This window comes from Dermacentor silvarum, chromosome 7, assembly GCF_013339745.2.
Source record: "Dermacentor silvarum isolate Dsil-2018 chromosome 7, BIME_Dsil_1.4, whole genome shotgun sequence".
Taxonomy (NCBI): domain Eukaryota; kingdom Metazoa; phylum Arthropoda; class Arachnida; order Ixodida; family Ixodidae; genus Dermacentor; species Dermacentor silvarum.
In genome coordinates, this window is record NC_051160.1 from 95,277,315 (window position 1) to 95,415,845 (window position 138,531).

At 47.5% G+C, this 138,531-nt stretch overlaps 2 protein-coding genes and 1 long non-coding RNA gene across 3 annotated transcripts; 2 read left to right on the forward strand and 1 right to left on the reverse strand.

The window, feature by feature from the left end:
* Positions 1-8,705: 8,705 nt before the first annotated feature.
* Positions 8,706-20,614, reverse strand: LOC125946533 (uncharacterized). The gene is made up of 3 exons (XR_007467648.1): positions 20,369-20,614; positions 17,648-17,752; positions 8,706-9,170 (listed from the first exon to the last, which is right to left on the reverse strand). It is a non-coding gene; the product is annotated as an uncharacterized LOC125946533 (long non-coding RNA).
* Positions 20,615-48,757: 28,143 nt separating this feature from the next.
* LOC125946883 (uncharacterized) lies at positions 48,758-69,664 on the forward strand. The gene is made up of 4 exons (XM_049671016.1): positions 48,758-48,922; positions 50,375-50,623; positions 66,790-66,879; positions 69,512-69,664. Exons 2-4 carry the CDS (start codon positions 50,381-50,383, stop codon positions 69,656-69,658), a joined length of 480 nt encoding a protein of 159 aa, XP_049526973.1. The 5' UTR covers positions 48,758-48,922; positions 50,375-50,380; the 3' UTR covers positions 69,659-69,664.
* A 1,209-nt stretch (positions 69,665-70,873) lies between these two features.
* LOC125947173 (L-cystatin-like) lies at positions 70,874-100,067 on the forward strand. The gene is made up of 4 exons (XM_049671557.1): positions 70,874-71,050; positions 83,637-83,885; positions 91,971-92,060; positions 99,936-100,067. The coding sequence occupies exons 1-4, from the start codon at positions 70,874-70,876 to the stop codon at positions 100,065-100,067; spliced, it is 648 nt and encodes a 215-aa protein (XP_049527514.1).
* Positions 100,068-138,531: the final 38,464 nt, after the last annotated feature.

Sequence of the window (138,531 nt, forward strand, 5' to 3'; positions counted from 1 at the left end):
GAAGGCAGAGGATAACGAAACTATTATGCATGATAAACCAGTGGAAACAATAGAATGGACCATGGGGAGGAACGATTCGGAAACCTTTGTGCAGCCTTGTTGCGCCTGCCTTGAAAAATTGAGAGCGCATCTCGAAATTTTTTGTACATCTTGTGGCTTTTATGCATTTTCTCTCATGTCGAGTATAAGCTCACTGTTGCTGATTATATGAGGATAAATTAATATTTCAGCGGAAAAATACAAAGCTGGTGCGCTGCAGAGCGATGAGATGGTTGTAGGCTGACTAGGTAGCTGATCTAAGGAAAGTGAGGACGATAGCTATGCCGTAACACAACCACGCATAATGCGTCATGGACTGGCCCACTAGCAAACATTATTGAAGGTAGATGCATGATACGCACGTCTTAACCCTGTAAGTACCTAAGAAGGCACATGGCTGTCTTCATCATAGAGACGAACTCGGTCTTTGTAAGAACTAGGTAGACCATGGTGAACGCATTCAACAAGCAACGTAAGCTTCGTTCTACTGTAGGCACATAGTGCAGAATTTGGGCTGAGAACAGAATGTTTTCATTGCAGTGTTCGTGCCCCATTCACTGTGCGCAGGCTTCGAAATTCCGATCAGCGCGGAGGCGCATTAATTGTCCTGCGAACTTGCCTGTTTTTTGTGTGACTGAACGGCTGGCGTGCTGGTTCAGTGGATATCGTTTTCTGCTGCTTAGCAGGAGGTCAGGGGTTCGAGCTCCGGTGGCGATGGCTGTATTCTGAGGAAGGACAAGTGCAAAAATGCTCGTGTACAGTGCTGTCTTATCACCATAGAGTCAAAATTAATCCGCAACCCTTCCCTACGGCCTCCTTCAAGTCCGCCTTGCAGTTTCGGGAGGTTTAGCCTCTTGATTTTCTGCGTGAACAACCTGTGCCAGCCGTCAGCAACTAGTGCTTGTATCCACATGCACAACCATTTGCCGTGCGATGCCAAATGAGCGCAGAATGAGAATGTTTGCGGAAGAATCGGCAGCTCGCTTTACAAACCTAAAATTCTGTCTAATCTGTAAAGCATAAAAATTCGACATCAAAGCATATCTAATCCGCGAAATGCAGTGCGGAAGAAACTGTGCCTAGAAACAATGTTCGGATTAAAGAAAACACAAAAAAGCGCTAATGACGCAAATAAAACGCAGGAGAAAGCAGGGGTGAAACAAAGCACACGAATATTGGCTTTGCTATTGTAAACAGCGCACCACGGTGACGTTACAGTGCTCAGGATCACGTAAGACAAGATGGAGCCCACTTCTGTGGGCAATGTGGCTCTTGTTATCACTGCTCCGCGAAGACATTTGCATTTCAAAAGGTCTGCGCACACAGATGTTGAAAGAAAATGTGCGGTGTTTGGGAAGCTATAGAAACAAGTACTCCGCGGTTAACGTAAGCACTATTTAAATCTTCGCTTTATTGGGCAAAACCGATTTCTAGCCTATTTAAACTCAATCTAATGGATCAAACATTTGCATTTTCAGGGCCTTGAACCAAAGCGTACAATTCCACCCCGTTTTACCAATAATTCTGGTGGCAAATTAAAACAAAATGGCGCGTATGGAAAATTTTATAGGAGCGCACAATATCGTCGCTTGGATCTCACTTTTGGATGACAATAAATATTTACTTGCCCTTCATCGAATAACTATGGTCGCTAGTCGTGTCTCACCGCACATGGATTTCTTGCCCTTTCGTGTTTCTTTCGCTTTGTTACCTTGACGTCTGTCGATGCAGCTGACTATAGCTCTCGCGCATTAACGCCAATGAAGACCCGAACGTCAAGCTTTGTTTGTTTTGACTATTTATGCATTCATACATATAGGTCAAGCACTATTCTTTCGTAGAGATTTCGCTACAAGTTAAGAAAACGCCTTGCTTTGAAAATTATTAAGCAGAGTGTTCTACACAAAGGAGGGAAACTTTTTTCACAGCTGTTTGAAAACTATAAAAAGGTGCTTTGCTATTGCATCCCTGCAGATGCTCTTATTTTTATATCATCTTTTGAACAGAATGCACCGTGAACTGTATTTTCTTGGCGGTTTAGAAAAGTACCCAGTATTTCTGTGTCCTGAATACCGAGGTGAACCCTAATCACGTCCGCATGACAACTGACACCACAAATCTTGAGGTGTGAGAGCACCGATTTATGATGATTTCACAGGGTCTGTTGGTGAGATAACCATCGCAAGAATATGACTTCTTACCAGATCTTATCGTGATTACGGTTTGCCACTGTTGCGTTTACAGCAGGTCACAGGTCACCAGGAAGCTTTAGCTGGAGAATCAGGTCGAGAGGTTGAAAGTACCTGCTTCCTCCTACTTGACGTCTTTTCTATTGGAGATAAGGCAGGCACGGATGATGTAAGTTGCCCGAAACAATGTTCATAAACATGGACAAATATGATTAGGAAAAAAATTGTAGACGCGTAATGTCAAACTTGAGTGACTGGTACAAATCGTGCGAGAAGACCGGTCACAAGGTAACAATATGAGCAGACGGGCGCAGTTCGTCCCTTTTTTAACTTGTGTCCCGGCTTGTCGCTCAACTTGCACCGATGCATCCGTACTAAGTCGCACAGCTATCCACAATTTTGAGGGTCAGGCTTTACGAAAACGAACATAAAGTTTAACCGCATGCACACTTGCTTTTTTTGTTTGCTCTTAAATAATTAAAAGCTTAGGGGACTTATTCACAAAGGGGTCGCATAGCCCACGCCTCAAAGGGGACCACCTTTTAAAAATTGAGTGAGATAAATAGAACGAAAAATCACCAGCCCTTCCCCTGTCGAGAAAATGGGGGTAAGCGAAGCTTGTCATGTGTGTAACTGACCCACTACTGCTGCTTCCCTTTCTTACTACTCGTCCTTCCCTTTCCTTCTATGTTTCCTTCATTTTCGCGCAACTTTTCCTTCCGTTGCATTGTACGATTCTGTGCTCGTAGGTGTTGTCGTTTGCGTTCGATGTCTCGAGTTTGCTCGGCGGCGTGGTTAGCAGAATTCGCCTGCCAATGTCGCGTGCAATTCTTCGAAACTAAATTGCTTTAACATTAAATCTGTTCGTCACGAAAGACAATGAATGGATCACACCCCCTTAAGCAATGGCTCATACCCCCGTAAACGCGGCCTCCCCATTACGACGACAGAAGAGAAGTGAAATTCTACGCTGGAATGATGAGTGCCAACGGATCCAGCTGTCGAAGAAGACGACGATGACGAACGCGGGAGCCGTGGCACGAGCATGAGCCAACAAGCCAGTTGCGGATGAAGGCGACGACGCTCAAGCCAATGCTGATGCTGATAGTTTTCCGCGTACAACTGACCCCGACACAAGTGAGCCAATAAAACTTCGCTGAAAAAATAGCAACAGAACAGCGTTACGTAATTAGCTGTAACAATAACAGTACTGTTAGTACTTTAGGGCTAGCTGCCTGAAAACAATAACAGCCCACTCATCGATTTTTATATTTAACATTCTTGAGTGAGCTGACTACGAAGAGCAGTAACTAGCTGGGCGAGTTGCTAAAATTGCATCATTGCTTACAGCGAGAACGAAACAGACCGGACGCTGAAGAAGGACCAGATGGCGTGAGCGCTGCATCACGTAAAGAGAGAGAGAAACTTTAATGGATAAAATGAAATTTGAGGTCCTGTGGTTGGGGCCCCTAGTCCAGGGCTCCACTAGCTGGCACGAGCGGTTCGCTGGGCTTGGTCCAGGAGAGCCAGTTGGCTGTTCTGGTCCTCGTCCGCAAGTCGCGCCTCCCACTGCCTGTTAAAATCTTGTGTTTTTAGTAGTGTGGAGTTTATATGTTTCGGTCTGTTTGGGCATATCCATGTGATGTGCGGTAACGTTGGCGTGTCCCCGCACCGCGGGCATTGGTCAGTGTATCGTGCTTGGTGAATACGGCTAAGTGTATGTAGGTTTGGGTATGCGTGTGCTTGAAGTCGGCGCCAATTCCTCGCCTGTTGACTACTTAACTTAGGGTGAGGGCGTCCATATTGCCTCCGCTCCTGTCTTTGGTGTTCGAGGATGTCGCGCGGTGTAGAGGGAGGCTCGTCACTGGGTCGGTCCGCAGCTCGGATGCTTAGTACGCGAGCTAGCCGGTCCGCCCTTGTGTTGCCCTCCATGCCCTCGTGTGCGGGGAACCAAGTGAAGTTGTGGAATCTGGTAATTTGACTCCCTAGAATTTTCAGTACTAAGCGCGGCGCCGTCCCGGAGAGATAAAGGCGACAGGTGGTTTGTGAGTCCGTGAGTATAGCAGCAGATACGTCCCTATTCTCCGCGTCCCTAATTGCAAGGGCAATCGCTGCGGCTTCTGCTGTGCTGGCAGATTTTGCCCTGACCGATGCAGCTATCACACGATTTTGGTTCGTGGCTACCACCGTATACTTGTCCCTGTCCGTTTGACTCGCGTCTGTGTAGTACACATCCGGTTGTCCTCTAAATCTCTGGTGCAAGGTTCTCGCTCGGCCCTTCCGGCACCCTGCATGATATCTCGGACTCATATTCTTCGGAATTGGGGACACCATTATGTGCTGCTTGGCTTCCTGGGTCATCTGCACTGTCTCTTCAGCACTGAACTGGGGGCGGAGTGCAAAGCCCAGTTTGGTTAATATGGCCCGACCCTGCGTTGATGCGCACAGCCGTTCCTTTTGCGCGATGAGGGTGGCCGTCGCATATTCCTCGAAGGAATTGTGGATTCCTAATTTGTCGAAACGTTCTGTACTGGTATTTTCCGGGAGCCTTAGAGCAGCTTTAAATGCCCGCCGAATGATCACTTCAAGCTGTTTGAGCTCCTGCTTGGTAATGCTTTGGAAGGGGAGTGCATACGTTATCCTACTGATGACAAAGGCGTGTACCAGTCGGATCATTTCTTCTTCCGAGAAGCCCTCGTGGGTTCGTGTAACCCTACGGATCATCTTAGCTACGTTTTGTGTAGTACCTTTGAGGAGGCGGAGCGTGTGCGCTACTCCGGCCGTTTGTTGGATCCATAATCCCAGGACGCGGAGTTTATCCACCTCTCTTACACGCCCCCCGTCAAAGAAAAGTTCGAAACTCGGACGATTTTCTCGTCTCCGGTACTTCGCTCTTATTCGAATAAATTCGGACTTCTCTGGGGCACATGTCATGCCGGCCCCTTGCGTGAAGGTCTCGACCTGTTGGATGGCCCACTGGAGAAGCTCCGGCTTATCCCCGTGGGATCCCTGATTTGCCCACAGCGTAATATCGTAAAGAAAGCAAAATACTTACGCATGAGCAAACCAATACCGTACTATCCCTATCGCTTTCCATATCTGATCAAGCCGCTACATTCTCTCGCGCTATTGACTGCGTTTGGCGGAACGACTGTGCATAAAATATTGGAAGTGCCAAGCATTGCAGCACGCGTAATCTGAGAGAGAACATACGCAGGCACCACAAGAGAAATAGAATGTTCTAGCCATCCAGTGTCACATGTCCTGATCATTTGTTGCAGCAACATAATATTTAAGGATGCACCCAGAAGCTAGTATATTGTCTCTTAAAAGTTACAGCTACCACACCGAGTTGTAGTTATCGCCGATATAACTCAGCAAGCTGGTACACGTGGCCTGACTACACATCTTCAGTGAATAGACTAATGGACAGCAGAAAAGCGCCACAGCCAAATGACCAATGGTACCAGGAAAGACAATGAACATTTAATGCTGTTAGCATTCTAAGCCTACTTCTCCCACTATAGAGTGCTGCTGCTGTCTTCTATCTAGCCCCTGAAACGCCACTCTCGTTCTCGAAACACTAGCGCAAGAGCAAGGTCACTCAATATCAAATACAACAGCTGCACACTGCCTCCGCTATGACGTCTATGACGACTACACATAAAACTGGTCATAGAGCCTCTAGTGCACGTGAGGACATGCCATAAGATGGTCTTGTCAAGCTGCCCAGCTAGAAAAGCGGAAACAAGGCCATGCCGAAGCTGCTCGACATCGCTATGCCGCCAAAGGAGGAGAAGCGAAGCAATTAATTGGCCACATATCTGCTTGCTTCGCTGTAAAGACGTCGAAAGACGGTAGTCTTCTGCCGCCTATGATACGTAACACCCTCTCTTCTCCTTCCTCCCACCCCTCACGCTCTTTCCCTCCCCTCTCACTCATCCCATGATGGATAGAATGGAGGTTTTGCTGAATTCCATTAAAAGTTCCCGCGTTCGCCCTGCTCTCGCGCCAACTGTTAGGGCCTTTTATTACTGCTGGCTTAGAGCCGGCTACAGAGCCGCGGCTTCAGTCGGCTTGTTCTTAACGCGTAGCGTCTCTTCGACACCATTTCTAACGCGTTCATTTTCATTTACTAACGTAAAAACCAGTCTAACATGTATTCTTAAGTAAATGAACGCTGCGTATCACGGTTATGTATGTATATTTTGTCTCAAATAGGCCTGAGGTTTCCTTTGCGCTGTATAACGTTGACGTGGATGACCCGGTGTGCCACCAGTGCTAGTAGCTTGGTTGGTTTTGGCTGGCGGTTGAATCGGTTATGGCCGGGCGGTTGAATCGGTTTTGGGTCGGGCGGTTGAATCGAGTGTCTGTCTGTCTGTCTGTCCGTCCGTCCGTCCGTCCGTCCGTCCGTCCGTCCGTCCGTCCGTCCGTCCGTCGTCCGTCCGTCCGTCCGTCTGTCCGTCCGTCCGTCCGTCCGTCCGTCGTCCGTCCGTCCGTCCGTCCGTCCGTCCGTCCTGTCTGTCTGTCTGTCTGTCTGTCTGTCTGTCTGTCTGTCTGTCTGTCTGTCTGTCTGTCTGTCTCTGTCTGTCTGTCTGTCTGTCTGTCTGTCTGTCTGTCTGTCTGTCTGTCTGTCTGTCTGTCTGTCTGTCTGTCTGTCTGTCTGTCTGTCTGTCTGTCTGTCTGTCTGTCTGTCTGTCTGTCTGTCTGTCTGTCTGTCTGTCTGTCTGTCTGTCTGTCTGTCTGTCTGTCTGTCTGTCTGTCTGTCTGTCTGTCTGTCTGTCTGTCTGTCTGTCTGTCTGTCTGTCTGTCTGTCTGTCTGTCTGTCTGTCTGTCTGTCTGTCTGTCTGTCTGTCTGTCTGTCTGTCTGTCTGTCTGTCTGTCTGTCTGTCTGTCTGTCTGTCTGTCTGTCTGTCTGTCTGTCTGTCTGTCTGTCTGTCTGTCTGTCTGTCTGTCTGTCTGTCTGTCTGTCTGTCTGTCTGTCTGTCTGTCTGTCTGTCTGTCTGTCTGTCTGTCTGTCTGTCTGTCTGTCTGTCTGTCTGTCTGTCTGTCTGTCTGTCTGTCTGTCTGTCTGTCTGTCTGTCTGTCTGTCTGTCTGTCTGTCTGTCTGTCTGTCTGTCTGTCTGTCTGTCTGTCTGTCTGTCTGTCTTTTTCGCGTTTAGGTAGCCAAGAAAGAGTATCGTCTTTATAAATTGCGGCAACACATGCGAAACGATATGCGTAAAAGAGTCGCACAAAACCAGCCATGGCCCAGCAACGCGCTCAAGCAGGGCACCACCGATACGCCGCAAAACAAGGTGATGGCCCGGCAGAACCTACACTAGAGTGGAAGCGAAGGGTAGAACCACAACAAACCGACGCCAGTCAAGATGCACTACTCTAACGGGATGCGTTTGATAACGATTAGCGTTGCAAGATGATCTTAATATGGAAATGTGCCGTCAGCAATACGGTGTGTCAGTGCTTTAATGCTAATCGCATTCCGGTCGAGAGACATCGTCAGATGGGTACTGTCCCAAATTATTTTCTGTACTATCGTAGGTTTTCATCTGAGGAAGTCACAACTATGCTGGCAAAAATATGATGTGACCGGTTACGATGCACAACAATATAAAATAATGAGTAATATGAGAGACAACATTGAATTTGTTTTCAAGCAACGATTGCTTACGGCATGCGTTCTCGAACCTGACAATGTGAATTCCGGCGAAGAATTTCGAATCCGATACATTCGTCACGCAGAACATTTCGCAAAGAACGGCTGTTAATGATGCACCTTGTGACAAAGTGGTCCCGGCCAGCTTCCGTCCGCAACGAGAAATTATCAACTTCATGTAGTCATCACGTTTAAATAGAAGAGGAAAGAAGAGACTGGAGCCGGCATTGATCCTAAGTATATAAAAATTTATGATTCAGCAAACTGCGTCAACTCAGAATATTGAACGTTCTTTATTTCCTGTTAAGCACTTCACATAGCCACAACGCGAAGAACCACATTATCCACATGGCAAAAGGTAGTGTTAGCATAAAAAAACTGAAAAGTTAGATCAGAGACGTACAATTTCTTCAGTCGGAATTAATGACATCTACAATTTCCGTTACCGCTGTCTCTTGGCCTGATTTTTATAGACCTCTTTCAGTTCGTGATCTAGGAAGGGTGCGGTGGCGTTCCTGGTGGTAGCGTGGCCGGCTGTGGTAAAGGGTTTGATCTTAGCCTATGGCAATGCAGAGGGCCAATACATCTGTAGCTTATCTTTGACTACATAGCGCACGCAACAAGCGGGCGCTTCGTTAAAATGCTTTTCGCAAATCTTAAAAGAGCACGCAAGACTAAGCACCAGTATTTTAAAGAGGATATATTTTAGAACCGCGGGCCTGGCACCAGGAGCAATACCTACTTGCACCCCATTTAAATGCAAGTTAACAATGCTACTGAGCAAACTTCATTTATTTCAAATTTGCCAAGGAAGCTGGTATTTTGTTAACAGCTCTTAAGCAAATGTTGCAGTTAGGTGGCAAAGACATCGACGTTTACACAGGTCACATGGAAATTATTAGCCAGGGCCGTCATGCCGAGGAGTAGTGCGTTCTGGGTCGCGCGTCACTTTCGACAAGCGGTAATAGTGGGGTCCCTTGCAATTTCGCTATCAAAAACGTCTATTTTTGCGAGCTTTTTGCGAGTCATTTACTCGTATTTCGCATCTAAATCTTTGCACGGCGGTTGCTCTATGGCTAAATTATTAGCTGATACAATCAGTATCTAACTAGGACACCTTTTCGCTGAAACACTTTATTGCCGAGTGATAACGTGTGACCACATATACATGCGAGAAACTACTCGTACGTAGTGGACCAGGAGTTGTCACACTTGTAGAAATATGTTTCGCCAATCACTGAATAATAATCCTGCCAGACGAGGGCGTTGCAGAATCTTCCTTTTTCCTGCAAGAATGAAGCGAAAAAGTTACACAAATGTATCAAAATTAATTCCAGTCCTGTAATATTTCATTCTAGCCAAAGAAGAGTACAGTGTCCGGAAAGTTTTTGTAACTATGAATTGAAGTTCCTAGGATTTCGAAGCGCATTTCACGAACTTTTCTTTAGTAATTCGGTATGTGGCTGATAGCATTGAGTGACCTTTTGTCTTCCTTGACTTGAACGTGCATGTCTCAATAACGAAAGCCTATCCTGATAATTGCCTTGTGAATAGAGATCGGCACACGTCCTTCGAAATAAGGAAAATTAGGTCTGAGAGGAACTTAGGCATGAATGTGCACACCTTCTCTAGTTGGACAATATCTGCCGATATCTTAACAGTTTCCGTAGGATACAGGAGTAACACAAAATGAGCGTTAAGATGAAGCGAACTCGAATAGACAATGTCGCCTAGTAGACTAGTCTTGTCACTGGGTATGTGCAAATGGGTGTGTAGCTATGCGCATTTATTCACTTATTTGGCACCCACAGCGCCTATATGCAGGCATATAGCAGGCATATGCAGGTAAATTCGCGCAGAAACTCCACTGGAGTGGTCTAAGTATGCCAGAGCACTGTGCCATTTGCTCATCTCCACGCAGCCCGGTGTCATTATCAATCTGATCAAACTTTATCCGACCAGTATAAACACTTATCAACATTATCGGTCGTTATTTATCGGACATGATCCAATCCACATCAGACCTTATTTGTTGTTATCAACCTTATCGAACTTGATGAGACCATTATCAACCCTTACCGGTCGTTATCAAGCTTATCAGTGTCGATCAGACCCTCATCAACCATTACTGTCATTATCAACCTGATCGAAATGAATGCGATCTTTATCATCCTTTATCTTTCTTTACAAACCTTATCGAACATGATTCGACCCTTATAAACTATTGTCAGTTTTTATCAAGCTTATCGGACTCGATCCGACTATTATCAACCCTTATCGGTCCTTGTCAACCTTGTCAGAATTGCTCCGATCATTAATTATGAGCCCTTATTGCTCTTTGGCGCCTTATCCACCCACGTCGAATCATTATCAACCGTTATGAGACAATATAACCCATCATCACTCCTTATCCTTATCAACTCTTTGACTGCTTATCTGTCAGTGTTTCACGACGCGAAGTGCATGAGCTCTCAGAGATCGGTGGTATTTCCATCGGTGAAGGAACGCCCCAACGGAACGCGCATCTCGGTACCACCGAAACGCATCAGGGACGTGGCGTGTTTGGCACTAGATTTTCGCAGTCGGAATTTTCCTGATGTCTACAATGGTCCATGTCGGCTGTACGCGTTGCCCTAGCGATGCATTTTATTGAAACATCACGAAATGTTTCACAAAAGCCTTCATAAAAACTGTTCTCCTTTGACATACGTGTTGTGCCACCGGCGCAGCACATTATATATATTCACCTTGTGCAAGCGTTAGTATTCAGCCTAGCACAGAAGAAGGCTCTGTCATCTGCACAGGCAAGTACACGGATCTCATTTGATGACAATTTGAACCCGTGAAAGGTATGACGCTGCAGCATTCGGGCTCACAGCGGTTCTAAGTACAAAGTGAATAATAGAGGGGACAAGGGACAACCTTGGCTTACCGATGCCCTGAGGTAGATAGATTCTGATAGACAACCATTAACTATTAGTCTTGTGCCAATAGTATAACAGATGGTAATGCCTTTAAAGAGAAACGTGTAGAAGCTGCCCTTACCATAACGCAACAGCCTTGTTCAGCTTCCGGTGTAGCTGTAAACTTTGAGACAAGTTGAGGGCTTTGGTTCGGTCTGTTGTGTACGATGCCAACTCACTTCGGAGGTATTCAGTGGATGCAGGACTTAGTGTACCCCTCTCTCAATATCGCAATAGCGATTCTCACTGGCCAGCGGAAGTTGCAGAAGTGCAACGTAATGTTAACAACTGGCAGGGGCGGCACTTGTCCAAATTTAGCTGAACTGAAGCTTGCAATGTGTTCCTAGCAGCTCGACTTGTGTATGTCCTGCAGGTATTACACTGCTCGCGGCTTAGGTTACAAGCTTTCCATCGTGTGTTTGCTACCTATGTATGGAGCTCACGTGTTGAAGCCATGCGGCATGATGACCTTTTCCTCTGGAGAGTGGGGGCCTTGGCCTAGTTCACTATTTTATTAGGCAACTTGGCTCCCGTTTATTCTTTTTTCGTGATGTAAACAGTCCATTTCTAAGCGATATGCTACAACTTCGATTAGTGAATTACCTTCCAGATATAGTTGTGTCGTCATCTGTCAGGGCTTCTTGAAGGCTATTGTTGAAGGCTTTCGCTCTCTAAAGGCTCGCTTTAATATGGATTGTATTTTCACTGCCTCCCACAAAGAAATTTCTGCTGAACTCATAGATACATTGTTTCCTGTTCCCATTATCGTGCGCTTTAGTTGGAATGTTATTATCTAGATGTACTTAAGCGTGTCCGTCGCATGATCATTCCTCCAGGGTTCAAAACGTTTTTCTTTAAGTTACATTCAGCAACCCTTCCCGTCAAAACCTGGTTTGAAAAAAGGAGCTGTTTCGTGCCGTGGTCGACAAAGTGCCGCTTGTGTCCACATTGCTGAAACAATTGCTCACCGTTTTCTAGATTGCAAGGATGCCATGCTCTTCTGGGACTTTCTCAAAAGAACACTTAAAAATGATGTAGATATCACACCATACACAATTAGTTTCCTACCTTTTAAAGAATCCTGTGACCCACCAGTTGACATGTTCATGTTACTTGGCCTATATATGAATAGAATATAGAATGCGCGACTGGGACGCTGAACCACCGCGAAGCGTTCGGTCGTTTTTTTCGTGAATCTGCGCTTACGTTCGTAATGTGTACGCTGCACAAGAAACAGCACCGACTGGATGTCTTCGTTGGACGCTTGCACGTACTTTCCTGACTTCTGAATGTGTTTTAAGTCACCTGAAATTTCTGTCGCGCTTTGTTTTTCTTCTTTTGCAGAAAATTATGCTCCCATGTAATGAAGAAAATAAACTTGGTGTTTAGACCCTGTGGGTAAGACACTCGTCTTCTGAGCGTAGGGCCGGAAGTTTGAAACTCACCAACTCACCAACATTATTTCTTTCGAATGCATTTTGTTTTATAAAAAATATTTTTTATGGCGATTCGTCTTACGTGACCGACCGACGGGCGGGATTTCTCGTTGAGTAGACAAAGAAAAGTTGACGTACTTAAACAGACGCAAGGCATCACGCTCAGACCTATGCTAATCACTGAATAACCAGGCACTCAGGCACTCATTTCAGGCACTCAGGCACTCATTTGGCAGCGTAAGCTGCCAAATGAGTGCCTCATTAGCATAGGTCTGGGCGTGATGAAGCAAATGAAGAAAATGAAGCAAACAGGGAGATAGCGTTCCTTGACGACCACGGTTGATCTGATCACACTCAAGGTTTTATTGTGAACACGTCCTGGTGCTTAAAATTTGTTATCTTTTAAATCGTGTTTTTTCTTGTTCATGTCTCTGGTTTAAAGCAATAAAGAATGGTATGCTTCGTGGGTTTTGCAACCATATTTGGGTCATGTATCATAGGCGTCGTATATTTTTATTCCATCATTTTCGTTTGACGTCGCAAGAAAAGTTGCTTGTATGAAATGGCCTTTATGTAAATGTAGACAGACAAGATATGCATGTATCAAAGAAAAAAAAAACACCAAAAATGAAGGGCTCTCTCCAGGTGGCGCACTTATATCATGCCTTTATATTGGCTGTCAGGTTCTCCCAAAAATAAATAGTTTGTAGTCTGCGCTCTTTCCAATCGTGTATCTCCTTTCCGCACCTCACGGTGATTGTTTCGAGCAGTACGTTAAGAATTTCAGTAGGAACGAACTAGCTTGCAAAAAAGTACTTCTTTACCAGGACATCTTTCTAAAGAACTTACATAAAAGATTTTGTTACGATTAAGATTGATTCTCTATTTTTGACACCATGTTCTTATTACACATAAATTGCTTATAATTACACTGCAATCACTTTCACAACTAATTCTTCGATTTATTACGCTGTTTTCTGAAAATAGACCCGATATGAGGTTGAACCCTATTATGACTAACGTTCATATAAATTAAAGAAAGAAGAAGCCCTCAAACGGATCCCTGAGGTACGTCGGACGTGACAACAACAACGTGGCTTCAGTAGATTGTTTTCCGTTGACAATCACATATAGGTGCATCGCTCGTAAATGTTGAGCAAGCCATGCAACGACTTCAGAGTTATTGTGAAAACTGGCTATTTTTGCAAAAAGAAAGTGACGTGAAGCAACGCCTCCCCCGTCCCCCCCCCACCAAACGCGTTTTCGCAATATAAAACATAGCAGTCAACCAGATTTTCTCATCCAGTGCTGCCGCTAATTAGTGTGTAAACTCTATTAATTGTGTAATACAATATAGACGTTTCCTAAATCTGTGCCGGTAGGTCTAAAACAAATGATGTACCTCGATGTGCTTGAGTATTGCTATTTAGAAAATATGTTGTAGAATTTTACTGCACACAGAGGTAAGAGAGATAGGTCGGTATTTAACAATAATGCTACGCGGACCAGATTTATGGAGAGGAGTAACTGATACTGTCTTCGAATCGGCCGATATAGATATCCCAATATGATGCCATCAATAGATGATGTCTAATTTGTACTTAGTCGGTGGTATTCCATTTGCTTGACTGAAAAGCTGCATATAAAAATGTTCTACCAATTTTCACTATTATTTTGAACGTGAGTTCTTGATTTCCTATCCTAGATAAAGAGGCCCTAACAACAAATATGTTTAGCTGTATTAGTAAATTATTTTTTACAATACAGCAGTCTTACTAGGAGAAAGGCTTGTGAAGCCACCGAAAGCGCATAAACGAAAAGCTCGTGGCGACGCCACCAGGACAAGTTTGCGGCACAATGGTCTACATAAAAACGAATAAAATAAAACAAAATAAATTAATGTTTAAATCTATTATTGAAGTTCATGACGTCACAGTGACGTATTGGAGATCAGGTTTCAAGGGGAAATTAAAAAGTGTAACTTTGACCTCCATTTGACCTCTATAGATAGAGGTTAAAGTAACGCCTTTTAAATTTTCCCCTTTCCAATAACGAAGCTATTAGTAACAAAACAACAAGACGCATACTTTTTCACCAATACTCTATCATTTTTCTTTTAATCATTATTCCCTCTTTAGTCTCGCATTAAACTTCTCATTCGAAAGGCCTTATGGCGTCTTTCTTTCTACGAGTTATCGCGTCTTTTTTGCTACGAGTTTTTTTCTACGAGTAGTTTTAACTATCCCTTGCTGCTGTCAAAATTAAACCACTGTATCTCTAATTAGGTTCGAAGGCTTCAAACACTGACTTGCGTGCAGTAGTGTTTGTGTACTTCAACCTCAAAGATATACATATGCTAAAAAGGGTTTATTCCAAGAATGAATCAAACAGGAGGTGATCAGAAAATCACTCGGCGCAACAGCTCGAGCTCGAGACTCGCGCACTGGTGACACGTGTTGTTAACCCTTCCCTCTGGCCTCTAACTGTCTCCTTTGGCTAACATGATTTTTGTAATTTCTTTTTTGCTAACTGTATTTGGAAAAAAGACCTCAGCCAATTTTACCCACTGGCATTAAAAAGAATGTACGTACATGCGCAAAGCGCTGACAGGAAGGCGACCTATCATCAGGTATTTCAACCAAATCATCACATTAAAGTATCAAGACTGACAACGAGCTTGGCGTAAAGCGTCGTTTCTACGAATTTTATGAGTGTACGTTTAGTTGGTGGTTCTACAATTGAGAAAGTCTTTGATGGTGTTATCATGTTCTGAGTATGGTAGTCCATTGATTAATATAATTTCAGTGAAATTAAGCTGCACTTTTATGCTTTTTTCCACTTTGGAAAGCATGCAATGTAGAGCGGAGTTGTTCTCCTACAGCTGTTTGCCAATGACATGATATGAATCACGTTTGTCCTACAGAACGGTCAAATTATTTTGCAGTTTGGCCCTGCTGTTCCGCATAAATATTATGATAAAAATAGTTCAGAAAGTTTAGAAAAAAATATTTTCGACTACATTTTTACCGCAATAATGCAGATAAGAGAGACTTTAATTCAAAATATAAACTAAATCAGCGAGTCAGGAAGAACATTTTTGTGTAGAATATGTATAGTAGGCTTGGCTGACACTCGGACGTAGATGTATTATGATGTTTATTTTGGTAAACAGAGAGCATTTATGTACGATTTCATTAAAAAAACTTGCAAAGCGCTAAGAAAGAGAAAAAAATGTGGTTGATCCCTCTTATATAGGAATCGGTATAGAACACGAAAGTGAAACGTGTCTTCACAGAAGTAGTGTAATGTTTATTGCACATTGATATATAATGTCTATTGGTGTTTTGTGGCTAAAGCGCCCTTAGGCGTTGATGCACCCACGCTGACGCCTGGTGGCACGTCTCCTCCATCACGACTACCAACGTCGATGACCATGAGCAACCGTCGTGCATATGGAAGCTGCACTACGCTGCACACGCTAGCACAACGCGAAAGACGAAGCACGTAACTGAACACTAATACAACGCGCAAGACAAAGCACGTAACTGAATCGTCACCGAGTCAAATCAGCGCGTACAGCGCGTCGTAATTGCAGCCTCCGCGATCAACTTCAGAAACATTTTCAGAGCTAATTGCGGAGGCCACGCTCCGCTGTGCTGAGTACGGTGAACGCCACCTAGGTGGCGTTGGTAGTGCTTCTTGATGCCAGCGTCCCTTCGAATGCTGGCATCGAGGCGTCGTAGTGCTGAGACCACCGAAGCGTTCACTGTCGGTGCGCGTTAGTGTCATAATAGACAGTTTTAGCAGAACGTTGCTTACGCTCCGCTCCGCTAACATTTCACGCACACCACTGGCTGCACGAAGTGCGTTGATTTGGCTTGTTTGACAAGCGCGTCTTCCAGAGACGCCAGCCACGCGCGCTCAGCGTGGCTGTAACACGACAAATCAACCAGTAGACGCACCCTAACGCTCCGCTCAAACGGCTTCGTAGCGGACCGTGGGCAGCGTTCTGCGTTCCGCTGCCGATATGAGCGTTGTGCGCACGCGCATTAGCGTTCCCGCTTGCGTTCCGCTGAGCGGCTCTGCGCGAATCGTTAGGACACGACGGTCTGAGCGGAGCGGGCCGTGAACGCTCTGCTAAAACTGTATAATGCAGATACGATCACAATGTGTGGGCTGAGACGAATTCAGTCCTGATTCGCTGTTCAATAAGGAACTTACCGGGTTTTCCTGCCCGTATCTGAATTGTTCCGTTGGCGCGCTTTGTTGCCCCTCAACAATACCAGGTGCATTTTTAGACTACGCAAAACCAGAAAAAAGTTTGGTGATGATTCAAGGTCTACTTGAATTCAATGAAAGACAATGCCTTCCTCGGTGATTTGGTGGTGAGAATGGGCTGTATGAACGGAATCAGTTATTATGATAGCGACGCAGGAGTGAAAATGTTTGCTTGACGTCAGCTAGAAGTCGAATCGCCTGCTAAATTTGGTCATGAGTTATTATCGTCCTTATTATACGCATCACAATCACCGTCATCATTGTTAACACCATCATTATCATAATCATGACGTACCGATGACTGCAGTTGCACTTACCTAGTGGAACATGCTTAATGACCCCAGTGGCTCATCGACAGTGACCGCATAACCAGTGGCCGCAGTGACAATTATACTTAAACTGCATAATCTTCATGATTGGACCACGAAAGTGGCTTTAAACAGGTTAGCAATAGACATACCCGATAGTGAAAAGTGGTACCAACTCGAGAAGGAAGACATTGTCTTCCTAAAAAATACCCGTGGCAGATAGCAGAATCATAGGCCTTGAACTAGGCTGCCCGAAGAAGGGGACATTACTTGCACGAGCAATCGAAATGCAACTATAACGAAGACAAGTTTCTGAAATAAAATTTAAAATAATTATGTTACGGCACATATTGGGTTTGCAAGGCAAATCCAGTTGGAACGGATTTTAAGGATAGCACTGGTTTCGAGAAATGTGCCGTTGAACAAGCGCTGAAAATGCGCGGTTGTTCTAGTTACATTTTTAAAGAGACGTCGTTTTATGCATAGAATCGCAAATGCAACTAGATCATCAATGTATTTTGTCGCACACTTCAGGAATTAATACACCGAGACAGGTGGCATCCTGAGAATTCGTTCCTATAGTGTACACATCTTGCGACAAGATCACTCCGGCTACAATTCTTTTGTGATATGTTCGTAAAGTGATTAGGTAAACATTAAGTATTGATCTTCCTTAATTAGTAAATCATGCATTTTGACATGTCGAGCAAGTAATATTCGCTTCTTTCCTGGATTCCTCAGGACGTTCCTCAGAAAGCGCCTTCTCAAGGATACTTACGTGCTGAATGTCAGCCGTGCAAATATCCTCGTCGAAGCGCTGATATGTAGGACATTTTGTTTTTCGCGCAACGTAGGTGATATTGTAGTTTAATCCATTCACTACCTGTAAGTTGAAAAAAGACATATATTTTTCATAGTAATTCACAGTGACGTATATATTTTTGAACTCGAAGCATTATTAACAGTATTACTTGCAAGAGAGAACTAGAAGCATTATTAACAATATTACTTGCGAGACAACATTGTTAATGTTTAGAAGTCTAAAGTAACTTGCATAAACAAAGTGACCTCGCATGAACAATGTTGCTTTGGAGGCAACATTCAGAATATTTAGGTGGGACGAGGTGAGTACGCTGATTCAAAAAAAGGCTTGAATTGACTGCATCATACGCACAAAACATTTCTGTCATTAATTCCCCACTCTCCACTTAAGCGCACTTACCCACCGTCTTCGTCCCTAATAATGAACGCTGCATGTGCTCTTGTGTGCCAGTTGTAAAGCGTACAAAACCCCAGATAAATAAGCATGCTCAATATGTTCAGTAACTCTTAGGAAACACATTGGAAATGCATTGAGGCTTTCATTTCCTGCCAGAATTGCTCAAAATAGTCTATAGTTCTTCACACCCGTGTCCTAGCCCTAATAAAGGACACCAAAGAGCAAAAACAAAGGAGATACTAGTGGCAAGAACGTCAATGCATGAAATGTTAAAGAAAAAGACAATCCCCGTGCTAAAGTTTCTGTGTATATCTTGCAGTTGGCGTCTGCATTTATCGTAATAAATTGTTGTCTCTTATTCTTGTAGTTCTTACCTTAGTATTTCTACACAGAAATAAGCTGACAAATAAAAACATCAGCAGTTTGCTAGATTTCAGAAAGAGACTTGTTTCAGCGAAGGCATGCTTGTAATCAGGATATGCACACACATCCTCCCGGGAAAAGAATTATCATTCATAAAAAAGGGCATGGTTTAGACATCTTCACATGCCGTTTCATAGCTCTAGCTCCGACAGGGCTACAATGATGGTATAAGGCAAGAACTGAACTTCACTACCGAAAGAGGCTATACTACAATACTACATTAAAGTATATTACGTTACAATAATACAGTATATAGTAGTAATAATAATAATAATAATAATAATAATAATAATAATAATAATGCACTATAATACACCACAATGCGCTACTACACTGCTACATTATGTTGCCACGGGAAACGGTAATAAATGCAAATATATTTACAAACTATATACAGCGAGCTGTAGCACTTCCAAGATGGCGGAAAGACAATCTTTTCAATCGTCGTCTTCTACACCCCAATGGTCAACGTCATCGTTGTCCCATTGCGCGCAGTCTAGTAACATTAACCTCAGGCCGGAAAAGCGCCGACCCGTCCACGTGCACAACGTCTGAGGAAGGAGAAGACGTGGTAGTATCGAGCGGGGCTATTTCGTAAGTGACATCTGTCAATTGTCGCAGGACGCGATAAGGGCCAGAGTATCTGCCAAGCTAGTTTTTCAGAAAGGCCAACGCGCCGAGACGGGGACCAGACAAGGACAAGATCACCCTGAGTATCACGGCTAAATTTCGTTCAATTTTTAAATGAAGCATGAATGCTGCCTTTCAACATGCTTAAGCACTGCAGGGCCAGTGAGAAACGAACAATAAAACATGGTGTTACATCATAGTCACGGAATCAAGACCCCACAAACAGTATGCGGTACGTGATCAGCAAGCATTCTACTAATTTTCACTTTTGGCTGTCAGGCCAAAATGAAAATATACAGCGAATCGTATTGAGGGAGTATTTATTTTACTTGACGCTTCTGAAGTTTTTATGTGACGACACATTCACAATATAATTTAACTCTTGATAAGCTGATTTTGCATTCAGAGGTGGAAGGCTCCATATAAATATATATATGAACTCCCCCTCCCCAACCCTTTCCCTCATCATGTGACGTAGCCTCATGCGTGGAAAGCGCTTAGCCAGTCTTGTATTTGCCAGCCAAGAGCTGATGCGCAGCCGTCATCAGCTGTTAAATGAGTGTTCATCTTTGTGTTGAGACTGAAGGCTCTTAATACAAAATTAAACACGGAATGTTAGACTTGGTTACGATTATCGGCGAACACAAACACTTTAAAATTGTCAAATAAAATTAAGCCGTCCTCAATAAGATTATTTTCAAGTTCTTTTGTGCAAACATTTACCATATACGCAAAGAGCGCGAAGTTAATAACATGTAATTTGAATATTATACGCATGTTGAACGTACTTGTTCAGAGGTAATGTATCCGCCGAAGTGCGTAAACCACCCGTGCAAGTGCGGCTTCCGTAGGAGGGATAAAAAAAGTAAAATTGCCCATACTTTAACATTGAGGACACCCGCCGTGGTTGCTCAGTGGCTATGGTGTTGGGCTGCTGAGCACGAGGTCGCGGGATCAAATCCCGGCCACGGCGGCCACACTTCAATGGGGCCGAAATGCGAAAACACCCGTGTACTTATATTTAGGTGCACGTTAAAGAACTCCAGGTGGTCCAAATTTCCGGAGTCCCCCACTACGGCGTGCCTCATAATCAGATCGTGGTTTTGGCACGTAAAACCCCACAATTTAATTTAACATTGAGGACCCTGTAGAGAATCGAGTCGTTTCGATCCCTTCAGGGATTATACGTTAGGTAATTCCTAACAATCGACATAACAGTATTCGTACCTGGACGTATGCTTGCAGAACTTCGCTAGCCACGCTGTAATACTTTCTTCCGTCTTTGGCACCAAGCTCTACTTCCGTGGCGAGTTGCAGGAACTTTGGGCTCGACGCGTCTTGCCACTGCCAGCCACCGTACTGCGTGTAGCCTCTGTCGATTTCCGAATACCACGCTTCGCATAGGAACGTCACCCGGAGGACCACGAGCAAAGATACGGTGACGGCATGCTGGGATCTTCTCCTGGTTTCATGATTTCCTGAGTCATAATAAACACCTTCATCCTCACCATTTTTAAAAGAAAATTTCTAAATAATATGAAATTTCTGACGGAAAGTGCGTTGAATGAAAAACAGGCTGGAGAGACAGCGAAGATTATAGGTGCATAAAGGGCGGCTTGGAAAATAATACCATCTTGTGTAATTGACTTTGTATAGCGAACTCTTGTATTAGAGATATCGTTAGATGAAAGAATTGAACTTCACTATATGAAACCTAAACATAACCGGAGGGCCGCTAAAGTTGGATAAATCAGAAGAATGTTTCGTCTTCCTTCCGCCTATAAAAAAAAGAGCGAGCTGAATTAAAGAAAACAACAATTTCTAAGGCCACTATGCGTCGTGTTCAGTCGTACACCTTTGCTTTCATCTCTCACTTGGTGTATTGCATGAAAGTATAAACCATAAAGAAATGCGCGTTGCGTGTGATTTTATGTACATTTGCAAATATTTCATTATGAAAAAAAAACTCTGGGGATCCACCAGCATATATTAGGTCAAGTCGCATTCAAAACAGGGCGATCTCTAACCAAACCACTCACATCAGGGCATCTTCGTGTTGGCAAAGCGTCCGTTAGGATACCAGCATAGACACTTGCGCGGTAGTTTCCTCTAAGTAATATTTTAAGGAACTCTATGATCTCACCATTCCATCTGGAGCGGCGGCCGGTGTTAGAGCAGCCGAAAAGCTCTTGTTGCACAATGGTGAATTGTAAAGTTCTGAATAGGCCACGCTTTGAGGGATTGAGAGTTAGGTTATTTTTTTTAGCGCGAACACTTGGCGGAGAAAGCACACAACGCTCCCATTTGATTACTCGAAACCATTAAAAAAATCTTTGGCAGACCAGTGTTCTTGCTCCGCATTTATAGCTTAGCAATACGAAATTGTTGTGCCGCTCTGCTGTAAGCTTAGTAATTTCCCCGAATCTGCGGAAGGACATGCAAAACTGTGCACTGCAAACAATTTTTAAACAATGTGAATCATTACCGAATGTGAAAGATGGCGGCATCGTCTTTAGAAATTAGGAGCACTCAATATGCACTCACAACACAAACTCAATGAACACTCAATGAGCTTCCCTAAGGAAATTATTTCATCTACTTTAGGCGCTTCCATGAGCTACAAATGTTTCAGGGTAATTAACGTCACCATTATTGCAGCACAGAGCAAAGTCTCTCTAGGTAACATTGGATGCCAACGCATTATCATCAGTCAGTTGTTGAATCAAGCAATCTTATTGGACGGGTAACGAACACAAACTGAGATGCAACGGTCTTGCAGTCGGGGCGCAAAAAAGTAAACACACGGCTAGAATAACCTACCCTCATCATTATTAAATTAAACAAACCCCGACGATTTCCAGAACCCAGTAAAAAAGGCATTACTTTCGGCGCTTGTTTTTCCTTTTGTGGCACTTGTTGTGATCGAGGTCTCGTTTGTCTGATTTTTAGACGGCATATTACATTATCCTCTCCCATATTCTCAAAATGCTTTCGGCGTTCTGTCACTTAGTAGTGAATATTGTTATTTTCTAGTGTGTGCGGAAGCAATGACGGAATGAGAAGCTCACGTTTGTCATTCTTCACGCTGCAGTTACTTGGTAGCCCTGCCTGCCACTGGTATTGGTTGCATCAATGAGCCGAATACACGCCGCGAGCGCCTCATCCGTGTACTTACGTAACCGGCCGCATTGGTCAACCTGTTCCCACAACTCGCCCCGACCAAGGTCATCGGTACATTCACATCTGGGACACCCCTCTACGCATCCATATATCTGATTACAGCCACCAGCGAGACGCTCAAAACCGGACAACAGGAGCTGTAGAGTCAGCGTGCAAGGAAACACTTACAGAATGACGGGCTCATGTTTACCGTTGCTGACGCTGTTGTTTGTTGGTGGTAATTCCTCTACTGGTAAGAACACGTACACGCACAAATACTTCAGGCTTCGTTAGGAGGTTGCTAACAACACACAGGTGGTAACCGAACTGAACGCTCTGCTCTTCTTGAAAACGTGGCCTATATTAGCTAGCAAATCCTATATATTCCTGTCGAGTGGTAGAATAGATAATTTACGGCAAAAGCCGTAATTAGCCGGCAAGCTTTAAGCTTAGACCACACATCACCCTTAACGCACTCTTACTTTCCACCCTCCCTCCACCCTCCACATTTCCAACAGATATGAACTCGTGGCTTGACATAGTTCCCCCATCAAAGCGGGAAAACGTTGCATGCAGCTGGTAAAGAAAACTCAACGATCTGTGATTACGCAATATGTCCTTCCCCCCCCCCCCCCCCCTTACGCAATTTGAATCTCGATGCCACGTTTAGCTCTTTCAGGATACCGGGCGAACAAATTGCGTAATGTGTGTAAAATGTAAGGGAAGAAGACGTTTTCGAGGGCTGAAATAGCGCTTTTGAGTAGTCAGTCACACTCACAACTACTCTGTGCAGGTGAATTACGCAAAGAAGAAGAAAAAATCAAACAAACACTGTTGGTCTTTCCCGAAGCAGATCAAAGCATGAAATAAATACCTGCTTGTTTGAACATCAGCAGCGTGCACGCAAGTGTTATACCACATCACCTCCTACATGATGTTTTTTTTTATATAGAGGAATAATCGCAAAGCAGCATCACGTTTAAATCTTGAAGCCTACAATGATATGTAGGTAGGAATCATGAGAATCAAGAAGTCTTGACGTCTGCCTTTGTGCGAAAAGGCTTCTGGCAGCACTAAATAAATAAATAAATAAATAAATAAATAAATAAATAAATAAATAAATAAATAAATAAATAAATAAATAAATAAATAAATGTAAAAAACATCCAAGCACCTGATGGCAAGCGGTGTGTTCTAGTTCCACGCGTGGCTGCGCTGGGTTCTTCGTCTCCCTGATTGCTGCGTCGCTCGCACGCCCGCTCAGAAGTTGTAACGCACGGCTAATTGTGCAGGCGTTCCGGAGTTTAAGTGCCGTTGCAACGGCAATAATGTTTCCATGTATCGAGGCCGAGAACTATATGCATCCGACGAGGTAAGCAGAAAAAAAATGGCACGTGCTAAAGAAAGCCATGGCAACCCCGTCGGCCGCGGCACTCAAACCCACCACGAAGCAAGGTATACGTATGGCGTGCTGTTCCCACGTCACAACCTGCGCTGTGCGCATCTCTAATGATTCACCAAGTGAAATAAGGTAGAGAATAGCTTCGGAGGAGCTTCCCTTGCGAAGGCGGGATATGCCTGGCGCCGGCGCTTTCTCCAAATTTTTTTTCCTGCAGGAGTTTAAAATTTCTTTGTGAACCTTCCCACGCTTTCGTTGACCATGACTGCTGGGCACTGCTGGTGTCTTTCTGAATAGCTCATACTTCGACAAAAGTTAATAACATGCTACAGGTGGGGAGATCGAACCTCGGTACACCCACAGAGCAGCCCCACGGTGTAGCCATTAGACAACAGTGACACGTATGTTTCTATCGTGCCAACGCATCGAGCTCATTCATATGAATGCCGCGTGTTTCGCATAGCGTAGCAGGGCCGTGCGAAAGCGCACGCTCGCGCGCCAGTTTCCTTTACGCGAAGGACGCATTAAATGAGATGCGAAAATTTTATAACGTTTGATGAACTGCTTCATGCATACGCTTCGATTCACGCAGAATACAAGATGTGCGTTGGATATGCATAATTTTTATGTTGATTTTCATGTCTAAGTACGTTTACGCGTCGTTGCCGTTTTGCGTGAATCAGCCGTTCTGGAGCCGTTAAAGTAGATTGCGCAGCGTGCTATATAAGGGCGATTTTCTCGCTTGCGAGAGCCATTATTCAGTCGAAGTTTCTGTTCGGACGCTGTACAGACCAGAAAGTCTTGGCCGACGAGAACCGCGTGCACTTCGTTGTTTCGTTTGAGAACCGTTGAAGCTCTGCATACCTGCCTACGACTGCACGATGGATTCTGCTCTCATCATCGATAACTGTGTAACACCAGCCTCTTCACTTTTATAACTTTTTTTATTAGACAGCCTGGTCTAACAGCCGACAAGGCTCTCTAGTCGACAGCCGGCTAGACAGCCTGGTCGACGCCGCAAACTCTCAAGCTCCAGCGATTGCCTCAGAGGGCACAAAAATCAACGACGGCACGTTCCAGTATGAAATGCATACCGTCAACGACGACAGTATGACATGACTGAAATGACCGAAGACGATGCAATGACTGAAGACGATGCAATGACGAAGTGGTATGGCAACAGTGGCATACTCACGATTGAATGACAACAACATGATTATAATAGTATGACGAAGAAGGAACGATGCCAAGGGGCCGACGCAGGCGGTATGATTATGACGGCATGACGGCAATGGGATGACGTGTCTGAAGTGATAACGATGAGAAAACGGCAGCGTGACTACTGTAAAGTGCCTTTTATTGCATCTTAGAAAGTTGCAAGGCAGGCTGCTTGGTCACGAGCTCAAAGTTCTTGGCCGCGCCACTTTGCTCTCATCGTCTTGGCTCGCTCGTCCAAACGCTGATATATAATAGTGACGAAGACGCCATGACGCCAATGACATCGCAGCGGCTGTATGACGACGGCGGCATGACGACCACAACCCCACAACTAAGGTGGGACAATGAATGCATGACGACGGCTGTATGAGGACGACACAGTGGCCCTGCTAGCATAACGAAACGAGGACAACGAATGCGTGACGCCGACTGCGTCACGAAGACTCTATGACGACGAGTGTGTGACAGCGATTTAGTGACGATGACGGCATGGCGCAACTGGAGTGAGGACGTGGAAATGACCACGACGGCCTCGTGGCGACGGTATTATGATAACGAATGCGTGACGGCTGTTGATGGCGCGATAACGATGGAATGAGGAGAGTTGGATTACAAACCGCGAAAGGTGAGAATGTCGTCAGAGTGTCATGGTTGTGATGTCCACGACTGTATTAAGACGATAAGCACATACTTAGTGGCCGAATATGGTAGACAGCTTCGGCCATTGGGCCGGCGTAAGTGATTGGATGCATAGCTACATATATAGTTACATATATAGTTAGAAAGACTCAAAACACCTGAAGTAGGCAAATAATGCTAATCCATTAAAAGTGTAATTTTTTGCTAAAGTAGAATAATGGAAGAGCAGTTGATTGAATAAATGTCCCTGTAGCTAGTTGGCACTCAAAGTTCTTGATTTCGCCAAAGCTTATACAGTAAACCTTTGGAAACGTTTCAAAACAAACCTATTAAGAATTAAGGGGAACCGACAGGAAGTAGACGCTAAATAAAAAAAAAGAAGAGAAAAAAAAACCACACACAAATGAATGCACAATGGCTTATACAATGCACATGCGCTCATTTCTAGGTTGCAAGAAGTAAAATCACCGGAAAACTTCGATCACGTTGCACAAAAAGGGCATGATTATAGTCACACAAAAGATGTGATGTCATTCAAAAAGAGTCCATGTCGAGTAGGCCCCAATGCAGTAATATACGGATGTACTTTATTTTGCTAAATAAATTCACGTGCATTAAAGTACATGATGAGTTCGGTGTATTCCTAGGGAAATAATTATTGCTGGTTCTTTGAAGCATGGCAAGGTGCAAGGAAAGACAGCGTTCTTCGGTATCTATGAGTAATTGCTCACTGGAAAAATTGTTTCCGTGATAAAGATTTCAAGGGATTGAATTTTTCAGCGTTGCACTTATAATATGACATATCGTAAGTGCTGCTCTCCCATCAAATTACTATGAGGTTATTAACAAATTTATACGGGTATTATACCACCTTTTATTAGGCTCTTGTGACTTTACTGGGAACGACGTAGTACTTCCGTCCAATTTCCGTGGACAGTTTTATGAAGTTTGGATCACTCGAATTAATGTAGCACCAGTCGCCTTCGAAAATGTCGCCCGGAAGGTGTTCAGATGCGTCGATAGATGGTGTTATCCAGGTAGGAGCCAGAAGTAAAGATACAAGATGCTGCAGTAAAGATTCAAAGACCACGCAGCACATCCTAATGGACTGCGACGGGATCCAGAAAAACAACAATAATTGAAACTTCATTCCATTTTGGCCTTTCCACACCATGTAGCAGCAGCTAAAGGAGGGAGAAACAGTAGACGATTAGCTTTTTCAAATGCGTCTACACATGGCATCTTCAAAATCTCCTTCCACGCGTTGCACATTTTCTACTCACAATAATACAAAAGCATATTATAGTCTCTACAACGTGTGCCTTTACTGCATCACAGTCCATTTTGCCACATAGGATTCTACTTGCTAGGTATTATTATCTGCGAGTAATCAACTACGCATTTATCGTGCCCACTTGATCGACTTTGAGCATAACGTTGCGGCATATAACATTGACATTTTGGGCCTAACAACAGTTTTCATGAAGAAGTCACCTATACCTTTCCAAGTGCCGTGCCCCAATCTCCTCAATATTAGCTGCATTTATTTGCGTATTATAATTTCATAGTATCTATGGAAAAATATAGTAGCAGATTTGTTGCTCTCTGCACACGACTGCTGAGCAGCGTCTTTCGGAATCCTCAATTTGCAACCACTTCCAAGGAGCGCACTTTGATGGCTTAGTTTTTGCATCGGTGCGTTTAGAAATAAATGTTACCATCCTATTGGATTTGCTGACTGAATTTTGTATATTCAGAGTCGCATACCTTAGTTTACTTCCGTAGTCGGTTCTATTGGTAGCGGTAGCGGCTATTGGTAGCGGGGCCGGATTCACAAAGCTTTTCTTTCGTAAGTTCGCTTCGCCATGGGCTGGCCGCCCACGCTAATGATATGTCCGGCATCCGGATTGGCCAAAATTCTTTCTTAGGAAACATTCTAGCGTAAGAAGTTTTTCTGAATTCGGGCCCCGGTTTCTAGGGGAGTTGTGCTGTCCTATGCCTAGAGCGCAAAATCAGAGCCGTGAAGCTGCTGAAAAGAATAGGTACAGAAGGCAAACCCCTTGGGAAGTCGTGTTCGATAATTTAGGTATTGTCCGTTTTCAAGGCTTTTGACGAGAAGCTGCATACACGTCGCAATTATTTACGGAAGAACCACCGCAGCTGTCAAAGGAAAAGGATCGAAATGCCTTATTTCTTCGAGACACCTCCATTTGAACAATTCTATAGCGTTTCCAATATCTTTATAAGGGGTGCGAATCAATGTTAGGCTTAACTTACATTTCTCTCAAATGCATGTGAGGTTCTTCGAAAGTGCCATGCACGTATAGATTCACAACTATTAAACGTGATTTGAAAAGAGCTTGACAACGAACTTGAGCGCTTTGTATAAAGACTAAACAAAGAGCTTAGCTTCAGCGGGAGAAGGCCCTTCAAAGAAGGAGTATTGTCGGGCCGATGAAGCTCGTATTGGCAGCCTATTTGCGCGAACTCGAAGTTTCCTACGAGTCACACAGGCACTCTGAAGCCAACCCGCATTGTGATGACGAGGAAAGAAGCAGTAGATGTTCAATGCAACTCCGCGTTTGATCGCAACACTTAGGCTTCACTTTTTTACGCAAAACGAAACCTAATCTAAACCTATTACTGAAGAGCTTACGAATCTGGCTTTGACTGTAATCGCGAATCACTAAGAGTGGTAATATGCTATTAGCATCGCTGGGATATCCCTCCGAGGCATTGTCGGTATTATGTATGTTATTACGCTGGGTAAAGCTTTCACTCATAGTGAGGCCCAGTGACTGTTACCACTGAAATACCAAAGGTAAGCATCGCTCTAGTGCTCCAAACCTCATTATGCATTATTTATTCTCGTTAATCTGTGCTGGATTTTCGAAAGCGGTATCACTGACGCTATCTCACTACTTATTGGCAGGTAGCGATGGAGTGCACATTCGGAGGGCGCAACAGTGAAGTTACGTGAATAACATCCGGCGATTGGAACACGCGGCGATGGGAAATATTTCTTAATGCACTGATATACTTTGCGGAAGGTATTTTGTAAAGACTCATTAAAAGTATTCAACATGCCACTTTCGATACAAGTTTAAGATAAAGAATTGGCTGAAGCTTAACTCTTGTAGAATCTTGTATCACGAACGAAAGTTCTGTTTGGCTTGGTTTTGCGCCGGTCGTCACTGTCTTACATGCGTAATCATGCGAACGGCTATTAAACCTCGCAATTAGATATCTCAAAGCACGGATACGTGAGAAAAATTCTGCCAAGGGGAACTCTCTAGGAACACGAGTGCGTCTAAATGGGCAATACAAACGTGCCTGCTTACTACAGCCAGTCAAAAGTTAATTATTCAATTTTTTGTTTATTGCACTGCTAACAGCGACAGTGATCATCTCACTTTGTGTCACCCTCACCACATAATCCTAATGTAGAGGTGGTCTTCACCGTCTCATCGCCTAATAAAAAAAATTGAGCACGGAGGAAAAACATTGCGCACCTATATATATATATATATATATATATATATATTACGTGCGCAGCCGAATTTGACGTTCGATAAATGTTTAAGTGGCCATATACATTCGGGCCATCCCAGGGATGCGACTAGTTCTTGGTGTCATTTTGTCCCAAGAGGTATTTTTACGCGTCCTCATTTCTAAACATAACAGCTGTAGATCTTCAGGAGAATCAAGCTTTATCGACATCAATTAATGTAAACTAGTGTCAAACTGCAACTTGAAGAAAGTTCAATGCCGTGTTTTTTTCCTCTCCAGCCTGTAGACTGATGGCAGCTGTCGTTGAAATTTTGGGGATAGCATTTGCCTGTGCCTACTCGGCTGAATCGACTTACGCCCTCTGGGTGGATCAGAATCCTGCCGATGCCACATTTTTTTGGACTGCACTTCGCATTACAAAAAATAGAACAAAACATGGTTTCTTCAACACGGTTCGTAAAGTGGTTCGGGTGAAATACAAGGTACGATATGACGGGCTTTCCCACTCATGGCAGTAATATTGACGCCTGTTTACTTGCATGGTCTGTGATATCAAGGGATTGAGATTTCAATAATTTGATAGGGCTACTTAACAGACTAAAGGAAGCTGCATCAAGGCTTCACTTATACGAAGATACCTTGCATAAATGTTCATGTTCTGAAATCATGTTTAGAGCGAAACGCTGCTGCTTGGAGTAAATATCGGCCGGCGACAAGCCCACGCAGTTGTTTTGGTAACTTTTTTCTTAGAACTTGTAAGTAAGCACAGATTTCATTCAAATGTGCAACGGCAGTATACAATCACAGGCGCAATGTACAGGAGTATAGGAGCAATTTTATATGACGCTGTATAACACTACACGTGACGCCGCAGTTATATGTTGCTCACTACTGTAAATTTCGCGTCCATTGATGTGAACGCATAATGTGGCATTAAGTTCGCCATTATGTTAGTATTACATATGAGCAGACCTTGCTGTTTGCCTATAAAATGTGGAAAAAGTATTCCGCTGAGAGTGTGTGAGAGGCATGTAGCCGAGGGCTTCATGTTACTTTCGGTCTTCGTGACATCGTATTTCTTAATGTGCTTCGAAATTCTTAATACGGGGAGGTTAAAGCGCTCATCATAATGCATCCATAACGGCTACGTATGCATGAATCAAAGCCCACGGGAACTAACTTACTTACCCGCCAAAAATTCTTGAGGCACCGTGACGCGCTGCACCGTCTGTGCAATATTTGATTCCCATGGCGCACGTTGCTGACGTCTGTTTGCTACTGACGCTGGTGTTATGGTCACTCCACTGGGTCTAACATAATTAAGTAAATATTTACATTTCGTAACACAGTTTTAAATGCCCAGATCAGCTCTTCACGGGTATTCAACCACGTTTCTCCAGGAACTGTTTCATACGAGTAAGAAGAAGCTTGTAACGTGCGCTAGCTGGACATCGCTTGTACAAAGTATTCAACGAGGTAGAGATATCGAGTCTCTTCTTAAAAGAAAACAACACAATAATTTTAGATCACAGGTGATCACAGTACAATTATCGAAACAATGTTGAATGGTATGTGAGGTATGCTAATAGACTTGATGCAGCGTTTGCATTTCAACGTATATTTCAGCCGTTAGAAGGAGCGTCTTATGAAATCACCTATGTAGTATCCCCTACCAAGTGTGCAGTCGGCTCGAACTTCAGCTTTAAGGGCTGTCCAGCGAGCACTTCAGAGGTAAGCTTTCAGCGGTTCAGCATCTTCTGTCATCTACATGTTGAAGAGTCAACCACGCTCTGTGCTCACGTACCAAATCATGCACCTATGTGATGCTGGTTCACTTGTCCAAAACAAGATAAAGTTCACAGAGTAGACTGATAATCTTTGTCCCACCACAGTTTGCTCACATTTCTCGTGCCCTTTCTATTGCTTTGTTTGGATCACAGCAATAACCTTTCGAAATAGTAAAACAACATACATAAATAGGAATTACTTAAATAGATTTTTGAACTTGTTCAAGCTAAAACAATCATGCACAATCGGTCACGAGAAAAAGATTGCATCGCTTTGGACATATATTTTTTGTATTCCATGGATTTCAGTGCGAAATCGGTGCACGCATTTGGTGCAGCACTACAATTTAGGCTGGGCGTGCGCCTACGTTTTAAGAGGCAACTGTTATTGGCAGTGATAACGACCAGGACGAAAGAATAATGCATCTCCCTAAAAAAAATACGGACGCTTGGCGTTCCTTTGATTGTCGTCCACTTTGCTATTTGCGAAGAAGGCCACCTCTACGTCTGATGCCAATACCGCAAGATGGGATTAAACGGGTTAGTAGTCGGCTCGCGGAGGCCACAGCAAGGTGACTGGGCAGGAGACATCAACGCTTCCGTATCAACAACTCAATCGGGAGCATCACCACGACTTTTTGTCTGGACGCAAAGCATGATTATTCCTAACCCGTGGAAGGCCCGTTAGCCCTTTCTCTGAAAGTTGTGGGCTGAAAGCTATGGACGTGCCGCTTCTGCTTGTCCAAATGTCTAGGGTCTTCCACCACTCCGACGGCGAAATAAGGACACGACGTTGCACACAGACGCGACCAATAACGGACGCTTGTCAACGACCATACGTCGACGTTACTTAGCAGGAACAGAGCAGCGTGACGAAGCCATGATACGAAACCTACAGCCAATAGCACCGCGAGACTAAGAACGACAGACCTCGAATTGTTCATTTACCTCAACAAGCTTACCGTTCTAGTAGAGACAGCAGTCCAATCTGCTTTTAGCCAAAATCCGCCATTATATCTCCATGATAGGTCAGAATGGCGCGGGAACACCCATCTGGGCACGACGCGAGCGCTTATGGGCGCGCCCGAGAGGTTTGGCCCATCACATAGCGTTAAAGGCAGATTAGGAATAAAAACAGATTGGAATAGTTTTACGTTATCCTAAGCGTACAGTCGGTCATCAGTGAACGTTTCGCACGCGGATTCAAGATATAAAAACTGCAGGGGACTGCCGTCAAATTCGTATACCTGGAATCACACCTAATTCTGAGTGAAGTCAATAAATCAAAAAGTACGATGCATGACCACACTTTCACTGCGACCGTAGCAATTTTTCAGCGCTGTTCGCGACACCTAGTACTTGGCATAAAATTCATGAGCCAACACTTGGCAGTCATCGTCTTCCAATGAAAATTTATAACGTTGCCCAGGGAAGAAGCGATGTCGCACGATAACACGTGTGACTAGTCACCGTACTTTGAATGTACTTGCAGATGAAATCATCATCCCGCTCATGCTAGCATTATGATTTGCTTCGGTGCCGAAGAAGTTGCAGTCATAGAAAAAAATGTCGCAGTTTCACCCGAAAGGCGAAGCATCAATTGCGATAGCAACTTAGTAGCGAGCTAAGGATAGTAGTTTTATCTGTGTCTGTCTCGTTACTCGTCGTGTGGTCCTTTGCATATTCTGGCGCTATTTTTTACTTGATGATAGTTTTATCAGCTGTATAAACTTGGACATGCAGCAGCGCCAGCTACGCGCAGAACTGTTATCGACGCCGTCACCGTTTTGCCCGCGTTCTCACCGAACGCGCGCGGCGTTGGTGACTGTTGCCAGGGCCTCTGGGGGCGGCTCGGAGGTTTTCGACGAGATCGGAACGGGAAACTCGTCGAGCAGCGTCGAAAGTCTTTAGCACCTTCTCACCTCGCAACGTTTTATATAAATACGCATTTGGTACCGCAGCTAAACGTCGCCTCCCCTCCCTCCCTCCCGTGACCCCACGGCCTCTCGCGCGACGGGAGAAGTCGCGTTTACTATATATATATATATATATATATATATATATATATATATATATATATATATATATATGGTGATTGTAAAGGAGGAAAGAGACGCTTAATTCTGCAGCCCTTCAGGGATCACGGCGCAGAACGCGCGTTTGCTCTCCGCCGTGCGTTTGCTCCCCGTGAAAGCGTGCGTCCCTCGCGCCCTTTCACTGGCACATACAGCGTCAGGAGTGCAGCGATGATTTTATTGCCGTTGACGTCATACGGAACCTCACGGCGACGGCGACGCCGACGGCAGATATCCTCTTTAAGTGTCCATATAATTGCTATCGCAATAAAAATTATTCCTCGAGGATAACCACGACTAATACCTTAAATCTGTGACGCACGGGGAATCGCCTAAATGAGTGGCAGGAAGATCATTGTAATAGTGACAAAATTCCACCATACACAAATGCAAAAATTGATCACATACACAAAAGCAATTGTTGAAGTGAGCTTTCACAATGAAGTTATCTTTTACCTTCCTGAACAGTCATTGTTCTCGAGCCTAATTTCGGCATTAATCCCAGAGGTTTCTTGGATTAACATAAATATCTCTAATGTACTTTCCTACTGTATAAAAAGGGCATTTAGTAATTAAAAATCTGGCGAACAACGGTCGCGCAATATCAAAAGAATGTCGCCAGTACTGAGCTTTGCAAAGACAAAACGAAATTAACCAACAGAGACATTAGACGATAGCGGACGACATTACTCAGTCTCGTGGTCGAAATTACTCAAGCTCTACTTCGCGGACGAAATTACCAACAAATACTCGTGGCATCACTTTACCGAAGAACGACAGTCTTCGTTTGGGAATGAAAGCGCGGCAAATGTCTCGGATACCTAAGCTTTAACTATGCCCTGCTTTGTTACCGGAAACTCTTCGTTTCTTACCAAAAAAGTCGCCTATACACTCTTTCATGGACAGACGATCCAATGGAACGGCTTTGTAAATACGAGCTGAGTGAGCAACTACGCATTTTTTTCTTGTGTCAAAATGGTCGACAGCGCTGCGTGTGGTAATTGCCCTTCGCGAGAATCGTCTTAAAGACATTCCGGGTAAGTGTCCCCAATATAGTGAACAGAAATGATCGCTCACGAATGAGCTAGCTTGAGATGATGACCGGCTATTCTCAGAGGAGGAAAACACTTTGGAATGCGGACCTCATTGTAATAAACCATCGCAAGTGGGCGACGAAGGTACTATTACAATTCATTAGGACAACACAGCTGCACACGCGGGTTTAGCGTCAATTGTTGTTGATTAAAATCCTGTGCTGTAATCGTGAACCGCTGAGATATTTCCATGTTGTATGTCTGTCTCTACCTGTTTTCTTATCTGTAGTAGTCAACCGAAGTTTGGGTTCGGGTTAACCTTCCTGCCTTTGACCTCCTCCTGCTTCGTCAGAAGATCTCTATACCGACTGTCGGAAAACTTATTTCGACAGAAGTGTCGGACAGAAAAGCGCATTCTTGCACCATTTAACACTTAAGTGAAAGAGTGGAAAATGTAGCAAACGCAAGGGCTGAAATAATCAGGAAATAATTTCGAGCAAAGATATCATAGTTGCAAAAGTATGTTTCCTGCAGATGCACGAAGTAGGTAAAATGACGCACGGTTCTGTGAAATCAATGTTCATCCCTTTTGAAACAGAAAAAAAAATCATATACGTGGCTGTATCCCGAAGCTACTACCCAGAAACACGCTGATTCGAGGTTCGACCCATTAACCAGGACGAATTATTCAACTGCGATACACTGTTTCTAAGAAACACATATGTGTTTTCGTTGCAGGTTTCTCCTATATCGGGCGAATGACATTTTGTTTCCATTTCATTGCACATCCTCCCAATCCTGGATATGCAACCTATTACAGTATGAAACATTGTTTAGCTCTACAGTTGAGTAACCGTCAAGAGGGCAAATGGCACACATGCGTCTCTTTGTGCCGGAGTGGTACTTAAAATATAGTTAAGAGGCTCGAAAGAATCTGTGACAACATCAATTTTTGAAGGTGTCTGACAATGTGGGGAAGCTGGCGGCTAGTAATATGATGGAAAGCTTCGATGCCGTTTAAACCGACACATGTCATAGCCAGCATGCGTATTCTTTGTGCACCTGGTATGAAAGGATGACGTAGGCCACTCTTTCGTGACGAAGGCAATAACGTATGCACAAATAAGGCCTCGGTGCCTGTTAAAATGTTGATGTCAAGCTACCTAGATTGCGGACATTGCCGGGACTACATTTTTACTCCAAACACTCTGGATTGACGTTTCAGTTGTTGGCAGATCAAAAAGTAAATTTTCTGTATTCAGTCTCGATACACTGCTATCTAATACTGGCACACGCATGAGTGGTTTACTTTTATGCTGGTGACAAACTTCACTGAACTGCGCATGTTAAATGTTCGTGTTGCGCAGAGGGAGCTTTCATAATACGGAAATTTGCAAGTTTGGTCGGCAATTCGGTTGCAAATCACGCAAGTTGATTCACATGACGCGGCTCATGAACAGTATCAACTCTAGGCGAGTGCTTGTGATTGTTCTAGATTTTAGAATGAACAATGACGTATCCTCAAATGCAGGACCGACTCCAGGCAAGTGTTTAGATGCAATGACCGAAGTACACCACTTTATTGTTGTTTAAATGAATGCATTTGCGATACGCGAGTTAATTACCCACGAATAATAATTTTATTGCGGGAGTCACAGCCACGGTAATGTCTTTTGCGCTTGATTACTTTTCGCCACGTACGTCCCGGCTAATGACTTATTAGAACTGCGCACTTCTCCAAAAGGACTTCTGACTTTTTCAATGTTATTTACGTTACAGATAGCCGATGTGTGTACTGCAAGGCTCACAAAATTGGGGACCTGGGAAAATGCCACAGTGGAATCTGTCAGCTGCAGCGAGCTGGATTTTCCTTTTGCTGACGAAAATTACGACAACTATTACAGCAGCGATGGCGGGAAATAAAACTTGCCATGTTTTCAAGCACGTGCCTTTGAGAAGAGTCCTAGACGAGAAAGAGAAAAAAAAATAAATAAACGACAATGCTTTCCCTGCTTATGGACATGCACTGCATTGAGATATCACAACACGACTCATACACATTGAAGTTACAGACTGCAGTTTCTAGAGAAAGATGTTGCTTGGTTGGTTTGGGAAATGTAGAATCAGTGATATAGAGATACAAAGGTTGTCCTGAAAGCGAGGCATCTATATGCGGAACCAATATTGTCTTTAAAGACGTAATTGTTTCAATTGCATCTTAATGCGACGATACTAACGTCGATGCAGCGGAGCGAGCGCCATGCATTTACCTAATTTTCCCTTGATTTTCTTTCTTCCTGAATATAGCAATCAAGCATTTAATAGGCATAGCGCGAATAAGACGTGTCTGGAGTGATAAAGTGGCTGGCAGTATAGACTGAGTCATCATCGCTAGGCGGTAGTCGTTGGGTTCGAGATCTGTTGGACACGAGCGCTAGGAGCGTGCATGGGGCATGGACACGCCTTGCTTAGTCGCGGTGTTTGCCTGCATGCTTTCTAAACGCCAGAACCTGCCACTATGCGACCACGGAGGGTCTCTAGTAATGTTGGCCATTACGGCGCTTTCGGTTTGCATGAGTTTTGCATGCTTTCGCTTCACGTTCTGCCGGCTTTCAATTTGCATGTTGCGTGTGCCACATGTGCACCGGCCGCTCTTGGCGCTGAGGAACAGGGACTGCGCGCTGTAAACGCATCCGCTGGGCGTGCGTGCCGCCACATTAACAAAAAGAAACAATGAGCGCAGCTTGCACTAGTGGTGAACGGCTGGAGCAAACAGCTGAGCTTGTGATCAACCAAGCTACAGCCAGGGTCGCTATCCCGACGACGCTGGATACTCAAACGCAGACTCTCGCGTTCTCGAAACTCGGCATCTTCGACTCGACGACGCCTCTTCTCGGCTGCAGGTACCGCACGGTATTCCGGATCGGCTCGCCGCCGATGCGCAGATTCTCGCTTGGCCGCACGACGCGCTTCAGGACGTGGCCTGGAGAAGCGTTGACATGTCTAGGCGAAGCGAGGCACATGTGCTTGCTAGGCGACGCGAAATGACGTCATGGCTAGACTGAGCAGGTGCGCGGTCCTAACAGCTCGGCGCGGCGGTGCGGCGCGGCGGCGAAGCGAAGCGCAGCTGTGCCAAGTGGTTGCTAGGCAACGCGCGGTGACGTGATCGCCAGGCGCAGTTTCTGGTCTACGCTATACGGGCCAACCTCCGGCTTAAACAGCTCTGCTGTTAAAATGTCAATGGAGAATCGATGCACCGTATAATGATCACCTCATAGCCCATTGGCGACTGTGATCTTACGAATTGATCAAGTATTAGAAGATATGTTGCAAATGACAAACAGAAATACAATTAACGCGTTCCTCAGCGCCCGCAGATGCTGGTACACCAGTGGCATGTACATCCTACGAAGAGAAAGCTCCGGTTAGGTCGCAATCGGTCAAGAAAAAATGTGCAGGTCGGTACCGCAATCAGGCGACGAGTGCATGTCCATGCCGTATGCATGCATTTGGCACCTGGCGGTCGTCTTCCAACAGGTTTCGAATGCAGCAGCTACCACTAGGTGACGCTGGCGGTCCGCAGCCTGCTAATCTTGTTTATTAATCATATCATAAGAAGCCAACAAACATAGACACGAAGGACAATATAGGGGAAATTACGTGTACTTACTAATTGAAATATAGAAATGATAAATTAATGGAAATGAAAATGGAGGAAAAAACAACTTGCCGCAGGTGGGGAACAATCCCACGTTATCGCATTACACGTGCGATGCTCTTACCATTCGGCTACCGCGGTGCTGTTTTCCCATCCACTTTCTAGGGTATTTCCTCGTGATCTTTTAGGTTGAAGGCAACTGGTCAAGAAACCCACATATGCCACCTGAAGGCATCAATGTTATGGATGCCAAATTTTGCCGATCACTTCGTAAGGTCACGACGCCTCTTTCTGGATTGTCACTTCCAACTGCAAGTCCTCAACCCATCGAACCAACCACAGCGCGTACATCTCGTGTGAAGATTCAAGACGTTATGTAAAGTGTAGTATTGTAGTACTCTCATAGCGCTCTCAGCAATTATTGAGCAATCATTGAGCATCGAGAAAATTGTTGCACGAAGTGGCACGCCATGTAGCAGTTGCATAGGTACCGTTACAAGGTAGGTGGAGAAGTCTAGAAGAAAAAAAGAATTTTGGCCATGTGTAAATAATGATGTACTGAAAAACATGGAATACCTGAATAATTCAAGCGGGCTAGGTGACTGTTTGTCACCGTCCCGTTTCAAAAGAAATGCCATTATATCATAATCATGATCACTAGCATCGTATCATGCCATTGGCCACGCCTTGACAAGCCTGCCGCGTAGCTTGGATACGTACAAAATTTCCTTTACTGTTCGCTATTATTGCACCACGTGTCCCGACATGTAGCAGTTGCATATAGCAATTGCATGCTGCTTGTAGCTGGACCTGGTTCGCTCAAGCAAGCTAGGTGACTGTTTGGCACCACCCCGTTTTGAAGATGCCAATAAACCATCATCATCATCATCAACAACAACAACGTACCGTGCCACCAGTCAAGGGATGTGAGATGTGCGCCACGTATTCTGGACACCTCTTCGGTACACGTTGCTGATGAACCGCAGCTGATGAAGCGAATCGTAGAGTTACGTGCGCGGCTGCAACCAGGCATCATCGGGCTCAGCAGAGTGATGTGCAGAGAGCATTACAAGCCGCAGCTCGCCGTCGACGCCGGGCGGACAGTTGAGATCGTTCTCGTGAAAACGAGGCGAAGAGACTTCGCCGCGAAGACCCTGTTGTGCGTGATGCCGAAATTGGAGCTGTACTCGAGTCTCGAGCCTGTGACTTTTTTATGAACAGCGAGAAGGTCAAGGAGAGCAGGGAAAATGCTCGATTGCGACATACCTAATAAAACCAGATTATATAAAGCGGGATAGCTGACTATTTGTTGTCGCTTCGTTTCAAAGAGGATGCCAATAAAAATTGTCATCATCCTCGCCGGCCGCTCGACCACTATAGGCAAATCGGTGTCTTGCATTAACCCTATGGGTGCGAAATCTATTTCCCAAGTTAAATAAATGCAATTTCTGGTTGTGTAAGATAGTACTAAGCTCTAAATTGAAATGATTTTTGTTGGCATTACGCTGCTGAAAATTTTGCAAGTTTAACTCTAAGAATGCAAGCAATATTAAGACTTATGTTATAACAATGTTAGTAGCTATAATGTTTCTTAGGCAACATGGAATCGTTGTCATTATCAGCCTGTCTTTATGACATCTCGTAGTCAACAGCGATGTTCTTGAATTCTTGCAAAATTCAAACTTTAGAATTCTTCCATTGTTCGAAAAGAAAAACGCTAGTGTTTTGCACCTCTATGCCGTAAAGCGACACATGCGAGCAACACCGGTAGGTGATAACCTTAGCCGCACCATCAGATGTGTATGCAAACAAAACTCAACAGAAATTGCAGTTTAACAAGCCTTTGAGTACAGCCGCAGCCAATGTATGGATGCTTACAGTTCATGAATTATCGTGGACGCGGCCCGGGGTGTGCATAGGGGGCCAGAAAAGTATACTAGGTTATGACACTCTAAAAGTTAAAATAATTTACTTTTAGTTGGCATCCGAATCGTTAACAAGGTAATTTCGAACTATTCTGCGGTGTAGTGGGCAAGAGAGTCCGCAGCCATTGAGAGATGATGACGAAGTCCAGCAGCCCGGAGAGCGCGAGACAGCGACCGACGATGGTATGTTCGACTCCGCCATCGACGACGAACTTGCAGAGACGCACTGCGAGAAACTTCTTGTACTCCTCCACCAGTTTAGAAGCTCGTGGATTGCCAGAAGACGTCATTAGGCCGCACGCATACTGTTCTCCATCCGATTGACACCGGCTCACAAGCGCCTCTGCGCCAGCGCCCTTACCGCGTATCTCCTGCTGAGCGTCATGTGATCGCTGAAAAAGTCGACGACATGCTTCAGCGCGGCATAATTCATCCGTCCTGCTGTCCCTGGTCGTCGCCTGTTGTTCTTGCAAAGAAAAAAGACGGCTCAATTCGCTTCTGCGTCGATTACCGCCGATAGAACAAAGTTACGCGAAATGATGTGTATCCCCTGCCACGCATCGATGATACCCTGGACTGGTTGCAAGGAGCCGAATTGTTTTCATCACTGGACTTACGGTCCGGTTATTGGCAGGTTCCTATGGCACCATCCGATCGCCCGAAAACTGCCTTCGTAACTCCCGATGGGCTGTACGAATTCAATGTTATGCCATTCGGCCTTTGTAATGCCCCAGCGACATTCGAAAGGATGATGGACTATGTCTTGCGTGGGTTGAAATGGAAGACGTGCCTCTGCTACCAGGATGACGTCGTCATTTTCTCCCCTGATTTCAACAGTCACCTCCGCCGGCTTTACGAGGTACTGAGCTGTTTGACGCACGCAGGCCTTCAGATTAACATCAAGAAGTGCCGATTCGGAACTCGTGAACTCACCATCCTGGGCCAAGTAGCCTCTAAGGACGGCGTCCTTCCCGATCCGCAGAAACTTCGTGCTGTTGCTTAATTCCCGAAGCCTACCACCGTGAAAGCGCTTCGCGGCTTCCTTGGTCTATGTTCATACTTTCGCCGCTTTGTGAAGAACTTCGTTTCTATAATAGCATCACTGACGAAGCTGCTCACCGGCGATGGCTATGTGTCTGGTTGGTCACTGGGGTGTGATGAGGCTTTCGCAACATGACGTCGTCTCTTGACTTCACCGCCAATTCTACGTCACTTCGACCCTACCGCTCCGACCGAGGTACACACGGATGCTAGTGGGATCGGCCTTGGCGCTGTCCTTGCCCAACGTAAGCCGGGCTTCTCTGAGTACGCAGTTGCCTATGCGAGTCATGCCCTTACCAAGGCAGAGTGCAAGTACTCGGTTACCGCGAAGGAATGTTTGGCATTTGTTTGGGCGCTGCAGAAATTTCGCCCTTACTTGTATGGACATTCGTTTGATGTCGTCAACGATCATCATTCGCTCTGTTGGCTGGCTTCACAGAAGGATCCGTCGGGTCGGCTTGGACGCTGGGCGCTTCGTTTACAAGAATTTGATATTCGCGTCATTTACCGCCGGGACGCAAGCACGCCGACGCCGACGCCGACGCACTTTCCCGCGCGTCCCTGCCTTCTGACGTCGCGTCTGTTTCCCTTTCTGCAACTTCCTGCGCTAACATGACATGCCTTCAGAACAGCGCAAGGATCCCTGGATCGCCTCGTTGATCGACGTTCTCTCTATTCCTTCGACGACACCAGCCCCACAGCTCTCTCGTGCCCTTCGTCGCCAAGTACCTCATTTTGCACTCCGGGACGAAATGTTGTACCGCCGCAACTACCAGCCCGATGGTCGAAAGTGGCTTCTTGTTATACCTCGCCATTTGCGCTCCGATCTGTGCACGCACTTTCACGCAGACCCACAAAACGCGCATGCTGGCGTTTTGAAAACGTATGATAGATTTCGCCAGCGATTGTACTGGCGTGGAATGTACACATACATCCGCAAGTACATTCATTCCTGCATTGAGTGTCAACGCCGGAAAACAACTTGTCACACGCCTGGCCCATTACAACCTTTGCCGTGTCCCGCTCGCCCGTTTGATAAAATCGGCATAGACCTCTACGGGCCCCTTCCTTCCACCACTGCGGGCAATCGGTGGATTATTGTGGTCGTCGACCATCTCACTCGATATGCCGAAACCGCCGCTCTTCCAACAGCTTCAGCTCGTGATGTTGCCTTGTTCATCTTGCGCAGCTTCGTTCTTTGCCATGGCGTGCCACGCGAGCTGCTTAGCGACCGAGGGCGTGTGTTTCTTTCGCAAGTTGCCCAAGAGCTTCTGAGTGCGTGCAATACTATTCATCGCACCACTACCAGCTACCATCCACAGACTAATGGCTTGACGGAGCGCTTTAACCGAATACTTGGTGATATGCTCTCCATGTACATAACTTCCGACCATTGTAATTGGGACTTGGTGCTTCCTTTTGTGACATATGCCTACAACACAGACACGCAAGCCACCACTGGATTTTCCCCTTTCTTTTTACTATACGGACGTGAGCCATCTTCCACACTGGATACTTGTGATGGAAACGACAACGACAAACTAACTAACTTGCCGGTGTTTCCCGTTGGGCCCAGGATCCTTTAATAATGACACTGCAGACGGGGGCTTACTACACGAAACACAGACTTTAACAGACGCGCTAGCACGATGCAGACGATTTACATACAGACGATTTACACGTACGTGGACTAGAGTTCGCGAATAGTTTGTCCTATATAAACATGTGCCTAGCACTCATGCGTCACCACTCGCCCGTGTGCCTCGTCGTTGCGGTGCCCGTGACGGTGGTTGTGATGGTGGAGCGTCGTTGTGGCTACGTCGCTGCTGTCGCGCCACACCTTGTCGCACCACGCCGCTCCTTGTCGCGACGTGGAAGCAGGAGAAAAACAGCAGGCCGGTAGAACACCAGGCCACTGCTGTAGCTGGCCAGTAACGCCTTGCCTGTAACGCCTCGGACGCTATAACGTCGGGCTCGGTCAGCAAACAGGCAGCTCAGGCGTCCCGGTGGCCAGCAGGAAGCACTGCACCAGGCCGCTATGACAGCAGGCCGCTGGTGCACATGAGAGCAGAGCCACGAGCGGGATCTACGACCAGGTCCGCACGGTAGCAGGACACCTGGTCGCCAGTCCTCGGGCTCGCTCAGCAGGCAGGTAGCTCAGGCGTCCCGGTCCCCAGCATGAAGCACTGCACCAGGCCGCTAGAACAGCAGGCCGCTGGTGCGCAGGAAAGCCCAGCCACTAGCTGGATCTCCAACCAGGTTCGCACGGTAGCTGGACACCCGGTCGCCGGTACCCGAGCCTTGAACCGCCGTTCTGCGAGCTTACATTCGAGGCTGCCGCTCGCTCTCACGCTCTGCGTGCTCTCGTGCCACTTCTTTGTTCATGGCACGTGGTGGTCTTCTTCCATTATCATCATCACCAATCCTCTTCGTGGTGTTGCCATACAATCACGATCACTTCAAGCTGGCTTGTCACGCACTTTGTCGTGGCACCGCCACACGCCACTATCCACATCATCACAATACTATACTTCCATAGCGCCCGGATGCATCCGAATACCGCCCAACCTCAGAACTTGCTCAATGTGCCGAAGAGTGCCTCCAACTCGCACGCTAATTTACATCCGTGACACAAGGTCTTCAAAAAGAGCGCTTTGACCCGGTTAAGCCTACGCCTACCTTCCCTGTTGGCTCGTTCGTGTGGCTTTCAATTCCATGCCCCACCCCTGGTCTCTCCCGCAAGTTTGCAGCGAAATCTCACGGTCCCTGCCAGATCGTAGAATGCACATCACCGATGAATTACGTCGTCGAGCCTGTGACACCTCCCACCGACAGACGCTGCCGCGGTCGTGAAACAGTCCACCTGAGCCGCTTAAAGGCCTACTACGAGCCTCTGGTGCTTGAATCTGATATTTGGGCTAGGCTAAGCCATAGCCTCGTATAGCTAAGGACTACCAAGTCATCCCCAGCAGTTTCATGAATTTATGAATTATTGATAGATTATCGATTACCTATTGATTGGCTATAGATTGGCTATCGATGACTGAATAAGCTTAAGTAGTCCCAAACATGCTTAGCTAAACTTAGCCAGGCTCAGCTTCGCTAGTTCACATGGGTATGTGCCATTTCGCTTGAACCCTTTCTGCACAATCGCCAGGATCGGCCCACATTTTCAGTTCGCGGTTGACACAGTACGCCCGACAGCTCCGCTGTTAGGAATTGTGACGTTACGGGGCGCTGCGTTTGTTTCATGCTAGGTGGTGGACGATAATTGCGGGAGTCGTAGGTGTGGAGCATCTCATAGTCGGGGCGAACATCGTATAATAGTCTTGTTGACCGTGCGTTGACCGCGAACGATGATTTTCTACCAATGAAAGCGCAGCGCGCGCCGCGTTTCTAACCATCACAGAGCTGCGCGCGCAGCGTGCTCCGCTCGGTTATTTGCAGCAGCATCAGATGGCGCTCGCCGTCGCGGAAAAAAAGAACCAGAAAGCTCGCTTTCGTGCATAGCGTTCGCCGCGAGCGTTTCCCAGTAAAGATTACGGTTTCATAAGCTGCAGTTACTGAGAAGCGTGAGAAGCAGTAAGGGACTCTTTAACGCTATCGCTTTCTACTCTTAAAGGCGAAGCTTAAGCGTCTGCGAAGTTTTTTATTGCGACAGCAATTTCGCGGACGCTTGAGGCGCATTTGCGCAATCGCCGTTGACAATGTCGTGCTGTCACGACATGGATGCGCATGCGCAGTCTGGGCGCGGAGAACTACAAGGTCTTCAGAGACGCGCGTGCGCATGGCTGCAAATGCAACGAAGCCAAGTGAATGCACCGTCACGCTACGCTCAATCGGCCCTCCAGAGGAGATAGGGCAGCGTTATGGATTGGCTGTTGCATGAGCCCTATGCGCACACAGAGTGTTCCTGCTGAGTAGCTGTGTGCAAACCACATCGTGGTGCAAACACTGGTCGGAGCGGAATAACCAGTAAAAGAAAAGCTAAAAAATCTGCCCAATCCTTTCATTGGGCGCTGACGGACACGGGCGGTTTTACTTCAGTCTCGTCTCGTGCACCATCCAGGCGCGACAACTGGCAAGCCGCTGGCGTTGCTCTTCACCATGCCAGCCTTCAGAAACGCCTTCGACGCTACGCTAAACCTTAACTATGGCTTTCAATGTTTTGTCTTCGGAGAATAGTGGCAATATGTTAACAGCGAAGCCGTTTTAGGCTGGAGGTAGTCCGGTGGTGTGCGCCCGAAATGTGGGCCGATCCTGAAGGTGGTGCTGAAAGGGTCCAAGGGCAATGGCACATACCCCTGTGAACTAGCGAAGATGTATAAGCTCGAGGATGGGGTGTTGAGTGTATCCCACAAAACCTCCGCCTGGCGATGACGTCACCATGCGTCGCCTAGCAACGCTTCGCTCCAGCTGCACCGACCGCGCCGTGCCTCACAACAGCTGCGTGAGGCGTGACGTCGTCGCGCGCGCCGCACCGGTTCGCTTTAGCCTTGCCGAGCCATTACGTCCCCGCACCGTGCGGAGTGGTTGCCGCGGCCGCGCCGAGGCGAGCCAAGCCGTGACGTCACTTCGCCGACCCACGGGATATATAGCTCCGCGTCACCACCGCGGCGGCACAAAAGCCCCGCCGTCTTCATACCGAGCACATCGCCGCGAAGATAGGGTGGCCGAAAAATATCGTCACTCTCGAAGAAGAGGAAGCGCGGCGCGAAATCCGCCGCGCCGCTACTGGATTGAGAGTGGGACGACTTAGCTCTGATCCCGAGTATCGCGCCGCCGAAGAGGCGGCGAAACGTCGGTGATTTGCAGAAGAGCCAGAGCTACGATCCCGCGAAACCGAGCAAAAGCGTTTGAGCATCCAGAAGCGTCCCGATACTTTAATGACCGAATGTTCGTTGGTCCTTGGACTGTCGATGATTCCGCGCTGATCTTGCGCAATACGTGGCTAAGTCTCGAAGCATAATCTCGCAAAAACTTGACCGAACCGAGATAAATCTGGGGTGTCGCCAGCTTCGCTTTTTGCCCAGTCTTTGCACCACTAGTGTGAAGCAGCCCCTATTTTCTCATTTCTGTGAGAAATTTCAAGAAATAGGTCATTTTCCTCTGGCGCCAGGTATTAAAACAATCCAAGTGTATGGAAAACAAACAATTAAACGAACAAAAGTAGCAACAGCTGACCACGAAAATTCTTTGAGCACAGAATTCACACACAAATAAGTTTATGGTTGATCCTTCCCTACATTTTTTTAGATTTTGTTGAACAGTGAGATCTTTTCAATTCAAGCGCAAGAGCACTGGCTGACGAAAAAAGGCAATAAAGAAGGGTTGTTTGTTGCATTTTTTCAATCTTTTGCTGCGAAAGCTTATCTGGTTGGGGGGTACGTGTGTCACGAGGGGTTGGGATAGTAGAATCTATATCCTCTCATAAAATACCGTTGAGTTATTTTGAAATTATTTATTTGGACAAGATAGCATTTGGAGTAGTCTTTAACGGATCGTGGAGGTTACAGAAACTTGTTGAAGTTAACTTCGTGCTGCTACAAATAGTAGATTCTAAACGGAAGAGCGCAGGCTTAATCACAATGAGAGAGAGAGAGAAAGAAATAAGTTTAATAAATAAAACATATATTTAATGAACGCGGAAATCATGCACGCGTACTCATGGTGCTGATTGGGTGTTTCTAACCATCTCATAGAAATTTTCCTGAGATGTAGTTTTAATGGTTTACCAAAGCAAAATATTATGGCGAGCCAGAGTGAAAGATAGGGCTTCCGTACTAGCGAATTCGTCATTCGTTGCGGGAACAGAGCTTTTGTAAGCGAGAAAATGACGATAACAGAAAATCCAAGAGGCTCCTCCTGCAATGAACTGTGGTAACTTTCATGTGACGCCAGCACTGGAGGATTCAGAGAGATAGCCGCATACAGGGAGGTCACGTGGAGATTACACCAACTCGTTCGGTTTGGCGAGGGCGGTTCAGAATGAGGAGCCGAGGCGGGACCTTCTGTGGCAACTTGCTACGCAATGAGGTGATATTTGGTCCACAAAACGATGATAGACGTCAAAGCGAATAATCGACTATCTTCTTTCGGGGGTTTCACGTGCCAAACCCACTTCCGATTTAGAGGCACGCCGTAGTGGAGGGCTCCGGAATTATTTTGAGCACCTGGGGTTCTTTACCATGCACTACAACGCAAGAACACGGCCGTTTTAGGATTTCGCATCAATCGACAGGCTGCCGTTGGGGCCATGGATCCGATCCCGCGACCTCCTGCTCAGCAGCGCCTTATCCACTGAGCCACCGCGGCGGGTGCGAATAATATATCGGTCTACCCCTACTTATTACTTCCCTTTAGTATCTCATTACGCATTACAATCTCTGGGACTGATTGAATCCTTCAAGCAATCATTCCGTAGTCTCATGTAGTGCTGAGGGGCGTTGTGAAGAAGTGAAATGCGGATTATGATGAGGGGGAGTGGGGCAAAGTGAGGGAAAGTTACGTGCTGAATCCCCAACTCAACTCAACTCAACGGAATTCTAATGGATTTCAAGGAAGCTTAAGCTATCTTCGACAATCATTACCGATGTTTCTAACCAAATTTATTTACCATTTCATAATTTTAAGTTGTTTTATAACAAATTCAACGCAGCTCAAAGACATGCAGCAGTTTTGAGCAGACGATTTCGAATGAAAGAAATGCGCTGAAGTCACAAGTATGACATTGTGGAAAGGAAAAACTGCGTGGCAGCCACTAACATGACTTGTTAGCTTACATTGAATTAATGAGCAAGAAGAATAGCAGGATCCGAGGGACTGTATTTTCTTATTAGTTAAAACAATACAAAAAGAAAACAGACAATTAAGCCAGAGAAAGTAACACTTATATGCACATCTCTGATATCCAGTGTATTGATATCCTACTTCACTCTCTGCCAGGCCCCGCAGATAAAATTAACAAGGACGACGACGACTGCCATCTATCTGCCAAGAATCTATCGTGAATCAAAGGGCCGTGGGGTGAAACTTAGCCTTGGCTTATGTGTCTGCATGTTCACTTGTGTCTACGACAACATGCGAACCTCATCTGCTAAGCTTTCGCTATGTGCGCTCTATATTTATTGAAACTGAGTGCTTTCTTAATCCAATATTGATTATTATTAGTAGTGCTATAATATGAAAAGTGACAAGCGTGGCATCTATTGGGTGACAAGATGTTTGCTTTATTTTAATTTCAATTGAAACAAAGCACAACGACAGCAGCAAAAATGAAGACCAAGGTAACGGCAGCAACATTGGCACCACAAACACTATTACTGGAATAATCAATAAAGTTCAGCCAGTTACTCCACCTTGAAAATTTGCAAATATTTTTCATCACGTTTGCTTCATACTACGTTTGATTGTAATGCTAATAGGAGGGTTCATAATTCACGAAATGAGGCAACATTAGTGGTATAACCTATATACTGTCCATTACTTCTTCATTAGCTCTCCCAGCATCAAAATAAAGGTAGTACACCAAACGCAGAAATTTTTTAGTACATCAACATTGAAACCCAGAGGCGTGCCTCTCATCACCGCATATAAAGAATCGTGGTCACGTACATGCTTATGTTCTCATTCAATATTTATTTTTTTTTTCATTTTTAAGAGAGCAGAGACACTTTTGAAGATGAAAACTGTCAAGCACTCGCTTGTGGTCAACAGCATGGAGACGAATCAAAACGCCTTTTCCTCCTTTCTGAAAACGCGCCATTTATTCGTGAATAATATATTCATCTGTGATATGCGAATTGTGCTTGAGGTATAGAAAAAACAAAATCTGAACCCTGCTCAGCATCGCTGCCAGTCCTGTGGGGTCTAGATCTTCCACTGAATGCGGCCGCATGTGGTTTCAGCAAATAAAGCTGGCGTGAACACGCGCGAGTGTAATACACCTACCCCACGTTTTCAAATGTCCATCACGGGGCATGAATGCTCACTCCCCTATACAGAGAATGGGTCATTTCTCGCGTCATGACTTGGAAATCTCTACAGAAAATGAGCTTTGTTGCCCGAATTCAAAGCACGCCGACAAGTCTTCTTGAGCTGTCGACATTAGTGAACAGAAAATTTTTATTCTCACAACCAAGTGCTTTCGCTCATACACATGAGACGTACAGCTGGGTGGAAGCCAAATCCCCTGCGCAAAATTGTGCTCTCAGGACATCCTGGTGGCCGCCCGCGATCGCTGGTTGCGTGGGGCGACTATATACATCGACGTCGGAGCGATATCGGACCAGTGTGACCCACAGCCTTTTGGAGGTTTCCAGTCCAAAGTGTTCTGGGTAAGGAACGTTGGGATGATTAAGTAAGGTTTAATTGTGTTGGCGCCTAGGGCATGCTGATACTTTCAAAGTACTATAAATATTGCCGTAGTGTCACGGTGCTAATAATTTAGTAAATCGCTTGCGGGCGTTAATTTCGTTCTTCCATGCTAACTTTTAATATTCCGAATGTTTGCGATATGAATATTATTTGCTGCGTGAGTATTTACGTTGGGAGGTTGTCTGCGTAGTGCAAGAGTTTCTAAAATAAACTGCTCGCGAGATTCTTCTGCACCATGCTAAGCACCCGTACATTTGAGGAGACGTGGACGTTAGTTCCTGTACACAGAAACGTCATTGTTAGCGTACCCCTGCACCAGCAGTTTACTCTAACTAAGGTTATAATTAAGTCAAATGAGTTCTCCGGGACTCCTTAAGATGGAGGAAAGTTCACGAAAGGAAAAACTGACATCCACCCGTGTACGTATTCCTTGTCCTCGTGCTTCGAGCTGCCGATTAATTCGCCCTCGCACTGCGATCTGCTAGCCCCCTGGTTAGCTCAGATGGTAGAGCGACCGCCCCGGGAAGGCGTTGGTCTCGGGTTCGAATCGCGTACTAGGACTAAATTTTCTTCAACTACGAGGCTTTGTTCCTGAGAAACCCGTGTGGGTTTCCTTTGTAGCATCGTGCTTAAGCTACGGGTGGATGTCAATTTTTCCATTCAATGTTATAAGTAATAAAATTATAAATACGACTTGAACAGTCATTTATTAAACTAGTGGGTGTGGTTATACTTGTGCCTTGTGTATCAAGTAGATACGCGCTCGTTCTGAGAGAACCGCAGGGCTAGGATAGGACCGCAACAAACACGAACGCATTTCTTCGCTCGCTTCAAAATAGAGTATTAGAAAAGTTGAGCTTGGCTCAACGAATCACACTAAACGCTCGAGTACTAAACACTGACTAGCAAAATTCTGCTATTCAGTTGTGCCTGCCATTGGGTCGCTTCTTGACCCGTAATTGCCAAAAGCGTTTGTTCACTAGCAAACTGATTACAGCAGACACGCTATTCATAAGTTCAAAAATGAATTAACTTAGGGAGTTTTACGCCTCAAAATCACTATCCCATTATAAGGCACGCCGTATTGAAGGGGCTCCGCATTCATTTCGACCACGTGGCTTTCCTTAACGTGCACCCAATGCACGGTACACGATGGTATTTGCACTCCACCCCGCCAGAATGCGATTGTCATAGTCGGGGTCGAACCCGATACCTCGAGCGCGACGCCATAGCCACGGGGTTTCGTTGGCGGGTGCTCGTAACGTTCGTAGCTATTATAATTTCCAGAAAAAAATTATGTTTTCTTCCTGCAGCCTTGCAAAGTTCCTTTCGTCTTAGTCGAAACAGGCGTACGCGTGATAATACGATTTACGCGCGATATTATTGTGATACACGCCCTTTCTTTTTTGCAGCAAGGCATGGGGAAGTACGAGCATTGCAGTGGTGCACCTCAGTTCCTAACATTTCTGCTGCTTTTACTGCTGACGTTCGAAGCGACACCTTGTCTCGGTCTCAGGGAAGGACTGATACCGGGAGGGTGGACGAAGCAGGACCCAAATTTCCCAGTCTTTGAAGGCGCAGCAAAGTTCGCCGAGTGGAAGGCTGAGTTGCAAGGCGGTCCTCAATACCGCATTCTCCGGGTCCTTTCCGCGTGGACGCAGGTATGACCACTACTTGTCTATGCGGCGAGGTTTTCGGAGGGCCGAGTGTTTCGCTTCTCTTATTGAAACGAACGGCTTCCGTGGGACGCAGTCAATTCATTTTACAAAATGATGTGCAGCAGTGGAGGGTAAATCTAATAGTGATGCACAAGACAGAAAAAAGAAATACAAAGAAATTAGGCAAGCAGACTCAACTGCAGCTGACATGTTTCTAATGCGAGGCATGCTAGATTTGGTAGAGAAGGGTTATGAATCATATAAATGTTCTGCAGCGAATGGTTACTGCTCATATAGCAGGTACATATACCGATTATATATATGGACACATATGCACTAGCACTACGTATGTCCGCCTCTGGAAATCGGGAGGCGCACATCGCGGAGCGAGAGCAGCGCGCGGTTCTGTTTATGAAAACGTTATTATTGCGATAGCAATTATATGGACACTCCAAGCGGATTTCTGCCGTCGGCGTCGCCATCGCCGCGAGGTGCGGTATAAAGTCGAAGGGCGATAAAATCGTCGCCGCGTGCCGTATGTGGGAGTGAAAGAGCGCGAGGGAAGCGCGCTTTCATGGAGAGTGAACGCACGGCGGAGAGCAAACGCGACTGTAGCGCGAAAGACCATGGCGGAATGGGAGGGAGGGAGGGGAGGGGGGGGGGCGACGTCGTGCTGCGGCAGCAACGGCGCAAAGGCAACTGGCGACTCAGTATCGCACGCGAAATGAGGAAAGCGGGAAGGCAACGCGAGAGAGAGGGGCTACGTCTTCTACTCTGCCCGCAACTGCGTATCTTGAAAGCGATCTGCAGATGGCTCATAGCTTTGTATGCGCTGTGCTTTCGCCGCTCAGTTTCCTTTGAAGCGATAGACCCCGCGAACCTTCGCTCGCTGCTGCGGCTGCGCTTGCTCAAGCCAGCGTTTTGACAGCCATTGTTTGCGGTCGTCGAGTGGCATCGCCGAGTGCTTTTGCTTGTGCGCGCTGACACCATGCTTGTTAATTCAGGTAGTAAGCGAATATGTCCAAGTTTATACAGCCCATAAAACTACTATCCTTATTCCGTGTCCTATTCTTATCCTTATTTCTCTACTAATCTGCTATCGCAATTGATGCTTCGCCTTTCAGGCGAAACTGCGACGTTGTGTAACATGTACAAAAATAACGATAGTAAATGTATGTAACATTACTATGAACACAGATAATGCATATGTAAAAAAATATACCGGTATAGGTATCAAGGTCATTACTTTTAGAACATCCAAAAGTTATTAAAAAGAATTCGAAAGAGTACCTGGAAGCAGCGTTTATCGCCAGTTTGGGCGGAATACTGGACGAAATTTCCGTTCTGAACAGAACAAAAGGGCACAGCCAGTGTCGGAGAAACTCCGGCGCTCTCAGGAAGAAGAGCTCGTCCAAGAGGATGGTCAGCGTCTTTCGCCTTTGGCGGCCCAGTTAAGGCCGCATTGCACGACGGCGACAGTTGCCTGCCATACTAGGGCCGCTGGATAAAAAAAAAATTTTTTTTTCATCCAGCGGCCGTGGCCATACCTTCGCAACGATAGCGCCATAGGCTAGAGATTTAGGCCGGTTACAAAACGGGAACACGGACGCCCAGGAACTGTTAGCACGAAGCAGACCAGATACCAGACACATGACAATGAACTGGGTTAACGACTTGGACAAGAATGGTTCGCATTACGAAATTGGCGCCTTTGGTCCGAAGGTCGAAGCACAGAATACAATAGGTAGGCTTAGGGTTACGTTCGATCTCATCGGGCGATGTTAACAACACGGGGGGAATGACGCAGCATGCGAGAAAACTACTGCTGCGCATCCGGACCAGAGGTCAGACAGCTATCCCGATAGTGGGCGAGAAGAGACAGACGGAAAGACCGTGGGCACGCAGGTTACTCTGCATAAGCGCAATCTGCGCACAGCGTTTATATGGTAGCAGCAGAAAGCAAGATGCCACCATGGCTGCTTTGCAGAGCCGATTGAGCGGACGGTGAGGGACTTCGTCGTATTTGCTATTAAGTACGCTGCGCGTCTCTAAGGACCTTTTAACTTTTCACGTGCCGATGATACCGTGGAAGCGTGGTTGCGCTGGTCGTGAACACGCCTCGAGTGTGCATATAATTCTTAGTGCAATAATAATTATGATAATAAAATAACTTGCTATGAAATAGTAGATGCTGTTCAAAATGGTATAATGCAAGGTTGGCGTCCAAATAGAATATTACTTATTTAGTAAGTATTAGACATTAGGTTGGGATTAGATGTCTATATGCTCTTGTAGAGAAGAAAATAATGCAGGAGAAACGAAAATTGCTTACAGAAATGCAAAGTGTCGACAGTGCAGGGTTTCCAAAGTTGTCTGCTTTTCTACAAGTCATGCGAACGTTTGTATAATAAAAGTTAGGCATAGGTTCACAATTGTGCGTTTGGATTTACTTTACCGGACTTAGTCGTCGCATTCACCTGCTCATTCTCTTAGCGCCACGTTTCCTACGTGCGAAGAAATCAGATGATTCGTGAGAACAACGATTGTAGGCTTCGCACAGTTGAAACAAAGCTGTCTTCACATATAAATTAAAAGTGGCCTGATCACGCGATAATTATGCAAGGAATATTTTGCTAAAATAAAGATGATATTGAAGTATGTCTACGGACACGATGTCCTTCATCTAGAACCGCGAAAAGCATACCGAATGAAAGTGATGAAGTGACTAATTTGTGAGAAGTACTTGTAAAGTAACGGTTTGCTGAAGAAACGGTTACAAACAGGGTCACTGGGCTGGTATTCCACGTCACGTCGTCGAGCATTGTAGCGTCGCCTGTCCGTCAGTTGCTGTTTCTCGATGCGAAGGCGGCAGTGTTGTGCTTCTTCGTCGCTCTGAAGGTAGGTGGCGACGGCGATATTCTCTTCGTTGATGACGTGCGGGAGCATTTCGTCGAGAGCCGCCCTCGGGATTTTTCCGCAAATAAAATTCAAGGGCATGATCTGCGTTGTTTCTTGCACTGCTGCGTTGTAAGGGATTGCTACGTACAGAAGAACTGGTGTTAGACGTCGACGTAAGTTGCTAGCATGTCGGCGAGGTTCTTGTTTAGGCGTTCCGTAACACCATTCGTGTGCGGGAGGTAGGCGATGGTCCTGAGGTGACTTGTCTGGTTATGTTGCAGGATGGCTCGACTAAGCTCTGCTGTAAAAGCCGTTCCTCGGTCGGTGATGAGGATTTCTGAGGCACCATGTCGTAGCACGATATTTTCGACAAATAATTTCTTCGTTCAGCCCGATACCTTTGTGCAGGGCTTTTGTTTTGGTGTAGCGGGTAACGTAGTCAGTGGCCACGATGATCCACTTATTCCCAGATTTTGATGTTGGAAAGGTCCACAATAAATGAATCCAGATAAGCTGGAAAGGTTGGCGAGGAGGCTCTTTGGACTGCAGTAATCCCACTGGCCTTGTCGATGTTGTCTTGCGTCGCTTGCAGTCTCGGCAAGTGACGTAGTGAGCGACGTCGGAAGCGAGACGCGGCCGGTAACGCCTCACCTGTATCCTCAAGAGCGTGAGGGCATAACGAACGTGCCTAGCAGTCGGTTCGTCGTGCATGGCGTGGAGAACTTCTGGCCCCAGTGCTGATGGCGCAACGGGAAGGTTGTTGGTACGGGATGGTGAAAAGTTGTTTTTAGCAAAGACGTCATTTCGCAAGGAAGCCGGAGGCAATTTTCGCCTATATACCCTTTCAACAAAGACGATCTTGCCTTACAAGTACTTAGCAAACCTTCTTAGCTCCGTTTATGTTTGCTGCTGTTCGGCGAAGTAGTCAGCGCTTATTGTTCTCAGGAAAGTGTCCTTCTTTTGATCGTCTTGCGCTGGAGCGTCGATGTTGATGCGAGATAGGCAATGGTCTTCAGAGTGGTACCATTCGGGCTTGTATATCACGATGATGTCAACTTCTTGAAGTCTGAGGCTCTATTGTGCAAGCCTTTAAGTTTGCCAGCAAACACAATACGTGGTGGTCGCTGATGGCTCTGGAATGCCCACCGTGCAGGTGAGGCGGGAATTTCACAGTAGCCCAAATAATGGCGAGGCATTCCTTCAGCGTCGTAGAATAATTGGCTTCGGCTTTGAACAGCAAGCTGCTATCGTAAGCTGCAAGCTGCTATCGAACAGCAAGCTGCTATCCCTTTCAAGTCCGTCCTTCCTTTGAACTAACACGGCGCCGAGGTCTACGCTACTTGCGACGGTGTGAATTTCGGTAACAGCGTCTTCGTTGAAGTGTGCAACTTTTGACGGTGACTGCAGTCATCCTTCGAGTTCTTGAAATGCTGCGACTTGTGGCGTTTCCCCACTTGAGCTCGACGTTAGATTTCATTATATGGGTCAATGGCTCGTTGATGTGCGAAACGTCTCTAACAAAGAGCCTGTAATTGGCATGCATACCTATAAATTTGAACACTGCCTTCTTGTTGACGGGCTGCTGAAACTATGACATGGCAGCTGTCTTCAGTTGGTCGAGACAGGCTCCAGACGTACTGATGATGTGGCCCAGGAACAGCAGCTCATCGTAAGCGAAGTGGCACTTTTCCCGTTTCAGGGGAAGTCCGGATGACTTGATTGCGTATAGTACTGTCCCGAGGCGCCATCTCCATCCAACACTGTGTTCATGACGCGCGTGAACGTTGCAGGTGCTGAGGAAAGGCCGAACGGCCTAACCTTGAACTCGAAGAGAGGGCCCCGCTTAATAAACGCGGTCTTGTCTCGATCCCTCTCGTCGACTTCAGTTTGTTAGTAAGCAGTCCTGAGATCTTTCGACGAAAAAATTAGGGGCAGCTTCACACTAAGTGGTGCGAAGAGGGGGCAAGCAGCGAAGCTGGTGGCCTTTCCCTAGCTTTAACTGCGCTTTCCTTTGCTTAACTTTGTTTGGCTTGGCTGGTTCTTAGCCAAACATAGCCGACCCCGAGTATCGGGACGATACTCGGGGTCGGCACACAGTCTTCTAAAGGCCAGATTGTAGTCCGACGTAGCGTTGATGCGTGAGCGCGCTCGGCACGCGGACGCCACGCCAGCGCAAGCGCAGCACTCTATAGACCGGCTCGAGGCGTGGCGGACGTATCCGGCGTTCGTTGGCGTGCCCCGGTGGCAGCCGACGTCGAGATGCGACATGCTGCATTTCGTGCAGCATGTTGCACAAAATGCATCCGCATCCGCGTCTCGTCGAGCAAGATGGGCTGATGGATACTGATGGTGGCACGTGCAGCGAGTTCGCAGTTTTAGGGGCGAAGCTCCTTAGGGTGTGGGTCGTTCCCTCCTCTGTAGTAGTAGTAGTAGTAGTAGCAGTAGTAGTAGTAGTAGTAGTAGTAGTAGTAGTAGTAGTAGTAGTAGTAGTAGTAGTAGTATGTAGCCACCTCTAGTTTATGAATTGCTCAATAGATGGCGTTGTGTGTCCGTACGTGATAGTAAAACGGCGCTTGCATGTAGGCTCCCTAGTACGTGAAAGAGACGCCGCATCTAGTTTTATGAAGTGCTCACTAGAAGTCCGTAGCTCTGGTTGGCATGGCGACCGCTATGTATGTATGTGTACGCATATATATGTATAGTACAACCGGAAGCCGACTTCCGCTTCCGTTTCCACTTCCGGTTCCACTTCCGTTTCCGGTTCCGGAAGCCAGAAGCTGGCTTCCGGAGAACGCTTCCGGCGTTTTTCTCTCTTGTCCGTAGCTAGGTGCGCTGCGGTGCACAAGGGCGTTCGTTCCCGACGCGCGCTCTCTTTCTCGTCCGTAGCTAGGGGCGCTGCATTGCACAAGGGCGTTCGTTCCCGACGCGCGCTCTCTTTCTATCTCGTCCTGACGTGACGCGCGCTCTCTTTATCTCTCGTCCGTAGCTGTGGTTTATCCGAATGATCCCCCGGAGCTTCGCCCCACTCATCATCATTCACCCCGTGGATATCCTGTGATTTTTGTAGCGTTAGCTACACTGGCCTAGCCAAGCCCGTTTCGCGCGGCACATCAAGAGCCGTGCTGCGCATGCGCAAGGATCAGTGATGTCACACGGCTTGCGCACCGGAGCCACCGGAGCCGGCACCTCTCGCGCACTCCGCCGCCGCCGCGCGCGACTCACCGCCGCCGGTCTGCGCATTCCAGAGGAGTGACGTCGTAGCCGTGGTAGACGCACTGGCGCGGCGCTCGCTCGCTGTGCAGTCGCCGTCTGACACTGCGCTGGAGCCGCTGCGCTTCTGACTGGCGTTTGCCAGTGTGGTATAGCCATGGAGAAGGAGAGCGCAAATGCTGCTCAACAGCGCAGAAGAACGGAGAAGCTTGACTCATCGGATCCCGAAGTAGTTGTCTGGCAATTAGCGGTTGAGCGTAGGAGGAATGAACAGAAGAAGGCTATATACATGTGCCACATAATACGTATACCGCGTGTGTGTCATTGGAGCAGCAGTAAGCATGACAATCAAGCTAATCCTTGACAATGTAGACAACCAGGAAAGCTAAGAATAATCAGCTGAACCTTTGCTAACGCTACGTATATCCTGGCATAGCCGAGCTAAGCCACTGCAACTTTTTTTTAGGGGCGAAGCTCCTTATAGCGGCACCCGTTCGTCCCCGTCGTAGTAGGTACCCACGTCTAGTTTTATGAATTGCTCAATAGATGGCGTTGTGTGTCCCTATATGTATGTATACCCATATATACATATATATGTATATGTATAGTATAACCGGAAGCCGACTTCCGTTTCCGGTTCCACTTCCGGTTCCGCTTCCGTTTCCACTTCCGGTTCCGCTTCCGGTTCCGCTTCCGGTTCCGGAAGCCAGCTTCCGGCTTCCGGAGAACGCTTCCGGCGTTTTAGGGGCGAAGCTCCTTATAGCGGCACCCGTTCGTCCCCGTCGTAGTGTGTAACCAGTCTTAACGCTAGTACCAGATGTCGGTATAAACTAAACGCATTTATCCAGCGGCCGTGCCCGAGTGATCCCCCGGTGCTTCGCCCACTCATCATCATTCACTTCGTGGATATGCGGTGATTTTTTTATCATCCTGAAACTTGTAGTTTTGTACAAAATGCGAATGGCGGCACGGCGCACACGTTGAACATAGAGGGGTCGGTTTTCCCGCCTTCCATAATCACGGCTGTCCACCAGCCCATCTTGCTCGGCGAGACGCGAGTGCGGTCCATTCTGGGTGACGAAGCAGGCGCGAAATGCAGCATGTCACATCTCGACGCCGGCCGCAGCGGGGCAGGCCGTCGAACGCCGGATACGTCGGCCGCGCCTCGCGCTGTGGCGGGACGCCGCGTAGGGGCCAACGCGAGCGGATGCCTGCAACGTCGGCTCCGGCAAACGGTACGTGCTGCTCCTACCCAATCTCTCCTACGGCCACTAATCTGCTGGAGAAGCGACATAAGTGCCTAAGGAAGACAGGGAAACCGCCCATTCCGGGCGAAATCCGACCTTTTTGTGCTGAGAACGATTATCGGACCGAGACGTCAGCTGTCCAGTTAAGCCTCTCCCGGACTCTACCTCTCCGCCGACACCGCCGGCGACGCCACCCATTATGATGGAAGCAACGGTTGAAGGCCACACCATAACCGCACAAGAGCTCCAGTCAGACGATTGGGCACCAGTGCTGTATAAAGCCTACGCCTCCCGACCAGCCAGTTCGCCGAAACCACCTCAACACTCCGGCAACGCTACCTCCGAGGCAGCCAACCCGAACGCCAGGAACGCGGCGCACGACGCAACAGCCGTCACCCGCAGCGGCAAGACGCCGGCCCGCCTACCACCTGCGACCAAGGAGACGCGCCTCACAGACGCGCCTCACTTCCTCTCCTGATTCGCTAGCAGTGGAGGCTGACACGGAACCCTCTACAAATTCAACTTCATGCACAACGCCACCTCGCTCCACCCCCATCTCGCTAGACGACATTCCAACCCTGCTTGAGTCCTTTGCTGCTCGCTTTGAGGCAAAATTGCTGCACGCTATTACTCGCATCAACCAGGAATGTGCAACCCTCAAGTACGCGGTTATTCACATAACACAAGACAATGCTGCTCTTAATCATCGATTCGACGTGCTAACCCAAGGATTTTCTGACCGCTATAGCGATCTTGAGTCCTGGCTCAATTCTTATGCAACCCGCCTCACAAAGCTGGACTCCACCCCAAGTAGACGTAAGAAGCCTAAAGCAGCTGAAGGACAGGACAACCCTATCCCAACCACAGCTCACGACTCCCACCCACCCGCTATCACAACTCCCAACCCCCCAATCGACTCTCATGATGGCAGCTCCAAACCGTAATCTTACACTCTGGCAGTGGAACTGCTGGGGCTTTAGGCCAGCGCGTCATGTGGTCCACGAACTGCTGTCCTGCGCTATGGGACCCAACATCCTTCCCCTGCAGGAGCCCTCCAACCCACTCAGCCTCCCCGGCTATACTCCTATTCTACCCACATCCCCCCCCCCCCGCCCACTCGGGTAACGTTTCTAGTTAGCCGCTCAATAACCACCATCTCCCATTCCCTAGCGATTCAAGACATTGATCACCTTCTAATTGAGCTTGTGCCACAACACGCTCGAGCGAATAGTATCTTCATCCTAAATGTATACAGCCACCCTAAATGCCTACAAAGCAACTTCGAACGCCCTTTTACTCTTGCGAAGCGCATAGCAAACAAGTGCCCCTCACTCGTCGTAGGAGACTTTAACGCCCCGCATACGGCCTGGGGTTACCAGCACGACACACCGAAAGGACGTCGGGTGTGGTTAGCAGCGCAACAGACCGGTCTCTCCCTTCTTACCGAGCCTACCTCTTTTACACGCACGGGAAACAGTGTCTGTAAAGACACTACACCAGACCTTACATTCGCACATCGCCTCCCTCACGCCACATGGTGCAACACACAACAGAATCTGGGTAGTGATCATAGTAGCATCATCGAAATTCTCTTAAATGCTCAACTTCCCCGCAGATCTCCCAGAGGCTCCACTTTCACGAAGTGGGACTCTTTCCGATCATGTAGAGCAGCCCGCAACATCGTCCTCATCACGGACATCACCGACTGGCCCAAACAATTAGAAAGTGATGTCCGATCCCTAACTCGTTCCATACGAGGGGACTGCCCAAGCGACAAAGTTGACTCCCGCCTCTTGCATTTATGGGAAGCTAAAGCAGGCCTAGAACGACGCTGGCAAAGGCAGCGCTGGAACCGAACACTAAGACGCCGCCTCGCCCGTCTCAACAAAGAGATAGAGACGCACGCGGCGACTCTTTTACGACAAAACTGGGAATCACTATGCAACAAGCTAGATGGCGATATGAGTCTACCTCCGACCTGGAACCTCTTTAGGCACTTGATAGACTCCAGTCAATCTAAGACCACACAAACACAACCCCACCAAAATCATACATACTTCCGATACATCTCCACCGGAATTCCTCCAATAACTTAGAAATCAGTACTTCCCCACATACCCTCCTGTAACACACCCCAACTATGCAGGCCCCGCTAACGACCTCCTTGACCAACCCATTACAGAAGCAGAAGTTCAGGCTGAACTCCAGAGACTCAACACGTCCTCAGCTCCCGGCCCAGACGGGGTACACAACAAGGCGCTCCGGAATCTCGACGCCCAATCCATTGCCGCCCTTACAGAATTCTTTAACGGGTGCTGGCAAAAGGGCACCCTCCCACCGAAATGGAAAGAGGCCAAAGTCGTGTTCTTACCCAAACCCGGGAAACCTCTGCTGACCTCTAACCTCAGGCCGATCTCCCTCACTTCTTCTGTCGGCAAACTCATGGAGCATGTACTCCAGACCAGGCTCAGCAAGTACCTAGAAGGCAACAATCTCATGCCCACCTGTATGTTTGGGTTTCGTCCTGGGCTTTCCACACAGGACGTCTTCCTACAGCTAAAACAACACATTCTAGATTCCCAAACCTACGACACCAAAGCTATCCTAAGTGTAGATCTCACGAAGGCATTCGATAACGTTACACACTCAGCTATGCTACAGAACCTTACAACCCTGGCAGTGGGCGCCAGGATGTACAACTACATCCGAGACTTCCTCAGCCACCGCACAGCTACACTTACCTTCGGCGACCACCGCCTCCCAGGCATAACACTGGAAGCACGAGGTACGCCCCAGGGAGCCGTCCTCTCCCCTATTCTATTCAACATAGCACTTCTTTACTTACCCCAACGACTAGCACAAATCCCCGACATCCATTTCAGCCTTTACGCCGACGTCATCACTGTCTGGGCAAACCGCGGCAGTGACGCCGAAATAGAACATCTACAATTGGCACTAAACACCATCGACACATATGTACAGGAGCGCGGCCTGACCTGCTCCTCTTCCAAATCAGAGATCTTGCTCTACCGCCCCAAGCAACACGATTCAGTCATTCCTTCCATCTCCCTTACGCTAGGTACCCAACCTATCTTACTAGTATCCAAAATCCGCGTGCTAGGACTAGTTCTACACTCCCACGGTGCGCACGGAGAAGTCATAAATACTCTCCAAACACACGTTCAACAGACCACCCGACTTATTTGCCGCATAGCGAACCGCCGGGCTAGCCTACGGGAGCGAAACGCACTTCGCCTTACCCAGGCTTACCTCATAAGCCGCACCGCATATGTCCTTCCATACCTACCCCTCCGACAGAAGGAGAGAGACCGGTTAAACGCACTCCTACGGAGTTGCACGAAAAATGGTCTACGCCTTCCCCCCCGCACATCCAACGACAGACTCCTCAAACTCGGTGTCCACAACACCTGTCCACAACACAGAAGCCACCTTTACGGCACAAATATCTCGTCTATCTAACTCAGCCGTTAACCGCACTCTATTATCCCAATTAAGCCTAACCGCAATTATAAACCCTACCGAGGGGGTCCCCCTTTCTTCTATTCTCCGCTCTAACCTTAACATACCTGCCATCACCAAGAACATGCACCCTGAGCGAGATGGGAACTGCAGAATAGCAAGGGCTCGGGCCCACCACAAACAGTACAGCGAGGACCATGATGTGGTCTACGTGGACGCAGCAGAATATGCGTCAGGCTCCCGTATGGCCCTGGCGGTAGCCGACAATCAGGCAAAGCTTCTAACCTCAAGCTCAATCATCACCAATTCCACCACAGAGGCAGAAGAGGCAGCCATTGCGCTTGCTCTCATCTCTACATCTGCCACCAAAATTATCACTGACTCCAAATCTGCCATTCTCAACTATGCCAACGGCTACATATCCCGCACCGCTGCTCGCTTACTACGCTTCTGGCAGCCCCGGCGCCCCATAACCCTGATCTGGACGCCAGCACATGCCGGCCTCCCTGGCAATGAGGAGGCTCATTTTCTTGCCCGAGGTCTCACATTCCGGGCCGGAGGAGTCGAGCCCCCTCTACGGGCCAGGGAGTGCCTTCTTTCTTTCAGTGATATCCTTTCATACTACCGGGACGAACGAAGGGAATACACACCCCCAGCCCCATCCCTCACCATCGCGTAGGCCGCACACAAGCTGATGACTACAAACTCGGACTGCCCCATACCCCTTACTGCTACATGCACGATACCCAGACCAATTCCCCTCCTCATGCAAACTTTGCGGTAAACCAGGAGACATCCTACACACCCTCCTGACATGCCCCACCTTCCCTCATCCCCCATCACAAACCGTGGCGGAGTCTTACTGGGAGACTCTTTTGACTTGCACTTCCCCTCAAGACCAGTGCTGATCATCTCCAGTGCTATGAGAAGGATTGCGCTCCAAGGGGGCAGGTAGCGTCCTTCGCTTTGTAAGGGTGCGTCCTCACAGTAAGGGAGCACCCAAGTGCCATGTTGGGGTCTTCGCCCCCACCATCAGTGGCAATAAAAGTTTCTACCACCACCTCGCGCTGTGGCGAGGGTAACATGGGAGAGGGTGGTAACCTCGCCGAGCGATGACGTGACGTGCGTCGCCTAGCAATGCCTCGCACAGCTGGTGCGAGGCACAGGGTGCGAGGAACGCGCGGTGATGTCATCGCCAGGCAAGTTTTTTTTTTGTTCGCACGCGGCCTAACCAAGAGCTTAAAAAAATAAATATGGGGTTTTACGCGCCAAAACCACGACCTGATCATGAGGCACGCCGTAGTGGGGGACTCCGGAAATTTGGACCACCTGGGGTTCTTTAACGTGCACCTAAATCTTAATACACGGGTGTTTTCGCTTTCGCCCCCATCGAAAATGCGGCCGCAGTGGCCGGGATTCGATCCCGCGACCTCGTGCTCAGCAGCCCAACACCGTAGCCACTGAGCAACCACGGCGGGTTCTTAAAAAGCTCTGCTGCTAAAATACTTTGCATAACATAGTCGTCGTCTATCCGTGGAAGAGGGTATACGTCCTTCTTAGTACTTTTGTTCAGGCGACGATTATCGACGCAGGAACGTTGAGCTCAATCTATTTAAAGACGATAGTCTTTCTTGGGGAACTTAAACGCTGAAAATTTGGTCTGTCTGTCTGTCTGTCTGTCTGTTTGTCTGTCTGTCACCCGATTCAGCCACCCGGCCAAAGTTGGACCACTTGCTTACCGCCCACACTACTTAAACTGGTACGGCTGTTCATACTTGTGAACGTATTCGATCACAAAGTAAATATTACGCATATCTGAGGCGCAACATCACTAGGTAAGTATTAGGAAGTGTGTTCCTTTAATAGAAAATACATAGATACGTAACTCTAAAGACCGTAGTTACTTAAGCTGCGCTGAAAATGCCATGCTATGCGCGCCGACGAACGACGTTCCCCGACTGCGCGCCGACGAGCGCCCTGTGCCATGGAGGAAGGAAACCCTCTGCACAAGCTCATGTTTCCCGATGTATTGCCAGATGGCGTCCATGTCTCACGCAGCGCCTCCTCAATTTTATCAATGCCAGCCAGATGCGGCCGATTCAACATAAAGGAAGCGCTGTCTGAGGCAGGGCAAAACATAAATGGCCGCTTGATGAAATAATGCGGTAAAATGAAATCTGTTCAAACAAACCTTCATGCCAGGACGGAAATGGTACGAGAACAGCATCACGGGTGGCCGCGGATCAGACCAGCACTCATGTAGTACGGCCGGCAGAAGACTATCGTCTTTCGACGACATTTGCAGCGAAGTACGCAGATACGCGGCAAATTTTTTTCTTTACCCATACTACAGGAGACGTCCACAGACTTTTCGAGGACTTGATGGTTTCGTAGCGCAGCATCTCGCCGAGTTGCTTAACGTTCTGGCATCGAAACTCGGTACGGGCTTTGACGAAGTGGTCGAACACTTTCTTCGGTTATTATGCGATGCTTGGAGACATGGGGCTTGTCGAATTCTTGAATACGATGAAAAGCTTTCCTTGTAATGCGGGAGGAGACCTTTTACTTGTGCTTGTTTAGCAAAAGTAGAGACAGCTACGCCAGTTGGTGTGATAACGTAATTGTAAAACAACGCGAGAAACGCCAACAGAGAAAAGAAATGACAGGACGGTGCACCATCCTGTTGTTTCTACTCTCTGCCTGCGTGCCTTTCGCAGTTAATAATTAGGATAGTGCTTGCTTAGGCCAAGGATGACTCGGTATAATATCGAAGGCTGGTTCAGGAACACCGGCTGTCGTAGTAGGCTCGGTTGAATACAAGAAGAAAACGTATCGCTAACTGCTGTAACTTCTTCCACATAAGCAATATTAATGCCTTTGTTCAAGGTCTTATATTCCTCGATGAAGTTTTCCACCATTACCAGCACTCTTCCTCCCCGCAATAGCACGATTATCTTTGTGATGCCCATTTCTCAGTACAGCAGCCGGTGTTGGTTGCTCTCGGCGATCGCTTCCATGTCTTCCGTGTCTTCTGCGCTGACAGAATTCACAACGCTGACAAGATGTGGCGTAATGACTCGATCTTCAAGCATAGTCAAGGCACGGTGACTTGGAGAGCTCTCCGGCTGTATCGCTTTGTCTTCGGATACCGCTGTCATCTTGTACTGATTGCCGATGATTGCACTGTGTTGGTTCAGGAAGTCCATGCCGAGAAGTACATCTCGTGAGTGCTGTTGCAGGATAACGAAGGTCGCAGGGTAGGTCCGGTCGTGAACGTTAATTCTTGCCGCGGAGATTCCTATCGGCGTTATTAGGTGTCCTCCAGCTGCCCGAATTGGAGGGCCTTCCCACGCACTATTACCTTCTTCAACTGGTTGGCGAAGGGTCCACTTATGACGGAGTAGTCGAGATGGTCTTTTCGGCGTCTTGATCATCCGCAAGGAATCTTCGGCATTTCGATGAATAGCAACCGCGCCTCCATCGGTTGGTGTCTTTAGCTTTCCGGATATTCCTATGGACCGGCCACGAGCTGGGCTCATGTATGGTCTGCGCTGTGGTAGCAGGTAGCGTCCTGATGACGGTGAACGGGAAGGCTAGCTTGATGTTCTCTCAGTTGCTGACAGGTAGTCGGGGATGTCACGAGGGCGGTCGCCTAGTATCTGGCGAGGCGCGTTCGCAGTGAATCCTCGTGGAAGTGAGTCACGGTATGGGAAACGACGGTAGGCATGGCCCACTTCTCCGCACTGATAGCAAAGGGGGCAGTGGTTGCGGGTGCGTCAAGCGTCTCGTCTTCCGTGGGATGTTGCGTGGGGCAGCGCGTGGTTGGGCTGGCTACGGTGGTGGCGGCATACTATGGAATTGCGGCGTTACGGGGCTTTGGCGTGGGCGCGGCTGGGGAATGTGGTAGCGTGCTACGTCGGCGTAAGTCAATTCTTCTGGCTGGGGCTACAGTGGTTCAGAAACCCTCCTTTATTGCTAGATTTTTTCACGGAAGATGTCTGCAATTAAGGTCACCTGAGGCTCTGACGCTGATGACGATGATGATGCGACGAAGGCAGCAACTTCTGCAGTTCCTCTCGCACGACCAGTAAGATGGTTTGGCACAGGCCTTCGGCGCGTATTGCCCGAGCTTCGGCGTCGTTCGTAGTCAGCGTGCGGCAGTGGCATAGCCTCATGCGACTCTCTAGAATTTTCTTGATGCTCGTGGCCTCAGAAAAGCACTCTTCGAATGTCTTCGGCGAACACTTCTTGCTTAACACCCCCCCCCCCCCCCCAACAGGAAGCGAGATTTGTTGTCTTCAGACATATTGCGGTCGTCGTGGTGACAGAGTCGTCCCACGTCTTCCGCAAAAATTGCGATGCACTCATACGATAGCTGTACTCAGGCTTCTAGCACAGCTTGAGCCCTGTCCTTGCGTGCAATATTTGTGAAGGTCTTCTGGAAGTGGCTTTGAAATATGTCCCCTGTCGCTAATGTATAGAATCCCGATTCTCAAACCAGGTCCTCGCGGCGTCGTCCATGTAGAAATACACGTGAGAGCAGCTTGTCTTCAAAATGGCGGTTTTTGAAGGTTGAGACCCTTTCGGAATTCTCGATTCAGGTCTGTGCGCCGTCAGATGAAGCTCGGCGGAAGATAGGTGGTTCCCTGGGTTGTTGCAGTACGATGGCTGCAGGCGATGCTCGCTTCTTATTGTGGTAGTTGACTTGGCCACGATGTCGTCTCAGGTAGAAGTCCGTGCCTTGGGGGAGCAGGCTTTGTAGCCTGCGGCTAGCTCGATGGTTAGGGGCGTTCTCTTAAGGGTTTTAGCTTGAAGGGGGCGTTCATTACAAGAACATTAAAGCACCTCCACCAGATGTCACCGTTGTAGTGACGGTGACCAGCCTCCGTGACCCAGCGCAAGTCCCGAAACTAAATATTTATTTGGCGAACCTGTGTCCAGAAAAACCAGTCGCACCAAGTAAATTGACAGCGGCGAGCAGACTCGTCAATCGTCGAAATATCATCTGCAGATCAGACGCATCGGCTTTTTATACATGGCTCAATGAACCATTAACGGGATCACTGGTGTTAAGTTATAGTTACGTAATTTCTAGTATGTACACAAGTACTCGCGTCGCGCAGACAGTGATTAGACAATGCAGTAGAGGCAACCAATACAACCATTGGTAAAATTCAAGAAACACCCAAGCAGAAAGGCGCGTTTTAAGTTCAGCGATAGCCTTTTTCATTTCTTAGCGAAAAGAACGAGGGTCGCTTGAAAAAAATACATAAATATGCTTGGCAATATTTACAAATTTGAATCCAGACGCTATCATTTCTTTTCTTGTCGTAGATCATGAATGGCATCAACTACAGAGTGCGCTACATGAGGGTGCCAAAGTGCAGACCAGATGAAGGTCGGAGGATGTGCAACCACAATGAGGTATAGTATAACCTACCCTGAGCAACGTAAGCTTTGCCAAAAGTGTCAATGAGGCTGGATATGTGGCTGCAAATGTACTGGGCTTGTTTACTGTAGGTGGCGGGTGATATGCTGTGTTTAAAGAAATAAAAAGTTCCACATGTCGACAATATTGACTGAACTAGGGAGTCAGTTGGCGTGTTTCGCTATGACGAGCTGGCTTTACAGAAGTGAGCCCAGAAAAAAAATGGACCCCAGAAAGACAGCCCAGCCATCCGGTCTCACTTCGACGAGAAGGCTACACTCTAGGCTACAAAAAGAGAAATAAGGGAATTGAGGGAAATGAGTGAGGCCCTGGCTACCAGCACGCATAACTTTCACCGTCTGTAGCAGCACTATTATGCTTTCATCAAAGACAACCGACCATAACCCAACTAGATTAGAATCTTATACCTTGAAACAGCACTTGCAAGTTGAATGGCGGATTTCAATGTTCTTGCTGATTTTGTAAGGTTGAAACGTTGTAAGGAAACTTTCGTGCTTTAAAGCGTTCTGGCTTTTCTGAGATATTAATATGAAATGAGCATCTTTGTTATATTGAATACAAGAATAATTTACTTGAACGGAAGGAGTACGACCGTTAGCAAAGTACGACATACGCTTTATGGCAAGATAGAATTTTCGGTTTATTGCAGGGGCTTAGATTAACGTGGTTTAGAGGGCGGAATGAGTGAGTGGTTTGGTCTCCTGTCAGAACCCACCTTTACACCTAAGTGACCGAGTGAGTTAAGGACCCCCCCCCCCTCCCTCTAAAGAAATATTCATTTTCTCGTAGTGACAAGGACGTAGCTCGTAGTGGCCAAGATGAAAATCTATCATCATTCATGCTACGTTGTTTCGATTTAGTAGAGCAGGATCTTTCTTTTCAGCAAAGTTTCACGTATTTAGTCAAAGTGAGAGCAGTGGCATTAAGGTGGGTCCAGATGGTCATGCTCATTTTAATATATTTAAACGTTTGTATGCTACCGTTTCATTATTCTGAAAGGCGCACTTGAAAATCTGAAAACTGATAGCAATAAAAAAACGTTTTCGCTTGGCTAAAACTTGCCATTCAAAATGAGAGCGACTTCAATGTTCAGCTAAATAAAAATGCCCTATGTTATGTTCCGTAAATTATTTTCACATTTTATTGTAATCAGAACTCATACAAAGAAATGCACGTTTGCTTACGTATTGCCTGCATCTGGAGGGGCGACACTGCCCCTGGGAAACATCTTCGTTTCTTCCGCTTCAGCTTGGGAAGTAGCACATAAAAGTCTCCTTAAAATACCTGGAATGTAATTCGCAAAGTAGGCGCCTTTATCGGACTCCTACTGCTTGTTGCATCTATTCTAAACATAACAAGCAATTCAGTATAATTAACATACCCTTCCTTGAATACTCGCATTAGGTGACAGACGCAAGATAACATATCGCTTTCACAAAGTATATTACAGTTTTCTAAAACTCATGTGGCTCACTTTCTTCTCCAGTTGGAGTAGAGAACCATATTACTACTGGGATAGTTCTTGCGCCATTCAATTTTATTCGCTGAGAATTTACCTTCATTTTGTGGTGAAAGCAACGTGAAAGCTAGTCGTCAGCTTTTGCTTTGTGTAACCTAATAAGTTCAGAAAAAAATTCAACAGCCCATCTTAGTTCACCTTCGATTGGCATGCGCCGTATTAGGAATTAACTGGTATGCAATGTTTGACGTATGTCGCTATTTGCTGATCGAACATTGTGCCATCTGAACCGCCCAGACTGTTTGTGCCTTTAAATAACCCTGAACCTTTTTGTATCTTCAACACGCATCTCCATCCATATATATATATATATATATATACATCAAAAGAAGCTAACCAACAAAAACCACAATGACCTTGCGTCTTTATGTGTAGCTTCTTATGATGTATATATATATATATATATATATATATATATATACATCTAAGCTAACCAACAAAAACGAAAAGGACCTTGCGTCTTTATGTGTTGGTTTCTTCTGATACCAATAATCAAAATTGGGTCCCTCGGTTTTATGTCTTATACTATTTGTGACCAGGGCCCGGTCGGAGCTTAGTGGAAAATCTTCATACGAGCCGTCTTATTTGTTTTGCTATATTTTCCTCGGATCCATAGAACTATCCTCTGGCTACATATATATTTTATAAACAGCAATTCAGCGGGTTCGCAATTAGTCCTTTATTTGTGGACCTTTGCCTTGTCGTGTATGAAGCAAGGCGGTTGTCTACGTTTCTTATTTTTTCCCTTTGCTTTGCGGGGATTAACTTAATTGGTGCGGTCATTGCCTCGTTTGTGGGTCTATCGTAGTGCAGTGATTTTAGTGCAATATTTAATATCCTTATATCGTGCGTACTTTTTTGTTTTCATTTTGCATTCCATGGTTTTTGTACTCACTTGTTTCAGTTTTGCTTGCTATTGAATTGTGCGAATAATGCTTGATCCAACTGTAGTGAAGCCAACCCTTTTGAAGTGCCTTCTTGGAAGGCTGTAAGGCATTCATAAATATGCGAATAATCAATTACCAAGCAAACAATTCTTACTGTAGACTCTGTGCCCATTAAGATACAGCTTTGTTATCCCTTTTCAGCCCCCGGAAAAATGCTTGGCCATTGTTCACACTCCGCCCTATACCTATGACATGACTGTTGTTGAGCATTCATGTATTCAGCTGGGCGGTGGCGGCCACTACCCCCCGGAAGTGCAAACCTTGCCGCCGCAAGGTTACAGGAAATAGATCTGAATAAAGAAACCTTTATTGAGAAAACTAGCCTGTGTCCATTGCTTGAAACAGTGATAACACCAATTTAAGTAGTGCTTCTCAGTGAAGAGACGTAAGTGAACGGCACGTTTTAGACGACTTTCAAAGTTAAGAGGGAAAGAAGAAAAAACAGTAATTGGAAGTCAGAACGACAACATAATCGGCGATGCGCTGTTGCAGAATACGCATTGAGTGGAATACATATGATTTAATAAGCTGTCGAGAATTAGCATGCACATCAACAACGTCATTGAAAATACACGATTGTTATGCAACACATACCATACACGTCAATCAGTGTAGACATTTGTACTTGTTGGCCTAACATGATTGCAGATTTTCTTCATGTAGCGCAAAAGCACACGGACGTAGAAGAAGAACGGAGACACACATAGGCGCTAACTTCCAACAAATGTACCATACACGTGTACCATGTGTACCATGTTTGAGAACACGTGTACCAAACATGTGTTCTCAAACTTGTCATAGCAGTGGGCCTATGGGGCTAAAGCTTTCAATATAAACGTATTGCCTCCAGAAATAGAAAGTTGCAAATATACCTGTGGTAGTCTAAAAAAGATTACATTTTCTTTCTTAGTAAGCCCTGAGCGATTGAATGCTTTTACTGAAGTAGCACTTTCCATGCATGTTGAAAGCACAAAATGACAAAAAATTCTGAGGTGAGATTTTAGATTTTAGAAGGGCTACCCTACCTAAATTATTACATACTCGATACACTGCATACTGCATACGCTTCTTCGAACTTCTGAAGTTCACAATCACAACTGTACGAGGCATACAATTTTTTTGTGGAGCCTATGGAAGGCGAGGCGTGCATTTGGGAGCTGGCTGCACAATCTTAGTGTACTGGCAACGTCATTATACCAGAAAAGGTTTGTGCAAGAAAATGATTTGTGCGAACTAACTTTACAATACCATACAAGGCATGGACGCGCGTAAAAGACCGCGTTCATGTTAGTCTCTGTTGCGTTCATATCACGATATCTTACACGTGTTGTGGTTATCGAGTGGCTGTAATAAAATAGTGAACACCAATGCGCATGTGTAACCGGGAGCCACTTGTTTAAATAGGCGTGCGCGCTACTTTAAGCGTTCAATGTGTTTTGAGGCTGCGCGTTGGTATGCCGAAATAAAGGACTTGAAAACATCTCTGTGTTCTGAAGATACAACATGATTGGTGACGAGGATGTGATCCTAGAAGAAGCCTTCAAGGCAGTAGCTACTAGGGGCGCCATGCTCGGCAAGTTTCCAGAGATCGATCTGCACGGCGGTAACTATGACGTTTTCTTCGAGTGTTTCGAGTGCTTCGTCGCTGCGAACGACGTCACAGAGTACAAGAAGTTGCAAGTGCTCTTGACGTCCATCGTGGAGAAAGCATATACTTCACGGTCAGGAGCCTTCTTTTGCCGAAAACCCTTACCCAGGAGACGTATGACGTCATCACCACGCTGAAAAAGCACTACACCCGAAAAGCTCGGTGGTCACGGAAAGGTATTGTCTCAAGCAAAGGAAACAAGAGCCACATGAAAATAGCAGTGACTTTATAGTCATCATCATCGTCATCATCAGTTGTAGTACCTAATGATAATATGGGGATTCAATTGTGCAGTAATTATAGAGTCACCGTCAATTCTTTCGTAGAAGTTGACCATTACCATCTACCTCTGCAGAATATATTCACCACCTTGCAAGGCGGAGCCATGTTTTTGGTTCTTGACCTGAGTAAGGCTTATCTGCAACTTGAATTAGAGGAGCAGGCTCAGGAACTGCTCACAGTCAACACACATATAGGCCTTTTTCGGTACCGGCGCTTACGTTATGGTCTATTCTGTGCACCTGCCGTATTTAAGTCTGTGATGAACCAGATCCTGCGTAGATTGCAGGGCACGGCATGCTATCTCGACGATGTCATCATAACAGGAGGGAGCTGTGATCATAGCCGTAAAAGAGCTGAGGAAGTGCTCATGCGCATGAGCCAAGACGCTATCTAGTTGACTGCGGAAAAGTGCAACTTGTTCCCACAAAGAGTAACATACTTGGGACATGAAGTAGATAACAATGGGTTACAACTAACCAATGACAAGGCAAGGGTAATAAAGAATGCGCCCAAGCTGGACTATGTCACGCAACTAAAGGCCTTCTTGCGCTTGGTAAATTTTTACGCAAAATTCTTGCCAAATGTAGCTACCGTATAGGAGCCTCTGCACAGCTTGCTTCGCAGGGAAACCATGTGGTGCCAGTCCTGTCAATGCAACGATGCTTTAAACAGGTGTAAAACGTTGTTGACGTATGAAAGTAGGCTTGAGATATATAATGCAGCGAAAGAAATTCAGCTTACGTGTGACTGATGCTGATGCTTTGTCACGGCTGCCACTGTCGAGGAAGAACAGGAAGAAGAAACGATTTATTTCTCCACAGTGTCAGATTTGCCACTGACCGCCTAAGACATTGAATGCGCAACAAAGCACGACGGTTTGCTCCGAGTTGTTCGCAATATGATACAGCATGGTTGGCCAAAAGTCGTTAGTGATGAATTACAGCCATTTTGGGTTCGCCGCTTTTAGATCCCTGTCGACGAGGGCTTTGCTGTTCATACTAATGCGGTTGTCGTTCCCGAAAATCTAAAGACGGTAGTCCTAGCGCTTCTACAAGAGCAACACCTAGGAATAACGAAAATGAAGGCCGAAGCATGGTCAATGGTCTGGTGGCCTGGTATCGATGATGACCTTGAAAAGGCTGAGCGCAAGTGCAGCATTTTCCAGGCAGTCTTTTCCGCAACGCAACCAGCTGCTTTGTTTCCTTGGAAGGTCAGTGAAAACCCATGGCAAAGGGTCCACTGTGGTTTTGCAGAAAAGGAATCGCAAATGTTCCTTAGTGCCGTAGTTTCTTTTTCAAAGTGGTTAGCGGCGAAAATTACGCAGTCGACAACAGCTACAAAAACAGCCGAGGTTGAACGTTCCTTGCTCGCGTCGCATGGGTTGCCCGTGGAAGTGGTTACGGATAACGGGCCTCGGTTACGCGCAGCTGGGTTTCAAACTTTCCTCCAAGTAAATGGCGGTAAACACACGCTCACGCCACCGTATCATTCTCAATCAAACGGTACGGCCGAGCGAGCGGCTCTCCTTAAGCAGTTAATGGATGATGAAAGAGAAGGCACGACCCGACCGCTGCAGCATCGCCTAGGTAACATCTTGTTCTCGTGCCACTCGACGCCGCCTACTTTCACGGGAAAACCACCAGCAGAATTGCTTCTGCGACGAAAACTAAGGACACGCATATTGCTACTACGACCAGATGTGAACAGTGTTTCGACTGACCAAGCAATGAAAGTGAACACATCCACCGACAAGCGTCGCGCGCTTTTTCCCGCTCTTTTGCTGTGAATGACTGCGTACTTGTACGATCTGTGCGAAGGGAGATTGTGAATTGGTTGCTCTGTAAAGTGTTACAGGCCAAATCGGCATGCATCTACATATTGTTGGTGGGAAATCGTGTGCGATATGTGCATTCCGGTCATTTGCGCCCCTTGTGTCTGGAAGCGGACAAAGAGCTAGCTGTTGACTACGAGTTCGAACTACCCCATGTGCCCGAAGAACGTGACCCAACTGCTTTGACGTCGACACTTCCCACACCTCCACAACAACAGTGAAGCACGGAGCGCACGCAACAACCTGAAATGACGACGCTCCGAAGACGCAGCCGGCACGCCTGGGGTTTTAGCCTGTACTTAAAGTATGCGAGAAAGGGTATGTTGTGTTCACATCGCGATATGTTAAACGTGTTTTGGGTATCGAGTGGCAGTGATAAACGAGTGAACATCCAATGCGCACGTGTAACCGTGCGCCACTTGTTCGAATTGGCGTGCGCGCTACGTTAAGTGTTCAATGTGTTTTGAGGCTGCCCGTTGGCATGCCGAAATAAAGGACTTGAAAAGCATGTCTGTGTTCTGAAGATACAACCGTCGCCATAGCTACCATGAGAGGCTTCTAAACTTTAACATCAAGTGCAAATGTTTTCAAACGGACCGCTTCCTACGATCTACACCTTAATTGCCTGCATGAACGCGATTCGATCACTTTTTCAACGCAACACATATTCATATGCAACACAAGTCAGTGAACGACGTGTTTGTGTGAATAACACAGCTTCCAAGAACGCAAGGTCTCTCGCAGGAATGTAACTCTTCGGATGCGAAAAACATTTTCCGCCACTGGATAGAGAAACAATGTGAAGTGAACGATTTACATCTAACGACAAGCGCCATTTATTTGTTTCTTAGTGACACAATAGACTACAGTGACATAGTCAACATTCATTTTCCAATAACAACCAAAATGATCAGGGCTGGAAGCACTGCGTTGTACCACATAAAGCAGTGTACCAGCTGTGTAGCACAGATTTCTCAATCGCAGTACCACTACATTCCTGCAGTTATGTGGCACGAGTGCCAGAACCGACAGGCCGGCCGTGTTTCCTGGTACGTGCGTCAGACGCGAACAGGCGCGTATCACTTAACCCACATTAATCTTTTTACCGCAATGCAACGTCACCTTACGCTCGGTAAAGGAGCAAATAGCGAAACAATGAAGGAAAAGGTAAAACACACACACACACACACACACACACACACACACACACACACACACACACACACACACACACACACACACACACGCACACACACACACACACACACACACACACACACACACACACACACACACACACCAATGGTGTGCACCAAACGGAGTCCCCCCGTGCGATAAAACATTTAAGCCTCGCCACACTAATACCAGTGACACACTTTCACTGCAAAGTCCTTTGACCTAAGGGGCATCTACCGTAAAGGCGTTCACACGAGGTGACACAGGACAAGGGAGTATGTGTCCTTTCTGGTCAGGATCCCTTGCAAAAAAATAGTTGCAGTGGCTTAGCTCGGCTATGCCAGGATATACGTAGCGTTAGCAAAGGTTCAGCTGAAGGTCCGAGTCGCACTGGCGCTTTCGCTGAGTTTCACAGTATATTCAGTCGATCGGCGAGCCTTGACGTCATCGACGGCGTTTTGTTGTTGCTGCAGGGGTGGTCGGGCACGTCGCTCAGCCTCCTGGCGACGCCGCTTTGCTAGATGTTCGTCCCTTTGCTCCAGTGTCTCCGCAGCACAGTTTAGCCTTCTTCTGTTCATTCCTCCTACGCTCAACCGCTAATTGCCAGGCAACTACTTCGGGATCCGATGAGTCAAGCTTCTCCGTTCTTCTGCGCTGTTGAGCAGCATTTGCGCTCTCCTTCTCCATGGCTATACCACACTGGCAAACGCCAGTCAGAAGCGCAGCGGCTCCAGCGCAGTGTCAGACGGCGACTGCACAGCGAGCGCGCGCCGGCGCCAGTGCGTCTACCACGGCTACGACGTCACTCCTCTGGAATGCGCAGACCGGCGGCGGTGAGTCGCGCGCGGCGGTGGCGGAATGCGCGAGAGGTGCCGGCTCCGGTGGCTCCGGTGCGCAAGCCGTGTGACATCACTGATCCTTGCGCATGCGCAGCACGGCTCTTGATGTGCCGCGCGAAACGGGCTTGGCTAGGCCAGTGTAGCTAACGCTACAAAAGGGAGACCTTCGAACAATTTTGCGGGCTTGGAGGCGTAGCCTCATGCGCAGCCCACCGATAGGTAAGTTATTGTATTACTTCGCAGTCTTGGTGATAATTTCAATGCTTCCGAAATGTTTCTTACAGTTAGCAGACTGTCGTGCAGTGAAATCTTATTGGAGTCATAATTTCAAGCGCGCGCAAGTGGCCCCATCGCTGACGTCGTCACCGTCGCATCGCCCCATTTGCCTCGGGCAGCTTCGCCCGCATAAAAGAGTCCACGCAATACCGCGTGTCACAGGCGAAACTCCTTTTAGTAAGGACTCCTGCAGCGCCAAGTAAAAGAGTTTATTTCAAAGGACTTTAGTTCGCCCACTTGTTAGTCCTGCTTGCCACGAAACTCGTTTCTGAAGGTCTTGCACTGGGATACAGCACGTCCCTTCGCACGCTTTTCGTGCTTTACAAAATGACCTGTTTTGCCTGCCCCCGTCACTGTGTATTGCCTTCGCATTAGATGCTTTCCCACATACAGAGCTTTTCGAAAGCCCTTAGAATGCGGAGACATGAATACTCGACTCATCCCCACAAGTGCCGCCATTAAAATATACGTTGAATTAGAATTGCATGAGGCTTGAAAAGATTTCGGCGCCATAGAGACGCCATTGCGTTTGCGGGAAAACAATTGAACACCTGTTTTTGTGCGTTACGGAGATCACGCGTGTATATATATATATATATATATATATATATATTTGCCTTTTCCACAAACTCGAGTGTATTCTACTCTAAAAAGATGTAAAGCTAAACTAATAATATTAGCTCGCGCCAAAAGGTTCACTTGATTGCTTGCTTTCGCGTTCGAAAAGAGCAACAGTTAGAGGCGGTGGGGTACACGTGGCTGTGCCCTATATGACGGATTGGTATGCGCAGTCAACGACGGTAATATTGCTGGAGTCGGTGGCGCTAGCTTTCTCTTATTCTCAAACACTCCGGATGCGTTGGGTTAACACTCTTTGAAATATAGGCCATGTGCTGCCTAGGCAGCAACGCTATAAGGCAAAATGCGTGTGATGTTAATGTTGGAAATGGCTATTTATTTGATGTGATAGTGGTGCACCTTTCGTGAAAGCGACGCACATCAGAACGATCGATACAAGAGACGTGGCAAAAGGAAAGATAATGTTGACACGCATTGCTCGACAGTGAGTAGTAAATAAAGCATTCGACAGTAAGCACCAGCGTCAGGATGAGACTAACGTACATGTATACGCGGACTCTTGAGAAAATTGTAAAGGAGCAACTCACACGTGCGGAGACATAGAGTATAGGCAGGCAGGCTTTCTTTCACAAAAAATTGTTGGGACGGAACAAGTTATGGACAATTAATAACTTTTTAGCACAAATTAGCGCACGCAATTGAAGGCTCATTTGTCCACAACGTAAACAGTTACCAACCACCAGAACAGCACGCGCCCAGCGAACGATGTATTTCTTCCTGTAAGAACATTTACGTTATCCGTTATTATCGCCTTTTCTTGTACTTACGTTACAATATTTTTTTCGCATAGCATTATGAGGATGGCACCAATAGACGTTATTGATGGTTCGGAAACAAAATTTTGATTGCGATTAGCGGTGCGCGTAATCAGGTAGTGTCGGCGGTCCGCTTTTGCCATGTACAGAAAAGTTTATGTACAGAAAAGTTTAGGAAATCTAAGAGAAGAAATACAGGGAGAATCACTATCCGGAAACATACATCAAGAAGTGCTAATATGATGACGTGTAAGAAAATTCATTCTTGAAAGGTTGTAAAACAGCTTTATTGTGCCTTTATAGAGCTGTAGTAAATTTCTCTAAAAAAGCGCTTGTCATCGCAAGTATTTGCGACCAACAATTTGTTAAATGGCAAACACATTTTGTGCGACATCTTCTTAGACTTCATTTCGTCCTTCTTAAACCGCTTGTGTGTACAGACGCTGAACAAATTAGGCATACCACGCTCGTGTCATCGTCGTGCTGGCCTTTGTTTTTCGCATGTACTTCGAAACCAGAGCTTCTTTGTAGGTTATCTCGGAGGCTATGATTTTGGCACAGCAGTATTATCATCAGACACAGCATTGCGTGGTGGTGGCGCCTGCTAAACTGCTTAATCTAAAGTATGCAGAATGTTATTCTTGGCAAACTGTTACTTGCTGATACTGGAACACCGCGCAAGAGAAACGGTTTCGGAAGGTGACAAGAGAAAAGTGCTTATTCATTTAGTCGTGAACAAAACAAGTCGTGAAATATTGGAACATCATATACATGGTTGTTGAGCGCGCTGGCATCCAATGTTTATATGCATCTGCCCTTTTTTCTTTGCGTTCCACGAAGAGCGAGTGGTGTTTTCAAGGGAAATGACTTTTCAAGTCAAACTTGTCGGAACGGTCGCAAAGTACGTATTGAGCAGCATACGTGATAACGCGTATGGCTTTTGACATGCAAATATTGGAAAGCATTTCTACCGGGATGATGCCGAGTGACAAAGCTCCAAAGAAGATCTGTGGCAAGCGAGAACGTCGCTGTCACGAAGGTGGGGGAGGAATATATAAAGTATTTTTTGATTCAGTTACCGTTACTGTCTTAGAGAAATGAGAGAAATTCAGCAAATTCGAGCGATTTTTCTAGCACTGAAGACATTTACGGTCACAGGAACCGGATTTCAGAGTTGAAAACGCCACGTTCCGAAGAATTGCTTTGTCTTTGGGGCGTTACAGTATCATATTCATTCGCTACAGAGCAGGGATAATGCAATGTTTCTGTTCCGATGCGTGTTCTCTTCCGGGTTTTTCGATCAGTGGTGGTCAGAACGGCGCTCCGCCTAGTTTATCACCACAATTGACCGGCCGTGAACGGTAGATGATAAGAAAGGACTAGAATTTAGCGTAACCAATTCTTACATTATGCCAGCCCAGTATTACTTGCTGTCGGCTTCGAAACACATGCACAGACGCCAGCACTCTCAGTGTTGATGTGGCTGAAAAAGACCTTGCACACGTTTATCATGTTCAGACTAATGCCTAAACGTAGTACTGATATGATAATTTCGAATCTTATATTTGGTTGCATTACAGGAAGGTTCTAGACCATGGAACCTTAGAAACATAGTGGTAAGCTTCAGTGCACCAACGATAATTTATCACAATAGCATTTTACAGCTAGTTTTGGCTGTGTTTCCCAGGAGGTTACTGTGTAGTGACGTCATGACGCAGTGACGCAGAATGTTGTCACGCGGGAAAACGGTATTGTGATGTTTTCTTCAGCTCACTCAGTCGCCTCCTATGCTGCTACTCGTTGTGATGCCTGATGCAGCAGTGTAGCAGAGACCTAGCCATCCGGAGCGAGTGTCAACACGTCGCAACTCTTGCTGATATGTGGCCAGCTTCTTTGGCAGTTCGTCACGGCACAGTAGCAACGAAACCAAGCTTGCTCTAGAAAAGCTATGTTAAATTATTCAAGGGGCTCTTAGTTTTGCCGGTACATGTACTCAGGTTTAGCAGTCCCGGACTTCCCTTCAAAGCATGAAATAAAGAGTCCGAAATGCTATGTCTGTACGCTCTTAAGTTGGATTCACACGACGAGACGGAGGGCTGATTTAGGCTGCAGGTGGCCGTCATGTGCCTGGGACCCTATAAGGTAAAACTATTTCAACCTGATTTTATTCTAATCTCATAACGTCAAATCTACGCATCTGCCGACGAATGCATCAGGCGGTAACCCCCAGCGTTATTGGAGCAGCCAAATTTTGTTGTTTGTACAGTCTGTTGTTTGCACAGCTCCTCGTTTATGGGAGGCTACTTTTGTTTGCCCTTAAAGCTAATGACGTTGCCTACCCTGACAAATGTTTCTTATCTAATTGGCTGAAAAGTACGTCGTCATTCGGCGGCACTGTAGAGACGTCACGCTCAACCGCAGGCTGAATAGGCAGTGTGAATCCGGCTTTACTGTCGGAGCCATCTGCTTTCAAAGATCTTTGGCGCATGCGAGCAGCGCTGCCAACCTATGCGGACATTTTATTTTGTCTAGGAATTTTAGTACTAGTTATGGAAAACTGTTCTAAATATAGAGAATGTTTGTGCTAAGACTTGGATAGAAGCATACCTGAGAGACACGAAAAAACCACGGCCTCGACCCCGCCATGGCCGCTTCGCAATGTGCATGGACGGAGACGCTGCGGAGAAACTTGTGAGAGAAGCGCTTCACGGATTAGCGGCACGGTGGCTCCGTGGTATCGGGCGTGTTTACGTTTCTTTCCAAGGCGCTCGAGTCCTCCTACAGCTTGTCCGCACGCCGCAGGAAATTTTAAGCAACCAGATATGTTGCGTACTTCAGTGCCCAAATCAAGCGGCCCAGGACAAGATAAGCGTTCTGTGCTCGTTCACGTTGCTTACTTATAACATTTACTGGCTTTAAATTAAGTAACGGAGTCTTTCACACGTTTCGCGGTGACTCACGGTGCCATCTAGCATTAGCATGCGAAGTAGGACTTGTGGTCATGCCGGGGATCAGTGAATGCCTCTCGCCAAATAAACGACAAGGTGCGTGTGTCCTGGGCTCGTTAGTGGAGTACAGCTGTGTGGTCAATATATGTGCCCTTTGAATAAAGTATTTATCTGAAACCGACGAAAGAAACATATGGTGCAATGTAAAACAAAGCAACACATGCAATTTTCGGCATAAGCGGACACATATACCTACCTAGCATTGACAAGGTGGTCGGGGCTCTGCGTAGCCGACTGTGTATGCAAATTTACCCGGAACCGTCCATAGGCAAAGCAACGTTATACAGAGTCACATTGCAGAGTTTCTGCGCATGATCACGTGTTTGGGTAAATTTTGGCATGGAGGAGAGAAAAAAACTTGGACGAGTATCTGCGTGCCTCGCAGGAAATGACTTGTAAACGCATAAGTGTGGTTGTACGTACATCAGTACGTACAATGGGCAAAAAAATTGCTTTTGCGGGAGGAGTACTGTTGAAGTGTAGTCCGAATTTTAAAATTATTTGTAGCAGTACAAATAAGCTCCACAAACCATGCCTAAGCACCTGAAACAATAAGGGATACCTCGTACAAGTGCTTCGTGCACCCGCTCAGTGAACGAAAGGTAGAATTGTGGGTGGGAAGTTCTTTCACAGTCAAGAAACAGGGGCCGAATTCCCAAAGCTTTTCGCTCGTAAGTGCTCTTTGCCATTGGCCAGCCGGCTTCGGTAATATATGTTCAGTATCATGATTGGCTGAAGTTTTCTCTTACGACCAATTCTAGCTTAGGTCGTTTTTGTGAATTCATATGGGCGCAGTATTTTTAATATAATCAGCGCTTATACACAATGCCTTGGTCACCCACGTAGCATATCTTCTCGCTGACAGGCAAGCTAAAAGTCTGTGTTTCGAGAATTCGCTGGTAGCGTTGGCTAGATACGCCTTCCCCGTCCCCGGAAGAGACTTCTAATCTTATGCGTACATGCGTGGAGGTTGGCATCCTGATAGAGACTTCATCTTTGCCGGAATAAATAAACGATCAAAATATAGACGATGATGTTTGCAGAACAAAGCCTTTATTTGGAATGACATTTACAGAAACAAGTTTTATAATGAATATAGAGAACATTGGGCAAACCTATCTCCGCGGAGGGGATGGTGTCTAACACATAGGCCCTTAATCATAAAAACAAAAACAAAAAAGCTCGTTAGGCTTAAATTGCTCAGAAAAGCAGATTTCGGCCAACTGTGGAGGCGGACATATTATTAGGGAAGGTGGTCCGCCAATGGCGAGAAGCACTAACGAACTAGAAAATTTTAAATTCTACCACTGAATTCTGGTTTAGTACAATTGGCCGGGATATTGTAGCTGCCTTTTTGAACCCCATACGCATCGTCCTAAACGTTGCCCTGTAAACAAGGGCTAATTATTCGCGTGAATCGACCGTCGGTTCGCCAGTCATGAAGTTTGTTTCATTTTTGTTGTTTGAGTGATCCGTCGACTAACCTACCTTTAGTTAGGTTTTGCCAGAGGTCGCTTTCTCTTTTCAAACAAACCTTTTAATGTGAAACACTTACCTCGTCAACATCAATTCCCGGCCGACGCATTCAAGCACAGCTGGCGTAATAAAATGCGCACAAGGAGAATACACTTTTAAAATGGGACGCAGGAGAATACATAAAAACGGAACATATAGTTGAAAAAGTGCCTAAAAGATCCATGTCTCAAAAAGGGAATCGTTGGGCACAGCTACAAATGCTGGCCACATGTATGGAACCTGTTAGTGTGGCTCCACGGGATAAACTTTCTCTGGGTAAACGTCAATCTTCCTTCTCAAATAAGCGACGAGCAAGTACTCCCTGCGTCGCATATTCTCCATGCCAAAAGCGTGAGTTTCGTGGGCACTGCCAATGATTCGCGTCCCGGCACGGAAAGCTATAGCGCTTCTTTGAAAAAAAACGAGGATGGCATATACGCCAACTGTGCTCAGGAGGCACAGTGCCCACTCGGAACCAGAGGTTGGCTCCGCGCCAGGTCCGCAGTACTGTAGTCGGCACGGTAACCATGTGTCACCTAATATGGAGCCAGCTCGTCCTACCCATTGGCTTAACGAGGCATGGTGAAGCTTTCCGCAGCTGCACGCCGGTGAACTTGGCCACTGTATCGTGTTTCGGGTAGCTGTGCTGCACTGCAAGGCCTCAAGGTTGCCGCTCTTCAAATATTGGTATCTGTGCATATAATTTGTCCAGAAACTTGCGCGGCGTTTTCTTCATGCTCCTGCACTGTCCAAGAACGGTGAAACATTTTATAATACCCGCTCGTAAGTGGCCATGAATGCAACATGTGTTGTGTTCCAATACCCTCCCTCCGCACATGGTTAAAAGGACTGCTAAAAGGGCAGTGGCCATCTTCAGCCTCGTTCCAATCGTGACGAGGCTGGCAAAAGATGCAGCTTCGTGAAGACAGCTTCGCAGTGATAAACGATACAGGCTACTTTGCTGTCTAAACAAGATGGCGGCTGTGCAGAAGGCTTGAGAACATAACGCGAAGGTTATCTGCTCGCAGGAAAACGTAGCGAGGCGTTCGTGTATTGCGAGAGAATTCTGAAAAAAAAGAAGAAAAACTGCTCGCGAGATTCTTCTGCACCGTGCTAAGCACCCGTACATTTGAGGAGACGCGGAAGTTAATTATTGTATACAGAAGAGTCGTTATTCACGTACCCCTGCATCAGGAGCGTACAGGAAATAAGGGTATAATTATGGCAAATGAGTTCTCCGGGATTCCTTAAGATGGAGGAAGGTTCATGAAAGGAAAAACTGACATCCACCCGTGTACGTATTCCTTGTCCTCGTGCTTCGAGTTGCCCATTAATTCGCCCTCGCGCTGCGATCTGCTGGCTCCCTGGTTAGCTCAAATAGTAGGGCGACCGCCCGGGGAAAGGCGTTGGTCTCGGGTCCGAATCCCGGACCAGGACTAATTTTTATTTAACTACGAGGCTTTATTTCTGAGAAACCCGTGTGGGTTTCCTTTGCAGTTTTGTGCTGCAACCACAGGAGGCTACAGGTGGATGTCCATTTTTTTGTTTGAATGTTATATAAGTAATTAAATTATAAATATGACTTGAACAGTCGTTTATTAAACTAGTGGGTATGGCTATACTTGCGCCTTATGTATAAAGTAGATACGCGCTCTTTCTGAGAGAACCGCAGGGCTAGGATAAGACCGCATAAAACAAGAACGTATTTCTTCGCTCGCTTCAAAATCGAGTATTAGAAAAGTGGAGCATGGCTTACGAATCACCACTCTATACGCTGGAGTACAAAAAGCTCACTAGCAATAATTATGCTATTCACTTGCGCCTGCCGTACGGTTGCTTCTTGACCCGTAATTGGCAAAAGCGTTTGTTCACTAGCAAACTGATTATAGCAGACACGCTATTCATAAGATCAAAATTAATTACCTTAGGGAGTTTTACGCCTCAAACATCCCATTATAAGGCACGCCGTATTGAAGGGGCTCCGCATTCATTTCGACCACGTGGCTTTCCTTAACCTGCACCCAATGCACGGTACACGATGGTATTTGCGCTCCACCCCGCCAGAATCCGATTGTCATAGTCGGGGTCGAACCCGATTCCTCGAGCGCCACGCCATAGCCACGGGGTTTCGGTGGCGGGTGCTCGTAACGTTCGCAGCTATTATAATTTCTAGAAAAAATTATGTTTTCTTCTTGCAGCCTTGCAAAGTTCCTTTCGTCTTAGTCGAAACAGGCGTACGCGTGATAATACGATTTACGCGCGATATTATTGTGATACACGTCCTTTCTTTTTTGCAGCAAGGCATGCAGAAGTACGAGCATTGCAGTGGTGCCCCTCAGTTCCTAACATTTCTGCTGCTTTTAGTGCTGACGTTCGAAGCGACACCTTGTGCCGGTCTCAGGGAAGGACCGACGCCGGGAGGGTGGATGAAGCAGGATCCAAATAACGCAACCTTTGTTGAGGCAGCACAGTTCGCCGAGCGGAAGGTTGCGTTGATAGGCGGTCCTCGATACCGCATTCTCCAGGTCCTTTCCGCGTGGACGCAGGTATGACCACTACTTGTCTATGCGGCGAGCTTTTCGGAGGGCCGAGTGTTTCGCTTCTATTATTGAAGCGAGCGCCTATTCAGTGGGACGCAGTCAATTCATTTTATAAGATGACGTGTAACAGAAGAGGGTCAATCTTTTAGTGATGCGCAAGACAGAAAAAAGAAATACAGACAAAAAATTAAGCAGACTCAACTCCAGTTGACATGTGCCTAATGCGAAGCATGCTAGATTTGGTAGCGAATGGTTATGAATCATATAAGTGTTCTGCAGCGAATGATTACTGCTCATATAACAGATGCATATACCGGCTATATATATGGACACATATGCACTAGCAGTACGTATGTCCGCCTCTGGAAATCGGGAGGCGCACATCGTGGAGCGAGAGCAGCGCGCGTCTCTGTTTAGTAAATTTACAAAATACAAATTAATATATTACAGATTTACAAATTACTAATTTACAAATTAGAAAATACAAAAGTAAATTACAAATTTTACGAATTTGTAAAATGTACAAAAACAACCATAGTGAATGTTTGTACCGTTAAGATGAACACAGATTACGCATATGTAAAAGTATACCAGATAAGTATCAGGGACATTACTTTTAGAACATCCAAAGGTTTTTGAAAAAGACTTCCAAAGAGTACCCGGAAGCAGCGTTTATCGCCAGTTTGAGCGGAATACTAGACAAAATCTTCCTTTCTGGACAGAACAAAAGGGCGCAGCCAATGCCGGAGAAACTCGGGCGCTCTCAGGAAGAAGAGCTCGCCCAAGAGGACGGTCAACGTCATTCGCCTTTGGCGGCCCAGTTTAGGCCGCATTGCACAATGGTGGCAGTTGCATGCCATACCACGGCCGCTGCATAAAAAAAAAAAAAAACTTTTTTTTTTCATCCAGCGGCCGTGGCTATACCTTCGCAACGATTGCGCCATAGGCTAGAGAGGCCGGTCACAAAACGCGAACACGGGCGTCCAGGAACTGTTAGCACGAAGCAGACCAGATACCAGACACATGACAATGAACTGGGTTAACGACTCGGACAAGAATGGTTCGCATTACGAAATTGGCGCTTTTGAACCGAAGGTCGAAGCACAGAATGCCATAGGTAGGCTTAGGGTCTCATCGGGTGATGTTATCAACACGGGGGAACGATGCAGCATGCGAGAAAACTACTGCAGCGCATCCGGACCAGAGGTCCGACAGCTAACTCGATGGTGGGCGAGAAGAGACAGACGGAAAGACCGTGGGCAGGCAGGTTACTCTGCATAAGCGCAATCTGTGCGCACAGCGCTTATATGCCAGTAGCATATCGAAGCGTGAGGGACTTTGTCGTATTTGCTATTATGTACGCTGCGCGTCTCTAAGGACTTTTTAACCTTTCACGTGCCGTCGATACCGCGTCAGTGTGGTGGCGGTGGCCGTGAACACGCCTCGAATGTGCATATAATTCTTAGTGAAATCATAATTACAATAATAAGATAACTTGATATAAAATAGTAGATGATGTTCAAAATGGCATAATGGAAAGTTGGCGTCCAAATAGAATATTACTTATTTAGTAAGTGTTAAATGTTATGTTGGCATTAGAAGTTTATTTGCTCTTGTAGGGAAGAAAATAATGCAAGAGAAACGAAAATTGCTTACAGAAATGCACAGTGTCGACATTGCAATGTTTTCAAAGTTGTCCGTTTTTCTATACGTCATGCGAACATTTGTGTAATAAAAGTTAGGCATAGGTTCAGAATCGTGCATTTGCATTTAATTTACCGTGCTTGGTCGTCGCATTGACCTGCTCATTCTCTTAGCGCTACGTTTCCTCCGTGCGAAGAAATCAGGTGATTCATGAAAACAACGATTGTACGCTTCGCACAGTCGAAACAAAGCTCTCTTCACATATAAAATAAAAGTGGCCTGATCACGCGATAATTATGCAAGGAATATTTTGCTAAAATAAAGATGATATTGAAGTAGGTCTACGGACACGATGTCCTTCATCTAGAACCGCGAAAAGCATACCGAATGAAAGTGATGAAGTGACTAATGTGTGAGAAGTACTTGTAAAGTAACAGTTTGCTGAAGACAGGGTTACAAACAGGGTCACTGGGCTGGTATTCCACGTCACGTCGTCGAGCATTGTAGCGTCGCCTGTCCGTCAGTTGCTGTTTCTCGATGCGAAGGCGGCAGTGTTGTGCTTCTTCGTCGCGCTGAAGGTAGGTGGCGACGGCGATATTCTCTTCGTTGGTGACGTGCTATAGCATTTCGTCTAGAGTCGCCCACGGGATCTTTCCGTAAATAAAATTCAAGGGCATGATCTGCGTTGTTTCTTGCACTGCTGCGTTGTAAGGGATTGCTACGTACAGAAAAAACTGGTGTTAGACGTCGACGTAAGTTGCTAGCATGTCGGCGAGGTTCTTGTTTAGGCGTTACGTAAGACCATTCGTCTGCGGGTGGTAGGCGATGGTCCTGCGGTGACTTGTCTGGTTATGTTGCAGGATGGCTCGACTAAGCTCTGCTGTAAAAGCCGTTCCTCGGTCGGTGATGACGATTCCTGCGGCACCATGTCGTAGCACGATATTTTCGATAAAGAATTTCTCCATTCAGTCCGATACCTTTGGGCAGGGCTTTCGTTTCGGAGTAGCGGGTAACGTAGTCAGAGGCCACGACGGTCCATTTATTCCCAGATTTTCATGTCGGAAAGGGCCTCAATAAGTCTTCCAGATCAGCTGAAAAGGTTGGCGAGGAGGCTCTATCGACTGCAGTAATCCCACTGGCTTTGTCGATGTTGTCTTGCGTCGCTTGCAGTCTGGGCAAATGACGTAGTGAGTGACATCGGTAGCGAGACGCGGCCGGTAATACGTTTCCTGTATCTTCGAGAGCGTGCGAGAGAAACCTAGGTGCCCAGCGGTTCGTGTCGTCGTGCATGGCGTGGAGAACGTCTGACCGCAGTGCTGATGGCACAACGGGAAGGTTTTTGGCCCGGGGTGGTGAAAAGTTGTTTTTATCAAGGCTGTCATTTCGCAAGGAAGCCGAAGGCAATCCTCGCCTATATACCCTTTCAACAAAGTCGATCTTGCCTTAAAAGTACTTAGCAAGCCTTCTTAGCTCCGTGTATGTTCGCTGCTGTTAGGCGAAGTAGTCAGCGCTTATTGTTCTCAGGAAAGTGTCCTTCTTTTGATCGTCTTGCGCTGGAGCGTCGATGAGGACGCGAAATAGGCAATGATCATCAGAGTGGTTCCATTCGGACTTGTATATCACGATGATGTCAAATGCTTGAAGTCTGAGGCTCTATTGTGCAAGCCTTAAAGTTTGCCAGCAAACACAATACGTGGTGGTCGCTGATGGCTTTGAAAAACTTACCGTATAGGGAAGGCGTAAATTTCGCAGTAGCCCAAATGATGACGAGACATTCCTTTGCGTCGTTAAATATTTGGGTTCGGTTTTAGACAGCAAGCGGCTAGCGTAAGGTAGAAACTTTTCAAATCAGTCTTTTCTTTGTACACACGGCACCGACGTCTACGCTACTTGCGTCTATGTGAATTTTGGTATCGGCGTCTTCGTCGAAGTGTGCAACTTTTGACGGTGACAGCAGGCATCGTTTGAGTTCTTGAATTGCTTTGACTTGTGGTGTTTTCCACTTGAGCTCGAGGTTAGATTTCGTGAGATGGGTCAATGAATCGCTGATGTGTGAGACGTCCTTGATAAATACCCTGTAATTGGCACGCATACCAAGAAATCTGCGCACTGCCTTCTTATCGACAAGCTGCTCGAACTAAGATTGGAGCTGTCTTCTGCGGGTCGAGACAGGCTCCAGACGTACTGATGATGTGGCCCAGGAACAGTAGCTGATCATAAGCGAAGTGGCACTTTTCCGGTTCCAGGTCCAGATGACTTGATTGCCTCTAGAACTGTCCCGAGGCGCTTAAGGTGTTCATCCAAACTGGCGGAAAAAACAACCACGTCATTCTAGTACGGAAGGCACATCTGCCACTTGAAGCCAACCAACACTGTGTTCATGACGCACTGGAACATTGCCGGTGCTGAGAAAACTCCGAACGGCATGACCTTGAACTGGAAGAGAGATCCTCGCGTCAAAAACACTTTCTTCTTTCGATCATTCTCGTCGACTTCAATTTTCTAGTAACCAGTCTTGAGATCTATCGACGAAAAAAAAATACTTTGCATAACAGAGTTGATCTATGGCGCTGTCTATCCGTGGAAGAGGGTATACGTCCTTCTGTGTACTTTTGTTCAGGTGACGATTATCGGCGCAGAAATGGAGAGGTGATACCTTTTTCTTTACCAAGAATGTAGGAGACGCCCACTGACTTTTGGACGGCTTGATGATTTCGTCGCGCAGCATCTCGACGAGTTATTATTTATAGCTCCACGTTCTGGCGTCGAAACTCGGTACGGGCTCTGACGGCGTGGTCGAGCACATTCTTCGGTTATTATGCGACGTTTGGAGACTGGCACTTGTCGAATTCTTGCATACGATGAAAAGCTGTCGTTGTAATGCGGGTGGAGACCTTTGACTTGTGCTTGTTTAGCAAAAGTAGAGACAGCTGCGCCAGTTAGTGTGGTAACATAATTTTAAAACAGCACGAGAGACGCAAACAGAGAAAATAAAATTAGGGGCAGCTTCACACTAGTGGTGCGGCGAAGACTGGGCAAACAGCGATGCTGGCGACCCCACCTAGCTTTATCTCGGTTCGGCCAAGTTCTTGCGAGGCTATGCTTCAAGACTCGGCCACGTTTTGTGCAAGATCACGCCGGAATCATCGACAGCCCAAGGAGCAACGAACATTCGGTGATTAAAATATCTGTACGCTCAAACGCTTTTCCTCGGTTTCGCGGGCTCGTAACTCCGGATCTTATGCGAATCGCCGACGTTTCGCCGCCGCTTCTGCGGCGCGATAGTCGGGATCGGACCGAAGTCGTCTCACTCGCTCTTGAGTAGCGGCGCAGTGGCTTTTGCGCCGCGCTTCCTCTTCTTCGGGAGTGACGCTCTTCTTCGGCGCCCCCTCTTCGCGGCGATGTGCTCGGCGCGGAGACGGCGGGGCTTTTCTGCCGCCGCGGAGCTATATATCCCGTGGGTCGGCGCAGTGACGTCACGGCTTAGCTCCGCCTCTGCGCAGCCCCGGCAACCACTCCGCACGGCGCGGTGACTTCATGGCTCGGCAAAGCTAGGGCTAAGTGATGCGGCGCGCGCGATGACGTCACGGCTCACGCAGCGGTGGCGAGGCTTGGAGCGGTCGGTGCAGCTGGGGCGAAGCGTTGCTAGGCGATGCATGGTGACGTCGTCGCCAGGCGGAGGTTTTGCGGGGTAAACTCGACAGACCATCCTCGAGCTTAAACACCTTCGCTTGTTCACAGCAACGTCACGGTGCCATTGCGCTTGGACCCTTTCTGCACGACCAGCAGGATCGGCCCACATTTCGGCGTTACACCTAACGGAAAACGCCCAAGGTAAATAGCTTCGTTGTTAAAATGACAGGACCATGCACCATTTTGTTGTTTCTATTCTCTGCTGGCGTGCGTGGCGCAGTTTTATAATTATGATAGTGTATAATATCGAAGGCTGGTTCAGGAACACGGGCAGTCGTTGTAGGTTCGGTTGAATCCAAGAAGACAAGCGTATCGCTGACTGCTTTAACTTATTCAACATAAGCAATCTTCATGCCTTTGTTCAAGGTCTTACATTCCTGCATGAAGTTTTCCACCACAAACAGCACTTTTCCTCACCGCAATTGCACGATTGTCCTTGCCACGCCCGTTTCTCAGTAGAGTAGCCGGTGTTCGTCGCTCTTACGATCGCTTCCATGTCTTCCGTGTCTTCTGCGCTGGCGGAACGCTGGCGCGAGGTGGCATAATGACTTGATTTTCAAACACGGTCAAGGCATCGTGACTCGGAGAATTCTGTGGCTGTATCGCTTTGTCTTCGGATAGCGCTATCGACTTGTACTGATTGTAGATGACTGCACTGTGTTAGTTCAGGAAGTCCATGCCGAGAAGTACGTCTCGTGAGCGCTGTTGCAGGACAACGAAGGTCGCAGGGTAGGTTCGGTCGTGAACGTTAATTCTTCCCGCGGAGGTTCCAATCGGCGTTATTAGGTATCCTCCAGCTGTCTGAATTTGAGGGCCTTCCCATGCAGTATTAACTTTCTTCAACTGGTTGGCAAAGGGTCCACTTATAACAGAGTAGTCGAGATGGTCTTTTCGGCCTCTTCGTCATCGACAAGGGACCTTCGGCATTTCGATGAACAGCAACCGCGCCTCCATCAGTTGGTGTTTTTAGTTTTTCGGATATGCCTATGGACCGGCCACGAGCTGGGCTAGTGTATGGTCTGCGCTGCGGCGCCAGGTAGCGTCCTGATGACGGCGAACGGGAAGGCTGGCGACGAGTCCTCTCAGTTGTTGACAGGTAGTCGGCGATGTCACAAAGGTGGTCGCCCAGTATCTGCCGAGGAGCGTTGACGGCGAATCCTCGTGGACCCATGTCACGGTATGGAAACGACGGTACACATGGCCCACTTCTTCGCAGTGATAGCAAAGGGGACAGTGGTCGCGGGCGCGCCAAATGTCCCGTCTTCCGTGGGATGTTGCGTGGGGCAGCGGGTGGGTGGGCTGGCTACGGCGGCGGCGGCGGCAGGCGACGGAACCTGGTGGCATGCGACGTCGGCGTAGCTCAAGTCTTCTGGCTGGGCCTGCAGCGGTTGAGAAACTCTCTTTGATTGATGAATTTCTTCACGGAAGATGTCTGCAATTGAGGCCACCTGAAGCTGTGACGCGGATGACGATGATGATGCGACGAGGGCAGTAACGTCTGCAGCTCCTCTCGCACGACCTCTGTGATGGTTTGGCACAGGTTTTCTGCGTCCAGTGCTCCAGCTTCAGCGTAGTTCGTAGTCAGCGTGCGGCAGTGGTATTGCCTGTTGCGAATCTCTAGAGTTTTCTTGATGCTCGTGGCCCCAGAAAAGAACTCTTCCGGTCTTCGGCGAACACTTCTTGGTCAACACCCCGCACCAGGTAACAAAATTTGTTCGCTTCGGACATGTTGGGGTAGGCGTGGCGACAGAGTCGAGTCACCTCGTCCATAAAAATTGCGATGCTCTCACACGATAGCTGTACTCGGGCTTCTGGGAAAACTTCAGCTCTTTCCTTGCGTACAATATTTGTGAAGGTCTTCAGGAAGTAGCTTTGAAATTTTTCCCAAGTCGCTAATGTAGAATTCCGATTCTCGAGCCAGGTCCTCGCGGTGTCTTCCATGTAGAAATACACGTGGCACAGCTTATCTTCAGAATGGCAGTTTTTGAAGGTTGAGACCCTTTCGGAATTCTCGAGTCAGTTCTGTGCGGCGTCAGATGAAGCTCGGCGGAAGATACGTGGTTCCCTGTGTTGTTGCAGTACGATGGCTGCAGGCGATGCTCGCTTCTTGTTGTCGTAGTCGACTTGGCCGCGATCTTCCTGGTCTTCCCAGGTAGAAGTCCGTGCTTCGGGGGCATGCTTTGTAGCCTGCGGTTAACTCGATGGGTAGGGGCGTTGTCTTGCGGTTTTGTGCTTGACTGGGGCGTCCGTTACAAGAAATCCAAAGCACCTCCAGATGTCACTGTTGCAGTGATCGTGACCAGCAACAGTGGCCCAACGCAAGTCACGAAACAAACTTTATTTGGCGAACCTATGTCCAGAAAAACAAGCAACACTCATTACACTGATAGCGGCGAGCAGACTCGTCAATCGTCGAAATATCATCTGCGGATCAGACGCATTGGCTTTTTATACATGGCTCAATGAACCTTTAGCGTGATCACTGGTGTTATCTTGTAGTTACGTAAGTTCTAGTATGTACACAAGTACTCGCGTCGCGCACAAAATCTGATTAGACAATGTAGCATAGGCAACAGATACAACCAGTGGTAAAATTCAAGAAACACCCATGCAGAAAGGCGCGTCTTGAGTTCAGCGATAGCCTTTACCATTTTGTAGTGAAAGACCGAGGGTCGCTTGAAAAAAATACATAAGTACTCGTGGCAATATTTTCAAATTTCTAGTCCAGACGCTATCATTTCTTTCTTGTCCTAGGACGTGAATGGCACCAACTTCAGAGTGCTTTACGTGAGGGGGCCAAAGTGCAGACCAGATGAAGATTTGACGATCTGCGACGAGAATGAGGTATGGTACAATCTACCAGCAACGTCGAGCAATGTAGGCCTTGCCAAAAGTGTCAACAGACCTCGATATATGGCCGCAACTGTACTGGGCTTGTTTACTGTCGATAAGGGGTGATATAGTGTGTTCAAAGAAAAAAAGAGGTTCCACATGTCGACATTATCGACGGAACTAGAGTGTCAGTGGGCGTTTTGCGCTATGACGAGCTGGCTTCACAGAAGGCAACCCAGAAAAAAAAAGGATACCAGAAGGACAGCCCCGCCAGCCGGTGTCACTTCGACGAGAAGGCCACACTCGAGGCTACAATAAGAGAAATAAGGGAATCGAGGGAAATGAGTGAGGGCCTGGCCGCCTGCACGCACAACTTTCACCGTCTGTAGCAGCACTGTTGGGCTTTCATCAAAGACAACCGACAATAACCCAACTAGATTAGAGTCTTATACCTTGAAACAGCACTTGCAAGTTTTTCAATGTTCCTGGTGATTTTGTAAGGTTGAAACGGTGTAAGGAAACTTTTGTGCTTTAATGCGGTAAATGATGAGGGCCTGGCTAGCAGGACGCATAACTTTCAATGTCTGTAGCACCACTGTGGGCCTTTCATCAAAAACAATACTTGCAAGTTGAACCGGCGGATTTCACTGTTCTTGCTGATTTGTAACGTTCGTATTGACAGTTATTGTAAGGCTGAAACGGTATACGGCAAATTTCGTGCTTTAATGCGTTCGGACTTTCCTAAGAAATTGATATGAAAATGAGCATGGCTGTCATATTGAATACAAAATAATTTGCTAGAACGGGAGGAGTGAGACCGTCATCAACGTACGACATACGCTTTATGGGTAGATATAATTTCCGGTTTATTGCGGGGGCGTAGATTACCATGGCTTACAGAGCGGAATGAATCGGCAGTTCGGTCGCTTGTCTGAACCCAACTTTACGCTAAGTGACTGAGTGAGTGAAAGATGGTCCCCCCTCCCCCCTCTCTAAAGAAAAATTCTTTTTCCCGTAGTGACCAGGACGTAGCTCGTGGTGGTCAGGACGAAAATCTGTCCCCAATAATGCTACGTACGTAGTTTTGATTTAGTAGCGCAAGATATTTCTTTTCAGCAAGGTTTCATGTATTTAGTCAAAGTGAGGGCAATGGAATCAAGGTGGGTCAATATGGTCATGCTCATTTTAGATTTAAAAAAATTGAAACGTTTGTATGCTGCATTTCATTATTCTGAAAGGCGCACTTCAAGATCGGAAAACTGATGGCAATAAAAAAAATGTTTTCGCTTAGCTAAAACTTGCAATTCAAAATTACAGCGACTTCAGTGTTGTGCTAAATAAAAATGCCCTACGTTATGTTCTGTAAATGATTTTCACATTTTATTGTAATCAGAACTCATACAAAGAAATGCATGTTTGCATACGTATTGCGTGCTTCTGGAGGGGTGACGCTGCCCCTTGGAAACATCTTCGTTTCTCCCACTTCAGCTTAAGAAGTAGCACATAAAGGTCTCCTTAAAATACCTGGAATATAATTCGCAAAGAAGGCGCCATTATCGGACTCCTACTGCTTGTTGCACCAAATCTAAATATAACAAACAATACAGCATCATTAACACCCTTTCTTGAAAACTCATGTTAGGTGACAGATGCAAGATAACATGGCTTTCACAAAGTGTATTACAGTTTTCTAAAACTAATGCCGCTCACTTTCTTCTCCAGTTGGAGTGGAGGACCATATTACTACTGGGATAGATCTTTCGCTATTCAATTTTCTCTGCTGAGAATTTACCTTCATTTTGTGGTGAGAGCGGCGTGAAAGCATGTCCTCAGCTTTTGGTTAGTGTAACCTTAATAAATAAAAAAATTAACATCGACGATTTAAATTCATCCCCGATTGTCATGTACTGCATTAGGAATTAACTGCTATGCATTGGTTGACGTATTGCGCAATCCACTGATCGAACATCTTGCCGTGTCAACCGTCCAGACTTTTTGTGCCTTTAAATAATCCTCAACCATTCCGTATCTTTAACACGCACCTGCATCGTATTTATCGCGCTTTGGAATGGTGTATGATATATATATATATATATATATATATATATATCATACGCTAACCAACAAAAACCCCAAGGACCACGTCTTTGTCGGCGTCTTCTGACATGAATAATAAAAATTGGGCCTCTCGGTTTTCTTTCTTCTCTTTATATATATATATATATATATATATATATATATATATTCTCGCGAAGCACTTTGGAAGTAAGAGTTCGCGACTAGCACGATAGAGCAGCGAGAGGTAACACAGCCGATCGAGCACCGAAACAAGGTTTATCTTCCTCGTCGGCGTTCTCCCTCTTATAGCCACAGCCCCACTTATTTTACAGTACAGTTATGTCCCCCGCGGAAAAGGGAGCCGTCCCGGCGACCTATGGGTACGACAACACAGGCGGATCATAGTACGGCTTGAGACGCTGGACATGCACAATTTCGCGTCCTCGACGGCGATGATCCAAAGGTAGCTCGAGGGGTTCCACAATATAGTTGACTGGAGACGATTGGTTGATCACGCGGTATGGGCCCTGGTACTTCGACGCGAGTTTCGGTGACAGTCCAGGGGTAGGGGCTGGAACCCAAAGCCACACTAGCGAGCCAGGAGCATAGGATGCAGGAGCAGGGGAAGTTTCTCGAAGGTACTTCTGGCGTTGCTGGTCTTCGGACGTAAAGATGCGGGATAGCTTGCGACACTCTTCTGCGTGTGCAGCAGCTTCAGACAAGGTAGTGGTTTCCGTGGTGCCAGGGCGGTACGGAAGGATAGTATCCATTGGGGAAAAAGGTTCGCGTCCGTACAGTAGAAAGAAGGGCGAAAATCCCGTGGTAGTCTGCGTGGCGGTATTGTAAGCGTAGGTCAGAAATGGTAGATCATGGTCCCATTTGCTTTGGTCGGAGGCAACGTACATGGCCAGCATGTCACCTAGAGTGCGATTAAAGCGCTCGGTCATGCCATTGGTCTGCGGATGGTATGCAGTAGTGGTGCGATGAATGAGGCGGCATTCTTTGAGGAGAGCCTCGATGACGTCGGAGAAGAAGACGCGGCCTCTGTCACTGAGTAATTCCCTGGGAGCTCCGTGGCGAGGGATGATGCGGCGCAGGAGAAACCAGGCGACGTCGCGTGCGGAAGCGCTGGGCAAAGGGGAAGTTTCCATAAGCGCGTAAGATGGTCGATGGCCACGATTACCCAGCGGTTGCCGTCGGATGTGAGTGGCAGAGGTCCATAAATGTCGATGCCGACTCGATCAAAAGCACGTGCTGGGCAAGGCAAAGGCTGCAATGGAGCAGTTGAACGACGAGGAGGATCTTTGCGGCGTTGGCAAACGATACAGGAGCGGACATAATGACGGATGAATCGATACATCCCCCGCCAGTAGTAACGAACGCGTAAACGCGCGTATGTCTTAAGTACACCTGCATGCGCACACTGGGGGTCGTCGTGGAACGCTGCACAAATATCCGAATGTAGATGCCGAGGGATGACAAGCAACCATTTGCGGCCGTCCGGGAGGTAGTTACGACGGTACAAGAGCCCGTCGCGAATGGAGAAGTGGTGTGCTTGGCGACGTATTGCGCGAGTGGTAGTGGGTGGCGATGGGGTGGATAAGAAACTTAGCATGGACACAATCCATGGGTCTTTCTGCTGCTTCAGAAGAATGTCCGTGGCAGCAAGGGAAGACTCGTACAATGAGGCCTTCGGGGAGCTAACCTCATCTATTAGTGGCGAACGAGACAAGGCATCCGCATCCGAGTGTTTTCGGCCAGAACGGTACAGCACTCGAATGTCATACTCCTGCAGTCGAAGCGCCCATCGAGCCAAACGACAGGATGGTTCTTTCAAGAACGACAGCCAGCACAGCGAATGGTGATCAGTTATCACGTCAAATGGGCGGCCATAGAGATACGAACGGAATTTGGTTATGACCCGAATTATAGCGAGGCATTCTTTTTCTGTTACAGAATAGTTCGATTCTGCTTTAGTGAGTGCACGACTGGCGAAGGCGACGACGCACTCATCGAAGGCAGCCTTTCTCTGAGCGAGAACGGCACCAAGGCCGACGCCACTGGCATCCGTGTGGATTTCAGTAGGAGCGCTTGGGTCGAAATGGCGCAGGATTGGAGGAGACGTCAAGAGACGACGCAGCTTTGTGAATGCGGCATCGCAATCCGGTGACCAGGTCGAAAGGTTGTGGCCACCACGAAGAAGCTGCGTTAAAGGTGCTATGATGCTGGCGAAATTGCGGATGCAACGGCGGAAGTATGACGCTAACCGAATGAAGCTGCGCAGTTCTTTCAAGGTCTGTGGTCGTGGAAACTGGGCAACAGCTTGTAGTTTGGCCGGATCAGGGAGTACACCTTCTTTCGACACGACATGGCCGAGGATTACCAGCTGCCGGGCGGCGAAGCGACACTTCTTCAGGTTAAGCTGGAGGCCAGCATCGGCGATGCATTTGAGGACGCGTTCAAGTGGAAGTAAGTGGGAAGGAAAGTCCGGTGAAAAGATAACGATGTCGTCCAGATAACACAGGCATATCTGCCATTTGAGGCCGCGCAATATGTTGTCCATCATTCTTTCAAATGTGGCAGGCGCGTGACACAGGCCAATTGGCATCACGGTGAATTCAAATAAACCATCAGGTGTGATGAAGGCCGTCTTTGGACGGTCTGACTCAGCCACTGGTACTTGCCAGTACCCGGATCGTAAGTCTAAAGATGAGAAGAATTCGGCGCCTTGTAGGCAGTCTAGTGCGTCGTCAATACGGGGTAGTGGATAAACGTCCTTGCGGGTGATCTTATTGAGGCGCCGGTAGTCCACGCAAATCGAATTGTGCCATCTTTCTTTTTGACCAGCACTACAGGAGAAGCCCAGGGACCGTGCGAAGGTTGTATGACACCGCGCTGGAGCATGTCTCCAACATGCTCAGCGATGACGCTACGCTCAGTGGCGGATACACGATACGGCCTGTGGCGTAAGGGCGCATGGTAGCCGGTGTCGATGTGATGGACAACAGTGGAAGTACGGCCTAAGCGAGATTGTTGTAGGTCGAATGACGTGCGAAAGCAGTCAAGGAGATTGACGATCTGGGCGTGCTGACCGGGAGTGAGGTTAGGATCAATACACCTGGAAAATGTAGGGTCACACGGCGGCACCGAAGGAGAAACTTGAAGGGCCATAGCGTCAACCTGAGGCTAAGCCGGGTCGTCAGGCACATCATAAAGGAAGCTTGGTTCGATTTCGTCAGCATAACCAAGACACTCATCGTGGAGCAGGCTAGCAGGGTAAGGAAACATGTTTGAGACATAAAGTGCGCTGGAACCTTGTCGAATGACAAGAAGGGCAAAAGGAAGCAAGAAGAGATGACGGCGAGCAACAAGCTTAGACTGCGTGAAAAGAACTGTGGAGTCGGGAAATCCGACGCAGGAAACGGGTACAAGTGCGGCAGAGTATGGAGGAATCTCGGTGTCGGCGGTGACGAAAACATGACCGGAAGCGTCGTTGGTATCTTCAAAAGCCTGGTTGCCGAATGGCGACAGAGCGAGTTCCACACGGGCACAATCAATAACGGCATGATGAGTTGACGGAAAGTCCCATCCTAAAATCATGGCATGGGAGCAGCGAGGCAGAATAACGAACTCAACACGGTATAAAGTTCCACTTATAAGAACACGCACGGTACACATCCCTAAGGGTTCAATGGGCGCAGCGCTTGCGGTGCGTAATGAAACGGCAGAATATGGCGTCGCGACTTTTCTTAGTTGAAGACGAAGCTGGTTCTAAATCACTGATATTGCTGCTCCCGTGTCTACAAGCGCATGAACGGCAATGTCCTCTGCATAAACTTCAAGGACGTTCGCAGGAAATAAATTAGGGCTTGTGGTGTTCGTTGAGATCGCAGTTCTTGCCTCCGGAACTGCATTCCTTAGTTTTCCTCTCGGATAGCTTCAGGGCGACGGACAAGCGGCGACAGAGAACGCCGACGGGGTGACGGAGACCGACGGGTATTGAAGGTGCGGGACGCAGGAGGTGGGGCTTCGAAGTGCTGAGCGGCAGGTGTGGAACGGAACGGAGAGTCGAAACCGCTGATTTGCGCCCTCGGAGAATCCGCAGGATACCATCTGCGCCGGCGGCAAAACCGTGCTACATGCCCAGGCAGGCCGCACGAATAACAGATAGGGCGGTTGTCGTGGGTGCGCCATGGATTGACAGCAGCGGGCTGAGACTGATGGAGATATTGGCGAGGTGGGCGCACAGGCTGCTGTGGCGGCCAGGAACTGCTTGTAGGGCATATGTTGCAGCTAAATGCGGAGGTGAGGGAAAGGCGCTGGTAGGTCGCGATTGAATAGCTGCAGACGGGGGCCTTGGATTCGCGACAACGGCAGCGTACGTAAGTGGAACAGGTGTAGGAGGCGGTTGATGAGCAAGTGGGACGGCGTTAGCGACTTGTTCCTGTATCACCTGACGGAGATCGGGAGACAAGGGCGACTCTGGCGCTTGACTGGCTGGCAGAAGAGAGAGTTGGCGTGCCACTTCTTCTCGTACAAATTGCTTGATTTGGTCGAAGATCTCTGAACTGGAAGTAGCACTGACACCCTCACTCAGAGCTGAAAGCGCGACGTCCGGAGCGAGAGCTCGGCGGGTAGAAAGGCGTTGTTTGCGCAGCTCTTCATAGCTCTGGCAAAGCGTCAGGAGGTCGTTGACCGTCTGAGGATTCTTCGCCAAGAGCATTTGGAAGGCGTCATCTTCTACGCCTTTCAAGATGTTGATCTTGTCATCTTCGGTCATATCTGGGTTGATACGCCGGCAAATATCAACTACATCTTCAATGTAGCTGGTAAAGGTGTCGCCCTTTCGTTGGGCACGACAGCGAAGCTGTTGTTCAGCGCGAAGTTTGCGCACAGCAGGGCGACCAAAGACCTCTTGAAGTGTCATTCGGAAAGCTGTCCAGGGGTAAAGTCAGCCTTATGGTTCCGGAACCAAAGATGGGCGACGCCGGAAAGGTAGAATGGGACGTAACCAAGCTTGTCAGCTTCAGTCCATTTGTTGTGGGCACTCACTCGGTTGTACAGTGACAGCCAGTCCTCTACGTCATGATCGTCAGTGCGATTGAATATGGGAGGATCCCGTTGGCGTGGCGTGCCAGGGCAGATGACCGGAGGCGGTGCTTGAGGTGGATTGGGAGGACTATAGTCTCCTTAGGCATGGGAGCTGTGATAGGGATCGTCCGGCTTCCCAGTTCCAGTTTTGCAAAAGGCCGAGCACCTTCCACCAAATGTCCCGAAGCACTTTGGAAGTAAGCGTTCGCGACTAGCACCATAGAGCAGCGAGAGGTAACACAGCCGATCGAGCACCGAATCAAGGTTTATCTTCTTCCTCGTCGTCGTTCTCCCTCTTATAGCCACAGACCCACTGCTCCTTATTTTACAGTACAATATATATATATATATATATATATATATATATATATATATATATATATTGTAGCGGCAATGCGCGGAGGTTAGAAGAAGACAGAGAGGTGGCGCGCAGCGTGCGCTTGAACTGGGCGGTTGATCGTACCGGACTGGTTTTCGCCTTCGGCTGCTCCCTTCGTGTGCTCTCATCAATCACCTGTAAATAAACTCACACCTTCGTAACAATATATATATATGCTTACTATTGCATTGTGCGAATAATGCTTGTTGATCCAACTGTAGTGAACCCACCCCGTTCACATTGCCTTCTTGGAGACCTGTAAGGCGTTCATAACTATGCTAATAATCATTTAACCAAATAAACAATTCTTAGTATAGACTCTGGGACCATTACGATACAGCTCTGTTGTCCCTTTTCAGCCCCCGGAAAATTGCCTGGCCATTGTTTACGCATCGCAATACAACTCTCAAAGGAATCTGATTATGCATTCATGTTCTCAGCAGGGCGGTGGCGGCCGCTTCCCCCCTGAAGAGCAAACCTTGTCGCCGTAAGGTTACGGGAAGTAGATGTGAATAAAGAAACCTTTATTGAGAAAACTAGCCTCTGCCCATTGCTCGAAACAAGGATAACACTAATTAAGTAGTGCTTCTCAGTGAAGAGACCTAAGTGAACGGCACGTTTCAGACGACTTTCAAAGTTAAGAGAAAAGAAGAATAAACAGTAATTGGAAGTCAGAACGACAACATAATCGGCGATGCGCTGTTGCAGAATACGCATTGAGTGGAATACTTATGATTTAATAAGCTGTCGAGGATTAGCATGGACATCAACAACGTCATTGAAAATACACGATTGTTATGCTACACATACCATACACGTGTTCTCAAACTTTTCATAGCACTGGGCCTATGGGGCTTGAGCTTTCAATTTAAACGTATTGCCTCCAGAAATAGAAAGTTGCAAATATACCTGTGGTAGTCTAAAAAGGATTACATTTTCTTTCTTAGTAAGCCCTGAGGGATCGAATGCTTTTACTGAAGTAGCACTTTCCATGCATGTTTAAAACAAGAAATGGCAAAGAAATTCTGAGTGAAGAGATTAGATTTTGGAAGGGCTGCCGACCTAAATTATTACACACTTGATAGACTGCATATGCCTTCTTCGAGCTTCTCAAGTTCACAATCACAACTGCACGAGGAATGGTTGCACATGATATAAGATTTTTCGTGGAACCTATGGCAAGCGATGCGTGCCATTAAGAGTATTGGGACGCGAGTACGCATGGAGGAGAGAGAGGGACGACTCGACGGCTAGAATCCCAACTGTCAACTGGTCTTATTTGTCTTTTGCTTCAGCCGCCCTTGGGGCTGCTCGCCCTTTCCACTCGTCACCATTGGTGGAGAGTGGAGGACGGAGGCGCGGGGTGCAACCGGTCCCGAGGTGCGCTCGCTGCTCGCCCTTGCCTGCACGTTGTGGCCCTCTCGGGGCCGCTACAAAAGCCTGCTGCACAGTCTTAGTACTATAGTTACGTCATGAGACCAGGAAAGGTTGATGTTGATGCAAGGAAATGATTTATGTGAACTAACTTTACCATACCGTACCGTACCATACCATACCGTACCGTACCGTATACCGTACCATACCATACCGTACCATACCATGGATGCGCGTAAAAGACCGTGTTGATGTTAGTCTCTGTTGTGTTCCTATCCCGATATGTTACACCTGTTGTGGTTATGGAGTAGCTGTGATAAACGAGCGAACACCAATGCGCATGTGTAACCAGGTGCCACTTATTTAAATGGGCGTGTGCGCTACGTTTTATGTTCAGTGTGTTTTGGGGCTGCCCGCTGGCATGCCGAAACACAGGACTTGAAAAGCATGTCTCTGTTCTGAATATTCTACATGATTGGTGACGAGGATGGGATCCCAACGGAAGCCTCCAAGACCGAAGCTACCAGGGGCGCCACGCTCGGCAAGCTTGCAGAGTTCGATCCGAACTGCGGCAACTGTAACATTTTCTTCGAGCGTTTCGAGTGCTTCGTCGCTGCGAACAACGTCACAGAGTACAGGAAGTTGCAAGTGCTCTTGACGTCCATCGGGGAGAAAGCATACGTCACGCTCAGGAGCCTTCTTCTGCCGAAGACCCTTACCCAGGAGACGTCACACGTCTCCTGGGTAATCACTACACGCTGACAAGCTCCGTGGTCATGGAAAGGTATCGTTTCAACCAAAGGAAACAGGAGCCACACGAAAACATCAGCGACTTTATAGTAGGACTCAAGAAATTGGCGGCAACATGTGAATTGGGTACATTTCTGGGGCATGCCTTGCGAGATCGTCTCATCGCTGGACTAGGTTCCGACGCCGAACGCGGCCGGCTTCTGGCTACGCCTGACGTCGAACTAACCTGGAACCGCACCTGCAGTATTGTAGCAGCTATGGAATCGGCTACCAGAACCACTCAGGAAATGGTGGATAACCTCGTATCGAAGACAACAGTCGAGAGCGACGTTCACTTGCACAAGGAAACAACGTCGCAGCGGCAAGCATCCAGTGCGGAGTACGCCAGGACTGCCACGCCGAAAACTGCATTAACAGCGGTTCCACTAGAGACTAAGATGTGTCATCGCTGCCGTGGGTGGCCCTCTCCTGTAAGTTGCCCTTTCATGAAGAGCTGGTGTTTTAAATGTCAGAAGAAAGAACACTTAGCCAAAATGTGCAAAACAAGGGATATGACTTTCGTAGGGAAGGAAGAAGCGCATGATGAATTCTTAACTCTGTGTCACACAGACCGAAGGTCTGGCACGCCTGCCATTCCAGCACATTTGCTGGTAAACGGAAAAGAGATTCCGATGGAGCTTCATACAGGTGGAGCTGTATCAGTAATGAGGGAAGCAGACTGTTTAAAGCACTTCCCCGACGCAAGTTTCAGGGAAACAGATGTAAGACTAGTTGCCTACAATGTCACGCCTGCGTGGTCAAAGGTATCGTTGATGTCGATGTAAACTACCATGACCAGCGCGTTCGCTTGCCACTGGTAATTGCTAAGGATACCACAGGGACCCGAATGCCAACATTATCAGGTCGGGAGTGGATAATGGAAATAAAAGTCGACTGGCCGAATGTAGTACGGGTGAAGAACGTCCGTGAGGAAGCACAGCTCAATGATAAATACCGTGAGGTATTTCAACCAGAATACGGTGCCATCAAAGGGTTTAAAGCTAGCATTGTTCTCAAGGAAGGTGCTACTCTTGTTTTTTATCAAGCGAGACGAGTGCCATACACTTCACGCGAGCAGGTAGAACAAGAGTTGCTTCATATGGAAAAGGCAGACATTGTGTACAGCGTGAGGCACATTACTTGCGTGACCCCACTAGTGATAGTACCTAAAAAAGAATAATGGGATTCGGTTGGTTGGTGATTCACAGTCAATCCTTTCGTAGAAGTTGCCCATTTTCCTCTACCTCTGCCTGAGGATATTGTCACCACCTTGCAAGGCGGAGCCGTATTTTTGATTATTGACCTGAGTAAGGCTTATCTGTAACTTGAATTAGATGAACCCGCTCACGAACTTCTCCCAGTCAACACGAATATAGGCCTTTTTCGGTACCGGCGCATACCTTACGGTGTTGCCTGTGCATCGCTTGCATTTCAATCTGAGATGGACCAGATCCTGCATTTATTGCCGGGCACGTCCTGCTATTTTGACGATGTCATCATAACAGGAGGAAGATATGATCATTGCCGTGAAAGAGTTGAGCAAGTGCCCAAGCGGCTGATCCACAGCATCTAGGGTAATGCCAAAAAGTGCAATTTGTTCCAACAAAGAGTAACATAATTTGGGACACGAAGTAGTTGAGAATGGGTTACGTCCAACCAGTGACAAGGTAAGGGCCAAAAGGAATGCGCCCAAACCGGACAACGTCACACAAATAAAGGCCTTCTTGGGTTTACTCACTTCTTACACAAAATTCTTGCCAAATGTAGCTATGGTATTGGAGCCTGTGCATAACTTGCTTCGCAGGGAGACCACGTGGCGCTGGTATCGTGAAAGCAACGATGATTTCAACAAGTGTAAAAGGTTTTTGATGGATGAAAGTGTGCTTGAGATATGTGATATGGCGATAGAAAATTAGCTTGTGTGTGACGCTTCCGAGTATGGCTTAGGAACCATACTATCTCATGTCGTCAATGGCGAAGAGAAGCCTATTGATTTCGCGTTAAGATCGCTGTCGGTGTCGGAGTGTAACAGCGGACAAATAGAAAGAATTCGGTGGCCCTTCCACTCCGTGAAGATGGTTAACCAGCAAAGCTGAAACGTGTGGCCCCGGTGTTTATCACTGGGCAAATCCCGAGGATTCATTAAAGTATTTCTCAATTATGAGGTTACACACACGTTCGGCTGCGACGGAGAGAACGAAGTCACTGACGGTATGCCCACCGTCCACCATCGTCTCTTGCGTTCGATGTCTCGAGTTTGCTCAGCTGCGTGGTTAGCAGCATTCGCCCGCCCCATTGCCGCTTGCGATTCTTCGAAATTACATTGCTTCAAAATTAAATCTGTCCGTTACGTAAGGCAATGAATGGCTCATACCCCCGTAAACGCGGCCTCCCTATTACGGTGACAGAAGTGAAGTGAAATTCTACTCTGGAATGATTAGCGGCAACGCAGTCAGCTGTGGAAGCAGACGACGGCGACGAACTCGGGAGCAGTGCTCGAGCGTGTGCCGAGCACGAGCACGAGACAAGCCAACTGCAGAAGAAGACAACGACGCTCGAGCCAATGCTGATGATGGTAGTTTTCTGTGGACAGGCGATTTCGCCTAGCCATATATAGCTTCACTTTAAAAGAGGCACTCAGCATCGTCTTTCGAGTGAAAAACTTCCACAAATATAATAATTGCAAAGAATTTGAAGTTATAATGGACCACCAACCACCGACGGTGCTGTTCTACCCACACCGACACTGCCGTGCCGTGGTGACCACCAGGGTGCACAGATGGCTGACATTTCTGGCAGACTGTTGTTACAAAACTACGCATAAGGCGTATACGGCCATCACTCATGGTGATGCTTTGTCACGACTGCCACTGTTGGAGGTAGGAAACAGGAAGAAGACACGATTTGTTATTTCTCTACAGTGTCACATGCGCCACTGACAGTGAATCGCAACAGGGCGTGACAGTTTGCTCCGAGTTGTTCGGAACATGATATGGCATGGTTGGCCAAAAGTCAGTGATGAATTAGTCATTTTGGGTTCGCCGCTTTGAGCTCACTGTTGACAAGGGCTGTATTGCTTGGACTAACCGGGTTGTCGTTCCTGAAAACTTGAAGACGGTAGTCCTAGCACTTATACATGAGCAACACCTAGAAATAACGAAAATGAAGGCTATAGCATGGTCAATGGTCTTGTGGCCTGTTATCGATGATGCCTTTCAACAGGTTGTGCGCAAGTGCAGCATTTGCCAGGCAGTCCTTTCCGCAACGCAACCAGCTGGTTTGTTTCCATGGAAGATCTGGGAAAACCTATGGCAAAGGGTCCACTTCGATTTTCCAGAAAAGGAGTCGCAAATGTTCCTTATTACAGTAGTTTCTTTATCAAAGTGGTTAGAAGTGAAAATTATGCAGTCGACAACAGCTACAAAAATATTCGAGGTTGTACGTTACTTGTTCGCGTCACACGGGTTGCCCTGGGAAGTGGTCACAAATAACGGGCCTCAGTTGCACGCAGCTTGGTTTCAAACTTTCCGCCAAGTAAATGACGTTTAAGCACACGTTCAATCCACGATATCATCCACAATCTAACGGTGCGGCTGAGCGAGTGGTGCAAACAACTAAGACTTAAGCAGGAGACACACGGTACGATTCGGCGTCCGATGCGATGTGCGACGCCGCATGCTCCGGCATGCGGCATACGACGATTCGGGGCACACGGGACGGGCATCCGAACGAGCGAGCGGCGCTTAAGCTCCGCCCAGATCTTGCGCCCCAGCTTGTACGCTCGGAAGACTTCGTATCCTCGGCGAGAAATACAAAATAAGCAACTTTCGCAATGCGGCTTCGCTTTACGCGAACACTGTCACTAAAATTACGTCTTTGCGAACGACAAAGCACTTCGCAGCGGTGTGTTCTCCACTGACGGCTCCGCCGACAGCCAGCGATAGGGCCAGTAGGCCTAGCTCGGCGGACGCCACGGCCGACGGCTCTTGCGATCCAGTCCGAGCTCGTCGAAGTGCGCTTATTTTTGCCAACACGATTAACACTGTACACGTAGGTTACCCGTAATTAAATACACTTGGATTACTCGACGCCGTCGATGCGAAGGGCAAGCGTGCAAGCTAAGCGAGTAGCCTCGCTCAGACAGTCGGTGTGTGCTGTCTATCTGCGAAATGCTGTCGCATCGCGGCTCCCGGCCGATCTCGCAAGTAGCTGGGTGCTAGTACTAGGCGCTGTTTTGCAGAACAGGAACAGGTTCGAGAGAATTTTACTGAACTGGTAACTATTTCGTGTCAGAAACGAATTGTAGCAAGGCTGTTGCAGCCGGCTTGAAAAAAAAAAAAAAAAAAAAAAAAGAGGCGACGAGAAACCGGCCCGCCGCCCCCGCCTCTCTGGAGGGAGCGTTAGAGAACGTCACATGCCAGGCGCGCTGTCATTGGCTGCGGCCAAACGACGGTGCTATTGTCGGACGCGTCGGACGGTGAAAATCTGTCCAGTTTGTCGCAAGCCGGGCATGCCGATCCGGCGCTTAGGCACGGCAAAACGCCTCGGTTCCGGCGCGTCGGACGCCGGATCGGACACCGAATCGGACCGTGTGTCTCGCGCTTTAAGGCTCTACTCAAGCAGTTAGTGCACGATCAAAGAAAAATAACGGCCAGATAACCTCTTGTTCTCGCACCGCTCGACGCCGCATACTTTAACGGCAAAATCACCAACAGAATTGTTTCTGCGACGAAAACTGAGGACACGTTATCGTTACTACGACCAGATGTGAACAGTGTTTCGACTGACCAAGCAAGAAAGTGAAAACATGCACCGAAAAGCGTCACGCGTTTTTTTCGTTATTTTGCTGTGAATGACTGCGTACTTCTACAGGTGCCCCCAAAATAACTCGGAATGCCGGACCGGTGGCCGCTCGAAGGCGGAGCGCACCAGTGAAAAAGTATATAGTGTCAGGGTCTGCACATGCGCGGCCTCCCAAGCAAGCTCGCCTCTCTCCCCAGTGCATCTAAACAAAATTGGGAGGACGCTAAAGTTTCGCCTTTAAGAGTGGAACGCGATAGCATTCAAAGATCCTTGACTGCTTCTAACGTTTCCCTACAACTGCAGCTAAAGCAACCGTAATGGTTACCGGGAAACACTGACGGCGAACGCTATGCACGAAGGCCAGCTTTCTGGTAGAAACGCGGCCTCTTGCAGGGGGCGATCCCGAAGATATTGCATAGCCGCGCCAAAAAAAAAAAAAGCATAATTTTCAGGTTTGCGTTTTAGGCGTGAAGCTCCTTAGGGTGTGGGTCTGTCCCTCCTCTGTAGTAGAGTAGTCGTCGTAGTAGGTAGCCACGTCTACTGTTATGAGAAAATAAAATTCCGAAAGTTGTGTCCGTAGCGGAATCGAACCAGGGACCCCTCGCTTCTCAACGCGCGGCGCTAACCACTACGCCACGAAGCGCACATGGACTCACGCACCCCGATGGCAATAAATACCCAACATTAACGAAAGACTGCGCGTTTCTAACGCGTTTGTGCTAGCGCGTTACGGCCCGTGTAAGAAGCTGCTGTAAGACGCTGTGGCCTCTCCGCCTTACCCCCGTATTCATAAACGCTGATGGCGTCGTAAAACGCGGTGCACGTTCCGGCATGTGTAAACGGCTGCGTAAGACGCTGTGGCGTTTCCCCGTTAGAGTACTGCCCGTTTCTAACGCGTTTGTGCTAGCGTCCCCTTAAGCGGGAGATGGTGCAATTATAATGAAGGGCGCTGTTATAAAATAGGAATGACGTCACATATGGCGCGTGTCATTGGTGGAAGTCAATCGTTCGATTTAGAGCGGCGAGACTGGGCGAATTACACGGAAGATTCACGGTTTACCGACGATTCCCTCCGGAGCTTCGCCCACTCATCATCATTCACCCCGTGGATGTGCGGTGTTTTTGTTTCGTGCTTTCAATATTTCAGTCTGAGAAGATTTAACATAAAAGGCAAGCGCTGTGGGTGTTTTGTTTTATGACAATTTTTGGGGGGATTGTCATTCTCCAGAATTCCGAGGAATAGCTTTGCCAAGAATGCAAGACAAGGTATGAGCAACATTAATGATAAAATGGTGTGGCATACCTAAATATATTTGGAGGGCCTTCGTGGTTGGGGATGATTTTCTCGGCCGCGGGCGCCAAAGCCGACGCCGACACCGACACCGAATTTTCGCGACACGGGGCCCTTAACGCTGTCGCGTTAATAGGCGTTGCCTTGCTTCAAAAGAATAGCGTTGGGTGCCTTTTAGCGTTGTCACAGAGGTGCTGTGCGGATTCGGTCTCTAAAACGCTGCGTGCGCGCGTGTGCACGCGATGGAGCATAAGTGCTCGTGCATGCGCGTTAATGGGCATCGGCGACTTTTAAAGCGAAAGGCTTAACAGGCTCATTAGTCGTGGAATGGGACCCTCGTCAACAACACTTGCGGTAGCTAAAATCAGAAAGCGGCGTACTACACCTCTACCGTTCAATAAAGCATGTAAAGTGAATTCAGCACCAAGTAGCCAAAAGTAATCAAGAGTAATTCAAGAGTCCCAAAGACTAATTAAAAATATTTAGGGTAATTACCCTAACTGCTGTCCACTCCGCTCAGACTGGCATATGCTAGCAAATGCCACACAACCGCTTAGCGGGAACGACAGTGCGCTTGCGCACAACGCTCATACCGTCAGCGGAACGAAGACCGCATCCCTCGCTCCGCTACAAAGCCGACTGAGCGGAGCGTGACAGAGTGTCTACTTGGCTTCTTCGTCGTTTTGCAGCCGAGTTGATAGCGCGTCGCTCACGTCTCGGCAAGACGCGCTTATCAAAAGCAAAATCTACGCAGTTCGCTGCAGTACCCCAGAGCGTGAAATCTGAGCGGAGCGGAGCGTAAGCGGCGCTCTGCTAAAACTGTCTAATATGTTACACGTGGTGTGGTTATCGAGTGGCGGCGATGAACGAGTGAATATTCAATGTGCACGTGTAACCGGGCGCCAATTGTTTGAATGGGCGTGCGAGCTACGTTAAGTGATCAGTGTGTTTGAGGCTGCCCGTTGGCATGCCGAAATGAAGGACTTGAAAAGCAAGTCTGCATTCGGAAGATGCATCAGTCTCCATACCTGCCATGAGAGGCTTCTAAACTTAACATCTTCAAGTGCATACGTTTTGAAACTGACGGCTTCCTACGAGTGAGTGAGTACGAACTTTATTTTGGTCCTGAGAAGAAAGAATTAAAGCGGGGCCGGAGGCCCGGCCAACCAATCCGGCGGCTCCACCCAGGTCGGGGCCGGCAGACAGATTCCTTCGGCGACGGCCCGGGCCCTCTGGACCAACGTTTATAGATACTTTTTCAGTTCTGGAACTCCGCCTTCCCAGGCGGGCGTGATTTCTTCCTAGGCGCTGAGAGGGCGCTGCGGTCGCGGGTTGCGCGGTGTCGGCGGCAGCGTTCACGGCGTTCGCCCGAACGTCGTGGCGGCGTTCGCCAGTTGCGGCGCAGTTTGGTTCTTTATTCAGTGACGCAGTTGCTTGTCCCCTTTACACGATTCTATTCGCTTGCGTTTGTCTTGAGCCCTGTGCGAGAACCTTGCCCTTTCAGTGCGTTCGGTTTGTGGGGCTATTGAACAGTGCGGCCGCGGACGGAAGCATTTGGTGACTCCGTCAACACGCTGTGTTTTATCTGATGTGCTGGGCTTAGCGCAATGCCAACCTGCTTCGCACCTGGCTGTACCAGCGGGTACAGAAGCAACACTCAGAAGCGTCACTTTTCTGCGCCGCCATCGGATCCGGAGCTTCTCAGTAAAGAGAAAAGAGCTATTCCTCGCGCGGACAAAGAGCTAAGCAAAACCAGCAAGGTTTGTGACGTTCATTTTCTCGAAGCGGACATTTCCAAAACGTTTAGGCATGTTATCAACAGTGAAGTCGTCGAGATCGACCAGGCGTACTGGGCATTGAAGGAAGGTGCAGTCGCCGTTAACTTTCCCAACCTTCCCAGTTACTTGTCCAGAAAGGAGACTGGGCGGCGATCTCCGAAAAAGAGAAAGGCAGCATCTACGCACGATGTGACCACAAATGAAGCGCATTTGCCTACGGAGCGACCAGAGGAACTGTTTAACCATGAGGCGCCTGTTCCCCTGCAGTGCAACAATTTTGCTCAGATTGTCGAGAATAGTGCGTCAATACGGCTCCCAGCCAACTGGACAATGGCAGTACTCGAAGAAGAACCAGGGCAGCGTCGACAGATTGTTTTTTACGCGGCCGGAATGAAAGCGGGGGCGTACACAATCCTGAAGAGCGTCGTTGTGCGGGACGATATCACCTATGTTGTCCACGCAAATGGGAGGCTGCTCCGACAGTCGTCGTTTGATGTAGAGATTCGTTTTCTGCAAGATCTAGAAGCCCTGCTGCAGATTGTACACAACAAACAATTTTGCCTAGGCTACTCTTGCAGTGATGTTGCCACCATCAGAGTAGGGGGGAAAGTTGGAAGCACATTGTTCCACAAAGACTGCTCAGTTTTGACGGATGAGACAAACGTGTCTGCAATATGTACGTCACTTTGAATAAGAGCCTGAAGAAGAAGACATCTACGCCAGCAAGGAGGAAGGTCCCTGTCGCAGCTTGTGTGCTGAGGAAGCGATTGATTCGTGCCACCGCAGCGCGTGAGCGCAAAAAGCGGGAAGTGAAGCGGCTCAGTGAGAAGCTGAGCCGCTTCAAGGTTTGACCTTGGGCTAGTTGGTTCTTTTCTTCGTCCTCGTGTTCGCGCACGGATCATGCTCATACAATCACTGTGTACTGCGTGTGCATCGCGATAAATACGTATTGAATAAGCCCATGTCGAATATTTCTTTAAAGTAGAATGAGCGTGGAGCATTTCGGATGGAAGAATACAAGGTAGCACTCGATGGTTCCGAGTTGCGGAGTCGCTGAACTTGAAGCGGGCAGCCAGCTCCTGAGGCTCAGAAGCTAAGCTATTCGGATGTCTATCAGAAAGAAAACAGTTGTTCCGCACGGCTGTAAGGAAGTACCATTCGTGCTGCAATAGATTCGCACGATTGGCATGGCAAGTGAATTCGTGTGCACACTTGACAGCCACTGCTGCGCGATCGTTCGTTTAAAACGCTGTCCTTGATATTTTAACCCCCGCTCAAAATCCCTGGGCGTACAAATTACTCCTTGCGCAATACGGCCCATTTCAAATAAATCGTGAACTGGAATAGCCGCAAAACATGCAGAGCAACTTTCCCAGAACAGTTATTTCTTTTGCAATACACAGCCAGAATTGGGAAGAACCTGAGATGGGGCCGCGGCGAAACGCTGCCCGGTAGCAGACGACGCTCGCTCTCCTAGCGCAACCCGTAACCGCAGCGCCGCCGTGGCGAGAATCGCGACAGGCCGCCTTCTCTCCATGGGCGCGGCGCGGAGATACGGAACTGAAAAAGTATCTATAAACGTTGCTCTGGACAGCCTTGAGATGAGCGATGAGCTCTGTGCGTCTGAGCGCTGAGTCTCAGGAGGACTGGCAGGGCACATCCAGATCATGCGTTCGAAATTGTTGTATTCGTGGCCGCAGTGTGGGCATTCAGTATGAAGGTCAAGGTTGATCCTGCTTAGTGTTGCTGGTGTGATGTATGTTCTAGTCTGCAACTGTCTGTAAGTGACGGCCTGTGCTTTTTCGAGCTTTGGGTGGGGAGGAGGATCTACACCATAATTGCGGGGTTTGGCCTGCATGCACGTCATTCGATGACCTTTTCAAAGCCACACAAGTCATATGCAACACACATTCATATGCAACACAAGTCAGTGAACGACATGTTTGTGGGAATGACACAGCTTCCAAGAATGCATGGTTTCTCACAGCAATGTAACGCCTCGGATGTAAAAAATATTTTCCGCCACTCGATACAGAAACAATGCGAAGGCAATGATTTACATCTAAAAACAAGCGCCATTTATTTGTTCCTTAGTGAAACAATAGACTGCAGTGACATAGTCGACACTGATTTTTCCAATGACAAACAAAAGGATCAGGGCTGAAAACACTGCGTTGTACCACATTAAAGCAGTGTACCAGCGGTGTAGCATATATTTATCAATCGCAGTACCACTAAATTTCTACAGGTATGTGGCACGAGGACTAGAACCGAAAAGCCGACCGTGTTTACTGGTACGTGCCTCGGACACAGAGATTCACTGTAACGTTTAAAAGGTCATCAAAGGCGCGTATCGCTTAACCAACATTAATCTTTTTAGCAAAATGCAACGTCACCTTACGATCGGTAAAGGAGCAAACAGCAAAACAATCAAGGAAAAGATAAAACACACGCACGCGCACACAGACGCACCTTAATTGATCGACGTCCACACATACGCACATACACACATACGCACACAGACACAAATGATGTGCACAGAACAGAGTACTCCCGTGCGATGATAAAGTTATTTAGGCCTTGCCACGCTAATACCAGTGACACACGTTCACTGCAAAGCCCTTTTAACTAAGGAACATCTACAGTAAAGGAGATCACACGAGGTGACACAGGACCTTTCTGGTAAGGATCCCTTGCAAAAAGGGAGAGACCCGAACTATTTTTTGAGCTTAGAGGTGTGTCCTCGTGAGCAGCGCCTCGATAGGTTGGTTGTTGTATTACTTGGTAGTCTTGGTGATAATTTTATTGCTTCCGAAATGTTTCTTACAGTTTGCAGACTATATCTCGCCGTGAACTATTATGGCAGTCATAGTTTCAAACGAATGCAAGTGGCTCCGTCGCTGACGTCGCCGCCGTGGCATCACCAAATTTGTCTCGGGCAGCTTCGCCCGCATAAAAGAGACCGCGCAGTACCGCGTGTCACAAGCGAAACTCCTTTTCGTAAGGGCTCATTCAGCGCCATGTAAAGGAGTTTATTTCAAAGGACTTTAGTTCGCCCGTGTGTTAGTCCTGCTTGGCACGAAACTCGTTTCTGAAGGTCTTGCACTTGAATATTTCGCCTGCCTCGTCGCTGCTTCACCTGCCCCCGTCACTGTGTATTGCCTTTGCATTAGATTCTTTCCAAAATGCAGAGTTTTTGGAAAGCCCTAAGAATGCGGAGACACGAAGACTCGACTCATCCCCACATGTGCCGCCATTAAATGATACTTTGAATTAGAATTGCGTGAGGATTGAAAAGATTTCGGCGCCATAGAGACGCTATTGTGCTTTAGTGAAAACAACTGAACACCTGTTCTCGTGCGTTACGGAGATCACGCGCATATATATATATATATATATATATATAAGCCTTTTGCAAGTACGCAACTGTACCTATTCTACTGTAAAAGTATGCAAAGCTTAACTTATAACATTAGCGCGCGCGAAAAGGTTCACTTGACTGCTTGACTGGTTGTTTCTCGAATTCGAAAAGAACAAAAGTTAGATGTGGCGGGTACATGTGGATATGCCCTATATGACGGATTGGTATGCGCAGTTAACGCGGTAATATTGCTGGAGTCGGTGGCGCTAGCTTTCTCTGGTTCTCAGAAACTCTGGAGGGTTTGCGTTAATACTTTTTAATTATAGGCCACGCACTGCATAGGTAGCAACGCTACGAGGCAAAATGAATGTAATGTCAGTGTTGGAAGTGGCTATATATTTGATGTTCTAATGCACCTTTCGTGAAAGCGGTGCAGATCAGAACGATCGATACACAAAACTTGGCGACAAGAAATATATCACGTTGACACACTAGGTTCAACACTGAGTTGCAGAGAAAGCATCCCACAGCAAACACCAACGTCAGGATTATATTGACATGTGTACGATGAGTCTTCAGCAAGTTGTAAAGGACCAACTCACGCGTGCCAGAGACATGCAGCTAGGCAGCTAGGCAGCTAGGCAAGTAAGCTTCCTTTTAAAAGAAAAGTCAGAGCCCTTCCACTACTGTGAAGATGGAAGGCAGCGAAGTTGTGACTGTGGTGGGTCTGCAGTAGTGAATATTGCCCTCACGATAAGAATGGGCCTATCGTCGTTGGGCATCACCCAACCGAACATGTCTATCATGAACGTTCCGGTAGAGAAACACGAGTTGAAACCTGGCTGTCGCACAGCGGCAGTTGGCGCTAGTGTTGCCGAGGTGTGCACCACCGTTGTCGGCTTTTTGGAGGGCAAGACGACGCTGACGTTTGGCCTCAACATTGCGCTCCCGCAACTCGGGGTCGGCGGCTTTTCACTGAAGTTTGGCCTCAACATCATGCTCTCTCAACTCAGGGTCCGCGGCTCTTAGCTGACCTTTCGTCTGGGCTTCGGAAGCCCTCACGGTAGAATCGGCACGTCGACTACGAGCCCTTTCCCGAGCGCGTTCGCGGCGGCGTTGCTCAAACGCGTTAAGACACGTCGTTAGTTGCTCATGAATGGCTCATACCGCCTTAAGCAATGGCTCATACTCCGTAAACGAGGCCTCCCCATTACAACGACAAAAGAGATGTGAAATTCTACGCTGGAATGATTAGCGGCAACGCAGCCAACTGTAGAAGCAGACGACGACAACGAACGCGGGAGCACGGGTACGAGTGCAAACCGAGGGGCGCCAACGTGCCCGCTGCGGAAAAAGACAACAACGCTCGAACCAATGCTGATGATGAAGTTTTATTGCGATAGCAATTATATGGACACTCAAAAGCAGATTTCTGCCGTCGGCGTCGCCGTCGCCGTCGCCGTGAGGTTCCGTATGACGTCATTTGGAGATGAAATCGTCGCCGCGCGCCGAACGCTGTATGTGCGAGTGAAAGGGCGCGAGGGGCGCGTCTTTCACGGGGAGTGAACGCACGGCGGAGAACAAACGCGCGTTCTGCGCCGTGCTCGCTTAAGGGCTGCAGAATTAGGCGTCTCGTTTCTCCTTACAATCACCATATATGTAGAGCAACGCGCCTTCTTCAGACGCGCGAGAGGCCGTGGGGGAGGGGGAAGGAAGGGACGCGACGTTTAGCTGCGGCACCAAGTGCCTATTTATATGAGAGGCTCCAGCAACAGTCACCAACGCCGCACGCATTTTGAGCTAACGCGGGCAAAACGCCGATGGCGTCGACAACAGTTCTGCGTGTTGTTGCTACCAAAGCCGCTCACCTTACTTCGTATGACATTGCTGTGTTGCTATCGCATTCATTGCTTCGCCCTTAGGGCGAAACTGTGACATTTTTAACACGAAAGTGTTTTATTCCGGGGTCCACCAAGACTTCACTGACGTATTTCCGTCACGGAAATACGTCATAGAACATAATACAAAGAAAGAAACCAGAAGAAAAAGTTCCACAAACATGCAAAATTTGGAAATCGAACCCACGACCTCTCGGTCCGCGACGATAGATCGCCGAGCGTTTAACCCATTGCGCCACAAACGCATTTGCAGAGAGCTACACAGACGCGCCTTATATATCTAACACTCCTCCGTGTACCCGCGCTCTTGCTCGGGGCGGTGCCGCCGCCTACGAGCAGAAAACAGAAGTACTGCATTATGACACTAACGCGCACCGACAGTGAACGCTTCGGTGGTCTCAGCACTACGACGCCTCGATGCCAGCATTCGAAGGGACGCTGGCATCAAGAAGCACTACCAACGCCACTTAGGTGGCGTTCACCGTACTCAGCACAGCGGAGCGTGGCCTCCGCAATTAGCTCTGAAAATGTTTCTGAAGTTGATCGCGGAGGCTGCAATTACGACGCGCTGTACGCGCTGATTTGACTCGGTGACGATTCAGTTACGTGCTTTGTCTTGCGCGTTGTATTAGTGTGTCAGTTACGTGCTTCGTCTTTCGCGTTGTGCTAGCGTGTGCAGCGTAGTGCAGCTTCCATATGCACGACGGTTGCTCATGGTCATCGACGTTGGTAGTCGTGATGGAGGAGACGTGCCACCAGGCGTCAGCGTGGGTGCATCAACGCCTAAGGGCGCTTTAGCCACAAAACACCAATAGACATTATATATCAATGTTAAATAAACATTACACTACTTCTGTGAAGACACGTTTCACTTTCGTGTTCTATACCGATTCCTATATAAGAGGGATCAACCACATTTTTTTTTTCTACACGCGGACATGATCCTGGGAGAACTATTCCTTAACAGCTTCGCTGTAAAAATTGTTGGGACGGACCAGGTTATGGGCGTTTTGTAATTTTGTCAGCACGCATTAACGTACGCCACTGAAGACTTATTTTTCCACGACGTCAAATAGTTACGAACCGACAGAAATGCACGCGTCCAGAGGACGATGTATTTGTTCCTGTAAGCAAAATTTGGAGGACGCTTAAGCTTCGCTTTTAAGACTAGAACGCGATAGCATTGAAAGCTCCCTGACTGTTTGTCAGGCTTCCCGGCAACGCAGCTTTCTTTTTTCTGCACCTTCGCCTCAGCGCTCCGCTGCCGAGGAGGCGTGCGCCATCAGGATCGTATTATTGCGATAGCAATTATATGGACACTCAAAAGCAGATTTCTGCCGTCGGCGTCGCCGTCGCCGTCGCCGTCGCTGTCGCCGTCGCCGTCGCCGTCGCCGTGAGGTTCCGTATGACGTCATTTGGAGATGAAATCGTCGCCGCGCGCCGAACGCTGTATGTGCGAGTGAAAGGGCGCGAGGGACGCGCGCTTTCACGGGGAGTGAACGCACGGCGGAGAACAAACGCGCGTTCTGCGCCGTCCTCGCTTAAGGCCTGCTGAAGTAAGCGTCTCTTTTCTCCTTTACAATCACCATATATGTAGAGCAAACGCGCCTTCTTCAGACGCGCGAGAGGCCGTGGGGGAGGGGGAGGGAAGGGAGGCGACGTTTAGCTGCGGCACCAAGTGCCTATTTATATCAGAGGCTCCAGCAACAGTCACCAACGCCGCACGCATTTTGAGCTAACGCGGGCAAAACGCCGATGGCGTCGACAACAGTTCTGCGTGTTGTTGCTACCAAAGCCGCTCACCTTACTTCGTATGAGATTGCTGTGTTGCTATCGCATTCATTGCTTCGCCCTTAGGGCGAAACTGTGACATTTTTTTTTGTAAGGAACACCGACATTGGTGTGCTGCTGTATGAATTGTAGAAATGCTAAAAAGGGCGTTGGTGCTTGAGTTTCCACGTAATAGAATTATGTTTTCTCGTATATTCAAAATGCAATCCGACGCTGTCATACCTGTAGGTTGTGGTTAAGTCGTACTTTACGATTCCTCTGACACATTTCACTTTGTGAAATTCACTCAGTTCGCCAGCGCCTCTGCGCCACGCGGAAGGTCAGCGTGGTCGGGGTGGTTCGGGATGATTTTCCTGGCCACGAACGCCGACGCTGAGACAGACGCCGGACTTTCGGCGACACGGGGCCCTTAACGCTAACGCGTTACATTTTTACGCCGTACGTTATGGCCTCTTCTTGTGCTTATGTTACAGCCATTTTTTTCGAATAGCCCTATGAGGGTGGCACCAATAGACGTTCTTCATGGTTCTGAAACATAATTTGCGAAACTTAACTTTATTGCGACGATATGGCGATGCGCGTAATCAGGTAGTGCCGGTGGTCTGCATTTGCCATATAGAGAAAGGTTTAGGAAATCTAAGAGAAGAAAAAGACGGAGAATGATTATCCGGCGACATACCTCAAGAAGGGCTAGTCTAATAACGCGTAACAAAATTCATTCTTCAAATGTCCTAAAACAGTATTATTATGCCTTTAGAAAGCTGTAGAAATTCTCTTCTAGACAGCGCTTCGTGATCACAAATGTTTGCGAACAAAAACTTTGTTAAAAGCTAAATGAATTTTGTGCGACATCTTCTTAGACTTCATTTCGTCCTTCTTAAACCGCTTGTGTGTACAAACGCTGAACAAATTAGGCATACCACGCTCGTGCCATCGTCACGCTGGACTTTGCTATTCGCCTGTCCTTCGGAATCAGAGCTTCTTTGTAGGTTATCTCGGAGGCTACGATTTTGGCACAGCAGTATTATCATTAGACACAGCATTGCGTGGTGGTGGCGCCTGCTTAACTGCTTAATCTAAAGTATGCAGAAAGTTAATCTTGGCAATTTGATACTTGCTGATAATAGAACACCGCGAAAGAAATGGTCTGGGAAGATGACAAGAGAAAAGCGCTTATTCGTGAACGCTTAGTCGTGAACGGAAACGGTGAAACATTGGAACGTCAGATACACGCTTGTTGAGCGCGCTGGCATCCAATGTGTATATGGATCTGTCCTTTTTTCCTGGACTTTCACAAAGCGCCAGTGGTGTTTTCAAGGGAGATGAGCTTTTAATGTCAGCCTTTTCGGAAAGTTCGCAAGTAATAGTAGTAGTAGTAAAACTTTATTATATTCAGAAACCGGACAGGCTCCTACCCCAGTCCACAGAGGGGGTAGGGGGTTAAAGACGAAGTTTGTCCAGCAGGGTGGTGCCCCTATTCCAAGGCCCCACTAGCACGGGCCATGCGCTCAGCTCGTTGGATCAGTCGTAGCTGATCTTCCAGGGCCGGGCTAGACAGCAGCGCCTCCCATTCGTTCCACGTGCCGTTTGTTTCGTGTTCTTCTCCGTGTTCTGCACACTCCCACGTGATGTGAAAGAGTGTTGGTGTTGCTCCACACCACGGGCATATGTCTCTGTATGCCGTGGGGTAGATCAGGTGGAGTGTGTGCAAATTTATGTAGGTGTTCGTCTGTAATCTTCGCAACACGGTTGCCTCCGCAGTGCTGAGTTTACCGTGCGGGGGTGGATAGATCTTTCTATTTTCTCTGAAGTATTCCAGAATTGTTGCAAAGCAAGGATCTAGGGGTGTAGGGTCCTCTATTGCAGAGTCTGGGGCGGCACGGTGATTTGTAAAGCCTCGAGCCGCCTCGTCCGCATGCAGGTTCCCGGTGACACCCTCGTGCCCCGGTGCCCAGGTCACCGTTTGGATGTATTGAACCGGGGGGTCCCATCCAGTCCCGACAAGTATTCGGAGCGCCTGTGCTCCAACTTTGCCCCTCAGATAGTTTCTGCAAGCTTTCTGTGAGTCTGTGATTATCGTTAATGGAGCGTTTCGCGTCCAGCCCTCTTTTATTGCGAGCGCAATTGCAACCTCTTCTGCTGCTGTTGTAGAAGCGCGATCTATTGAAGCGCAGGCTGTAATTTTCCCTCTACGGTCTGTGACCACTGCCACCGCCTTCCTTGCATCTGTCTGATAAGGCGCGGCGTCAGTGAATCTTGCCGTATTCATGTATTTTGTCATTTTTTCTATGTATTGTGCCCTAGCCATTCTTCTCCCAGCATGCAGGGTAGGATATCCATGTTATTTGGTATGGGGGATACCGTGTACCATTCTCTAAGTTCGTTGGGTATCTCATTAGTTTCTTGATGTTTTTGTATTAGTGCATCCCGCCCTAATTTGCTTAAGACTTCTCTGCCTGTTGGAGTCTGGAGCAGGCGATTTTCTTGTGTTCGTAGCTGTGCCTCGGTTAATTCTTCAATCGTGTTGTGTAGACCAAGCGACAGTAGCTTGTCGTTTGAAGTATTCTGAGGTAATCTTAGAGCAGTCTTGTAGGCCATTCTTATTATTTGGTTTGCTTTTTCTTTCTCTTCCCTGTTCATATTATGATAGGGGAGTGAGTATGTGATGCGACTGACGATGAGACTTTTTACCAGTCGGAGGGTATCTTGTTCTCGCATCCCCGTACGATTGTTTGTTATACGGGCGATCATGCGTGAGATCTGTTGCACTGCTGATTTGAGGGTATTTAGAGTATATAGGCATCTCTGGTTAGCTTGCAGCCACATACCATGTATTTTTATGGTATCTTTCTCTTGAATGATTTTTCCGTCTAGCTTGACTTGCAGCTTTAGACTCGGGTCCGTCCTTAGTGATTTTCTCTTTGTAAAGTGGATAAGTTCCGACTTTTCCGCTGAGCATTGCAGTCCCCGTAGTCTCGTGTACCCTTCTATGGTGCTAGCTGCCTGTTGTAGTCTATCTTCTTTCTCCGCTGGGGTACCTGTAGTTGTCCATACGGTTATGTCGTCGGCATATATCGTATGTTGTAGACCGGCGATTTCTTTGAGTTGCTTTGCAAGGCCTATCATGGCAACGTTGAAAAGTGTGGGTGAAATTACCGCCCCTTGTGGTGTTCCTTTGTTTGGTGGCCGAATGGTGTCGGATTCATAATCCGCCACCTTGATTATTGCAGTTCTCTGATTAAGGAAACTCTGGACGTATTGAAATATCCTCTGTCCACAGTTAGTTTCCTCCAGCCCTCCAAGTATTCCTTTGTGACTGATGTTATCGAAGGCTCCTTTTATGTCAACGGCCATAATGACATTTTCCCCCACCTTTGAGACGTTCGTTAGTACATCTTCTTTTAAGAGTAGCAGGATATCTTGCACTGAAAGGTGTGGGCGAAAGCCAAACATTGTGTTGGGCATCAGTCCGTTGTACTCAAGATGATTTAGGAGCCTGGCGTTGATCAGTCTTTCAAAGATGTTTCCTAAGCAGGACGTAAGCGAGATCGGTCTCAGGTACTCGATGCTAAGCTTTTTTCCTGGTTTAGGCACCATGACCACAATCGCGTGTTTTCATTGTCGTGGCACAGTGCCTCCAAGCCAATGTTTGTTAATGTATTTTGTGAGAGCTACAATGGCTTCGTCATTTAGGTTTCTGATCATAACGTTAGTGATTCGATCAGCACCCGCAGCCGTGTTCTTTTTTGTACTAAAGATTGCTGCTCTGACTTCTGCTTCCGTGAAAGGCTTATCTAGCTCAGGTTGCGGTGATCCTTTATACCTTCCGTGGTATGGAGGTATTTCCGGTCTTCCCCAAAGCATTTTTTATGGATGGCTTGAATGAGATATTCTTTTGTGCCAGGGTATGAGTGTACTAATCTTTCGATGGCTTTACTATTTTCAGTTTTCATCTTTGTTGGGTCAACCATGGCTTTAAGTATATTCCATGTTTTGGCCGTACCCAGGGTTCCGTTGAGTGAATCACAGAATCTGGCCCAATTGGTTGAGGCTAGTTGATTGGCGTATGCTTCTGCAAGCTGGGAGATATCTCTGATTTTTGCCTTGAATTTTCTGTTACGCTTCTGCCTTTTCCATCTTTTTGTAAGGCTTCTCCTTGCTTCCCAGAGATGTAATAGGTGGGAGTTGACCTCAGGCGCCTGGTTTGTTCTTGTTATTTCCTTTGTGTACCTTTCTTTTTGACTTCTTATTTCGTCGCACCATTCATTTAAGTTTGCTATGTCTGTGGCGATCATCCGTTTTTCCAGTGATTTTCTTAACGCATGCCAGTTCGCCATTTTGGCTGCGCCAATATTTTTACGTATTTGGTTTGTGTGTATCGTGGTGCATGTAATATAGTGGCCACTGCCTAGATTTTCTAGGGTGTTGCACCACTCCACAGCCTGACAATTTTTGCACATGATTAAATCCGGACTTGTGTCATTGGATTTACTGTTTCCTATTCTTGTTGGGATTGTTGGATCTGTTAGGAGTGCCATGCCTGTCTCTTCTATTTGTTTTGAAATGTTCTTCCCTTTGTTATCCTACGTTAGGTACCCAAACTTGGATCTTTGGCATTAAAATCGCCCACAACTATTAGAGAGTTGTGTTTCGCTAGTTTTACTGCGTCTCGAAAGAGCTGCTCGAAAGTTATCTTTCTCTGTTTACGTAAGGCGTACCGTATAGGTAAGGCGGAAATTTCACAGTAGCCCAAATAATGGTGAGGCATTCCTTCACCGTCGTAGAATAATTGGCTTCGGCTTTGAACAGCAAGCTGCTATCGTAAGCTGCAAGCTGCTATCGAACAGCAAGCTACTATCCCTTTCAAGTCCGTCTTTCCTTTGAACTAACACGGCGCCGAGGTCTACGCTACTTGCGTCGGTGTGAATTTTGGCAACAGCGTCTTCGTCGAAGTGTGCAACTTTTGACGGTGACTGCAGTCATCCTTCGAGTTCTTGAAATGCTCCGACTTGTGGCGTTTCCCCACTTGAGCTCGACGTTAGATTTCGTTAGATGGGTCAATGGCTGGTTGATGTGCGGAAAGTCCCTGACAAAGAGCCTGTAATTGGCATACATACCTAGACATTTGAGCACTGCCTTCTTGTCTACGGGCTGCGGAAACTATGACATGGCAGCTGTCTTCAGTGGGTCGAGACAGGTTCCAGACCTACTGATGATGTGGCCCAGGAACAGCAGCTCATCGTAAGCGAAGTGGCACTTTTCCGGTTTCAGGGGAAGTCCGGATGACCTGATTGCGTCTAGTACTGTCCCGAGGCGCCATTTCCACCCAACACTGTGTTCATGACGCGCGTGAACGTTGTAGGTGGTGAGCAAAGCCCGAACGGCATAACCTTGGACTCGAAGAGAGGGCCCGGCCTAATAAACGCGGTCTTGTCTCGATCCCTCTCGTCGACTTAAATTTGCTAGTAAGCAGTCTTGAGATCTTTCGACGAAAAAATTAGGGGCAGCTTCACACTAAGTGGTGCGAAGACGGGCAAACAGCGAAGCTGGCGGCCTTTCCCTAGCTTTAACTTTGCTTTCCTTTGCTTAACTTGGTTTGGCTTGGCTGGTTCGTAGCCAAACTTAGCCGACCCTGAGTATCGGGACGATACTCGGGGTCGACACGCAGTCTTCTCAAGGCCACATTGTAGTCCAACGTAGCGTTGACGCGTGAGCGCGCTCGGCACGCCGGCGCCACGCCAGCGCAAGCGCAGCACTCTATAGTCCGGCTCGAGGCGTGGCCGACGTATCCGGCGCTCGTCGGCGTGCCCCGGTGGCAGCCGGCGTCGAGATGCGACATGCTGCATTTCGTGCAGCATGTTGCACGAAATGCATCTGCATCCGCGTCTCGTCGAGCAAGATGGGCTGATGGATACTGGTGATGGCACGTGCAGCAAGTTCGCAGTTTTTTATCATCCTGAAACTTGTAGTTTTGTACAAAATGCGAATGGCGGCGCGGCGCGGCGCACACGTTGGACATAGAGGGGTCGGTTTTCCCGCCTTCCATAATCACGGCTATCCACCAGCCCGTCTCGGGGGAGAGGCCCTGGAGCGTCGAAGTGAGCGGATGCACTGGCATCGGCTCCGTCTTTTCCGAATGTTTCCGCGGGTACTTGTTTATATTGTGGCGCAGATTTGATATCATCGGATCTGTGAAGACGAGAGGATTCGGCGGATACCTGATTTCAAGGTGGGCCACCCATTTTTTGGACTTTATTGGAACTTTTGTGCTCACGCCACGCTGGCCGAGAGCTAGCGTCTGGTAGACCTAGCGCGGCGGGACGCGCGCGTCCGGCATGGCAGCAACGCAAGTCGAAGGGGAAACGCTCCTGGAGGAGGACTTTACTGAAGACCTGGGATGGCGGACAGTGTCCAGCCGAAAATCTAGAGCTACCACGAAGCCTGGATTGGGTGATGGCGGTGCACGAAGCGAGATGCCTGAACGAAGGGGCGCAGGTGAATGGCGCAAAGGCTTGGTAATCAAGAACCGCATTGTGAAGGCATCGCGCATGCCACCGATGCCAGAAGAGCACATCAAAATAGTCATTCGCCCACGGGGTGGATTGAATTTGGAGAAAGTTAGCCCTCCAACGGTGGGCAGGGCTATCGTAAAGGCAGCAGGCCTCAGTACTGAGCAGATCAAGGAAGATGTTATCTGCCCTAACTTTATGCAAAATATCTTGGTGGCTAGTACGCCAGAAAGGAGCAACGCTGAACGATATGTGAGGCTCAGGTCAATCAGAGTGGCGGACAAGGATTTTGAAGTGAGTGCGTACGAGACGGCCCCACACACTACGTGTAAAGGAGTCATTCGCAATGTGGACATTATGGATGGCCCTGCGGCACTTGAGCGGAACATTGTTAACGATCGCAATCCGCTGGCTATGGCGGTCAAAAGAATCAAGAATACAGGATCTGTTATCATTGTTTTCGACGGGTTAAGAGTGCCCAATTTTGTCAGATATGGGCCAACCCTGGTCCGGTGTTACCTGTATCGAAAGCAGGTGGATGTATGCTATGTGTGTGGCAAGCTTGGACATCGGGCGGATGTCTGTCCTGCGCCCGATTGTCTTCAGTGCCGAGGATGTGGGGCTCGGAACCCCGAAGAGGATCATAACTGTGTGCCTTGTTGCAAGCTTTGTGGCGGCCGACACCTGACGGCGGATAAACAATGCAGACAACGGTACCAGCTTCCCTACGTGGTGCGTGTTCGACGACAGGAAAGAGCCAGGGCGGAGCTAGCGACGGCGGCAGCCGAGGCATCGCAGCTGGCGAGCGCCCCCCCAAGGAAGCCCCAGGAGGCGCTCGCGCTCTCGGAGCCGTTCAAGGTCGAAGCAGCGGCCCTCGTCTGGGACTCCAGCCACCGGGAGTCGCTCCGTGTCTAGGGAGGCGCGGGTGCGCTTTCCTGCAGCTGGTGGAGGCGGCGGCGCAGCCGGAGGCCAGACCACCTGGGCTGACAAGGCTAAGGGCAGCATCAGCACCGGCCGAGCGCGTGAGCAGTCTCAGGAGCATGTGTGTGGTAATAGGGATAAGGATAGGATTGCGCAATTGGAGAGAGAGAATCGTAGCTTAAAAGCAGCCGTTGACGGGCTTGTAAAAGAGATAGCTGAACTTAGGAGGGGCTTACCGTCCGGTAACAGCGGTAGCATAGGACAGGCTAGCAAACATGATGACCGGGTTGAGGTACCGACGTCTGTGGAAGCTGCAGAAGGGAACATGGATGATGAGGAGACGCCGGCTCCGAAAAAGAGGGCCCTCTCCTCGATGGTGCAGCCTGAGGGCAAGGTCCGTTCCGAGCTTAAAGAAATGATGGTGACATTGCAAGAAAGTGTAAATCAGGTCATTAGTAGACTGGAGCAGATAGAAGAGAGGGAAAATATCACGGATCAAAGATTATGCAAAATTGAAGTATACCTAAACGAGACGGTGGTCCCTGTTATGGAGCGGGAGTGCTCTCGGACGCTGGCCCAGCAGGGTAAGTCGTCGAGTGCAATCAAGCTCAAATTAAGTGAACCGACCTTACATAGCCAAGATGGCTCTGTTAAATAGTCAATTTAGTATTTGGCAGTGGAATTGTAGGGGGTTCAATCATAAGAAGGCGTCCCTGCAGCAGTTTGTTAGAAGCCATGGTGTGAAACCTCAGGTTATCATGTTACAGGAAACTCTGACGTCTAGCGTGACCTTAACGGGTTTCAAAGCAGAGGTTAAGGGTAATGAGCAGGGCAGAGGACTCGTAACTCTCATTAATAGGAGGTTGGCGTATGTTAGGCATGATCTTCACATGGCGGACTGCAGGATTGAATATATTATGGTGGAGGTAATTTTAGGTCGGCAAGGGGCATGTCAGAGGAGCGTTTACCTGCTTAACCTGTACAGTAGCCCCCGGGACACGAAGCAGAGTTTCAAATCTCTCTTGACCAAGGCAGCCAATCTGGCTAAGGATGCGCCATTGCTTATTGGAGGAGGCTTGAATGCACCCTATCATGTGTGGAAGTATGTTTATAGCACTACTAAAGGAGAGAGACTATGGCAGCAGGCACTAGACTTGAATTTATCTCTGATTACAGACCCTGCGTATCCCACTAGATGCGGCACGTCGACATGTAGAGATTCGACGCCGGACCTCACTTTTGTTCGGGGGGTGGTGGATTCGTCCTGGTCTAATTCTAACATAGATTTTGGTAGCGATCATTACATTCTTATTATTACTTTGGTAGTGGCTAATAAAAAGGAGCGCACATTCAGGGTAGTTGACTGGGATGCATTTAGGAAACGAAGAATGGAGCGAATCGAAGATAAGAGGAGTGAGTTGACCTTGGAACAGTGGACTAGTCAGCTTAAAAGTGACGTTGAGGCGACCACTAAGGAGGTGAAGACCGATATTGACACAGACCGAATGGATAGTCGCCTAGCGCATTTGTTGGAAGCCAAGCAGTCAATGTTAGTGAGATGGAAGGGTCAGAGGTTGAATAGAAGGCTCAGAAAGCGCACAGCAATGATTAATTGAGAAATTGAAGACCATTGTCGGGTACTGTGCAAGCAGAAATTGGATGAAGTATGTAATTCTATTGATGGTCGCATTAAAAGGGGAGGTGGCTGGAGTTTGCTCAGACATTTACTAGATGAGACAAACACTAAATCTAATCAGAGGACGGTGATAGGTAAGCTGGTTCATCAGGCGTGTCGGGACTCCACGGAGGAAGAGTTGCTGAAGGTACTAGCTGACAGATACCTTCCATTGGAGACCTCGCACGATACACCTGACGTAGTTTTGGAATATCGTGGGGATGAGAATAGCGATATGGATGAGGAATTTACTGAAAGTGATATAAGGGTGGCGCTGCAGGATCTCAATGGTCGATCGGCATCAGGGCCGGATGGAATCACGAATAAAATGTTACGGAATTTAGATGAGGGGTCCATTGAGTTCCTAACTCGGGAGATAAACAGCCGATGGAAGGAAGGCTCTTTCCCGGAAGAGTGGAAGCTTGCAACTACTGTTCTGATACCCAAACCGGGGAAAGTTATAGGGCTTGAAAATCTCAGACCCATTTCCCTGACATCGTGTTTGGGGAAAGTCGCTGAGCATGTCATTTTAAATAGGCTAACGCGCTATGTTGAGGGCAATGGGGTCTTTCCGCACTCGATGATAGGATTTCGGCCCGGCCTCTCGACTCAGGATGCTATGATCAGGATTAAGCATCAGCTACTTGATCGGCGGACAAGGGATACTAAGGTACTACTTGGACTTGATGTAGAAAAAGCTTTCGATAATATCCGACATTCTTTCATTCTACGGGTGCTATCGGATTTGAATCTGGGGCAGCGGCTTTTCCATTTTGTCAAGGCTTTCCTTAGGGGTAGAAGGACATGTCTTAGGTTAGGGGAGATCAAGTCGGAAGTCTATAAATTGGGTTGCCGTGGTACGCCACAGGGATCCGTACTATCGCCTATGTTATTCAATCTTGCGATGTCAAAGTTGGCTAATATACTGGACACTGTCCAGGGTATTGGCTATACTATCTACGCGGATGACGTTACTATATGGAGTGTCGGTGGTAGTGACGGAGAGCTTGAGGCTAGGTTGCAGGAGGTGGTAACACTTACGGAAGAGTATTTAGGTCTTATGGGGCTCAAGTGCTCCACTATAAAGTCGGAGTTGTTGATCTTCAAATCTAAGAAGCTGGGTCGTAGGCCGAAGGATTGGGTACCGGAAGTTGAGACTTGCATTAGAATCCACACTAGGGATGGGTCGTTGATACCGAAAGTTGAGGCTATCAGGGTTCTGGGTTTGGTAGTTGAAGCGAATGGATCGAATAACAGAACCATTCAGCGTATTACCAAGAAGACGGAGGCGGCCATAAGACTTATCCGAAGGATCTCTAATAGGCATAGGGGTTTAGGCGAAGAGGGCGCGATGCGGCTAGTTCACGCATTTATTCTGTGTCATTTCTCGTATGTGGCAGCTATGCTAAATTGGAATAGGGGGGAGAAAGATAAGTTGGAAGCTTTAATTAGAAAAGCCGTTAAAGCGGCGCTGGGTCTGCCTGTGAGTACGTCAAACGATATGTTGTTGCGACTGGGTTTGCATAATACTTTAGATGAAATTGCCGAGGCTCAGCGTACGGCACAGAGAGAGCGGTTGCTTGGTACACCAGCGGGTAGGCATATCTTAGAGTCAATCGGAGAATCGGTGGCTGTGTCGCGCGATGGGGCACGGCTACACGAGTTGAACGTTAACCTTCGGACCAATATCATGGTTCGTCCGTTTCCGCGGAATGTGCACCCTGTGCACAATGTAGGGAGGCGGATGGCAAGAGCTAGGGCTTTGTTGCGAGAAGCAAAGGATCAGGAGGAGGAGTCTGCGTTCGTTGACGCGGCATGGATTAATGGGAAAGATGGTTATTCGGTGGTGGTGGTAGATGGAAAAGGGAGCGTTCGAAATGCCGCTTCCATTTATGCAAAGGATCCGGGGGTTGCTGAGCAGGTGGCTATTGCTTTAGCACTACTTGATTCAGGAAGAGTTTCGGTGTTCAGTGACTCGCGATCTGCGATTAAAGCCTTCTCGAGGGGACTTGTTGCGGAACCGGCTTACAGACTGCTGCAGGGTAGGGATATCACTCCGCATACAGTTACTTGGTTTCCGGCGCACATGGGGTCAGTAGAGAGAGCCCCGCGTAACCTCAACGAGGTGGCGCACAGGGAGGCACGAGGATTAGTGTGCCGTGCCCTCCCTGATGGGGCTGTATCTCCCGCTCCTGAGTTCAGGGACCAGATGTTAACCTACAACGAGATCACCAAGCACTATTACTTAGAACGCAGGGCATTCCCCCTGCCACATTCTAAATTAAATAGGCCACAGGCGGTTACATTGAGGCTTTTGCAGACACGGACGTACCCTAACCCGGTAGTCATGAATAAAATTAATCCGGACTGTGGGGTTTCAGTCTATTGCAGTAAGTGTGGGGGTTTGGTCGATTTAGAACACATGCTCTGGCGCTGCTCGGCGTTGGCCGGTGATGGTTCTCAAGGTGAACGGTGGTGGCAGCGCATGCTGCACAGTGAAGTGCTGGCGGACCAACTCGGGGCTGTCCAGAGGGCCCGTGTGGCGGCAGAGGGGCTCGGCCTCTCTGTCCCGACGTGGGAGCGGCCCGCATCAGTCCCAGACTGATTCCTCAGGACCCAAATAAAGTTCTTCATACCATACCATACCAGCCCGTCTCGCTCGGCGAGACGCGATTGCGGTCCATTCTGGGTGACGAGGCAGGCGCGAAATGCAGCATGTCGCATCTCGACGCCGGCCGCAGCCGTGGCACGCCGACGAATGCCGGATACGTCGGCCGCGCCTCGCGCTGTGGCGAAGGTAACATGGGAGAGGGTGGTAACCTCGCCGAGTGATGACGTGACGTGCGTCGCCCAGCAACGCATCGCACAGCTGGTGCGAGGAACACGCGGTGATGTCATCGCCAGGCACATATATATATTTTTTGTTCGCACGCGGCCTAACCAAGAGCTTAAACAGCTCGGCTGCTAAAATACTTTGCATGACAGAGTCGACCCATGGCGTCGTCTATCCGTGGTAGAGGGTATACGTCCTTCTTCGTAATTTTGTTCAGGCGACGATAATCGACGCAGGAACGCTGAGCTCAATGATTTTTCTTTACCAATACTACAGGAGACGACCACTGACTTTTCGACGACTTGATGATTTCGTAGCGCAGCATCTCGCCGAGTTGCTTTATAGCTTCACGTTCTGGCGTCGAAACTCGGTACGGGCTTTGACGAAGTGGTCGAGCACATTCTTCGGTTATTATGCGATGCTTGGAGACTGGCGCTTGTCGAAATCTTGAATACGATGAAAAGCTGTCCTTGTAATGCCGGAGGAGACCTTTGAGTTGTGCTTGTTTAGCAAAAGTAGAGACAACTACGCCAGTTGGTGTGATAACGTAATTGTAAAAGAGTGCGAGAGACGCAGAGAAAAGAAATGACAGGACGGTGTACCATCCTGTTGTTTCTACTCTCTGCCTGCGTGCCTTTCGCAGTTATATAATTATGATAGTGCTTGCTTAGGCCTAGGAAGACTCAGCATAATATCGAAGGCTGGTTCAAGAACACCGGCTGCCGTTGTAGGCTCGGTTGAATCCAAGAAGAAAGCGTATCGCTGACTGCTGTAACTTCTTCCACATAAGTAATCTCCATGCCTTTGTTCAAGGTCTTATATTCCTTGATGAAGTTTTCCACCATTACCAGTACTTTTCCTCCCCGCAATAGCACGATTATCTTTGCGACACCCATTTCTCAGTAGAGCACCCGGTGTTGGTCGCTCTCGACGATCGCTTCCATGTCTTCCGTGTCTTCTGCGTTGACGAAATTCACAACGCTGGCAAGATGTTGCATAATGGCTTGATCTTCAAGCATAGTCAAGGCACGGTGACTCGGAGAGCTCTCCGGCTGTATCGCTTTGTCTTCGGATACCGCTATCATCTTGTACTGATTGCCGATGATTGCACTGTGTTGGTTCAGGAAGTCCATGCCGAGAAGTACATCTCGTGAGCACTGTTGCAGGATAACGAAGGTCGCAGGGTAGGTCCGGTCGCGAACGTTAATTCTTGCCGCCGTGATTCCTATCGGCGTTATTAGGTGTCCTCCAGCTGCCCGAATTGCCTTCCCATGCACTATTACCTTCTTCAACTGGTTGGCGAAGGGTCCACTTATAACGGAGTAGTCGAGATGGTCTTTTCGGCGTCTTCATCTTCCACAAGGAATCTTCGGCATTTCGATGAGCACCAACCGCGCCTCCATCGGTTGGTGTCTTTAGTTTTCCGGGTATGCCTATGGACCGGCCACGAGCTGGGCTCGTGTATGGTCTGCGCTGCTGTGGCAGGTAGCGTCCCGATGACGGCGAACGGGAAGGCTAGCGAGATGTCCTCTCAGTTGCTGACAGGTAGTCGGCGATGTCACGAGGGCGGTCGCCTAGTAGCTGGCGAGGCGCGTTGGCAGCGAATCCTCGTGGATACGTGTCACGGTATGGGAAACGACGGTAGGCATGGCCCAATTCTCCGCAGTGATAGCAAAGGGGGCAGTGGTTGCGGGCGCATCAAGCGCCCCATCTTCCGTGGAATTTTGCGTGGGGCAGCGCGTGGATGGGCTGGCTATGGCGGTGGCGGCATACGACGGAATTGCGGCGCTACGGGGCTTTGGCGTGGGCGCGGCGGGGGAATGTGGTGGCGTGCTATGTCGGCGTAAGTCAAGTCTTCTGGCTGGGGCTGCTGTGGCTCAGAAACCCTCCTTGATTTCTGGATTTTTTTCACGGAAGCTGTCTGCAATTAAGGCCACCTGAAGCTGTGGCGCTGATGACGATGATGATGCGACGAAGGCGGCAACTTCTGCAGCTCCTCTCGCACGACCAGTAAGATGGTTTGGCACAGGCCTTCGGCGTCTATTGCTCAAGCTTCGGCTTCGTTCGTAGTCAGCGTGCGGCAGTGGCATAGCCTCATGCGGCTCTCTAGAATTTTCTTGGTGCTCGTGGCCTCAGAAAAGCACTCTTCGACTGTCTACGGCGAACACTTCTCGCTTAACACCCCACAACAGGAGGCGAAATTTGTTGTCTTCGGACATAATGGGGTCGTCGTGGTGACAGAGTCGTCCCACGTCTTCCGTAAAAATTGCGATGCACTCATACGATAGCTGTAATCAAGCTTGTAGCACAGCTTGAGCCCTGTCCTTGCGTGCAATATTTGTGAAGGTCTTCTGGAAGTGGCTTTGAAATATGTCCCCTGTCGCTAATGTATAGAATCCCGATTCGCAAACCAGGTCCTCGCGGCGTCGTCCATGTAGAAATATACGTGACACAGCTTGTCTTCAAAATGGCGGTTTTTGAAGGTTGAGACCCTTTCGGAATTCTCGAGTCAGGTGTGTGCGCCGTTAGATGAAGCTTGGCGGAAGATAGGTGGTTCCCTGGGTTGTTGCAGTACGATGGCTGCAGGTGATGCTCGCTTCTTGTTGTGGTAGTCGACTTGGCCACGATGTCGTCTCAGGTAGAAGTCCGTGCTTCGGCGGCAGGCTTTGTAGCCTGCGGCTAGCTCGATGGTTAGAGGCGTTGTCTTAAGTGTTTGAGCTTGAAGGGGGCGTCCATTGCAAGAACTCTAAAGCACCTCCACCAGATGTCACCGTTGTAGTGACGGTGACCAGCCACAGTGACCCAGTGCAAGTTCCCGAAACTAAATATTTATTTGGCCAACATGTGCCCAGGAAAACAAGTAACACTTAGTACACTGATTGCGGCGAGCAGACTTGCCAGTCGTCAAAATATTATCTGCAGATCAGACGCATTGGCTTTTTATACATGGCTCAATGAATCTTTAGCGTGATCACTGGTGTTAGGTTATAGTTACGTAAGTTCTAGTACGTGCACAAGTACTCGCGTCGCGCACAAAATCTGATTAGACAATGCAGGATAGGCCACAGGTACAACGATCGGTAAAGTTCGAGAAACACTGATGCAGAAAGGCACGCTTGCGCAGCTATAACCTTTAACATTTCTTAGCCGAAGAACAACGGTCGCTTGAAAAAAATTCATGAATATTCGTGGCAATGTTTTCAAATTTAGTAGTCCAGACGCTATCATTTCTTTTCTTATCGTAGATCATGAATGGCATCACCTACAGAGTGCGCTACATGAGGGTGCCAAAGTGCAGACCAGATGAAGGTCGGAGGATGTGCAACCAGAAAGAGGTATAGTATAACCTACCCTGAGCAATGCCGAGCAATGTAGACTTTTCCAAAAGTGCCAACGGAGCTCGATATGTGGCTGCAAAGGTAATGGGCTTGTTTACTGTAGATGACGGGTAGTATGCTGTGTTCAAAGAAAGAAGAGATTCCACATGTCGACAATATCGACTATACTAGAGTGTTAGTTGGCGTTTTTCGCTATGACGAGCTGGCTTTACAGAAGTCAACCTAGAAAAAAAAGGATCCCAGAAGGACAGCCCAGCCAACCAGGCTCACTTCGATGAGAAGGCCACACTATAGGCTACAAAAAGAGAAATAAGGGAATCGAGGGAAAGGAGTGAGGGCCTGGCCACCAGCACGTACAACTTTAACCGTCTGTAGTAGCACTGTTGGGCTTTCATCAAAGACAACCTACAATAACCCAACTAGATTAGAGTCTTATATCTTGAAACAGCACTTGCAAGTTGAACGGCGAATTTCAATGTTCTTGCTGATTTTGTAAGGTTGAAACGGTGTAAGGAAAATTTTGTGCTTTAATGCGTTGGGGCTTTCCTAAGATGTTAATATGAAATGAGCATCTTTGTCATATTGAATACAGGAATAATTTACTAGAATTGATGGAGTCCCACCGTTAGCAACGTACGACGTACGCTTTATGCGTAGATAGAATTTTCGGTTTATTGCGAGGGCTTAGATTAACGTGGCTTAGAGGGCGGAATGAGTCTGCGGTTCGGTCTCTTGTCTGAACCCACCTTTACGCCTAAGTGACTGAGTGAGTTAAAGAGGCCCCACCCCCCCTCCCTCTAAAGAAACATTCTTTTTCTCTTAGTGACCAGGACGTAGCTTGTTGTGGCCAAGACGAAATTCTCTCATCATTCATGCTACGTAGTTTTGATTTAGTAGCGCAAGATATTTCTTTTAAGCAAGATTTCAGGTATTTAGTCAAAGGGAAAGCAATGGCATCAAGGTGGGTCAAGATGGTCATGCTCATTTTAGATTCTAAAAGATTGAGACGTTTGTATGCTGCCGTTTCATTATTGTGAAAGGAGCACTTCAAAATCTGAAAACTGATGGCAATAAAAAATGTTTTCGCTTGGCTGAAACTTGCAATTCAAAATGACAGCGACTACCGTGTTCCGCTAAATAAAAATGCCCTATTTTATGTTCCGTAAATGATTTTCACATTTTATTTAATCTGATCTCATACAAAGAAATGCACGTTTGTATATGTATTGCCTGCCTCTGGAGGGGTGACGCTGCCCCTTGGAAACATCTTTGTTTCTCCCACTTCAGCTTGGGAAGTAGCACATAAAGGTCTCATTAAAATACCTGGAATATAATTCGCAAAGTAGGCGCCATTATCGGACTCCTACTGCTTGTTGCACCAAATCAAAATATAACAAACAATTAGGCATCATTAACACCCTTTCTTGGATACTCGCATTAGATGGCAGACGCAAGATGACATGGCTTTCACAAAGTATATTACAGTTTTCTAAAACTCATGTGGCTCACTTTCTTCTCCAGTTGGAGTAGAGAACCATATTACTACTGGGATAGTGCTTGCGCCACTCAATTTTATTTGCTGAGAATTTACCTTCATTTTGGGGTGAGATCAGCGTAAAAGCTTGTCCTCAGTTCTTGCTTGGTGCAACCTTAATGAATTCAGAAAAAAATTCAACAGCCCATCGTAGTTCACCGACGATTGGCATGTGCCGTATTAGGAATGAACTGGTATGAAATGTTTGACGTATTTCGCTATCTGCTGATCGGACATTTTGCCGTCTCAACACCGTCCAGACTGTTTGTGCCTTTAAATAACCCTGAACCTTTTCGTGTCTTTACCATGCATCTGCAACGTATATATATATATATATATATATATATATATATATATATATATGTTTCGTAAGAAGCTAATGACCAAAAAGCACAAGGACCATGTGTCTTTATTTGTTGGTTTCTTCTGATACGAATAATAAAAATTCGGTCACTCGGTTTTCTTTCTTCTACTACTTTAGTGTAGTGAGCTTAGTGGAAAATTTTCATACGAGCCGTCCTATTTGTTGTCCTATAGTTTCCTCGGATGCATAGACCTATCGTCTGGTTACATATGTATGTGTTTTCTAAACAGATATTCAGCGGGTTCGCACTTAGTCCTTTATTTGTGGGCCTTTGCCTTGTCGTGTATGTAGCAAGGCAGTTGTCTACGTTTCTTGTTTGTTTTTTTTGCCCTTTGCTTTGCGGTGATTTATCAGTTGGTGTGGTCATTGCCTCGTTTGTGGGTCTATCGTAGGGCAGTAATTTTCGTGCAATATTTACTATTGTTATATCGTGTGAACTTTTTTGTTTTCATTTTGAATTCTATGGTTTTTGTACTCACTTGTTTCATTTTGCTTACCATGGCATTGTGCGAATAATGCTTGTTGATCCAACTGTAGTGAACCCAACCCTTTTACATCGCCTTCTTGGAAGGCTGTACGGCATTCATAAATATACGAATAATCATTTAACCAAACAAACAATTCTTACTATAGACTCTGTGCCCATTACGATGCAGCTTTGTTGTCCCTTTTCAGCCCCCGGAAAAATGCTTGGCCATTGTTCACACACCGCCCTATACCTATGAAATGACTGTTGTTGAGCATTCATGTATTCAGCTGGGCGGTGGCGGCCACTTCCCTCCGGAATTGGTAACCTTGCCGCCGCAAGGTTACAGGAAGTAGATCTGAATAAAGAAACCTTTATTGAGAAAACTAGCCTGTGCGCATTGCTTGAAACAGTGATAACACCAATTTTAGGAGTGCTTCTCAGTGAAGAGAAGTAAGTGAACGGCCCGTTTCAGACGACTTTGAAAGTTAAGAGGGGAAAAAAAACAGTAATTGGAAGTCAGAACTACAACATAATCGGCGATTTGCTGTTGCAGAATACGCATTGAGTGGAATACCTATGATTTAATTAGCTGTCGAGAGTTAGCATGGACATCAACAACGTCAATGAAAATACACGATTGCTATGCTACACATATCATACACGTGTTCTCAACCTTGCAATAGCAGTGGGCCTATGGGGCTCAAGCTTTCTATATAAACGTATTGCCTTCCGAAATAGAAAGTTGCAAATATACCTGTGGTAGTTTAAAAAGATTACATTTTCTTTCTTGGTAAGCCCTGAGGGATCGAATGCTTTTACTGAAGTAGCACTTTCCATGCATGTGATAGCACAAAATGAAAAAAATTCTGAGGCAAGATTTTAGATTTTAGAAGGGCTACCCTACCTAAATTATTACATACTCGATACACAGTCAGCATACGGCATACGCTTCTTCTAACTTCTTAAGTTCACAATCACAACTGTACGAGGAATGATTAACATGGTATACAATTTTTTTGTGGAAGCTATTGCAAGCGAAGCGTGCATTTGGGAGCTGGCTGCACAATCTTAGTATCATGGCAACGTCATGAGACCAAAAAGGTTGGTGCAAGAAATTGATTTGTGCGAACTAACTTCACAATACCATACAAGGCATGGACGCGCGTAAAAGACCGCGTTGATGTTAGACTCTGCTGTGTTCAAATCGCGATATCTTACACTTGTTGTGGTTATCGAGTGGCTGTAATAAAATAGTTGACACCAATGCGCATGTGTAACCGGGAGCCACTTGTTTAGATGGGCGTGCGCGCTACGTTAAGTGTTCAGTGTGTTTTGAGGCTGCCCGTTGGTATGCCGAAATAAAGGACTTGAAAACGTGTCTGTGTTCTGAAGATACAACATGACTGGCGACCTGGATGGGATGCTAGCAGAAGCCTTCAAGGCAGTAGCTACTAGGGGCGCCATGCTTGGCAAGCTTCCAGAGATCGATCTGCACGGCGGTAACTATGATGTTTTCCTTCGAGCGTTTCGAGTGCTTCGTCACTGCGAACGGCGTCACAGAATACAGAAGTCAACACTCATGTCTAGAACAGCGGAGCGTCGTGCTTGGGACTGCACGAGCGACATCTACAGTTTGAAATAGGCCACATCTGAGCATGCGCGGTGCCAATGACGCGCCTGCCTCGCATTTTCTCTTCTTGTTTATCGCCGCGGCTGCAACAACTGCTTTGGCCGGCAGAGGCGCTCTGAACGGTGTTGCGCCGCCAAAAAAGAAAAACGCGCGGAATCGCCCGGCTCGGCGCCCTTATACTGCAGACTTATTCTCAGTTCGCGGTATACCGCCATTGCGTCGCACCTAGATCTCGCGCATCGCGCCATGAATTTTGCATAACGCATTGCGTTCACTGCCGTCTGTTAGGAGGGAATTTTACAAACATACTTTCATCGTTTATTCGTCGCCAACCCGCCAACGTTAATTGCTAATAATTGTAGGTTTCGATCGCACATACAGAAAAATGCTGCCTAGATATCATGAACTTATGAGATTTATTGAAATCATCACATGTAGGTACCTCAAGAACGCTGGCAAATGTGAGAAAAACATACATGAGTAGTAAGCGGAGGCATTTCCTTGTGCGTTTCGTGAGCGTACATTGCCAGTGATAACATTGTCAATAAGACTAAGCTTAAAGCATAGCTTGCACTGGGCGCCGAGAACGATTCACTGCGTTTTTGTTTGTTTGTTTGTTTGCTTGCTTGTTTGTTTGTTTTTGTTCTTGCGCTACACCGGTGCCAGCGCTTTTGACGGCCAAAGCAGCAGCCAAAGCCGCGGCGATAAACAAGGACAAAACTGCAAGGCCGGCGCATCATTGGCACCGCGCACGCTCAGATGTGGCTTATTTCAAACTGCAGGTGTCGCTCGTGCAGTCTCGAGCGCGACGTTCCGTCGTTCTAGACATGAGTGTTGGCCTCTGTACAAGAAGTTGCAAGTGCTCTAGACGTCCATCAGGGAGGAAGCATACGTTACGGTCAGGAGCCTTCTTTTGCCGAAGACCCTTACCCAGTAGACGTATGACGTCATCACCACGCTGAAAAAGCACTACACCCGAAAAGCTTAGTGGTCACGGAAAGGTATCGTCTTACCCAAAGTAAACAAGAGCCACCTGAAAATATCAGCGACTTCATAGTCATCGTCATCATCAGTTATAGTACCTAAAATAACATGGGGATTCAATTGTGCAGTATAGTTATAGAGTCACCGTCGATTCTTTCGTAGAAGTTGACCATTACCATCTACCTCTGCAGAATATTTTCACCACCTTGCAAGGCGGAGCCATGTTTTTGGTTCTTGACCTCAGTAAGGCTTATCTGCAACTTGAATTAGATGAGCACGCTCAGGAACTGCTCACAGTCAACACACATATAGGCCTTTTTCGGTACCAGCGCTTACGTTATGGTGTATTCTGTGCACCGGCCGTATTTAAGTCTGTGATGAACCAGATCCTGCGTGGATTGCAGGGCACGGCCTGCTATCTTGACGATGTCATCATAACAGGAGGGAGCTATGATCATTGCCGTGAAAGAGTTGAGCAAGTGCTCATGTGCCTGAGCCAACACGGTATCTAGTTCACTGCAAAAAAGTGCAACTTGTTCCCACAAAGAGTAACATATTTGGGACATGAAGTAGATCACAATGGGTTACATCTAATCAATGACAAGGCAAGGGTAATAAGAATGCGCCCAAGCTGGACAATGTCACGCAACTAAAGGCCTTCTTGCGCTTGGTAAATTTTTACGCAAAATTCTTGCCAAATGTAGCTACCGTATAGGAGCCTCTGCACAGCTTGCTTCGCAGGGCTAGCACGTTGTGCTGGTCCTGTCAATGCAACGGTGCTTTCAACAGGTGTAAAACGTTGTTGACGTATGAAAGTAAGCTTGAGATATATAATGCGGCGAAAGAAATTCAGCTTACGTGTGACTGATGCTGATGCTCTGTCACGACTGCCACTGTGGAGGAAGAACTGGAAGAAGAAATGATTTGTTATTTCTCCACAGTGTCACATTTGCGACTGACCGCCTGAGACATTGAACATGCAGCAAGGCGCAACAATTTGCTCCGAGTTGTTTGCAATATGATACGGCATGGTTGGCCAAAAGTTGTTACTGATGAATTACAGCTATTTTGGGTTCTCCGCTTTTAGCTCACTGTCGACGAGGGCTGTGTTGTTCATACTAACGCGGTTGTCGTTCCCGAAAACCTAAAGACGGTATTCCTAGCGCTTCTGCAAGAGCAACACCTAGGAATAACAAAAATGAAGGCCGAAGCAAGGTTAGGCGCAGCTGGGTTTCAACCTTTCCCCGGTCAAGGAAGTGGACACTATCCGCGTCCTGGAGCATACATTAATAATCAGGGCAACACCAACGCAGCAATTCAAAGCTCCGCACTACCTGCACCAATATCTCCCGAATGATATCCAGATTGCCAATCGACACCGTGGCATTAAAGAAGCGGACATACTGCGTCCTCGTACAGGCCTTTGTGCTCAGTCTTGTCACTTACAGCTTCCCGTACCTGCGCGTTCTCAAAAAGGACAACTCAAACTGGCCGTCTACTCCGACTTACATATCGGAAAGCCTCACTCTACCACCATGACCATTGAATGACAGGCTTCTTGAAATGGGCATCTATAATACAGCGTCAGAGCTCCTTACCAAGCTCATACATGA

Excerpts from the sequence above, each read along its gene's own strand:
- LOC125946883 (XM_049671016.1), top strand. The coding sequence starts at position 50,381 with ATGGGGAAGTACGAGCATTGCAGTGGTGCACCTCAGTTCCTAACATTT. Across the intron at positions 50,624-66,789 it reads TCCTTTCCGCGTGGACGCAG|ATCATGAATGGCATCAACTA; the intron begins GTATGACCACTA and ends TTCTTGTCGTAG. Across the intron at positions 66,880-69,511 it reads GGATGTGCAACCACAATGAG|CCCCCGGAAAAATGCTTGGC; the intron begins GTATAGTATAAC and ends ATCCCTTTTCAG.
- LOC125947173 (XM_049671557.1), top strand. The coding sequence starts at position 70,874 with ATGATTGGTGACGAGGATGTGATCCTAGAAGAAGCCTTCAAGGCAGTA. Across the intron at positions 71,051-83,636 it reads CAGAGTACAAGAAGTTGCAA|CAAGGCATGCAGAAGTACGA; the intron begins GTGCTCTTGACG and ends TCTTTTTTGCAG. Across the intron at positions 83,886-91,970 it reads TCCTTTCCGCGTGGACGCAG|GACGTGAATGGCACCAACTT; the intron begins GTATGACCACTA and ends TTCTTGTCCTAG.